General features: G+C 37.0%; 10 protein-coding genes across 17 annotated transcripts; 6 read left to right on the top strand and 4 right to left on the bottom strand.

Moving 5' to 3' along the window:
* Nucleotides 1-2,425: 2,425 nt before the first annotated feature.
* Nucleotides 2,426-28,254, top strand: LOC113501436 (V-type proton ATPase 116 kDa subunit a-like). Of its 4 annotated transcripts, XM_026882567.1 has the most exons (19): nt 2,588-2,704; nt 6,726-6,905; nt 7,148-7,276; nt 9,232-9,320; nt 10,021-10,059; nt 18,486-18,612; nt 19,507-19,683; nt 22,049-22,261; nt 22,630-22,780; nt 23,113-23,252; nt 23,497-23,733; nt 23,947-24,059; nt 24,401-24,549; nt 24,852-24,988; nt 25,603-25,689; nt 25,959-26,084; nt 26,339-26,465; nt 26,659-26,791; nt 27,197-28,254. In XM_026882567.1, the coding sequence occupies exons 1-19, from the start codon at nt 2,588-2,590 to the stop codon at nt 27,294-27,296; spliced, it is 2,571 nt and encodes an 856-aa protein (XP_026738368.1). In that variant the 3' UTR covers nt 27,297-28,254. The 4 variants fall into 4 exon arrangements, with proteins under 4 accessions (XP_026738371.1, XP_026738370.1, XP_026738368.1 ...); XM_026882570.1 differs by lacking the exons at nt 9,232-9,320; nt 10,021-10,059 and adding an exon at nt 8,501-8,547 and having other exon boundaries at nt 2,426-2,704; XM_026882569.1 differs by lacking the exons at nt 9,232-9,320; nt 10,021-10,059 and adding an exon at nt 8,315-8,400 and having other exon boundaries at nt 2,426-2,704; nt 27,197-27,296.
* On the bottom strand, nt 28,148-31,496 carry LOC113501437. Its single transcript, XM_026882571.1, has 5 exons — nt 30,594-31,496; nt 30,320-30,511; nt 29,920-30,228; nt 29,400-29,529; nt 28,148-28,427 (listed from the first exon to the last, which is right to left on the bottom strand). The coding sequence occupies exons 1-5, from the start codon at nt 30,846-30,848 to the stop codon at nt 28,342-28,344; spliced, it is 972 nt and encodes a 323-aa protein (XP_026738372.1). The 5' UTR covers nt 30,849-31,496; the 3' UTR covers nt 28,148-28,341.
* A 390-nt stretch (nt 31,497-31,886) lies between these two features.
* Nucleotides 31,887-33,588, top strand: LOC113501306 (protoporphyrinogen oxidase-like). Its single transcript, XM_026882419.1, has one exon. The coding sequence runs from the start codon at nt 32,021-32,023 to the stop codon at nt 33,458-33,460; it is 1,440 nt and encodes a 479-aa protein (XP_026738220.1). The 5' UTR covers nt 31,887-32,020; the 3' UTR covers nt 33,461-33,588.
* Nucleotides 33,589-34,686: 1,098 nt separating this feature from the next.
* LOC113501285 (dynactin subunit 4) lies at nt 34,687-39,098 on the bottom strand. The gene is made up of 8 exons (XM_026882390.1): nt 38,859-39,098; nt 37,955-38,228; nt 37,639-37,793; nt 37,198-37,360; nt 36,473-36,656; nt 36,094-36,298; nt 35,677-35,819; nt 34,687-35,397 (listed from the first exon to the last, which is right to left on the bottom strand). Exons 1-8 carry the CDS (start codon nt 38,985-38,987, stop codon nt 35,184-35,186), a joined length of 1,467 nt encoding a protein of 488 aa, XP_026738191.1. The 5' UTR covers nt 38,988-39,098; the 3' UTR covers nt 34,687-35,183.
* A 7,652-nt stretch (nt 39,099-46,750) lies between these two features.
* LOC113501326 (phospholipase B1, membrane-associated-like) lies at nt 46,751-66,540 on the top strand. Its single transcript, XM_026882447.1, has 7 exons — nt 46,751-46,904; nt 61,256-61,511; nt 61,968-62,137; nt 63,507-63,723; nt 64,025-64,173; nt 64,522-64,690; nt 65,079-66,540. The coding sequence occupies exons 1-7, from the start codon at nt 46,818-46,820 to the stop codon at nt 65,267-65,269; spliced, it is 1,239 nt and encodes a 412-aa protein (XP_026738248.1). The 5' UTR covers nt 46,751-46,817; the 3' UTR covers nt 65,270-66,540.
* A 7,641-nt stretch (nt 66,541-74,181) lies between these two features.
* On the top strand, nt 74,182-92,913 carry LOC113501305 (tubulin alpha-1A chain). The gene is made up of 10 exons (XM_026882417.1): nt 74,182-74,441; nt 88,016-88,238; nt 90,041-90,213; nt 90,519-90,647; nt 90,857-91,027; nt 91,256-91,459; nt 91,578-91,633; nt 91,749-91,845; nt 91,958-92,070; nt 92,145-92,913. The coding sequence occupies exons 1-10, from the start codon at nt 74,439-74,441 to the stop codon at nt 92,326-92,328; spliced, it is 1,353 nt and encodes a 450-aa protein (XP_026738218.1). The 5' UTR covers nt 74,182-74,438; the 3' UTR covers nt 92,329-92,913.
* Nucleotides 92,914-93,012: 99 nt separating this feature from the next.
* Nucleotides 93,013-99,135, bottom strand: LOC113501304 (palmitoyltransferase ZDHHC6-like). 2 transcript variants are annotated; one of them, XM_026882415.1, is made up of 9 exons: nt 98,883-99,135; nt 98,262-98,443; nt 97,868-97,952; nt 97,336-97,463; nt 96,818-96,988; nt 96,429-96,635; nt 96,117-96,208; nt 95,336-95,979; nt 94,908-95,031 (listed from the first exon to the last, which is right to left on the bottom strand). In XM_026882415.1, the coding sequence occupies exons 1-9, from the start codon at nt 98,935-98,937 to the stop codon at nt 95,003-95,005; spliced, it is 1,593 nt and encodes a 530-aa protein (XP_026738216.1). In that variant the 5' UTR covers nt 98,938-99,135; the 3' UTR covers nt 94,908-95,002. The 2 variants fall into 2 exon arrangements, with proteins under 2 accessions (XP_026738217.1, XP_026738216.1); XM_026882416.1 differs by lacking the exon at nt 95,336-95,979 and having other exon boundaries at nt 93,013-95,031; nt 96,021-96,208; nt 98,883-99,131.
* A 645-nt stretch (nt 99,136-99,780) lies between these two features.
* LOC113501302 (moesin/ezrin/radixin homolog 1) lies at nt 99,781-133,601 on the top strand. 3 transcript variants are annotated; one of them, XM_026882412.1, is made up of 12 exons: nt 99,781-99,890; nt 100,221-100,254; nt 101,512-101,565; nt 114,553-114,732; nt 128,424-128,546; nt 129,504-129,674; nt 129,920-130,131; nt 130,237-130,497; nt 130,687-130,927; nt 131,106-131,252; nt 131,665-131,883; nt 131,951-133,601. In XM_026882412.1, exons 2-12 carry the CDS (start codon nt 100,243-100,245, stop codon nt 132,113-132,115), a joined length of 1,785 nt encoding a protein of 594 aa, XP_026738213.1. In that variant the 5' UTR covers nt 99,781-99,890; nt 100,221-100,242; the 3' UTR covers nt 132,116-133,601. The 3 variants fall into 3 exon arrangements, with proteins under 3 accessions (XP_026738213.1, XP_026738215.1, XP_026738214.1); XM_026882414.1 differs by lacking the exon at nt 101,512-101,565; XM_026882413.1 differs by lacking the exons at nt 99,781-99,890; nt 100,221-100,254; nt 101,512-101,565 and adding an exon at nt 105,771-105,908.
* Nucleotides 133,602-133,915: 314 nt separating this feature from the next.
* Nucleotides 133,916-139,900, bottom strand: LOC113501301 (zinc finger protein 75A-like). Of its 2 annotated transcripts, XM_026882411.1 has the most exons (9): nt 139,739-139,900; nt 139,324-139,514; nt 138,365-138,649; nt 137,554-137,634; nt 136,926-137,153; nt 136,336-136,493; nt 135,782-135,942; nt 135,207-135,359; nt 133,916-134,814 (listed from the first exon to the last, which is right to left on the bottom strand). In XM_026882411.1, exons 2-9 carry the CDS (start codon nt 139,492-139,494, stop codon nt 134,678-134,680), a joined length of 1,374 nt encoding a protein of 457 aa, XP_026738212.1. In that variant the 5' UTR covers nt 139,495-139,514; nt 139,739-139,900; the 3' UTR covers nt 133,916-134,677. The 2 variants fall into 2 exon arrangements, with proteins under 2 accessions (XP_026738212.1, XP_026738211.1); XM_026882410.1 differs by having other exon boundaries at nt 139,324-139,900.
* Nucleotides 139,901-141,431: 1,531 nt separating this feature from the next.
* On the top strand, nt 141,432-143,429 carry LOC113501426. Its single transcript, XM_026882555.1, has 7 exons — nt 141,432-141,921; nt 142,007-142,307; nt 142,380-142,480; nt 142,532-142,659; nt 142,769-142,876; nt 143,108-143,167; nt 143,237-143,429. Exons 1-7 carry the CDS (start codon nt 141,432-141,434, stop codon nt 143,276-143,278), a joined length of 1,230 nt encoding a protein of 409 aa, XP_026738356.1. The 3' UTR covers nt 143,279-143,429.
* The last annotated feature ends 750 nt before the right edge of the window (nt 143,430-144,179 follow it).

Here is a 144,179-nt window from a genome sequence, read left to right as displayed (position 1 = left end):
AAACCCGCGTGCCTACACAGGTACAACGGATTTTTCATTTCTGGTACCAAAACCAGAATAATTATGTAAGGTGGGCAAATGCCTTCTCGGACACGTACAGGTTGGAGTGCGGGGTGAGACAAGGTGGTTTGAGTTCTCCTAGGCTCTTCAACTTGTACGTGAATGAGCTTATAGTTGGGCTCAGCAGCACACGAGTGGGATGCTGGATTGACAACATTTGTATGAACAACTTTAGTTACGCAGACGACATGGTGCTGCTGACCCCAACTGTAAGTGCAATGAGGCAGTTGCTTGCAATATGTGAAACATATAGCATTCAGCATGGATTGATGTACAATGCTAAGAAGAGCGAGTACATGGTTTTCAAGGCCCCGGTAAATGTACATTGAATGTGCCCGCAATAAAGCTAAATGGCATTGAACTAAAGCGGGTAGAAAAGTTTAAATATCTTGGACATTACGTTACAGAGGACCTTGAGGACCAGGTTGACATAGAACGGGAACGTAGGGCATTTGGCGGTTAGAAGTAATATGCTGGCCCGCAGGTTTGTGCGTTGTAGTAAACAAGTTAAAGTCACTCTATTTAAAGCCTACTGTCAGACTTTCTACACGTGCAGCCTGTGGTTCAGATATACGCAGAGGACGCTCAATGCCTTACGTGTCCAATATAACAACGGGTTTAGGATGTTGTTGGGGGTTGCCCCGTTTTTGCAGTGCCTCCGGTATGTTTGCGGAAGCCAGGGTAGACGGCTTCCACGCGGTAATACGCAAGCGGCTCGTATCACTACTGAGCAGGGTCAGGAGCAGCACCAACAGCATCCTGCAGGTTATTGCGGAAAAGCAGGACTCAGACATCCTGAAAGCATTTATACGCGCACAAATTTTACTATAAATCTTATTATTTTGTAATTATGTATGGACATTGTTCTGAAATAAAGATTATTATTATTATTATTATTAGGAAGTTGGGTTTAGTTCGCTGTCAAGAAGCATACCTTCACATTTAGCCACAATTAAACTAGGGTGCGTTTAACAATTGTAATGGTCATTAAAATATTCAACGGCTAACCAATAATTGATGAATGAAAATTAAATGCGTGGAAGTTTTTAACTATCAAAGAAAAAAATACAAATATTTTAAGTTTCAAAATGAAAAAAAATAGTATATGGATATGATACAAAACATTCTTCACGAATGAACCTTATCTAATCAATTGTGTGAGAGAGATGACAGCCAGACTAAAACGAGAGAGAGATAAATAGTATTGCCCAAGCCAGAAAATTACCTTTGAAAAGGCAAATTTGTTGAAGAATTGAAAATACCAATGTAAACAATCGGCTTTTTTAACATTGGTCGTGCCGTTTGAACAAAAAGAGAGCCTCTACCTGAACATACTGGCTCACTTAAGCCTTTATAAGATTTGCATATGTGTTAAAAAATAAAAAAAAAGTGACAGCAGTGCGAGGATTCTGCTGCTGCAGCCAGCTGCACTATGTCACAATTAATAATTCTTTTTTTTTTATTGATAGGGAATAGATATTGTAGAATATATTCAATATAAAGCCATTATTTTCAATTCACTAGCATAATATAAAACACTTAGACAAACAATAATTCAACATATACATTTTTAAATAAATTAAACTAAACTAATATTTACGTTTTTAAAACTATATCAATATAAAAGAAAAATATACATTATTTACAAAGCGTCAAAAAAGACATCCTCATCCCTGCCAAAGTCGAGAAACGTGCCCAGAAGGCTGGCTGCATTGCCACGTTGTATCGCAATGCTAATTCTTTGGGCAAAATATAGACCAGAATTCTGATCAAGTGTAGAGTCGACCAAACGCTTTGCGAGTTTTTTATAAAGAACTCGTGCACCTGGTCCTTATGTCCCGAACGTTTCGACCCCAAACGGCTCAAAGATATAATATGTAACTAGTTTTAGGGCTTCCGCGGCTCCAGCAGCAGCGCCCGGCGAGACCGCTGAACTTAGAACATGGGATGGCGCAAGGGTGTCGACGCATGTCGCGTCCCACACCAAAGGCCGACCCAATTTCCAAGGAAGCAATGACATTCCGTCAGGTCTCTTACCATTGCGATCGTTGCGTACCAAACCCATAGAGTATAGTAAGTATATATAGACCAAACCATTGGGTTCTAAAACGGCAGGTACACCAGCAGTGACAAGAGCACGACGAATGATGTCATTAATATTTGCATGACGCGGTATACGCCCCGCGCTCCTGCCGCATTAATAATTCTTAAAATCCGCATGCATGTAATCTTATCTTAAAATACACATGCATGTAAGTAAAATAGCAAAAAATTGTTTTCGCTTATATATATCCGCTGCGCGTGGGTAAAATAATTTGTAGCACGGTAACCCTGACAGAAGTCCGCGTTGCGCCACTGGCGATGACTAATTCGCAACTTCGCTTGAAAGTTATTCATATCGATTGATTTGTCGTCACTAGTAATTCGGTTTCGTCGCTGCCAAAGTCTGCTCGCAGACTGCGACGGAGCCTTTTTCTTTAGAAAATAATTATTTTTATTTAGTGGTGTGTTGTACAAACCGTGAAAGATGGGGTCGTTGTTTAGGAGTGAAGAAATGACATTATGTCAACTTTTCCTACAGAGCGAAGCCGCGTATGCATGCGTGTCTGAACTCGGGGAGTTGGGACTTGTACAGTTCCGTGATGTGAGTAATACAGCCATGTGGATCATGTTAAACGCCCCTTCATTATCTAAGTGTCATGGACCTAGTGTATCTCCTACCAGACCATACCTAGGGTTCCTATTATTATATTAGAAAATCTGTGACCTCGTTTCGTTTATGATTTGCTTTCATGCCCTGATTACATGATATACAAAGGCCTAGACGATTTACGATGTCAGTTATATTATACTTGTTATGAGTAATATTAATTTATGAAGTCTAATCTAAGAATTAGATGAGTATTTGAAGGTATAGAGTATGTCTATTTGTATAACATACCTAAACAAAGCTTCTAGGTACCTACATGTTCCATTGGAATATTTTATTCAGATAATGTTTTATCAAAACAATACAACATGTCAATTCTGTGTAAAATGATGTGTTCTTTTTGCTGTTCATTCAATGCTCTTCTTGTAATGGTTTACAATAGATTTGTTAAAAATAATGGATTTTGAAATGAAACTACTTTTACGGATTTTATCGCGGTTTAATGTTAGATTTTGTTCAATTAGCTTATTATATAACCCAATGAATCCCATTTGATTAATATTGATGGCTGTTGGTTGAAAAACCCAAGTTAAATTGTTAATTAATACAGTACCATCTATACCATTCTTAACATTTATGTTTTTGTGAGACGGCAATCATTTTCTCATTAGATCTTTTTTTTTCTTTGTGAGATTCAAGATATTCAATCTACAACATAGTTATGGTCTTCAATCAGTTGGATTGAAAATTCCATTTATATTATTATTTTTGGTGACTTCATTCTGAAGCTCCTTTTATCAGTTGGATCTGTGATTTAAGAAAAAATCAGTCGAACAAATAGCAGACCAAAATAGCTTGGGCAGGGTAGACCCAAAATCGATATTTGTTCATAAACTAACCATAGACATTTATTTGTCTATAGTGGGCACCAAATCATGTGATTGATTAAAAAAGTGTGATTGGTATTAGGTACTCTGATGGATGATGTTAATTACTTTACAATCTCTGATAATGTATTTTATTGACTGTGATAAAGGCATGATGTAGTATCAAAATGTACTAAACCTACCTTATCATTTATTTTTTAAATTGTAGAATTTTCCTAATTGATAGCATAAAGTATAAAATGGTTAGTTAGATTGAGAGATCAATAAACAAGGCTATTTTAAACAAACCTAAATAAATGACCAAAATAAATGTATACCAAAACTCTAAAAAGGAGTATAATACATCAGTCAAAAACAATCCATTAATTTCATTCATTGACAAACATTCCCTTCATCGTTTTGCTATAGGTTAATCTTTACAGTAATAATGTTCATTAAAAACATTGCTATTTAATAATGTACACTTAAAATGTAAGAAATACAAAACATAGCAGATAAGATCTATATTATTGTACTTAATAAAAAAAGGACTAAATACACTTTTAACAAAACAGTTTATTCATCTAGTTCAATTATTGATGGTTAAAAAATAAAAACTAATGAAATGGTAACCTTGAATCTGTTGCTATGCCCTCAGACTAGAATCAATTACTATTGGTTAATAGATTCATTTATTAAATAGACTTGTTCTATGTTCATGTCCATGCTTGTGCATAAACAATGGTAATGAAAAATAATAATTAAAAAACATTTGTTTATTGATGGTTTTATGTAAAATGGAAACTGACTCATAATACATTTTATTTATTGTAGTAAATTTCCTTCTAACTTGCATTAAAAAAAATAATGATAAGCCAAAATAATTATGGCCACAGAAAAACATGTTTCATGAACAAAAAAAAATTAAGTACACTGCAATCTATGTAATATTATAATATAATTCTGAGAAACTTCTGTACATTGTATTCCAAATATAGAAATCCTAGAGTATCATAAAAGTGAGTTAGTTTACTCACTGATTACTTGATACTATTTTTGCATCTATCTTTCACTTATAAACACAATAGCTTATTATATTGACACAAGAGTCGTGTAATTAGTTGCAGGTTGCCATGTCAATCCCAAAAGTGTAGGCAGATTAACGCGTCTCATTAGTTTTGGAATGAAACTTACAATGTTATTATTGAAATACTTAGTTCAACAATTAAAGGAAAATAATTTTCCTTCTACTGGCACTCATGTATGCAGCAAAGCGTTTGCGCGTGCGTCCTTTCACCGAATCAATATTGTGTTGGCGCATCGCGACTTCGCAAGTAATTGCACCCCCGTCTCGTAGCCTTCGCATTGTCCAGACAACGCGAAAATATTATTACCTAGTACACGAATGCCCCTTAAAACCTCGAAAGAGTCAATTTTACGCTTTGTTAATCTCGTGAGCGTATTGTGCCAACATGTCATTCCACATATGAAAAATTCATCGTCACATACATAGTTGATGTAAAGTATTTCATTTCCCATAAAATAAGTTTCAGTCAGATAGAATTTTATAGTAAAATAAAATATGCTGGCAATCAGTACCGGGTCGAAATTTTAATTAAATTTGTTATTGCCACGGTTGAGTGACTGTAACCGTCAGGTACATCAAACTTATAAATTAAACAATCAATATTATTTTTGTGATGCTCAACCGTCAAATGAAAAATATTTCTATTTTGACTTTTGAGTAACAAGCAAGCATCCTTCACGTGAATGTACATAAATTAAATCAAATTAAACAAAATAGATAAGGAACGTACATTTTCTATTGAACAATTGTTAGTCACATCGCATACCACACATTTACGAACTAATCTGCATCTCACTAAACAACTGTATGTTCAAAATAATATGGTATTGTTTCTCAGTAAGACCGGTTGACCTCCAAACAGGAAGATCGCATACGGCAACAAAAGTACAAAACCATTCATTTGTCTCCTTTGTTCTTCTTGTGTTGTCAGTGAAATGCATTTACAATGAGGATCACCTGACCGCCGTCTAATAACTATTTGATTTGCTCTCGTATCTATGCGACATATTCTATTATTGTACTAAGCGGCAACTAGTGCGGTATTAATTTTCGTGTCAGATCTTTTGAATAATTATAATGTATTCCGTCACCGTCACCTAGTCTGTGACGCCTTCGTATATTGTTTAGAATTGTTATCGTTTATCGTCGTTTAATTACTACCGTCAAATATTGTAACCTAATGACTTTACCTTTCTTGACTTCATTCATCAAATAAAGAGAAAATGTTGATTACTCATACATAATCTTTTAAAGTAATAAGTAAGCTCTCGTTAAGTAGTAGGTATACTGTAACTGAGTACCAACATTGCGAAAAGTTCATTGTAGATATGTAGTTTAAAGTAGTTGAAACCAGAAATAAACATTATTTTTACAACGATAATTTAGACAAGACTATTGACTCTATCAAATCGTCGCTTTAGACTTCGAGCCTCGTGACATTCCTTAGTCGTATAAATAACACTAGAAGCAAAAACGCCACCATATTCTTGAGTATTATAGAGGTTATAGTTACACGTTATCTAATGAAATACAATATTCAATTGATTGTCAATTTGCCCGTATGGAACGATAATAATGCGTTATATTGTGGCCTAGGGAAATAAAATGTACAATTCCAACCGACGTGTCGGGTTCGCTTTCAATTGAAAGAAACTGAATGCTATCGATTGATCTATCTCATGTCATCTATGTTATATTCTCATTCATCCTTCGGGGGGAGACCCGTTCCATCTAAATATATGTTTTCTTGCTATGTTGTTTTGTTGTAGTCCTTTGATAAATATATAATAGACAAACAATTGTTCTGCTCTCGATACCTACTCTTTTGGGGGCATACCCGATGAAACGACATGTTCATAAGCCTAAGTATGACACATTAAAGTTCTCTGCTACGTATGTATCGTAGGCAGATAGAAATATTCAGAGGCTTCCTAACAGCCAAATTATGTGAAATAAATATTCAATGGTATAAAAATAATTCTAAAATATCCTATACGGACCTTATTAAAATATTAATACCAGATATAATCGAACAAAGATTATAAAAAAATTCTTTCCACAGCTTAACCCCGACGTAAATGCCTTCCAACGCAAGTTTGTCAATGAGGTCCGTCGGTGTGACGAGATGGAGCGCAAGCTCCGGTACCTGGAGAAGGAGATCCGTCGCGACGGGATCCCCATGCTGGAGATCCCCGGCGAGTGCCCCGAGGCCCCACAGCCTAGGGAGATGATCGATCTCGAGGTGAGACAACTTCAGCCACTACTTTTTATACAAGGAAGTAATATTAAAGACTCCTTTAACTCCAATGGAATTTTGCCGTTGTGAAAGCCAAAGACCGTTATGATGTCGTTCTTGTTTTCGCAATGCCAACACGACTTGTCCCCCTTCGAAGTATGATTGATATTACAAGTATCCTTCATGTAATACTAAGCTAGATCTATTTTATCTTGTATTATTTACGAGTTCTGATTGTATTGTCGTAGGCTACCTTCGAGAAGCTGGAGAACGAACTCCGCGAAGTGAACCAGAACGCCGAAGCCTTGAAGAGGAACTACCTCGAGCTCACAGAACTCAAACATATCCTAAGGAAAACACAAGTTTTCTTCGACGAGGTAAGTTCGAACCTATATCGTCATTAGAGCTCACGAGCTTCACCGACCAATATTTATTTCTGCCTTCATATGAAGTCACAAAACTACTAATCTGTTTACGAAGCAATTTAATTAGTAGTTGCCACGTCAAATATGCATATTAGAACTATCCAACGATAAGATAGCTTGCTGCAAAATGTCCTCGTGATATATTACGTCAAATTTGTAATGGTAACTAATCATAATTATCAGCGTAATTATATTACTGCTTGTTTAGTTACGTCATACTGTATAACACTTATCCCATGCAGTACCATGTGGGTAGTAATGTGGAAGGTGCTGTATACTTGCAGTAACTACTGCATGTACACGAAGGTTGTCATCTAATGATGTACGTCATAATCGATCAGATTTCAGCTTGATAAAACAATAGCAAAGGTAAAGTCAACACTATGCTGTTGTAGAAAAAAACTAGCTCCGCAATTAATATTTTTCAATCGTCTTCATTTGTTTATTTTTTCCGAATTTTCCCTTATGTTGGATCAGTGTCTCATTCGATTATTATTTTATTTTATTGCAATAACTTTAAGCACAATAACAACAGACTGAAATACTAATTTATGTTCAACACTTTCAATTCTTCAAACAATAATAACATTTCCTTAAACGAAGGTCGTGGGTCTTAAGTTATTTATTTTTGTTAAATTACTTTATATGTATCCGACAAAGTGGGCTTCAAAAACTACGAATTTAAACGCTTAGATTCAGTTATTATACTGTTTTAAATAATGGCGTCGTGCTGTCAATGTCACATTTTTGTTCGTCTGTCGTCGTCAGCTGATTGATCGCACGCATACATTACTGTCTGCTATGATTGTTCTCCTGGTGGAACACTTGACTGATTTCTAATTTCACAAAATCCAAGTTATGCGTGGCACTATCACAGAGATGATTTCATGGACACAAATCAAATCCTTCACGCCCGTAAGTCGTACAAATGTGACATTGACATAGACGCGTGTCTGACCTTGACGCCATGTTGGCGTGTGTGTGCACAAGATGGCGGACCCGTCGCGCGAGGAGGAACAAGTGACCCTACTTGGGGAGGAGGGGCTCATGGCGGGCGGGCAAGCTCTCAAGCTGGGGTATGCTCAGATTGATTACGACGCGCTCGTTGGACCGTTTTGATTTCCATTTCGATCAATGGAAATCAAAGCACACACATGAGCGTTATTATTTTTACAGCGCTTGTACTGTGACGCTGATTCTGGAGTCTACCGATCACCACTCAGGCAAGCATTGGAGTCGGCCGGTTTATAGTATATCATCAACATAACACCTCTCTTTGACTTCTTTGTGTGATGGAATGATAGCTTAGTTGTAGCACTGCAACCAGCCCGGTCCAGACCGTGTCAGTCTAATGTCCTGAGTCCCTTACCGAGCGTGCTAACCAATTGCTGCCTGAGTGAGATTTTAATTTTGAACTAACAGTGTTTCCGACATGATTTATTTTTGAAGTCCATCTGCGAACTTTTCAGCCACTGGAGTCGAAAAGGTTTATATACAATAAATTATTTCTGTTATCATGAAGTCATCCACGCTTTCTGTACTTGTCATTTTTATGCATGCCATTATGATTTTATATGTCCATTTCATATGTAGATCACGACAAGACAGACTTATAGAGTATATATTTTTAGTTTATTATAAACGACACTGTAATTTGTACACAATACGAAGTAGCCACAAACTAACAATGCATATGAAGCTTTTATATAATTTGTTCGTAGCTAGGTTATTACCAGCACACCACCGCGTAGTATGAGGTGTTTGCAGTGACTCGATGGCGCTACTTTTTTACTACAACAGGCAAGGGTTCAGTGTGCGTCGTGTGGTGTAACTGTCGTATCTATCGCGTGCATTGTGACGTCTATAGGCAATGTTTGTCTACATGTTTATGTTTGTCCTCCGTGTAGCACGAGGGTGGTGCCAATACCACTGAGTCGATGACGCGCGCCCTCATATCCGACGACCCGAACCGACATATCGGCCACGTCCAACTAGGGTATGTATGCGTGTGTACATACGCACTGGAGTGACACTGACCACCACTCGGACTCGCGGCAGCTGGGCTGTTGTCTGCTAACAGTGCAGCTGCCTCTGTACTCTCTACTGGTTCTATTGGTTGCTCGTCTTGTGCGTCTATCGTGTCGACAGTCTTATGTCCAGCAATAAATACTATATCGTCACTGAAGCCACAGCCTTCACCTACAACTAACTAAACTGCTTTTCTACACACATGTTAAAACCATCTTTAAAAAATCTACCAACGTAATACACGAAAGACGACGCAATCAATCACATTGTTCACATAAACTTGACACTTTTATTATTTGAGTACGGAATTTTGTAAATATTGACACTGTCAACAAAGTGATTGCGTTTAAGGTTATCATGAGTTTTAATTTTGTGGTTTATGTGAACATTATCAAAGAACTAATCTGTGCACTCGAATTGAACAAAAAATATGTCCCTAAAACTTAAAATCGATATCAAAATCTCCACGAAGCCTAGGAATTTATAAAATTATTACTATTAAAGAATTGCATGAGATATATTCCAAAAGTCCCCCGAAAAAAATATAAAAAACAGTTGACTCAATGACATTAACCGACACTTTGAAGTAATCAATAGATATTATTATATTAACGTGTAGTCCTAACTGTACAGTATGGCTAAACATTTGTGCTTGATTTATTCCCTAGTTTGCGGGATAAACAAGAATCCCTGGAATTCCTGCCTTGGTTAGTAGTGTATATTGTATTTTATATTGTAGATGGGTATAGTGGTAGTTAAGGTTCGGGTGTATGTTATAATTGTATGCTTGCGGACTGAACAGTAATGTTGTGTCACAGACAATATTGAAATCGACTGGGCTTATTTCAACGTTGTCTTCACCAACTGGGTACAAATGAACTCTTAGTTCTATACTAACACCCCTCACTTGCTTCCTAACATTCACGTCAATATCACAGTATTGTTTGTAAAGCGAACGTTAAATTTCATATGCGTTATCAAGGTAACTTGGACTTCAAGAATAGATAATGGAAATAGGTGCGAAAAATGTAAATGCTGAAATTTACACGGCTACTTCGTGATCTGGCTTTTCCTATTTGTTAATGACTTAATTACACGAATTAAAGTTCTCATTGTATTTTACTGGAATAAAGGTCATTGGTATGCTCCCAGAGGGACACTTTTATAGTTATATTAGATTACTTGACAATAGGAAAAGTTATGAAGGCGAAGCTATTTTCAACATAGACAATCTTAACAGCGTCTTGGTACGAGTGTCTTAGATAATAATATTTATGTTTTGTGTAATATTTTAGAATAAACCCGTGTTATTCATATAGAACCGCTTTAGGGCTAGCAAAGGCTTACTGAAGTCCTGTTTTGGACAAAAGCTTAATTAACTTAAAAATTGTGATTAATTTGAACCCTAGATTGGTCAAAAGTATTTCATGAACAGACTAATCAAGAAAAACGGTAGTTGGTGTGCAGCCAACGCTGCTTATCAGGCGCCAAAACTTAATTGAAAAATGTTTTATTCAATCTTACGGTGTATTTGAAGCGACTATAATTTGGTATTAACAAGAACGGTGTTCCCGTATCAACCTTGGATCAATCGAATATAGATGTGATAAATTTGCTTAGCCTTTACCACGTAGATACATTGTGAAACACAATGCTGGCTCTCTTAACACAATATGGGCTTGTTAGGTATCAGTTACGTCATTGAGGTTGTTTCTAATTGACTCTATAGCTACAAAGTGTATCGCGACAGTTTATTAGCAAATATTGAGTGGCGACCTTAGTACGGTTTGAACGTTTTATAACAGAGTAAACCTTGAGTTAACTATTGTGATAAAAGAGTATGAGCTTAGTTTGTATACGAGCTTATCATACAAGTAATGTCGATGGAATCAGTTCATTTTGGTACACCTAAACACAGACTATTGAAACGCATGTTTTGCATCTCAGAATCCTTGTAATATTCAGTACCGTCACATATTTGTATGTTATACGCCGCGACTCAGTTCTCACACTTTGTTTTTGAAACAATGTTCTCGGAGACCAATACGATTGTACACATTCGTGATTTTCTCATTTCCTTCAACATACCGGTGTATAGACATTTGATTGTTGTATACGAGACGTATTGTCAGGTAAATGGTATGTTTTTGTTATTAAATTCTTTAGTTTTCTCAAACAAAAACAATACTTATCGAATGTTATTAAGATGACTGATAAGGTTTTTGTCTGAAGATAGTGTGTCTCAGCAGCCGTAGTCGTGATTCAATCTGGATCGTGGCAAACTACTGTCAGAGATTTGGCATCATTAAATTTCAAGGTTTTGAGTGGCGATCGGCTTAAGATAAAGATAAGGTTGGACAAGATTTAGGTGCTCAAGTAGTCTAGTGCATTCATTCAAGACATGTTCACGGATTTGAAAAATAGAAAGAAACGTATTTGGAAGAGTTGTCAATCTCCAAAATTTTTCCAGCGCTTAGGAGACGTTTTGAAAAATCTAGTATGACATTCTATTTGTAAAGCCATAGATATAGTGGCAAACCATTCTTTCAAGGTTGGTTGTGGGAAAGCAAAGATCGGATGGATACAATACATTAAACTGGTTGAAACTATATATTCGTTTTGTACTTTCATCCAATTATTAGTAAAGGAAAATTTTCAGTTACGAGAAATGTCTGTCGTTATAATTGAATGCAATGCTGCGAATTGATGATGTTTACAAATTGTCATTGTTTGTATCCCCCGAATTAGAGGCGAGCTTTGCTCATTGTTCTAGTTTGTTTATTCCTGTTTATGGGTTTTCCTGTTTATGCTAAAAGTCTAAAGCGCTAGTGAATGTAGAACATGACGGCATTTCAGAATACACGTCGATCTAATCAAAGCAATCAAAGCTATTGATAAAAAGTAATATTTTCAATTAAATAAATAAACATTTTTAAGATTTTGTGTGTCAATTAGTACTATTCTTAATAAGTTTCATAATGTAAGAAGTTAATAATTAATTTCATTGTACTCTGGGCACGAAGAATTAGAATGCTCACTTTGCATACTAATGTTAAAAGAGAGAGTGCGCTTGAACGAAACAATTGGAATAGTCCGCGAATCATTTACTGTTTGTGGGTAAAAACGTCAAGGTAAATGTATTTTAATAAAGACTTTCCTGTCTATACACTTTATAGCCGAATCATGTGATTCGAATAGAGGTAAATTTTTCATCGTCTTCTTAGAACCCAAGAAATTATGGAGTCATATCCATTTCATAAATTTTAATGAATTACACTCTCGTTGATCAACTTTCTGGTGCACGTAAACATATGAATCATAAATATGTTGTTGATGTACCGTTACCCGATCGTCGACCTACAGCGTTCGTGACTGACATATTACCGGTGATGTAAAAAAATATCGCCTCTGTCACATCTGTAGCAAGTTCACGGCGAAGAGTGTCTTGAGGCTGTCTCGCTTAGAAAGCCACCAGACTTGTTTAGATGCCTCGCCCGGTTTGTTGACCTTCAAATGTATTATGTCTTGTTCTAGCAAATGGTAATTCATTTCCGAATCGTTCTCGAATTTTATCTTAAGCATTCTAGTATTCTAATTCGCCAATTCGTTTGGTTACCTGAGTCATTGGTTCGTATATTTCTGCTACATATTCTGATCTTTAGAAATCATGTTTCACTGTTTGGTATTCATTCCTTTAGTCAGATTACCAAATGTTTAAAAAACTCTAGTGTTAGGCTGTGGTGTAATTCAGCCAAACCGGACAGTATATTTTGTCTTCAATCATATTCTTTGATTGCACCGGGCCATAAATATGATGTTTTATACTATATCCCTACAGAACTCTATTCCAATAATTTCGATTTAGCTATTGCCATAACAAGTGTTCCTCAACACATTTGATTGATAGTCTTGGCAAATCATGTACCGATATCTCAATCAACTGTGATAGGTCCATAAACGAATTGAGAAATGAGGAAACCTAGCTCGGATCTGGGTTATCTTGGGAGCTACAAATCAATAGGTGGAACTGGGTCAACATGAAGAACGCAATCTTGATAAGAATAGTGAAATTCCTTCAGAGGTCCGACCACAACCTGTTAAACTACTATAATTGCAATTATGAAAAATATTCGGTGCTCTAAGCCGCGTAGTATGCTTTCAAGCTTCCAGAAGTTCAATAATATCACTTCTAAAATGCCGGTAGATTCGGATTTTGTACAAACTTCCTTTTCATTTTTTATCGTTGTATAAATACTAGTGCGTACCTGATAACCTCGATTCGTTGACAATGTGAACGATTATATAACAATAGCGTTATAAATTGTAGTATAGAAGTTTATACTATACTTATCAAAGAGCAAATATGATTCCGTTATTATGTCGACGTTACGTTTGTCCTTAGCGGCATCCTTTTTCACTTCTATGTAATTAAAATAACTATTATAATAATTACAATGTAGGTATTGGTGTACCAATATAATGTAAAGTTCCAACAGAGAAAGAGATTTATGGGATATTTTGGGTATTTCAACAAGTTCTTTGAATTTTAAGTATACTGGTTCAGAACAGGTAGGGTCGCACTTATAATGAGTTGTGACTAACTGCCACCAATCATTAATTAATAACCAATCACCAAACCGCATGTAACATGATACGATATTTGGTTTTCTAAGAACTGGTCGCACCGTCACACTACTCAAGGGACTATTACCATATTTTTGTCTAAAATTTTATAGCCTAGGGTACTAGGGTATAATCAGCATGTATTAAGTATGCAATAGCGTTCAATAGCTATTTACCTACATACCCACATTGTGTAAGGACGCCCATCGGACTGGTCTATTCATTACGAATCCTTGACTGCCTATTACACACCTGGCTAAGATTGAATACAAAACTCAATTACGGTATAGTGTATGTAAATAACATTAAATCACAATAGTACAGTCGGGTACATGTCTCGTAATAAATTATTCGTTATCAACATATTTTATGGTGGCATTTGAATAACACGGGTTTGTATGTACCCCTATTTCAGTGTCAGTATGGAGACATTGAATTAAGTTTCGCAGCGGATACGATGGATCTTTTGAGATTTTCATGGCGTTAAGAGTATTTTTGATAAAAGATCGCATTTGAAATCGTTCCCCACGTTGAATTTCGGACTAGTGTTATTTTTATATTTAAGTTATTATATATTATCTTATTATACATATACTTGTCACAACTTTTTGTCTTTAAATATAGCTACAGAGTTTTTGTTCACTAAGATTAGATGAATTAATGCAAACAGGTCTTCCTCTTCTATATGATGCTTTACTTGCCAAACGACTATGCCAAGTTGCGTACATACAGTTTTTATTTAGCAAACCCAGACAGAATATTTAAAAAATACTAAAACAGTCTCGACCGTCAATTACACTCCCACTTATTACGTTTCAGACAGACTCCAGAACTATAAATTACATCGTTTACGTGCACAGACAGACAGACCACTTGGTATACAGCCAAAGAGACGGGCGCCACTATCTCTTACATCATCTGTACGTGAAAACATTTGACAATTTAAATTGTACCCTAAATCTTCAACCTTACTATTGACATTTGTAATCACCTTCCTCTTAGCAGCTTTCTTAACGACACAGATCCCCTGAAGTGTCATATGTATGAGTTTAATGATCTTTACCCAAAGCCTTTTTAAAGAAAAATGACTTGAATGTCAATGTGATTAGGACCGTTTTCAGTTATTACGAAATATAAACCGTTCGGATTACGCGATCACAGTTTGCAGACGTTAGTCATTCATTTCACGTGATGGTAAATAATTATGCGAATTATAAACGCAATGAAGATTGTTGGTGATAAACGTTGAACACACTTTCCATTTGAAGAACTCGCATGCTCGAGGAGTTTCCTTGAATTTGTTTATATTTGGGTTGGTTGTAAAATTCCCAGGCTGCAAAAAGTTTGCAAACCGTGACCGCCTAACATTTAAATGGTTTCTATATTTAGCTGGGTTTTTTGTCCATGAGAATGACAAATACTGTGTCTTCATTTGATTACTGTTAGGTCCCCACAAACTATACCCGCATACTATGATTACAGTTAAGGTCAAGGGAACGCAAATGCGTTCATTTACTTACACACAATAAAGCTAGAAGTTAATGCATCATAAAATGTAAAACCGACACTAAAAGTCCGTTTGCTTTGAGGTAAAACAAACAATATTATAAACGATATTGAAACGTTTACTTGTATACAAATATACAATTAGGAAGACAAATAAAAGGTATATTTAGGAATCAGCTCTTTCCATAACAGAGGAGATATGAAGAATAGCAACACGCTTGGTCACTGTTGGTTGTAAATTAGACTTAATTTAAAGTCTAAATAAAAAAAGAGTGCCTTGTCACTCGAGCATACAAAAAAAATTCACGCCCACTATGGGCTACACGCCCGATAATGATTGTGCGAAAAACTTATAATTGACGTATGACAATGGACAATTTAATAAACTCTTCTCTCAGTTAATTACCAGCTAAGATCATTGTAAAGTTTTTGTTGATACGTATCATTGTAAAGGGCTGTAATACTGTTACGTCACAACGCCTAAATAAGGATGATCGCGGTACACATGGTCTATAAGTAACAATTATGTCATGAGTCCTCTGACAACACAATTATGGCCGTAAAACTAAGATTAAGCCAACGTCTAAATTAAAGGTAACATCTTATTTGCCTAAGCTATTAACGAAAGATTATGTACCAATTTAAAAACCTGTCCTTCTTAATCCGAACATAATTACATTGTTGTTAAGCGGTGCTCGTTTTATTTCGAAACAGAAATGCAAATAGCGATTTCTAGTTTCCCTGTAGTTTTCCTCATATTTCATTGTTAAGAAGCAATAAAATTCATACAGTGATGCATGGTTCTCAAGCCAGCCATAACGTTAGGCGGAACGGCTATGCTTCACTCACGAACAATAAATATCATACATATCTTTTTGTACATTAATGCAGTACAGTACGAACAACGAATTTGGTGTTGCCACGTGCAAATATCGAATAATTACTGAAATTAGTAACAATAGACAAAAAAATCCTGTCCAAAAATGTATTAGCTGTAGAAAACTTAACCATAGATAAAGATGAAAAAAATACCGGTGTTTGGTTTATAAGAATAACAAGCATACTTTTATTATATTTATGCGGAAGAAGCTAGATTAGCCAGATAAAAAGGATGAATTATGAAAAGAAAACATCTGCAAACAAGAAGATTAAAGTAGCTGTCATATTTGTTTTATATACCTCACTTTAGATTTGCCTGAATTAGCTGTTGGGAAATCATCCTGAGAAGTAGAGAGAGAGGGTTATGATTAAATAAAGTTTATGACATTTTTCTAAACTACACTAAGTAATATGATGTTGCGACTTTCAATAATGTAATGTAAGGTAGTAAGAATTAATGCGGTCATTTAACTCATTACAATGAATTAAGAAGTGTACGTAGTATGTGAGAAGAAACAAAATCAGGCTAATGTTCTGGCAATTTATTTCATTATGGAACAGAACTAAAAATAGTGATGAAAAATCTACTACCTATATAGGCTGTATACTATCATATCGTAGTTATCAAATCTTTTGTTTGTAGATACAACACCCATTACGAGTATTCTATTATCGCTTATATTAGCAATGGAAAAATGATGACAGTTGAGATTTGAATCTTATCTCGGAATCGCAACCATTAGCATCGCCGGGCTGCATGATCTGTTGTATCTCTGACGTCACGAAACGTCGCTTTGATTCTGGAAATGATAAATGGCGCAAAATTCCATGAATTACATCAAGTATTTAAGATACGTAGAGATTTGAGCGTATCTCGAATGGGTAAATTTACCTTTGTGTATGTATTTTGATTCATAAGAGGTGCTCTTAAACAAATGCAGGAGCATGTCGTAAAAGTTGAGGTCATATGACGCATGTCAATGCGGTACAGGTTTATTGCTTTAATTATTCTCCACCACAAATGTTATTTGGATATCATGGAACAAAAGCATGCCTGCACTAAACTGTCAGTTTATTACATCCCAGTGTTAATAAATTTATAGTTTATACTAAATATTAAAATATCCGCAATACGCGATACGTAGTCGCAATAGCGTTTGTGTTTAAAAATAGGTAGTCTCATCGTAGGCGATCGATTGATAATAATATGATTGTGTACGTAGGTCTCATTATGTAAGACTTTATTGGATACGTAGTCATGTCTTTAAATGTAGGGACTCGTTGACCGACAATAATAATTTCATGCTCAGAGTTTGACAAGACACGTGCGACCGATTTCAATGCATCTCGTGATAATATGTTAAATATAGCGAACATTTTCAAAATGTTTTTAAATTTCAATGTCTCCTGAAATACAAGCAGTTTGTAAATAAATTATGTCACAAAAATATTTTTTCACGATACCCACTCGCCGAACAACTTCACACAGTCGAGTATTTGTAAAGATTTCATATGATTCTGTTTTGACCAACACGGCATATTTAATTAAGATTAAAAATACTTTAGGTGAAGAGTCTGACGAGCGGGTAATTGTGACATGTCAGTTTTGTTTGCAGTTTTAATTCCGAAATTGTCACTAATTTATCAATGTTATTTACAGACTGCGTTTTGTTTATTTTTTCTTAGTCTAGTAGTATAGTATAGACAAAATCCATCAAAATTCCACCACATTGTGGTCTATTGTATATTTGGGCATAATTTTCCTATATTCATTGCCTTTTGAGTCATGGTTGGCTGACAGGAGAACTTCAGATATCTCGCGATCTTTAGATATATCAATGTTTGTATATTTTTTTATCTTATTTTACGTGCGGAAGTTTTGTAAAGATATGCAATGAAGTTCTTTCGTCACCGTTTTGAGATACCCTTTATTTAATCAAAGGCCAATATAGTTGCTTGTGAAATATGGACTGTATATTTTGGACTGAGAGTTCATGATTTCATCCCGCATCCGGTAGTTTTGGCAATGCAGCAGAATTAGTGCTTTCGGTTTTAGAAAAATAACGAGTAAAGCGCTTTTTTCTGCTTTAGCTATGGACTATTGCTAATTCTGATTTTTGTATAGTTTCGTGGCTGGAGTGATTCTCCGTGAGCGTATCCCCGCTTTCGAGCGCATGTTATGGCGCGCCTGCAGGGGAAATGTGTTCCTCCGACAGGCCGAGATTGACACGCCGTTGGAAGATCCCTCTTCTGTAAGTATAATACACTGCTACTTTAAAATAACTGAAATCCATTGTGTAACAACAAAATACTATCACGATTTCTGCTGTTATCTGCGCATCAAAATAAAATTTGGATATTTGTTTATCTTTCCTAGAATAAAACAAAAATAAACTGTCGTATATTTTTTAAGATACCATTGTATAGTCACTTGCAATCTTTTTAGGACAATCGGTGAAACAAATAATAATTTACTCCTAACCTTTAACCTTTTTAATGGATGAATCAAAAGTATAAAAATCTGTTACTACTACAGCAAAGGAGCAAAGGTTTGATAGTTTTCCAGTGTCCTTCCTGTAGCTTATTAATTTGAGTGAATTTCTTGCTCGTGACTGCAGTGTCCTCGAACTTGAGGCATGGCAATAAATTACTGAAATTGATTTACAACGGTACACAGATCTCTTATCGATCGTAAGAGGTTTGTTTCCTCAATTAGCGAAGCACTTAAACAATTTATTTGTCACGGATAAAATGATCAGCTTAATGAGAACCTCGAAGGATAAGCGGTGTCATTGTTTAGATCGACAGTATTTAGATCCTCACTATCGATTATATTAGGGTTTATCATGCTATCGCAATCAAACTTGTGATGGTCTCAATTTTCCTTGAATATGAACTGCCAGGAACAACTTTCCTTTTTGAGCAGTTGAACTTTTTAAATCCGAAAGCAAATCAGTATCTAGAAGAGTATTTACAAGTTTTTTGGATCGATTTTCTCACCTGATACGATTTGTCCTTTTTGTAATCTTTTCGTCCCCATATTGCACCTTGTAATTCCTCCTTAAATTACTTTAATTAAACTATGCTACAAAATATCATCTAGGTTATTGCCCTTTATATCTAACCCCATCAATCCGTTGTTCCAGTCCGACCAGGTGTACAAGTCGGTGTTCATCATCTTCTTCCAAGGAGACCAGCTGAAGACCCGCGTGAAGAAAATCTGCGAGGGTTTCCGCGCGACGCTGTACCCCTGCCCCGAGGCGCCCGCCGACAGGAGGGAGATGGCCATGGGAGTCATGACCAGAATCGAAGATCTTAACACGGTAATTTATATTTTCCTTATATGTTATAGCTCATTTTCGTCTAAATGTATCTAATAGTATATCAGAAGCGGAATATAGACGTAGTTTTTTTCGGATTATAGGCTTTCAAAAGTATATTTACAATACTTTGTTACAAACCAAAAAATTACTAAGGACTATCTTATCCTAGAATCATTCAGTACTCTAAATCCCGTTACGAAACACTCTAATGACGTATCATATTTAACGCACTCATACATACGCTATTCTTAGAAAAGGTCGTCCCGTATATTTCCGTACAATGTTTCCTCGATCTAAGCAGCCGTGGGGTCTTCAGCGCGTGCGCGTTGATGGAGTTATTTATACGGCGGTAATAGGCTCAGGGATTACCGCATAATTGTCGTAATCACCAACAATCTACTTAATGATGATCATGATGATGATTTAGCGAGAGTAATGGTAATTGTCTTATTAAGCTAGTTTTGAATGTCCGTCGTATAGATTGGAGTACTTGCATTGTTTAATTGATGCTGTAGTTATAATGAGGTGGGTATCAGTCCTTACCTTTAAAGGATACTTGTGAAGGAGTATGTAACATTGAAGTCTCGATCCTGAACAGTAAATGCCGTCGACGAAGTATCAAATAAAAAATAAAATGGAATAGTACCTGTAACTTACCACTAAATGCTTTCCATTAAATACAAAAGCATTATAATTTATAAAAACTCTAATCTAAAAACATTAACACAATTTCTTGTACATAATGTCTTGTATTAAAAGACAAATTATCTTTATTAAGAATTAATTCCAATTTATTCTAATATTGTCCCTCAGCAACGCTTTAAGTATCATTTAGCCGAGGCGAGAATATTGCCGAGTTGCGATACATTACCGGCAATTATATTGTCACTTGATACCAAAACTGTTCGACTCCGCAATGTATTGCAACTTGTGGGACACTTCTCGCCTCGTCTAAATTTGCCTTTAGGGTTGACGGTACTAGTTCTGTGATAGCCTTCGCTATTGTTCCGAGACCATTATCGAAACCATTCATGGTTAGTGATATCATCTGTTCCATATAGATAAAGCGTTTGGACAGAGGTGTCATGTTCGATTTTATAATATGAGGAGTATTGTTCACATGGAACATGTATTTGCTTTACATTATTATTTCACACTTATTATTAAATGATGTAACGGTTTACTCACGCGTATTTATCGGGGTAGCCCGACTAGTTTCGGACCCAACCGGAGTCCTTAATCATGAGCAGACGCGGCGGGATCGCGAGTCGAACTGACGTCAGCGGCCGCGCATCTCGCTGCGTAGCGTCGCGCCCGCGCCGTGAGCGGCGGTGGGGCCGGCGACGCCGGTGGCGCGGGTGGGGGGTCTGCTGTCGTCATTGGCATCGTCCGTGCTCCCGTACTGGCTGAGTCAGTGCATACTATGCTGACCGCGTCGCTTTCCTTACTTATTGTTAAAGTAAAGGAATGGCAGATAAATAAGGATTACATCGAAGTTCCAGCATGAATTGATTATCTATTTCAGATAGTTCACGTGTGTCTTTAGTTCTTACGATTTAGAAAACTATTTTTTGTTAAACTTTACTACAACGTTACAATTACCAAAGTAACGTGTAAATAAAATTGATGTCTTCTAGCACTAGCTCGGCAATTTGCTTTCACACTTATTTACAGTGGAACAGCAAATAGGTTAATATAAATAATACAAATCCGAAAAAGCACAATGTTTTTGAAAGTTACGTTTTTGGGTCCCTTACTTAAAGAACTTCCTGTAAAGAAAAACTATTTGGAATAGTTTTTCTTTACAGGAAGGAATATTTGTATTATGTCCCCAAACTCTTCCTATATACATGTAATTTTTTCACTTACACGTGACAAATTACCATTTAACCCTCACGCGGTTACTATTCTTAATATCTGTCATATTACACCTTTTATAACACCTCGTTAGCATTGATCCTCCACTGTAAAGGGATTAGCAATATCCATGAAATTGCTTACACAAAGTATTAACGTTAGATTTCGGCGATTGTTTGTTCCGAGACGTTTTGACGCAGCCACTCTGCGTTTCGGCGGTGCACTAACCTATCCTAACAAATATTTAGATATGTGCTTAGCAAGCTTATTAAACTGCATTACTCTTATCTTAGGAGTTGTAGAGTATTAGTACTTTAAATCTAAAAATATGTTTCATTGAACTCACGTGAAGTAAGTAAGCAATCAGAGTTGTAAAAGCAAAACGCAAACAGAAAATTTTTCAGCCAGTTTTTCCTAGCTTTGAAATCCATACCGCATATGAAGTTAAAAGAGATTATGCTAAGCACTTGTTTCCACAACCACTAAATCTTGACCCCTTCTTCCACAGGTATTGGGTCAGACCCAGGACCACCGTCACCGCGTGTTGGTCGCCGCCGCTAAGAACATCAAGAACTGGTTCGTGAAGGTGCGCAAGATCAAGGCTATCTACCACACGCTGAACCTGTTCAACTTGGATGTCACGCAGAAGTGTCTCATCGCTGAGTGCTGGGTGCCCGCGCTGGACCTGGAGACTATACAGCTGGCTCTGAGGAGGGGAACGGTACGTTAAATGAAACATGTTTTGTTTCACTCGAGCTGTTTCATTTTCGCGCGTAATTTTAGTATGAAAATTTTGTGAAGTCTTTCAGCGCTTGTGTCTTATAGTATGATAGAATTTAAAGGATATCTGACTCCAATGCCCAACTTTTACATTTCATCATGCTCTAATGTTGATTTGTAGACCCTACGCAAGTGATGGGCATGTGTTATCCCCAGAAGCATGGCTGGCAATGTAACTTTGGGTGTGTTCATCATACTATTAATTTTTTTAGTTTTTATTAATGTCTTATCAAATTTACTACTTGTCAGTCCTATTCATAAGAATAAGTTCCCTTAACGATCCTGCAATAATTTATCTTCCACCATCAGGAACGCAGCGGCAGCTCGGTGCCTCCGATCTTGAACCGCATGGAAACGCTCGAGGACCCGCCGACGTACAACCGTAACAACAAGTTCACGTCCGCCTTCCAGAACCTCATCTACGCTTATGGTGTGGCCACATACAGAGAAGTCAACCCTGGTATGTACATCATATATACATCAATCTTCATAGCTTTAGACAGAAAGGGGTGTCTCGTCAACAGTAATTAATGTCTCGGATTAATGGTAAAGAAAAGAACTGATTGTGGGGTTACTTATCAACGTACAGTATAAACAAGCTTAAAATCGTTTCGTCACTGATTTTAAGGGGTTGTATTGTTTATTTCTTGTGTTTAATTTTTTTTTGGCCATTAGTCGTGTTCGTGTCTCAAAAGAGATAAGCGGAAGCTTTTAAGCTGGAGAAAAAAAAGTAATAATTTAGAAGTTTCCTTACCTTATCAACATACTACAACATGTTGGTCTCTCCCACAGCGCCGTACACGATAATAACGTTCCCGTTCCTGTTCGCGGTGATGTTCGGTGACCTCGGCCACGGCGCGCTCATGGCCGCCTTCGGCTTCTGGATGTGCTACAAGGAGAAGCCGCTGCAGGCCAAGAAGATCGACAGCGAGGTCAGTTTGCGTATAATCAACTAAGTTATAAACATATGGTATGGAGTAAAAAAGGCTTTGGACAAAAAAAACAATCATCAATTTTATTCTGGATCTATATTTTTAATTTATTTGCAAGACGTGCTCTTTGTTTCGTTTCTCCAATCTTTTAAATTGGTCTTAATTTTCAGTTGATATTTTTTCTCCTTTAATTATATTTTTTTTTATATTTATTTATGCAGCCAATGTTTATTAATGCCACCAGATCTGGAACATCTTCTTCGGCGGTCGCTACATCATTCTGCTCATGGGTCTGTTCTCAATGTACACGGGCATCATCTACAACGACATCTTCTCGAAGAGTCTGAACATCTTCGGCTCCTCGTGGCGCACCAACTACAACGAGTCCACGCTGCAGTCCAACAAGCTGCTGCAGCTCAACCCTGACTCCGACGACTACCTGCAGACCCCATACCCCTTCGGTATCGATCCTGTTTGGCAGGTCAGTAATGATATGATACCACTTAAATAACAATTTACATTGATTTGTGAAAACATCAGCGCTTAGTCGTAAACTTTCAATTTACCTAAAAACTCTACAAAACGTAGCAAATTCCTGAGGTTGTTTACTTTACCTTAATTCCTTATAAATGGCCATAAACCATTACTTTATGTACCGGTACTGGCGGATACTTATCATATTGTCTTGTTACAGCTGGCTGAAGCAAACAAGATTATCTTCATGAACGCGTACAAGATGAAGATCTCCATCATCATCGGCGTGTTCCACATGTTGTTTGGTGTCTCTCTGTCACTCTGGAACCACATGTGAGTACCAAGTACTTTGCTAATTGATTTCAATTTTTACAAAAATGTTCAATACTTACAGTCTTATCAAAGTACCTCCATAAAACTGGTCGGGGAACACGATAATTGTTTTGTACTCAATACTCAATACTCACTATACTTGTACCTAATAATCATTAGTAAAATTAAAGGATTTCTTCTTACGCCATTATGAATGGTAAAGTAGATGTCGAACAAGTCCTATCGAGTGAGAGATTATATATTTCAACAGCACTCACGAGTCTTGTTCGTTCTCGAATATTCCATAGTCAAAATTTATTTTCCGCCAACTTCCCGTATAAAAAATTGATATTTTTTTTCAGTTACTTCAAGCGTCGCATCAGCATCTACGTGGAGTTCATCCCTCAGATCATGTTCCTGACGCTGCTGTTCTTCTACATGGTGCTGCTCATGTTCATCAAGTGGACCTCGTACGGACCCACGCCCGGCAGCTTCGGTAGCAACGACCCTGGTAAGGACATTGCTACACTATATATGGCCTATACAATACACAGAATTCCATGCCCCAGTATAAAAATGTTGGCTTGTTACCTAAAAATATCAAACATTGCGGGAGATGAAAGGAACTGCGCCTTTTGCCAGTTAAAACAATGAGAATTAAAATGAGTTAATCCACAATATTCGTAAAAGTTTAATATTATTACAGCGAAGATAATACAGATGCAAGACCAAAGCATGCATACACAGAACCAGCCAAGTTACATGTGTTCTCTATATTACCATCAAACTAACACTTGTGTACAACTATGACAGAGATCGTGAAGACGAGTGCGTACTGCGCGCCCTCTATCCTGATCACGTTCATCAACATGATGCTGTTCAAGCACGACGCCAACACGCGCCCCGTTTGTGACGACGTCATGTACGCCGGACAGATGGGTCTGCAGAAGGTAATTATTATTATAATAACGGTTGTTTATACATTTAGTAGAGTAAGTAATATTATGTGTTAAACATTATTAAACAAATCAAATTTATTCGTTGAAGCTCTTCTGGACGTTAAATTTCAATGGTCATCATCGGCCTAGCCTTTTCCCAACTATGTTGGGGTCGGCTACCAGTCTAACCGGTTTCAGCTAAGTACCAGTGTTTTACAAGGACCGACGGCCTATCTGACCTCCTCAACCCAGTTACCTGGGCAATACGATACCCCTTGGTTAGACTGGTTGTCAGACTCTTCAAGCTTCTGACTACCTTGTAACGACTGTCAAAGAAGTAGGAATAACAGCCGGGACCCACAATTTAACGTGCCTTCCGAAACACGGAGGAACTCGTTATGACAAAGATAGTCACCCACCCCGGAACAACCGCGTCAAGCATAGCTTAACCTGTGATCGATTCACTTGTGGTTATAGCTTAGCCACGAGCTCCTCTCCTCACGTTAAATTTCAATGGTAAATAATTGAAATTACATATTATTATGAGTCATAGCAGTTTCTGTTGACAGTAGAATGTAAATGATACTGAGCTTTATTGTAATGATATCTGGGTTTATTTCCTTTAGTTCTTCGTGATCGTGGCTCTGATGTGCGTGCCGGTCATGCTGTTCGGCAAACCCTACTTCATCATGAAGGAGCAGAAGCAGAGGGCTGTAAGTACTATTCATTCGTATACTTGTAATACTTAACAAAAAAAACAGTTAAACCTATTTCGTTTTTTTTTCATAAATCTATCAGGTAATCTGACGGTCTCCTTACGTAATGACAAAAAATGTTTTTGGTAAAGCCTTTTTTATTAACTTGTCCTTCCTATTTTAATGCTCCCACATGGATAGCTGGCGGTAAGCAATTCTTTTAGTCAGTTATTTCTTTTCGTGTAATAACATGTGTTTACACAAGTAACACGTGTGTGGTGTCGCAGCGCCAAGGCCACGTGGCCGTGGAGGGCGCCGCGGAGAACGGGGCCGCGGCCGGGGCCGCCGCCGGGGCCGCCGCGCCCGCCCACGCGCAGCACGACGAGGACATCACCGAGGTCTTCATACACCAGGTATTACACTTATACCTACATCCTAACTGTTTTGTTTTCTAAGGCGACTATATCTTTACTATGAGTTCTTAAGCCTATTAATTGCCATTGTTCAAGCGCCTCTGCGCATCCTAACGTCAATGTAAGGCACAGGTCTTATTATTTTTGTCGAACAATTGTCCTTCCTTCATTATACTACAAAATTATAACTATTATAACAACTGTATCGATACAACTTTACCTTGTACAATGTGTAAGCATCCGGTGTGTCGCAGGGCATCCACACGATCGAGTACGTGTTGGGCAGCGTGTCGCACACGGCGTCGTACCTGCGCCTGTGGGCGCTGTCGCTGGCGCACGCGCAGCTGGCAGAGGTCGCCTGGAACATGCTGCTCAGGAAAGGTAAACACTACGTACGCTGCAACAGCTTACCGGCCATAACCAAAGAAAAGAGATGAATAAAAAAATCGTGATGATCAAGTTAAAAAACAAGTCAAGAAGATTAGTTTTTATTGAAATTTTGTTTATTACTAGTATTTCTTACAAATACGTCTTCAACCTGTATTTTTATTAATCCTGTGTTCCCCGCCGGCAGGTCTGATGTCGACGGACTTCCAGGGCGGCATCTTCCTGTACGTGGTGTTCGCGGGCTGGGCCGCCATCTCCGTGTCCATCCTCGTGCTCATGGAGGGTCTGTCCGCCTTCCTGCACACGCTGCGTCTGCACTGGTGCGTATACCTGCTACTGTATAACGTAACCTAAGCTATAGGAATACTTAAAAAAAAGGAATTTAATCGTTGTGTCGCGGGGGCTTTTACAAACATACAAATAACGTGCACAAAGACACCCAGCCTCAGAACAAGCATTCGTGGATCACACAAATGCTTGTCCGACGCGGGGATCGAACCCGCGACACGTCGCACACAGTGGATTTGGTGTGGTAACCTCAACCACTCTATGGTTAGGTAGGCTATCCGTGCAATCAGTCAAAATATAGCTTGTTTATTTAATACAACAAAAAAATAGTTTTAATAAGATTTAGAAACGAAACACTTGAAGAAATACAGATTATAATCAGGCAGTGGACTGTTTAAATATTGTAACAAAATTTAACACAACTATTTTCCACCCAGGGTTGAGTTCCAGAGCAAGTTCTACGCCGGCGAGGGTTATCTATTCCAACCCTTCTCGTTCGAAGTCATCCTCGACTCGGCAGGCCAGAGCGAAGAATAAACTAATCACAAAAACACTGTATACTGTTTTATCGCTAGAAATAATCAAACAAAATAATAAGAACGAATAACATCGGCAACTGTACTTTTATCTGAAAACATTAATATCATATGCGTAATAAATAGAGCAATTTTCTCACGAAAATAAAACGAATTTAAAATCGATGAAGAATTTCTGTTCGCCTTGTACAAGACCTGAGTATAGCGATGAAACAGTATATTCATAGTGAATTCTTAAGTAATTATGTACCCAAATTAATGTTTGTAGTCGATGTTAATGTCACAATATTATAGTGACTGCAGCTTGAGACCAAATATTTACTGGTCTTTGAATGTGCAATCATTCCATGCTATAAGTAAGAGTTCAATATATACGAGTTTCCTGTAGCGCCCTATGTATCCAATAAATTATATAATTATAAAAAAAGTTAATCCTGAGTAGGTAATTAAAAGTAACGTGAAAGTCAATCAGATTTATTTACTACAACATCAAGGGTACAGATTACAAATAAATCATTTTCCTTTTGTATTTTCATAGTTAATAAAGATTTTTTATTTAATCCCAAGTTTTTGTAAGTTATAAAAGTGTGAACGGCCACTCTTCGTGTTACCCAGTATAAGATCCAATTGTTGTACTTAAAATATTTTATATGTCGAACTTTTTATTCCGAGACTCAATGATACGATTTTAAATGTGATTAATGCAGTATTGCGATTTAAGTTACAATTTTGAGTGAATTACTGATCAATATTTTTTATGTGAACTCCCAAGTAAAGCAATAGATGTAATCTGCAGTTGTAACAATGTAATTGTTATCCGAAACGTATATTGTATGTGTCAGACGCTCTCTGTATTATTACTGATTGTCATTCCAGTCAATGTTTCAAGTTAGAACCTCGCTGAGTGTCACGTAGCATGTAGATTTACGGTGATGATTAAAGGTTTTAGTAGCATTACATATTTTTGTTTCATTTTAAATCTACGGAAAGAGTAATTTGAAAATACTGGTATCGTAACGGTTACAACAGATTCAGTTTCCACATGTTTAGTCGTATTCAGCGCCAATAGTAATGCTGATGTCGCCGGGAAGCACGTTTGTCTTGTGATACCATCTATTCGTGTCCACCACCACTGAAATTGGAAGACAATGGATAAAAATATCAGCTTAATATTTATAGGACTTATAAATATAAAATTTTGGAAGTAACAGATAAAAAATAATGGTTTCTTAGGTTTACGCGAATGTTAGACATTGAAATGAAACTACTTTTACGGATTTTATCGCGGTTTAATTTTTTATTTTAGTTCCCGACGTTTCGAAACCTTTGCAGATGTCATGGTCACGGGCAGACTGAGATGGCGTTCGTCTTGACAGAAGATGTTGCTCGTTCTACCTTCATATTTTAATTAATTATTTGTGGTCCGACCTACGCTAGTATGAGCTCACTGTGTCTTGATGTCTTGCAGCGCTGCTCTTGGGTTTGGTCTTGAGTTTATTTATTATTGGATCCCAAGTAGGTGGTATCTTCCAGCCATCTTCTCTATTGAAATTAGAGTGTTTTTTAATCTCAATAGCCTCGCGAAACATCCTAGGTCGGAATTTGGATTCTTTAGCGAGGATCTGTGGTTGGTCAAATCTAATATAATGGCTGGAACTGGTGTTTGACGTCAGCTATGTGTTCTTTCACGCGGGTCCCTATGCTTCGTTTGGTTTGACCGATGTAAGAGAGGCCGCAGTTACAATCTAGATTGTATACTCCTGCATCTTGTAGAGGTATGTGACACTTGACGGATGTTTAGGACTGGCTAATCTTCTTGGGCGGCTTGAAGTATGTTTTAATTGAAGCTCGCTTCAGGATGTAACCAAACTTGTCAGTGACTCCTCTGATATATGGTAGTACAGCAAGCAAACGATCAGCAGTGGCTGGCTTCACTCGGTTTCTGTGACGGGGCCATGGAACTTGGAGCTTGTTGTCTCGCTGTACTTGCTTGACGTCAAAAATTAACCGCGATAAAATCCGTAAAAGTAGTTTCATTTCAAAAAATAAATTAAATATATATCCCTAATATTAGTCTTAAAATAAAGAACAAAGAACCACTCACAGATTTCGGAGGGCGCTACAGTGAAGGTGATCCACCGACACTGGTAGAGGCACTCGGGCGGCGGCGCCAGCTGCCACTGCTTGTGGCCGCGCACCTGCGCCTGCCACGACATGTGCTTCACTGAGTCCACCTGTAATGGATATCATTCTGTATAATAAGTCAAGTACACAATATAATTACTGCCTAAAGTGTAGAACTTTTTAGTACCTAGTTCTTCGTTAATTGTTAGCGACGGAAAAGTATATTGGTCCTTAAGGTTTGAGAATTTGGTGGCATCACCATTTGACGTGGACTTGAGAGATGTGAGCTTAACGAAACTGCCAGATCAAATGGTTAATTAGCACATACCTTACTATTTTCAAAAAAAGTCTATCGAATTTGTTTCTTACGTACCCCGTAATTTCTAGCTAAAACTCCGACTCGGGCAGCTGAAGAGGTACGGAGTAGTTTTAGTCGGTGAAAGTCGTTAAGAATTCGAGTGATAAGCTTTTCACTCCGAAAAAATATGACATCAACTTACGTGCATATGCGCGCCTTGACCCGGACCTCCCATGAAGATCCAGTCCACCATATCACTCTCAGCCGTCTTTGGCAAAAAGTACGGGCGATTGTAGAAGGTCCGTAGTTTTCTGGTCTCCTCATCGTAGCATGTGCTCCAACCTACGTACCACGGCTTGCCAGACAGGTTGGCCCTCGTTTCATCCATACTGAACACTTCGTTAAGCGAGTTCAGACCTGATTTGTAAGCGAAGTAGAAGCAGTCATTGATTTGCTTTCCCATGCTTTTGCCGTCGCGATAGAAGTCAGCAAAGAACTTGAAATCGAATTCCTATAAAAAAGAAAATGAGGTAAAATATCAGACTTAACTTAAACATGGTGAGGTTCTATTGCTAAATAGAACTTAACACGAAGGTACTTACCTCTAATGCTCTCCATCCGTTTGTGGCATCGGTGACTATAACCGGAGTGGTGCTATACGCGTACTTTTCTTCAAATTCCTCAGCTGTAGTGTTTGCGATCCGCACTACGTCATCAACTCCCGCACACATAGAGCAATCTTCCGGTGGACGGAAAACTGATTTCGAGAATGATGGCAATTCCAAGATGCAGTTCTGTAAAATCAAATAAATATAGATTTGCTTTCCACCTTGCTATTAAACACAAAAGTTCACTCTCTTCTTACTAACTACTTACTCTATTTCCAAGAAGTTCTTTATGAACCCATCGTGCACTGAGTAGCATCACACCAACAAGGACTGCTGCTAGCGATACATAAACCGTTGATTTTCGCCGCAAAACATTACTTTCACTACTTTTGGGGATATCAAGCTGACTTATGTATGAACTACTCAATTTCAAACTATCAATTTTACTGAGGATCTTTAACACTTTCAGCTCAGCAGTTTTATAGGTTTTTGCACAAGATTTTGGACGAACGGACTGACTCATTGTGATCGGTTCCAAAGTTCTAGATCAACTGAAAGGGTTGCGACGCCCTCAAAGGATTTTATAGGGTCGAAATTATTTAGCGCTTGAACAGCAGTGTCCAGAAGTTTACGGAGCTTAAAATACCGCAATATTTATAGAGCTCTTTTTGTATAAATACAAAAAGAGGTCTTGTATAAAGACAAAAAGTGGTCTTGTTTGGATGGAAGTTAATATTTTATGGAAGGTTCTGGTTTTTCTGTCTTTACATTTATTATTGATTTCTGAATAATTACGATTAATTGGACTTCCAAGAAGTTTGATGAGATTCGTAAAATGGTAGGAGACCAGCTTGGTGAAAAGTCGTAATAGAATATTATAATAGTATTTAAACTTTATCGTTTTGTCCACTCTAGAAGTGTCCTATAGTGTGGGATACATAATTCGTTGCGGGTGCAATAGGTATGAAATTGAAATTCATTATCTGTCGCGGCACAGCATCTGTGGCCTCGTTACACGGTTCACGCTTGTGGAGACATGATACAAATCTACCCTGTTTGTGTCCTATAAAGTACATAATGTGCTTAAGAATAATACGAAAAGCAACCCTACTTTATCTTAAGAAAAGTTGTATGCTGTGGGGTGAAAATCATGATGACCGCCAAAAATTTGAAAAAAAAAAAAAATATTAATGGTCGACTTTTTAAAAGATAAATATTTCAATACATCTATAACTTATGAATATGGTACATGATGTAGAAATGTGATAAGTGATGTCACACGGGACATTCACGGAACAGAAAAAAACTGGTTTTCTGTTTCGTGGTAACATTACATATCGGTACACTTTTGACCGACAAGTGAGGGCTAATTTCCATACGTTTTACCAACGTGTTTATCTTTGACTTTTTTATTTTTATAAAAAAATCAATTAAAAAAAAAATACATTTGTAGTGATAAAAAACTTCATTAAAATAAAAACTTAGATTTCTCTGATAGGTATGTAAAATACTATCTGGTAATGGTTGGTAAATAAGTGAAAAAAATCCTGTTCCGTGTTCTCAGCTGTTTTGTTATTGTCATCCAACTTACGTCATGTTTGACATACAAGCAGATGTCAAAACAAACAGTTCAGTTCAGGTCAGTAGGGAGAGGACATTATTAACAGTAAAATAATACGATATTTTCACTGAATCATGACTGCAATACTGGGCGGTGGGCTAGGAGGCCTATCTACGGGTTATTATTTACTCAAAAATAATATTAACAACAACAGCAATCTGAAATTATTCCTGTTAGAAGCGACTAACTACTGCGGCGGCTGGATCAAAACTATCCGAACCAAGGACTATTTGTTCGAGCAAGGTCCAAGAACTATTCGACCTAAAGGAACCACTGGACTGAACACGTTAAATATGATCCAAGATCTCGGTCTCAGTGAGCACATAGCACCCATCAAACCAGACCATCCGGCGGCCAAGAACAGAATGATTTATGTACGAAATAATCTACATATCTTACCTTCGAGTTTAATAAGTGTCTTCCAGAAGAATCAACCGTTCTCTAAACCCCTTATTTATGCTCTGTTCAATGATATTAAGTCACCTTATAAAGAAATGGAGGATGACTCAATTTACAATTTTGTTGAAAGAAGATTTGGTAAAGAAATAGCAGATTATGCTATATCTCCAATGATATGTGGTATTTGTGCTGGAGACGCCAAACAAATATCTGTAAAATTTCTAATGAAAACATTATTTGAATGGGAGCAAAATCATGGAGGAGTTGTGAAAGGATTAATGAAGTCGATGTTTAATTCTAAATCAGCAGGTGATTTAGAATTAAGTGAGTTAGCAAAAAGAGCACAGGAAGAGAAATGGAATGTTTACACTATAAAGGGTGGTTTGGAAACATTTCCTGATACTTTACATAATTATTTAGTTGAAAACAATGTGACTGTCAAACTAAACTCTCAAGTGGAAGAAATTGAGTTTGTTGACTCCAGCTCAGTGGCATTGAAAAACAATAATGGTATAACTCTGACAGCTAACCATGTTTATGCATCAATACCAGCTTATTCTCTTGCAAAGTTAGTTGAAAAACAACATCCAGTATTAGCAGAAAGTTTATATGAAATTCCTTTTGTAACTGTAGCCATAGTTAACTTATACTTTGACACAACGGAAAACCTTATTAAGCCCGCCTTTGGATTTCTAGTGCCCCCAATTGAAAACTGTCCTATTCTTGGAGTTGTCTTTGATTCCTGTTGCATACCTGATCAAAACGGAACTGTTCTAACTGTGATGCTTGGGGGGAAATGGTTTGAAGAGAAGTTTGGTGCCAATCCTCCTGAAAACATGTTGATGGAAATAGCTCTGGCAGAGATACGCAAGATACTGAAGATAAAGGAAAGTCCAACTGCTTCAAATGTTAACATTTTGAAGAAATGTATACCACAGTATGTAATAGGTCATTATGAGAGGGTAGACAGGATCCGTGAGTACATCCAAGTCAATAACTTGCCTATATCTCTGGTTGGCTGCAGTTATGATGGTGTAGGCATAAATGACGTTATTTTTTCTGCCAAAACTCAAGTGGAGGATAGTCCTTGTGTATTTCATGACAAACCAACATGACATTCATGAAGAAATGTTTCTACAACTTTTGGGTCTAATTGCTTGTCTTTTTAGGGGTGTGCATGTTTTTTATTACTGAGCATTTATTTTGTATATTTTTGTTAATAAAGGTTTGGTTTAAAATGCAATTTTCTTCTGAACATAGAGAAGCATCATCATCATGGGCCTAGCCTTTTCCCAACTATGTTAGGGTCGGCTACCAGTCCAACCGGTTTCAGCAGTACAAGGAGCGACTGCCTATCTGACCTCCTCAACCCAGTTACCTGAGCAACACGGCACCCCTTGGTTAGACTGACTGTCAGACTTTTTCAAGCTTCTGACTACCTGTAACGACTGTCAAAGATGTAGGAAAAACAGCCGGGACGCACAATTTAACGTGCCTTCCGAAACACGGAGGAACTCGCTATGAAAAAGATGGTCACCCATCTACGGACCAACCGCGTCCAGCATAGCTTAAACTGTGATCGAATCACTTATGCGGTTATAGCACAGCCACGAGCTCCTCCTGAACATAGAGAAGCAAGAAGAATAAAAATCGGGTCCATGTTTAAAATACTTTATTAAGCTACACATATGCAACCAAGCTCCAATACTGGCAGTTATGTATAAAATGTGCAAAATTAACAAGCTATCGATTATACGCACAATATTTAGTAATGAGAACTTAACCTAAATTATACCTTTATTGTTTAAATAGACTATAAAAATAAATACTTATGTAACTAAAATCTCCCGCGCAAACTGGAATTTAATATAATATCAAGTTAAGTTTAGGCACATAAGTATGATTCTGTTCATTCTTGCTCTTGTACCTAAGGCCGCCTATTCACAAACTACTCCATGGATCAGTTGGACTGCTATAAATAGTCTGTGTATGGTCAGCCTTAATATTAATTTTAGTATTTGATATAAAAACAGTACTAGCTACATCAGTGCTGTTAACAATACTATTAGTAACGACCACTCAATAAGTATTCGAAACAAAACCGTATTTAAATCTGTTGAATTTTAATTTGTTTTGATTGGTAGTCACCTCCAGTTCTCGAGTATCTATGAATCCCTTGGTCCTGCTTGACATATTATAATGCTTTTGTTTACCTGGCCGTAAAAAGACAAACAAACAAATCTTTTTACAGTTTCAATTCAATTTCGAAATAAGTTAAAATAATTCTTTCTTTAGGTAGTTAACTATGTTTTATCATATTTTTAAAATATTTAAGTACCTATTTCATGTTATAAAATTGATAAAACTTATCAACACAACCAACAACAGTAATCTCATTATAACTTCAGTAATTAAGTTAAATTTATTGATTATATTATGCTTCATCACTTACTCATAACACTATGTTTCTTTTTCTTAGACTAGACAAGTGTTGGTATAGAAGGTTACGCAGTTGGCTGATAAGGAAGTCTAGTTTTAACGTCGCGGTATTGTTCTCGTGTATTCAAAAGCAACAACAATATTTGATAACAAAAAGTTTTGTGTTGGTCTTATTTAACTTCATTTACTTTCAGTAATCTCTCGGTTTACCTGTCAGGAAATGAACGTCCTTTATTCATCTGAAATAAAGAATTACACCCCCGGCATATTATTAACAACTGTTTTCCTTATTAATTAGTCAAATGCGAAACTTCAGTAACATTGCATTGATTTGCGTGTGAAATGAGTACATTGATTAATAGGAGTTGATGAGCTAGGCTATAGCACCGTGAGTAGCGACTAGTTGGAGCTGACGGTGCCCAGGTCGAGCAGCAGGGTGGTGTAGAGCGTGTGGTCGCGGCAGGCGGCGGCGCTGGGCGCGGGCGGGACCGTGTTGCGGTACGAGTACTGCAGCGCGACCAGGGCTCTGGCCGGGCTGCCGCCCACGGCCTCCGCGCTCGTGTCCAGCTCCAGCCTCACGCCCAGCTTGTTAGACTTGCGCCATAAGATTATGCTGAAAGAGAGATTATTTAATACTGCGAAGATTCTTAGGCACCACGAAATGGTGATAGAAACTTGTTGATAAGACAAAAAAATTGTCTTAAATTTTGCCATATACTTCTGTCATGAACAGCTTGGATTGAAAATATGTTTTTAATCGAAGACACAAAACGACTGTGCGCTACTGAACGGGTTAAGCAATTCCAATTTAGTTTTGCCAAATAATTTGAAATGAAATAACCTAAAGTTGCAAAAGTATACTGTAAAGTTTGTAAAAAAAATGTATACTTACTCGTTGGTATCATGCTGGGCATCATCATCGTACTCTGCAGCGTCGTCGCGCTGCGCCAGCGTCAGCGTGACGCCGGGTGACGTCACACGACTCGTGGCTGAGATGTTCGGCTGGCGCTCTATCGCCTTAAACGCCGTCGTGTCCTAAAATTAAAGGAATATAATTGATGATCCTATTAGGGAAATGCTTTCACTATTTTTTTTATCAATAGAAAGGCCGAAAAACACATGAGCAGTCTCTTATGTGTCGAGAGCTGCCTGTTACATTAATTTAAACAGTTTAAATATTTATACAGTTTTCACATTGAAAAATTCAATACGCCACCTCCTACAACATTCACATTTATATAGCAACAAAGTAACAGAGATATAGAACATTTGACTTTAAATCTTCTAAGGCTCTAAGATCGATTTTCACCTTTTCCAAGACCAGTGACCTCTCCAGTGACTTGTCGATGCTCTTGGGTTCCTCCTTCTCCTCCGGCGGCGGGATGTCCTCGGGCTGCAGCAGTCGCAGCTGCATCTCGTGTCCCGTCGGGTTCGTCAGCTTCAGGAATAGAGCTGTTTTCTCACCAGGCTTGACCGGCTCGTGGGAGATTATCTTCACTTCGGGTACGTGGTAGCTAAATGATAGAAAACGTATTTTTTAGTATTGATTTTGAAGATTGGGTTTCGTGTTTGTGATTTGCAGTGTCACCCACGAAGTTTAAAGGCATAAAGTTTGTTTTATTTACAAAAAGATGTAATACTCATTAAGTATTCTATTGTTAAGACTAACTAGTCTAAGAAATACTTACTAAGCAAGCAGTTCAATCTTAAACTTGATGGATCCGGGGTTGTACTCGGGCTTGGTGAGGTTGTGGTCGCAGGCGCGGCAGCGCTGACTGCGCTTGACGCTGAGCAGCTTGGCGAGCGGGTGCAGGCGGGACACCGACACCGGCTGCCAGTCGGGGGAGGCCAGCCGCTGCGGCATGCTTGTTACTAACGGGCAGTATTGAAAATACGACTTTATTGCTGGAGTCATAAAGTCCAAGCGGAAATTCAGGGTCTTTAAGCCGGTGATTGGTTAGAAGAGAATAACAAGATATTTTGGTTGCTGAGCACATACAGTAATCAAATGAGTCCAGAAAACTGGTTCCAAATAATCTCTACCTAGAACCCAGTTTTATAAACATCAGCTTCATGCATATTAAATTTATGAATCAATATTGCTTAATTTTTGCATCTTATAAACATGAACATGCTTACGCTATTTAATATAAGAAATAAAGACTGTTTGTTAGTCAGTAAATAATATCTGTATAGATTATTCGGGGTTTTTCTTTTACGAATCCAAGTGACTTTTTAAAGCAGCTAACTAAACCTAAAACTAATAAATACATTTATCATATATATTGACGAAGCACATAATGTTCTTACCGACGCGACACCAAAACAAACAGTATCGCGGCGCAATGACATCTCAACGAGCTAACAAGCATTATTAGCCCTAAAATCTTCTTTCATCAATTTTAATACTAACTCTGATTCAAGTTGACCTCCTTGGTGAATATATCTTCCGGCAGTTCGTCTACCTCGGCGGTCGCCACGCTCGGCACGAAGTTCGCGATGGCGGAGGACGAGCTCTCGCTCGACGGCAGACCCGCGATGTTGCGTGCCATGGCGCCGGTTAGACCAGTCTTATCCTATAACAATATAAAATGTAAAATGCTGCACTATAATAATATAAAATGTTAAGATATATGGCGTAGTTAAGTGTTTATTACTTTTGTTAGTGCATGAAAAATTTAAAATAATTTATTTAAATTAAGTAAGATTTTAGGTATTTTATGTTATGTGACTAAACTGGAATAGTAATGAAGAATGAAAGAAAGTAGTATTAATATGATATTACATCAAATCAGGAATGTAAATGTTTATCAAACATAAACAGAATAATATTTACCTAAGATATGGTACTCACAGTTAGAGTGATGTATTTCCCTCTAATATTGAACTTCTTCCTCTCCCTCTCAATTTTCTCTTGTTTCTCCTGTTGTGCTATTGCTTTGTAGTAGTCTATGAGCTGGTTCACCCGGGCAGCATGGGGGTTGGTCCTTTCTGGCCAACCTCCTGATGCTAATAAACAGAAAGAGATTTTGATTGAAAACTGCAGATGTACCTAGATTCTCTATGACTTATTACAACAAAGAAATAGCATTTGTTTCAGCCAGAGGTGAACAAGAGTGTTAAGACCAAATGATTATTCAACAATCTCAGTACAGTAATTGTGTACTAACCAACAGGCTGATCTGGAATACCAACATCCCTGGAAGTCCATCTACAGTTAAAGCAGGACAAGTAATACATCTTCTTGGGTTGCTTGCTCTCAACCTTGGTGTCCCCACCAGCGGCGGGGTCCTGCAGCACCTGCCGCTGCTGTGTGGTGGCCCTTGTGGACAGAGTGTGGAAGCAGCTGGGGCAATCAAAGCAGCTGCTGCAGCGGTTTTTCTTAAGGCGAGCCTCGGAGGATGGCATGTTCTCCAGACAGTTAGCACAGTAGTGGGAGTCCACCTGGAATATTTAAGAGGGTCATTTTCAATTCTGAAAAATGTGACAGCCTTAAGAACAGCTTTAATATATAAAATATATTAATCAATTTCAATTTCCATAAAAATATGTTTTTATAAAATTGTGGATACATTTAAATTTGGAGGTATAATATCAATGTATACAATTTTGTATGAGTAGTATAATGTATTTTGTCTAGAAAGGTATTTGTTACTCAGTGGCATTGTTCTAAAACATGTGAAAACTGAGTTGTTTATTATGTTAGTAGGTTTACTTCAAAACCCAGAAACATAACAATGACATTGAATCATCTTATGTCCCAAGATCATGTATAAGGCACCAGACTACATTTCATACATGAGAAATAATAAAATAGCAAATATGTCATCACAAGACAAAAGCATAGGTGCAATTCCGTTCTCGCTATACTCATTACAAAATAATACTGCTCTAGAAAAATGAATAGGTGTGTCAAGTTGAATTTACAGAGAAATTTTAATGAGAATTCTCACAGCATAATACTTATGTCATGCTCAGTAACGATAACCCAGATAACTTCAAAAATAATTCAAATTAAAAATTTGCAATTTTATTACGTATTTATACAGTAAAAACTAATAAAAAGTGGGTTACCTCATGACAAATGCAGAAACCGCAACGTATTTTTAAGCAATGTCTGCAAAAATAAAGACTCGTGATAGGTTTCAACTGTCCACAAGAACATATATACTTCACATAATCCGGCTGAGTTAAATAAGCCATGTTTTTTCCTTATTTGATTTCAGAAAACAGAATTCTTCATGCAAATACAAATAAGACTACAGAACAGTGCAATTCAGTGACATTCGCGTTTATTGACAGTTGACAGAGAGGTGACGTCATTTCAACCAGTTCAGAAATCCGATGCCTTGTAGCTAAATGTTAATACAAGTAGAAGAACATAATAAACACGGATATTTATATCTCATTCAAAAAATTGGTGTTTGTTCAATTTATTTAATTAATTTACACTTTTTGAAAAAAGCTAACAAGGATAAAAATGACTTAGGTGTACGATAAATAGAAAATTCAACTACACCTATTAGTGGGACTCATTAGAGGAGAAGAATCCTACTTTGTTTCTTGAAAACAAAACGACTCCCACCCTAAGGAATTTTATCCTTATGTCGCCTCAAAAAACGTTCAAGTCACATTAAAAAAGATACTCAGTCTCAGAGCAAGCCGTGGATCACATAAACGCTTGTCCACGGCGGGGTAAACAGTGGATCTGGCGTGGTGACCTCAACCACTCAGCTTTCTGTGCAGTCCATTTTAATTACCTTAAATCAAGTCTAATTGATGAATGAATATCGTGGGTGCACTCTACCATAGAAGATATATCGTCTTTTTCCGGTTTACGACATACTTACTAATTTAGTGCAAGCATGTATCCTCAATTCCTTCAAAGTGGTATGTATATTCAGGCTGAAATCACAAATCAATAAATCACAGTCCACGTGCAACCTAGATATGTCAAATGATTTCCGAACAAAATGAATGCGTGGATTCTTCACACGCAAGGCCGTGGTGCGAATGTTAACCGACGACACTGGGACGGATTCAGGGCGACAATTAATTAGGCTATAAAATTCCTTAATTATTCTTAAATATTATCTATACTTCTATACTAATATATAAAGCTGAAGAGTTTGTTTGTTTGTTGGAACGCGCTAATCTCAGGAACTACTGGTCCAAATTGAAAAATTCTTCTTTGTGTTGCATAGACCATTCATCGAGGAAGGCTTTAGGCTATAAACCATCACGCTGCGACTAATAGGAGCGAAGATACAATCATGGCAAAAGTGAAAAAAACAGGGCAGGTATAAATCATAACTTATATCTTCTACCCACGGGGACGAAGTCGCGGGCAACAGCTAGTCTTTGCTATTATCGAAGAACCAATGATCCTCATAGGTGGCTGACTCGCTCTGGATGTGGAAGGTAGACTACCGATTGTCGTGGCCCAACTTACACTGGTCTAAGGACTCATCTTCGGATAGCTTGAGTTGAGTTGAGTTTGTTGACGGAGATACAAGGAAAGGTGGTTAAAAATTTAGTTAGTTAACGAAAACTAGTTATGATTGCGTGATTGATTTCCTGATTGTTTAATTGGTTACTTGCTCTTTAGACCGCTCCATCGCTTACGATGATATTAATATCAATTAAGTTGCCAATTTCGAGACTTATAAAATTTTGTAAACTCTTAATCGATGTTCCTCGTTAATTAATTCTAATGTTATTATGTTCTACATATGTTTTAAGTATATTTCTATAATGAGCTTTCTATTATATTGATTAAAGGAATCCCTGCAACACCTTCGTTAAAATTAAATTAAACGTCCCATACTAAAGTAAACATTACGCAGAGTAACTACTAACTATATCCGAGGCGTGTCACGTGTGCGGGCGACTATATTCCTCTGGCAAGCGACCGGGATAAGAAATAAGATCGTTTAGGTGGGTCCTTTCAGAACAGTACCATTCACATGTTCTGTAGCAGGCGTTCTTGGAAATAATAATCCCATGGACCTTGTGAGCAAAGAACGAATGATAAAGTTTATTATTATTAAATTAAGGGCCGATTCGGATCCGTCTCTGTACAAACTGTTTAGGTCTTTTAAGGTATGCCAGTAGGAACCCCGTCCAGCTTCGGACCTGCTTTCTAATGGCGTAATATATTGCGAAACTGATCGATGGAACACTTATGTCATGTATTAATTACTACGAACACCGTTGTTTATGATTAAAGCCCTTTTTCCGATTCAGTTCTAGCCAGACATAATGTTGTAGTTTTTAATCATTTTTTTTAACGTTTATGGTTCTAAGTAATTTTGTTCTTGTATCACGTTGTTCATAAATGATCAAGTCCCAAGTAGGTACCTACAAGAAAACTAGACTCTTGTCCTACGCGGGAACCGAATCTACGACACTTGATTTGGCGTTGGCCTATACTACTCGGATATCCGTGCTGTCACATATTGAATAGATTTACTTACATGATTAAAACCTTATTATAGTTTCCATGATGTCTGCTGTTCTTTCTTTAAAAACCTTCCTCTATCAACGGTCTCGCGGTTGATAACGCATGCCAAGGGCCATCAGTAACTTTTCCCTTCTCCATATTTGTTTTGTGTTACGAACACGCATGACAAGTGACATAACTGCAACGATAAATATAAGCGAGTAAGCGATAATCTGATGGTGGGCTTTGGATAAGAAACCAAAGATCTAACGGTACATGGGTATGGTTCGGTGAAACAGTCTAATTTGGCTCTTAGGATATCTGCAAAATATTGTTAAATTAAAAGGTTTTTAAAGCGTGTGATAACCAAGTTTTATTAAGACAGTATATTGTGGTTTTCTGCCGAACGAATTCCTCTCCCAAATAAGGTCACATCGAACAACCTTTTCAATGTAGTTTCGACAGCAAAACAAGCCTTTTTTTAAGGGAGAATAAGTTAGAAAAATATAGTATTTTTATCGCTTCTTTGAATAACAAATATTTAGTTTTAATTAGATATCTACTATCAACAGCTTTGACAAAGATAAAAGAGTTGTGATATAATATTGGTTTTACATAGATCCGAAAATTGTGTTCGATATGACCCCTGCCTCGTTGGATCCGTTCACTATGCTAATTACGCACGTAAATCAAAAACACAAAATCAATAAAGTAATAAAATATTGCCGTATTACGTGGATATATGAAATATTGAGCTTACCTACAAATGGTATTTATAATGTTTCATAATGCAAACGTTTATTTATAGGCGGGTAAATTGTGAAGACGTCGTGGTATATTATGTTGATTCTATTGAAATAGTTTCTGGGTTTATCCTGGTTATAACGTAAAGACTGATCCTGGGCCTTTCTCAGGTCTTTTCTTTACCTACTTTTTATTTACATCTTACCGTGTATCGGTTCTTTCCATTGACTTGTTATATGTATTGATATCTTATGAGTCTGTGTAGGGACCGTACACTAGGCCTCCGGCTTTGGCTTTTCAGTAGCGGCAGTGTGCCATGATTCTTACAAGAATAAACGTCTCATCCAAAATTTTGATCCGCTAAATGACTAGGTTGTGACCCGGAAAAGATTGCATTGGAAAAATGCAATACCTACATGCCATGACTCCAGCAAGCGTATTGAGTATTGTTCTGCTATAAAAAAATAAAGGAAGTCAATACTTGTATAAAATGTTCCAATGAAGAAATATATCCATTCAACTTTTCCACAACTTTCCGTTGCTTGTTTACACATGTGAGATGACATAATACATCAGCAGTAACAATCCCAGGTCTGAGTTTGCAACACAACACGTGTGATCCTATCTTACGTTAGGCACCTTTACAATCGTACATCTTAAATAAACAAATGTCACTTTACTTTCTCATTAAACGAGTGAATGCGAGTGTTTTATCGAAGTGCGTTAGTTGAGCAACAATCAACAATACTTTATCTAACATGACGGAAATAATTACGATGCGAGTTTGTTTGCTAAAAACCTAAAAACTCGTGATTTCGTCACGATTGTTCTGTCAATAATCCTAGCCGTTAACTGAGAAAAGATAAAGGAAGTTTTAACTTTCTAATTAATGTTGTTTATTTTTCAAAACAAAAATTTACGTTTTGATTGTGATGAAACCAACTGCTAATGAGATGTTTCTTCATTAGCAGTTTTATCGGTAAGAGGTGATAATTAATTATCAGCGTGGGTTATCCGATTGTAACATCAGGAAATTCTAATTAACAAGCTTAGGTTAAATATATGTACAAAAACACCAAAAATTTCGGTTTAAAGATTAACACATCAATAGGTTTAAATCAAAATAGGCATTAACTAAGTATGACATGTCCTATTCGTTGAGCAGTATTTTTGAGTATACAAAATCGGTTCAGGGGTTCCTGAGATCACCGTCTACTAAGCGGCAACGTAACAATGTTAGTACCTATGAAACAAAAATAATAAATTAAACAAATAAAATAAGTATTTTTGTATCGGGTTGAGAAATACATTAAACTAAACTGAAATAATGACAATAAAAAAAAGAAATGTAGAAATTATGTTTTTCGTAAATTGCCTTTCCTTTTGACATCTACCTACTCGTAATTTCTTTATGCGAAATAGGCAAGGCCAAACGCCGAATTATCTACGTGAGCAAAATATATGGTAAGTTACACTAATGTAATAATATATCGCGAAGAAACGCGAGAAAATTATAAATTACTTTTATTAGGTTTCGACATCTCGACAGGTGTTTGTCGTCAGATCCTGCTGTTTATTACCTGGGTAAGACAGGCAGGATTTTCCTGCTTTCCGCAACTTGTAAGGGGAAGCTTATTTAAGCTTTTGATAAATTTCTTAATCGATGACAAAATACGATTTAATACCTACCCACTTATGAATCATGAACATGATACCTATAATGATAAACCAAGTTTAACCAAGATGCTTATTACAACTCAACCTAAGGAATCCTTTGACCTTCACTTCAAATGATTTTGAAACGCTACGCAACTTTTCAACGTGAGTCAATCTTGAAAAAACCCCGCACATTAAAAGAAAGGAATACAAGGTCATAGTCTCAAAGCCTTCTCACCCGACTGCTTCAGAGGAAGGGTAATGTTTCTCGAGCGTTTGTATTATATGTTTAGGACTATGTATGTATGTTCATTTCTGTGGTAAGTCCAACCAGCGGGATCCATTTTGACATACACCTTGTTGTATGCATCTGGGCCCCAATTCTGCTATTTACAACGGCCGTTGAATGAATGAAATTTGGCTTAAAATTATAATTTTTATACACAATAATTGTAAATTCAGTTCGGGACGGTACACTCAAGGTCAATTAACTTCCAATTATTGTATTGGCAAAATGCTTAAGAGAATATTTATAATTTCAAATTTAATCCAATTGCCATTCATTCATCGATCATTGTAAATAGCAGAATTAGGGCCCAGTATTTGGGTAGAGACCAAGGCTACATAATTTCTTAACTTAGTTTAATAATGAAATAACTAATACTGTAAAATACATTAAATAACCACTATTTTTATATTAATGAAGCGTTTTATAAGCTTCATTAGTATAAAAATAGTTCATTAGTGAGGGAATTTTATTGTTTTTAATTTTATAATTTTCATACTTGTTTTCTCTTTTCAGTTCATTAAATTTTGCAGTCGGGTGTTTTGCTGTTATGATAATAATTGTATTAGGTCATATACGTTTCGTTTTGTACTAACGCGTGATTTCAAAACTTGGCACTAAAAGTAGATCTGCAAAGTATTTCACGTCACAAATTAAGGAAAATGCTAGGTACATTATTTAAATACGAATGTTGACGACACACACCTATTGCTAAATTATAAGAATTATACTTGTGGACTTCAAAAAAGGAGAGGGTTTCAATTTGAGTATTATAATCTGGATGAAGTTGATAAAAAAGTTGGCTAATGTGCGTATCGAATAAACGTGGGAGACGTTGCATACCAGTTAGGTAAATTGAGTACGAGAAAAGTCTGAAACTATCCAGTTCCTCTCTCGAGGCAGTTAGTATTGATATTCGCTGTGTGAGCTTTTTTTGTTTGGAAGTCGATCTTTTTTTTTAGTTAAAGTAATTTTGGATCAGCTGTTGTTATTGTCATTTACTAAATAGATGTCAACCTAAGCAAGATCTTCATAAAACTGTTTCTCTTACTGATGTTTATCATGTCGGCAAGAATAAACACTGGTATTATATATCTGCGTAGGTAGTAGAAGCAGTATTATACTGCCTTCTTAGCAATTTACTTCGTCAACACCTTCAGACCATATTTTCCGGTAGTGCTAATCAGAAAGCATAAGCTAAAGTCAGATCTTATGGAATTACAGTTTTTCTTCGGGCTTAGGGCTCGAGTGTAACTACAGTAATCCATGATTAAGTTTGAGTTTTGAACTGGTTTCAGCAGACATCTTGTTTGACTAGTTTACACTTTTGATAATACTAAGTTGGTTCTTGTTCTAGAGTAACAAATCATTTTGTGAAGGCGGCTTTTGTGTTTTTTTTCATAGATATATTTTTCCAAAAAGGAGGTTCGTTGGTTAAAGAAAATCATGGAAACCTGATAAAACTGTACGTCAAGTTATATACAAATTGTAATTAGTATTGCTTAATGAGCCACTCATCACGAAATAGCAAGCTACGTCATACACAATGAACATTAATTAAATAAATTGGCGTAACAATAATATACGATTTTCCTAAACAAAACACAAAAGGAGTTTTTAATTAATTTTAACTTAGTGCACAGTAGAAATTACTTCGGTTAATTATACTATTCATGCGGGTGTTTTACATGTCATAAAATTATGGGCATTCATTGGTGATAAAAAGTAATTAGTATTATTCACATAGTTTTAGTTACATTTGAGTTTCCGCTCTCTTTTCTCACTGGTACTGGCGAATTTAATTGACAGCCATTTTTAATACCGTGTGACCGCCATGCCTATCCGTTGTTATATAATTAATATAACTTATTACTTTGTCAGTTTACTTAGAGTAATAAATTGAAGTAAGCTTAACTAGTTGCGGACACTTTATTTAACATGGCATCAAAATTTGCTCTACAAAAACGATCTCTAACGCGTACGTGAGCTTTGTGAAACCTTAGCAAATAATTTTCCATTTTTATATTTAAAGACAAACCATTTTTGTATTGAGGTGGCAAATCTCTGAAATAGAGATTTCAAAGATTTTGACAAAGTGTGATTACCAAGTTGGTAATCTGATTTCAAAGTAGGTTTATTAGATGACCCCAAAAATAGGTAGGTACATAATGTATCTGGCAATGTTACCTTCCACTTTATACCGCAGGTAAGTTTTTGATTCGTAAAATAAATGGAAACATAATTTAATAAGTCGAAGATTTTTCTGCATTTTTAGGCACAGCTAAATGCTTTTTGTATTTATGCAGCACATTGAAACTAACTTCCAACATTTTAAATCTCCTTGGTTTCATATATAATGCAGTCAGATTTAAAACAAGCGGATGGCTGGATAAAAAAAATAACAGTCTATTTTTTTTATTTATGTGCATATCAATTCGATTGAATTGATATTAACTCAGAAACAGATTTTAAATTTAGTGTAATTATACCTATACATTTAGAATGTACTGGAAGCTTGAACAATAAACAGGTACCTAAGAACACTATGTATGGCCCATGCTGCTCTACATTGGTGAATCCTTGCGATATCCTCCAAAGCCTTGTAGGGGACCAGTCGTAAGGTCGAGTCGCGCGTTAGATCTTGTGCAATATGAGGCGCGCGCTGCGCCGCCGCGCATGTGCCCACATTTTCCCGCCAAACTCCGTACGCGTCCAGACGCGTTCGAAAAACAAAATTATTTGTCAATTGTTTTTTTTTTCATTTTCTTGAATATGGAATTGTAGTTAATATAACTAATAAAGGATTGTTTTTTAAATGGTTTTGTTTTTAAAAAAATAAACATTTTTTTTTTATTATTTCTGTGATTGTGTTGTGTGGTGATAAGTGGTGCGTGATGGTACCACGATGTGGTTGGCGGTGGTTCATCTGTTAGTTGTAACCGAAGCCCTCGCATTGAACATCAGTAACGTTATCTCACCATTCAGCGATGTGGTAAGTTTATACACATTTTCATACCATTAATGACAGAATTTAAGAGTTATTCATGGCGAATAAAAGTAATAATGGACACTACGTCTGTCATTTACGGAGAATAACAAACTATCAAATGTTTCATCTGTACATTTTATTACTACTACATTTAGTTAATTCAAGCAATGTGAGCCAAATGATGTACTTGTATATTTTTGTTGTAATATTTCTGTAGGTAATGTGTGCAACACCTCAATATTCAGAACATTCAAAATAATTTCTGAAATGTCCAGCAAGATCTTATAATAATTTAGCTTACTACAGCTTTACGAAAAACTTCTGTAAACCGATTAAAACTGAATAAGGTAATCTAATATTTGGTGTAGTAACTATATATTTCCTCAAATTTGCTACATATATGAAAAATTGCAAAATTAAAAATATTTATGATGATAATTATTCACACAACAGTTTAATGGTTTGGGCACTAATGCGTGACTGAAATGCAAGCTCTATATTTTCAAAATTGCTTAAACTATGAATGAAGCCTACCTTTGTATTATTAAAAATAGTAATAAACACTTAAATATTAACTAGGTAAGTATATACGTATCACAGTTTATTCTTACTTATTATAAAAAGCACATAACTATCTAATTTATGATATCTCTGCAATTTTGAAGTTATATAAGCCATTATAAAATTGTAGAGATTAGTATTCAAGTCATAGCATTATCCTTGGCATATCAAGTATATGTTACGAGTATATAGTTTGAGATATTAAAGTTTAATAAACTTCATATGTTTAAATAATTATGCCATAACCAAAAGGGTATTAAACCGATTAACCTCAAAGTAAATGTAAAAATAGCAATTCTCAAAAAGAAAGCTCTCAAAAATTTAGGCTTGGATAAAAACATAAAGCAATTTTATTCTGCAATGTTTACAGAAGTTTGTTAGTTATTTACGAGTCCAAGATTAAACACCCACTACAAAAGCCTGCTGCAATGGAAATCTAAAATACGTATCATTCTCAAATGCAGGAGTAAATCTCGTAATGCACAGGTTTTACGTCTATTAAGACGACGATTATCGAGTCGTCAAGACCGTGCCGGGGTTAAATGCCGTCACTACCATCAGTTAAATAAGTTACGTAAGTTATTGTTACGACGCATTGCATCGATAACTAACTGTATCGATTTGATATGATAATTGCAGTGCGTAACTATGCGCAGAATGTCACTGCCTGTGGCAGGAAGTTTCATTTTCGTTTTACTACTTTTAAAGTGACTTGATTTATAGACGCACTTAGATCTTACTTTAAGTGCTCTCTAAAATGTTATACAATTAGGTTTTACCTAAGTATGTATTTGGCCTTTCGTGAAATTGAAGAGTGCCATTGCTACACTATACATCCATCATATCAGCGGTTACTCGGTCAAATAGTTAGAAAAGTACTTGTGAGTGGGTGTAAAAAATGAGTTATAATGGTCGCTTTACCGAACAGTTATTATCAATGTTAGAACATTCACAATTTCAACTTGCATCAAGTATAACCTCGACATTAACAATCCTTTTTTAATTAAACACTTCTTGCTGTCACAATTAGGCGATTTGACTGAAACATTATTAAATTAGAGAGGCCAGAACCGGCTATAAAAACATTAGTATTGCAATCCATACGATAAGTACTATGATCTTAAATTATGTATATTGATCAACTACTAAGTGTATGCCAAGTATGTGGTAACTTAGTAAAAGTGAAGTTTATCAAATAATTATACGGGCGGAGATAATAAATTTAAATTTTATGGTTGCGCCGACAATAGACAACGTAACTTTTACTGTCCTCCGTCTGTGGAGGATCTTACGACACGGTAGACCCTACCATGGGGTTGTCATGAGTCGCTGATTGACTTAAGCCTGTCGAAGTAAGATCACTAAAAGCCAAAAGTGAAATTACCTGCTATCCTTGTATCCTTTATGTTCTTGCCCAAGATTAGAATGTTAGTCAATGTGTGCTGTAAAGCTTTAAAAGTTTCTTACGGCAATTAGACCATCCGTCACGGATTGAATAGTGATACCTCGTCTTAACAAAGAGTGACGCATATGCCACAGGCTAGAGTGCCGACTACATGGTTCTGCTATCACGTCGAGTGCCTATTTAAGTAGTCGCAAACAAGCTGTTTGAGGGAAATGCGTGGATGGATGCCCCTTGGCCACTGCATGTTGCGACATACAAATGTCTATTGTGATGGCTCTTACAGCATCTAAGTTCCACGCCAAGTCTTGCTAAATGGTGACTTAACTTAAGCTAAATCCATGCTTTAAATAGAGTATGTAAAACATAACTTTGTACGTATAATACGTACGTTTTTATTTCTTTTTGCACAAAAGCTCAAAAATACATATTATGTACATGTATTGATAGACTGTGAACAATAATTAAAAAATAAGTCCCTCCAACTAATAGAATTAAGTCATCTGAAAAGGAATTTGTCTACTACGTGATTACCGCAAATTAAACATTAGAGTTACTAGCACTAGCCATTGAGCAAGAGCACTAGGGACAGGTCTATGTGATACAAGCTGTTTGGTAAAGAAAGTAATAGGGCTGTTACAGTTAATGGTTATCGCAACCCAGTAGGTGCCCGAGCCCCAAGTGTTGCGGCGGCTCGGCCGGCCACCGGGCGCGGGCTGCGCTGGCTGCTCAACCTACATTCCCACGTCCGTATTGGATGTTTTATCTAATATAAACTGGTTACTTACGTTACAACTGGATTGTAAGCGTGTTATAGGTCATTCTTTATATCAAGTTAACGCTTAAGCGTTACGGTCGCTCGCAGTATTTGCGTTGGGCTTAAGCTCAATGCTTAGTGCTCGCGTTGTTGCGATATTATTGTTCACGACTTTCAATACGCTTTGGTAATAAGTTTAGTCCCGTATAATAGAAACAGTTAACCGAATGGGCCATTACCCAATTCAAATACTAACGCACTGCAAATATAGATGTTTTATTCATTAGTCAACAGGCTAAAAATATACTATTTGCAATATCAAGAGAGCAAACAACTCTATGCTGCTATGCCTTTATTATGGAAATGTTTATAAGTATTCAATATTTGTTTTTGAATGTAAGCAAACCGCACTAGTGTTGCCTTGCACTTGACTGTTGGAGATGAAGGTAAGCTATGTTGTGGATGCCCAGAGCGAACACCTTTGCAAGGACATTTCTAACCTTAGGGCTATCATTTATATTGAACTAGTTTTTCGCCCGTGGCTTCGCCCGCGTCGATGTCGGTTATATGGCGTTTCCAAGAGAACTCTTCAAAAGTCCGGGATGAAAACTATCCTATGTTGTTTCTCAAGGTCAACTCTATGTCTGTACCAAATTTCATTAAAATCAGTTCATTAGTTTTGACGTGAAAGCGTAACAGACAGACAGACAGAGTTACTTTCGCATTTATAATATTAGTATGGATGGTATGGTATTATAGGGATGGATTTGTGTATCTAAATAATTTGTGAATAAAGTATAGAGTCTTAAAGTGAGGAATTTACGTTTTAACAAATTCGTTTTTGGATTCCACCAGTTTGGAGGAAAACAGCTTACAACTAATTACTATTTCAGATCAACCTTATGAAATATGGTTCATCTTCAATTTGACCAGCCAAAGACCGGTATTACAGGAAGTCTCAAAATAGACATATATAATAGATCAACATTAATAAGAGCAACAAACCTGCTTTTTCGTAATTTTAAGCGCGTATCAATAAAAATGCCGATAGCTTGCGTAAGTACCGTGGTTCATGTTACGGAGAAAGAATGTTAGATGCATGGGGAAATGTCTGTCTATCTTGATGTGTGTCACAGCGACAAAACTCTTCAACAACCCTATACCCTAGCACTGTAACTGTTTGGGGGAACAGTAAAAAGCTGCTACGTTTTGTTTAACTACTAATTTTTGTTAGTTCCAGTCATTGTTTTGTAAAGTTGACTTTAAGATAGAAATTTGCGCAGTTATTACAGTAACTAATATGTGTTTAAAGAACTATAGAGTAAATTTTCAAAATCATAGACAGTTTTTCTAAACCTCTTAATTAGAATAGAACCCCGGGCATAATGCCTGTATGAACGTTACCAAGCACATACTCTTCTGAAGTATAGTTAGCAACACCTGAAGAGTATTCTAATACATTTCCTATTGACACAACACTAGTGCAGATAAAAGCTCGCCTGCGTCTCAGAGATATGTACTTATCTCTCAGATGTATACGACACACTATTTATTACTACACTAACAAAGCAATAATCCATTAAAAAGTACTATTTTCAGACATTTCATTGTACAATATGAAATAATTAAGATAAGTTTATAGTCACATTCAGCAATGATTAAAACTCTTAAAAACAGTGGGCAGATCCGCGGCGCACAGTAACCTAGTGCCGCTTATCTTAACTCGTATCTTATGTTAATCCGGTCCGCGTCGAAACCATCTGTTGTATCATAAAACATCTTATTCTCACGATTAATGATGCTTCTTACTATCTATTGCCCTTTACAAACGCGAAAACAGAGATTGACTTCTTTGACATTTGAGTTGTAATTTGTATTAAGTAGGAACAAACAAATAAGTGTCAATGGTTGAATCATTCGAGAGCCCGCTGATGGTTGCCGTGGCTGTTACATAAGTACGGAGTCCGAATAGTCCGATACATTAGCTTGTCAATGGACAGGTGTATCCTATTTGTTAAGATTGTGCCTGTCTCATGGAAATACCATGTAGTCTGGTGGTAACTTATCATTCGGCTTACAGGTATTAATTGATTTAGAATGTAACTTTTTTATTATTCTTTAAGTATATATTATGCGTGCCAGTAAATTACCTATGTTAAAAGATTTATAGGTATGTGTTGCTTTCGGCTTACGTTTGCAAACAATCATAGAACCATCACATTATGTTGATTTGCATAATACCTTTATTCGTTAGTGTTTCCTGACTCTATAATTAAGTCTTAAGTATTTAAAACTTTATTATTATGATTTCGTGAACATAAATGATTTATCCTTGGATGTCTTGTAAAAGTAACTTTCTCTATCAGTCGACGAACTTAATAAAAAAAGTATTTAGTAATAGTTGATGCGTTGCAAGAGCTTTGATAAAATAAGCTCTAGTTTACCACAGAGGACTCAATAAAACCGTTGCGCCACGGACCAAACAAAAACTAGATGCAAAGATTTTATTACTTGGACTATTTACAGCGAAGGATTGGATTTATTTAATGTTTTACCTCATAGAAGAAACGTGTTTCTTAGCGTAAACCAACCTGTTTTTGCATTAGCAATACACGAAGGCATGTTTTGATTAAATCGTTAAATAACGCTGCGTTTCTTACTATCCAAGTGTCCAGTCGTCCTCTTGCAGCGCTTGTCAAAGAAATATTACGAATTTGACCAAAACGTCCTTAAATTTTTGATCATAGTTCAACAAAATCAAAGTTTTATTTTTTTAGACATTGCTATATGAACTTATCTCTGAAAAAACCACGTCCATGTCAGAAGAAATCTTATACTATTCGGATACCGCCTTAAAAGAACGGAACTCGAAAACGGCCAAAACGTGGAAAGTTGGGATGATTGGAGAACCCCTAAGTGACCTCTATCACTGGGCCAACGTTCGTCACTACTTCTCCGGACCCCCTGCGGAGACAATAGTTTCATAAGGTACTAAAATATTAAATTATTCATGTTATAACAATTTCCTAATTCAAGTAAAATCCAATCACATGGCAAATACCCAAATTGCCCAACTGAAACTCTCCTGACTTGGGAATTTACCCATTCAGCCACTTAGTCAAGTGTTGTGCAAGTAAACTGTTTCCAATATTTCGCATGTTTCCATGGGAATTATTAGAGACACTATTAAAAATTGATTGAGGTTTTTATTGCACTTTGCGATTAGCAAAATGCTTTTAACCTCGAGAATAATGTTACTACAATGCATTCAGGCTCTAGAGTAAAAAACAAACATTAGGAAAGAGTTCCCAGCCAACCTTTCCCTGCCTATCACATGCCAAGGTTATTTTGACTGTCGTAATCATATCATCACTTCTTCATTTACATGTCATATGAGTTTGTATCCGAGTGGCGACTGCGTGTCTAGCCCATACGCGTCACTGACCATCCACTAATTAGGGGCAATTATAAAATATTTAAGATTTTTTTATTAATAAATTATCTAGGTTATTTAATTATAATGGTTAAATATTTAATTCTTGAGTAATGTTGCTTCATTCAGGATACCAAAGAAAAGATTGTGTGCAGTTATTTATGGGTCAATAAATCAGTTGGAATAGATGTGAATTAATTAAATGCTGCCCATGATTAAATTGAAAACAAAACTATTCTTCATATTCTTATTTATTTCAAGAAAACAAATTAGATGCATAAATTTTGCATTAATATTGAAATAAAGTGGTATATGGTCAAAGCAAAATCTGTGTCAGTTAATTCTTGTCTGGTAACAGATGAGCAACATTTATCATAATTTAGAAATAGTAGATTTAGTTTTAAAATTTCGTAATTAATTAATCTTACTTCTGTCTTCAATATTTATATTTCTTGAATGTTTTTCAAGAAATATAAATATTCTCGGTAACCTCAAATAATTGAAAATAATAAAATCTGACTGTGTACGCTAAATAATAAAAAAAACTTTATATTCTCCAGGAAAACATTTGTCTTTGACAATTAATTATTGTAAACCCATGCAATTCGTTAGACTAATTTATATTTGTGAATTTGTGATATAATGATTTCATAGCGGGCAAGCCGCTTGCTCTACATTATTACGAATATCAAACAGATTAGTATGTTAATTGGTATCTGATTGAATTTATTAGTTTCTTGTTACACGTGAGCAAATCAGCGCCGAACTCACGTGTGTCCCACGGCTCAGTTGAACCAACCATAGTACTCAACTTCCGCATTTTACCTAACATTATTAATTATGTGCACTTTTTCATTTCTCTACCTGTTGCCAAAGTTTTGTGCGGTTTATAGGATGTAGCCTAACATTTATAGAACAACACTCACCGTGTCCTAGTTCTGAGATTACGTTTTTGACAATAAACCTATGAAAACACGTCTTTGTTTGTTACGGAACCTTACGTGACTCTGACGGACAATTACTCACTCAACTAGCGACTAGTTTATTCCGCAGTCATTTTGATTCGTTTCTAAATATTTTGGGCAATCTGTTTATACGTGAGCTCTGATAAAGTCTAGAACTTCCTTGGTTCTTTGAAAAACGATATATAAGATATTGAGGGTTATAATAACCGCGGAAATAATTGTAATTAGACGGGGTCACACGGTCAACCGACGCTTAGATTTTATATCTATTTATAATCATACTCGATGCCAACTTCTTTAGGAATTATAAGTTTAGTATTCTGGCTTAACATATGATAGCCATCCTTGGATTGCAGCAGAGGCGGTTAGCCTATAGCTAAGCTAATCACCGCAACCTCATGGCCTTACTTCACGCGAGGGACGTATTACCTAACACCTTTATGTCATACACGACACCTTTGTTCCATCGTTAGTGAGACTTATAATTAGCAATACTTTTATATTATCAGTTAGTTATTGGTTGAGGCTAAAGTGGTTTAGTTAAATGCAGTTACAAGTGAAATTATTTAATTTGAATAAGTCTGCGTAAAGCTTCAATCGTCAAAGTAGATTGAATCTTCAAGGAGTTCGTGCCATTTCGTTTTTGATAATCAATCTGTATATGAAAACATGCAAGACATGAAAAGTACAGTCGAAATATTCTGACATTATATAAATGACCAAGAATAAGAAGCACACATAATAACTAATTACTCAATGCCGAAACCAACCGATTACCAGTCATATCGTAGACCTTGTTAAAATACATTTCTTTACATAATTTGCACTTCAAATATTTCAAATCAATCAACTTAATCTAATGAGTTACACACCACTTACATGTGTAGCGGTCATTGACACAGATATTTCGTTCTGACGTTTGTGCAAATATTTGTCTTACCTAACAATTTGCCAATATTTAATACCAATGTTTCCGCTTTTGTTTCGTTGTTACTATAATGATCGGTTCGAATCCCACGGGGACAGTGACCTACAAATAAGAGGTTGTGAAAAAGTTTAGGTGGCTGCTTCTAGTAGTTTAAGAAATTTGTATGTTCGGCAGGTTACGTTCGTAAAGAAGGCCGAGAATAAGGAGGATGATTGCCAATAAACTTAGTTAATTAATTGTGCAAAAGAAAAAGTCGTTCTAAATCTGCAATTGATTTTGACGTGATGGTTAACATTGGCAAAAGCTTTTGCACATTCGATGTTGGAAAAAGTATTTACCGGTATAGCGAACATATTATTGTTAAACCTAGGAATAACTTGTTCCTGAAGAATACAGTGGTCATGTAACATTTATTTGTGGAATTGTTTTGAACCGTAAAATATGAGAACCGGAAGAGTAATGCGTATGTCATACAGGTCTTTATGCAACACATATGGACGGTACACAAAAGGCAGTGACTGTCCAACACGGTGACACCTGTTAGACTGCCTTAGCGGAGGACCAGCGACTAACCTGGTACAGTTAATAATATAACACAATGAAATAGAGTATTATCAAGTGACCAAGAAAGTATTAGAACTTGTAACTCTACTTGCACACACGGCACTGATAGTTCTTTTCGTAATCTAAGAACTTCTATGAATTAGGTAAATGTTATCATTGCCAAGTAAGCTATCATGAGCATTATTCCGTTGTTTTAATTTCTACTGCTCGTTCGATGTTAACGACACGATTTAATGATGCCCAATTTATAATCAGTTTTACTGTTGGTGCCAAAAACTTAAATAAATATTTTACTTAATAAGAGGTGTGCAGTGATACTAGTGTAAGTACTTTATGATCGAGACATGATTCTCCTCGGTCGTGACGCGTGACTTACGAATGTGTTAAGATAAGATTGATAGTTAAACCTTTCCGCTAACGAAATACTATTCAATTAAGTGTATGTACCATAAAATGCTGCAATCTAACGTGAAATTAATAAATGTTATACGATTTTCTCAATTATTTCTCACGGATCATATTGGGTATCAATTGAGTTGCGATCGTGTGAAAAATAGATTATTAGTAAGTGACAAGTATTGTTTCAAATTACTGTTTTATACTTGCGATCACGTGAGATATTCTAGACATTCTAGTGGGAATATATATTGTTTCTAATATCAACCAATTTAATGTTTCTACTTAATCTGTTAATGTGACCTACTTAGCTGACTGATAGACACTTGCAGGTTGAATCAATGTTAAGTGTCTTTTAGTTATTACATTTGTACAAATGCCTGTGATCGATCGCATATGATTCACTCCATTCATTACTCATGTCTAGACATTGATTGAAGGTTATAACAATGTTACTGTAGTTAGTAGAGATTATAAAAACGTGCTTTATTTGATGACAAAATCATGAGCTGTGTATTTAACAATAGTAACTGTATTTGTATTGAATTCTTCATTTCATTGGCCTAGCCTTTTCCCAACTATGTTGGGGTCGGCTACCAACTTAACTATGTTAAATTGAAAAGTTAATTCAAATGATTGTAAATAACAAAAAATGTAGCTCCTTAACAATCTAAGGAATAAACCTTATAACTTCGCGATACCGGGAACCAGTTTTTCTTTTGTCTTATCTTTGTTTATATTTGGTTCCATGACGGTTCCGGTATCATCAAAATATGAACACTATCCATTCTCTTTCGTCTAGACAGCCTGTCTCCACGGCACCAGCTTGTGTGAAACTCGTCGACAACAAGAGTTACTCGGATGTTACATGTGCTAGCCCGAATACAGGTGTAACCAGTTTGCCTAGGCGAGACAGTTGTGCCCAAACTTAAATGATTGTTGGAACGTAGGTTAGTCGTAAGTGGAACTGATTGCCTCTACGCATGTGCTGAGTAGTTATATCTAACGTTTGCCCCACATCCGTTAGGACGAGTTTTTTAAGGTAGTATTTTTGTTGCATATTCAGAAAAGATAGTAAGTTTCCCTTAAATACCATTGTTTATTAAGGAGATAAATTCATCCCAGTTCATTTCTACAATCGTCTTTCAGTCAGACAACATATGACCTTACCTTGTTGTTGTGAGTAAGCCAGCAAAAGTACAAAATCCTTTTCTTATATTTGTAAGGATTAAATTTGCAACACAAGTTACTTGAAAACTATCGGTAGCTTCCTAAAATTTTAGTCCACAAACCCCACGGTGGTCGCCATTAACAAAAAATAATTATTTGATTGAAAATACCGGACGGTCTGAATTAAAGAGTGTCCTGCTCAAGATCAGCTTAATCCGTAGTCACCTCGTAATCAGTAATACTTTGCGGAAGAAAGATTTCTAATCAGCTGTCAAGATTACCTACTATTCCGACATTCAATTAAATATAAATCCTGATTAATATTGGAATAAATGTTAAATAATTAATTATAGCTGCTTCATAACTAATTAGTTAAGAATACACACGCAACGAGAGTGCGTAAATTCTAAAAGATTGTGGCCGAAACGGTAACATCTTACATAAATGAAATAATTCTGTTACGCACGTTACCATAACTGAAGGTTACATTTAAATAAACGAATGGGATGTATAGTATCCGGATAGATGTATACACTGCTGGTAATACTAGGTAGTAACTAGACTACAACGGACATTGAAGAATTGGGCTAAAAGAATATAAATATTCATATTTTAATTTGTTAAGTACTTACATGCAATTTTTTTGTAATCTTATAGAATGTTTCGGTATCTCTTGGCTTACAACGACATTACCTAACATTCGATTTTATTAATTTTTTTTCAAAGGAAATACATCGTATCACATGCTCCCCATTTTTCCGCTCCACAATTTTTCCCACAGTTACGCGATCATCTTATCAATATCCTCTACACCATACGTAAGTAGGCTCTCAAACTAGTCGGCAACAAGAAGGTCAATAGTACATCAAAGCATTTCTTTGTAGTAGTCGCTTGCGTAACGATTATACGTAATTGAAATATTATCGATGCAGGTACTATAAGCTTAATAAATGTAATCGGTGACTTTTTCCAGGGTTATCGACGGTAAAAATAATGGCGCTACGGTTTTATTTAAATTGGAGATTATTTATATTTGGATTGCTGTGTAATTAATGTGAGGAAAAAAGTAGACTTGTGTTACGAGTATAAAAACATTTTCTTTTCAACAGAAAGCTACAGCATCCTGTCATTATACTGTACATTTCGAAGAGTTCGTAATTAACTCTGTAACTACTATCATCAGGATTTATGAGCTTTTTTTCGTATTAGCTTTATTATTCATGTAAATATTAGGTATCAACCCTATTACTGAACTACCTCTGTCTACCAAGCGATTCACCCACATATCAGGTCAATTGACCCACAAAATTTGACCAATACATAATTACAGACGGGCGTTCCAAACGCAGCGTTTTGTTTAGAAGCTGCTGTAATCACGGGATGCTTCTTAGATATTTGTGTGTGATTATGATTGATGTTGCATCGTAGAGAGATCAAATAACCGTGATATAAAACATACAGTAATGTGATTTGTTAAGCTTGGCTAATAATAGTTATTGCTTCGAAGTGAGATGCGCAGTTAGAATAGACGGATGATAGGGGTCAGCAGGGATCACTAAGATTAAGATAAAGATTATAAAGATTCGATTAGGCCGAGAAATAACTTTTGACATTACGTAACATACGTATACTCGTACCTACGAATGTTACAAAGAATCTTCTCGTCCGATATCAACCAAATAGATGTCTGCGATTGCCTCTCCTTTTTTAACCAATTATATCATTACAATATATTTTACAACCATTTATTTACATATCATTTCTTTATAACGTGTGGTAGGAAAATAACTACCGATTACCGATGTCTAATTAAGCGCTAGTTCGCTCGTCTCCGTATGTTTACGTAACCAAAACAAATAATGAACAGTAAAAGACGGTCAACAGGACGATCAGTAGGACAGGTGACCCGACCTTACTGTCGCTACGAGGGACGAAACCCGGATGTACACTCATACAAACTAGGATGTTATATACATTCCAAGTTTATATAACACTGTGTTGATTTGATAGGAATTGTTGAGCAGTATGTAAAAAATAACTATTTTCTGTGTGCCTCAATACAATATGTATATTTAAACAGTTACACGGAAAACTTATATCGCTTCCTGTATCTTTGTCAAGTATTTGTTTACCGTACTGATGTCTTGCTACAGCTGTGTAGTAGTACTTCGTAGTCTAATTTGCGGTTTGCGGCAACGCACGACCTGCCGCCATCCATTATTTAAAACATGAACCAAAAGTTACATAATTATAATTTATTGTTAACGCATGTAATTAAAACACAATACTCCATAGCAACATTTGCACAGCGAGATTGTCGGTCTGCTCGCGTCCGTGCGTTGCGTGCGCGCATCTAAAAGCGTCACTTGATAGGCGCACGCTTTCTCATTACGCGCCAAATGAATCTCAATCAGTTTGCCCACGCGTTTCAACATACCAACCGGTAAGTGACAATTAACTGAATGCTATGCGGTGAATTAGATTACACCGAAAAAGGCGAGTAATCGGTCATTCAATGGAATTTAGTTTAAATTCGAGTCAGATAAAGTATCGAGTAGTAAAGTAAAGCATCTAGATAATGTTGTGGTGAATGAAACGTAACGCAGGTGTTTCTTTACGGCGCCTCCGTTTGACCTGATTGATCTCAATTGATAAGCTTCATAAATGTATCATGCAAAAATTGCAACTAAGATACTTAAGGTTACTCTATGCATAAATACGTCTACAAAAGTGTCAGCATCGCATAAATGGCGTGATATAAAAGATGTTCCATTCAAACTAGGGATTTCACTTTTGTTCCATGATATGTTATAAATTGGCCTAAATCTAGTATTATAAATAGTCCAGGTTTTGCAATATAACTGAAAACTAAGCACGTTACAAAGTAAACAAACAGTTGACAATAGGTATCATTCGTTCAATATGTAGCACATTTCCTTATAGCGTAATAAACAATTGGCAAATAGTTAGAGCGCATCAGGCGCGGGTCGCCTAATGTAAAAAGCTCAGCGGCATGTAAACACGCGAGCAACACAGTTGGGTTACATCTCACGTAGCGAACTACTCTGTGCCACTTATTATTCGCATACATTCGATGAACAGCAAGAAGAAGTATTCGTTATTGTAAAATACAATGTACAAGTGTTCTGAATTAGCCAAAGCATATTAGATACAGCAAGACTAGGCTTTTGGGATCTACATATTTACCTGACAGACTTTTTTTCCAGCAGCAAAGCCAAGAAATAAGCTTACCACATATTTTTTAAATAGTCATTGTTAGGTAAGTATTTATATAAAATGCTTGAATTAAGTATATTCTAGATTTGCAAATATTACGCAATGCGGGTTTGTGAGAGATCATTGTTAGCGATATGACCACTTATTGCACATTTCCTCTTTTTGTAACGACGAACAAAGCAAAATAAAAAGTTTATAACTGGACTTACCACAGCTAACGAATTATGAAAAAAAGAATATAAGATTTTTACATGTGTGCGTGACACAATGTAGAATACGGATTAAATTCAGAAACCATACTATGAACGTGGACTGAATACATACATTCAAGTAAGCCTTTTAGCCTTAATCAGTGTTTAAAACCTCAACATGAAAATCTCAAAGAATTTTAAATTGCGCTCGGTGACACAATACCACTTTAAATTCAAGATGTGCGTTGAATGTGCGCATGAGTGTGCAACGCAATGCTGTTACCGTAACTTTACACTTGAGGCCGGGAAAACTGCGCGCTTTGAGGACGCGGCAATGAAATGACCGACCTTGTGCCTTGCTCGCCACTGTAATATAAATAGCTGTTAATGAAGTACCGTTTTAGTCTATTTGTCAAGTGTGTAAAATGATATTATTAGGTCCATTAACCTGGTGCGTTACCTAATATGGCCAGTTTGTGATTTGTTGTTAGTAAGTAGAGCGCGCGTTGAGTTATTCAGCAAACACATTAAGTAGAGCCGAAGGAATATTGCTCTGTGAGTTGGTTTGTCTTATGTATATTTACTTACGCATGACGATCTGTCAATAGTTTGACGTAGTCTATTATGTAAGGTAGAGGAACTCGGCAAAGGGCAAACTTTATGCACTCGGGTTAAGTGTATTGAGGTATTAGCATGGTTAACGCAAACCTTTACCAACTATAGTCATGAAGTAACAATCCCTGTTTCCAGTTGCAAGTCCGCTACCCGTCTCGCAAGTCGCACGTGCGGCGTCAGCGCGCCATCCCGGCGTCGGTGCCGTTCCCGTGCGCGGACGCGGTGTCGTGGGGCCGCAGCCCCGAGCGACCCACCTCCGTGCACAGGCTGAGGCCGGGTGACATCGACGTGGTGGCCGCCATCGGGGACTCCTTGGTGGCCGGCAGTGGCGCGCTGGAGGAGTTCGCTCTCGGAGCCTTCGTCGAGTATAGAGGAGTGTCCTGGTGCGCTGGTGAGTCTCTAACATGGTAACTTGAATTGGTAAAGGTTTATGAAAGGATAACTGTACTTAATCGTATAGCAAAATGGTTTCTTTCTCCAAACTATATAGTAGTTTCATCTGAGAATGCGGCAAAGCATTTGCAAAAAGCTGATTTATGAAGGAGATCAAATAGATTTTATACCAAATACCTATTTCTGATCTATCGATATCAAAAGTCAGTGAACACGTAACATAAATCGATGGTCCACCATAATATTCTATCAGTTACCGCCTGTGGTTAGCTTTACTTAAACCGCGGTTTCCTGACTGCTATCATCCATATAAACCACTAATAGTTTCATAAACGTAACCGATCTATTTATCTACAGGGTGAACGTTCATCAATCGAGTCGTTAGTATATTTCAGATCTATGTAATAAATCTTGTATTTAATTAAAAACTGAAACAAAGAACATTTCCTTTAAGGCGGCGATGCATCATGGCGGGAGTACCTCACGTTGCCCAACATCCTGAAGGAGTTCAACCCGAACCTGCGCGGCTACTCGACCGGCACCGGCGAGTGGCTCACCAGGAACGCGCAGTTCAACGTCGCCTTCCCCGTCGCCTCCGACGAAGATGCTCTTAAACAAGCTAGGGTGAGTACTGAAGTACCGAAGATGCTCTTAAACAAGCTAGGCTTTCCTTTCCTAAAACTGCCTTAAAATTTTTCGCACGAAGACAAAGCGAACAAAACTTAATGCAATTCCGTTCAAACTTTACAGAATTCCAATAGCCTTCTGTCTACGAGTATATCATTACACCAGCTAAACAGTATTGATTGCTAAATTACAAGGAGAATATTAACGGACTTCTTTACATTGTTGTGCGTTTCTTTGACCGCAGTCACGGGTATTGAGTACGATCCAGTTTGAGACTTGGCCCATCACACCAGTGCGATAATGCTACTACATGTGCTGAATTGAATTGAAAATTCAATAAAGAAGACCAAATAAGATTACCTAATATAAATTAATATCATGTAACTTGAGTAAACAGCACTTACTTAAGTATGTTACACGTATATTATTATTGTATCTAAGTACACATCGATGTGTGCAGTTATTTGGCAATTCGTACGATTGCAAATGTGTGGAAGCAATGTTTTTTGTTCAGCTTATGGAGCGTGACCCAAACATCACCATTTCTACACGTTTGTATGCTTGCTAATCGATTATTTGCGTTATTTAGGCAGGTTTAATTAGACAACTGACCCAGTCAAAGTAGTCAATGCCGTATCTAGGTGTACACGTAATTAACCAATGCTGTGTTAATGTCAAGTCTTTAAGCATCATTTTGTTGCGATCTCCTGTATTTCTCCACTGAGGTTTTGGTTAAACTTTTTTTATTAATCCAGAGAGTTTAATAAAGGCTGAAGGCCAAGCTAAATGCTTCATTATATAGATGTTCTTAATTCCACTTGTATGAAAAAACTTCAGTGCTTTCGATGGTTTGTCCCAAAATCTTTACAATTATTTTATAGAACCTTTACCCCATCATATTAAATTAACAAAAGACTGTAACCGTTGACCCGGAAGAGACAAGCTCTGCGGTCGCGTCACGTGAGGTCGCAACAACCTTTGCAGTGTTTGTTATGTCATTAGAATTAACAAATAAGTGACAATGGTAAACAAGCCGTTCTAAGCAATTATCGTACTTGAGAGAATCAATAGTCAATATTTGTACATTTATCAATAAGCTTGACTAAACTTTACCTTTCTATCTTGAACTGTATGTACAAATAAGTACTGTAACTATTTGTGTCGCCCATTATATTAAGGTGGCTCATTTTTTCGTGAACTAAAAGTTCAACACAATTACTAATTTTCGATTTTTTATTTCTAACAGTATTTATTAAATTTCTTAGAAATATTTTTTTTTATAGTCATACATAGGATTGAAACATATGTGCAGTAGGTGCAAATAACTGCTCTACAAAACTCTAGAGACACATATACCATGTTCCAGATCGTAGTAGCCCGTATGCGGTCGTCCCCGGATATCGACATGGAGCGCGACTGGAAGATGATCACAGTGTTCATCGGCGCCAACGACCTGTGCTCGGCGTCCTGCCTCAACCCCATCTCGTGGTCTCCCGCCGCGCACGCCAAGAAACTCGCCAAAGCGTTGGACTACCTCCACAAGCACCTACCCAGGACTATTGTTAATTTGGTACCAGTATTAGGTATGATTGTACTCAAAAAACTCATCCCATTTCATTTTCTTTTATTTTTATTGCTGCTACAGCTCATTCACAAGATAGCATTTGTGCGAGAATGACACTTAGGTAAGTGTCGTTCTAAAATTACTATCTGTTTCACATTCAAATAAATCGTAACGAGGACATCATGACACCTCGACGCGATATTTCGCCGTGTATACTACATTCGCTGTGCGTGATTTTGTCCACATCTGCTATTTATCCACTTTACAGCAAGATATGAAACAGTTTTATTTTCCAACCGATGTTCTTCACTTGTCACCAGACGTGTCGGTATCAATCCGCGTGCTGCGGCCCATGATGTGCCGGCTGATGCACTCGCTGTTCTGCACCTGCTTCCACCACCAGGGAGGGAACGAGCTCTACGACCTCGTGCGGATGGCCAGGCTCTACCAGAAGGCTGAGGTGGCGCTGGTGAGATACTTATTATCCTAAATTCTTCTTCCATAGAACTCAAATCATTTTCATACTGATCGGGGATTTTCTACTGTGACAGGTTATAAGAAATGTTACTTTTCAAAGACAATAAAATATCCACTTAAGCCATGTACATATACACTAGGAAACAAATGCAACGTTTTAGGAATTCCGAACTGACTTTTACAAGTAAAGCAATAAGCAACATTTGGCGCTACATCAGCCCACCCAATGTTGCCTAGAAGATACAAAGATGCACCCTGTCGATCCATGGTCCCAAAGTGACGTAGTGTTATATTATTGTGGTTTCCGTCACTTATTCTAATCCGGACGAGCTCGCACCAGGTGGAGAGCGGTCGCTACGACACCCGCCCAGACTTCACAGTACTAGTGCAGCCCTTCATGCGTCTGTTCAACGCGCCGCTGCCGCCGACGCGGCCGCTGCCGCTCGTCATCCACCAATCCTACATCACGCACGACTGCTTCCACTTCTCCCAGAAAGGACATGCTTTAGGTAAGGAGATCTATTGAAATAGTACATCTTTGGATTATCTGGATATTTTCTCTAGCATATTGAACTTTCCAACGTATTTTCTTTAGAAGGTTCTGGATTTTTTACTCTTCGGGGTAATAGGGAAATTCATCTTAAACATTTTGGTGACTTCAAAATCTATGTTTTGGGTTTAAGAATTTTAATTTTCCACCACCGACTGCAAGACAAAAAGTCTGTACTTTAAAAGAGACCGCGACCCCCTGAGTTTGTTTCGATATTGCTTCTCAGGGTAGTAGTTATCAAATGTTTTTTGTACGAGACAAAACTGGTAATGTTATCTGTGAAGAACTAGAGTTAGTCCGACTAGTTAATATGGGTATTCTTATGATACGTGTTGGTCTGCCGGCAGCGGCCAACCTCCTGTGGAACAACCTGCTGGAGCCGGTGGGCAACAAGTCCGACGACGTGCCGCCGGTGCTGCTGCGCTCGTTCCGCTGCCCCTCGCGCCGCGCGCCCTTCCTCTTCACCGCGCAGAACTCGCGCCAGTTCCTGCGCAGCGGCAAGCAGGACGGGGCCGACGACATCTTCCTAGAGAAGTAACAGCTGGCTATGAGGAAAGATGCTATGTAACCTAAATAGGTCAGGGGCCTATCAATACCTCTTAAAGTAATGTTTGTTTTTATAAATTTTGTCTGAACTATTATGTGGAGCGACATCTCTTTTATATGACTATACTTAAATGATAGAACGGTTTATAATATGCGTATCGTTTGAGGCAGTAGCATCAATTTGGGACCCAATTTAGTCGGGAGTTTAAAGATAAATATTAACGTGTGAGTGAGCCGTTGTATCATTTAAGTTTTGTCGTATTTGGAAACGAGATGCTCTACATCTCGTATGAACTATGTGCTATCGTAATGTGCTTGTGTAAATTAATACGGTTGTATGAGGTGCAATCATGGAAACTGATGGAGCTTTCTTGAGAGGCTCTTCTGTGTGAAATTGATACCTAAAGGTTGTAATATAATGATTGTGACTATGCGATAAGAAGTTAAATACGAAGCGTAAGTTAGTAAAATGCACACTGACTGGAAAAAAATTGCTCAATAATTCAGGATCAATGCCAAAGTGAGAAAATGCGACAGTTTGAATTTTTGTTACAGATCTAAATGCAAAAAAAAAGTTATTCTATTGCTATTACCGTATCTTTGAGTATATTGTAGTTCATTACTAAATTGTTTAGTAGTGATTTATGTGTACATTGTTAAAAATAACGTAAGTAAGGACAAAACATGACAAATATATCGAAAACCATTGACAAGATTTCTAATAGGGATGACGACTGGGTTTCAAAAGTAGAAGTCCATTTAGCAAGTCAGAAAGCAAAGCAAAGCAGTTAAATATATTACACTCGTATGTTGACCTTTGCTGGAATTAAAAAAAGTTTAAAATTGCTTATGACTGCCGAACGGATATAGGATACGAAAAATATTCGTTATTCCTATTTTTATTATTTAAACAGTTAAAGAACAACTGTTTCATCATGCAATTTATAAGGTAGAAGGCTTGTCGATGTCCCTTATTTATATAAAGTGCCTGTTCAGTGACAAGGATGAACTAGGGAACTATAGCAGTAAGTACTTCGAACAAAAACTTGTCAAATATTTATACAATAGATGTAGATTATGTATGTTTGTGTACATAAATAAATGTTAACTTTGGTCATATTTTAATGGCTTGTAAGGTAATTTAGTTTAGGTACTGGTAGTAAAAACCTCATAGACGCTTAAGAAGTAATTTCATTTTATAATTTTATATTTGAAGTTCAAGTTTGAATATGAACTGAAATATTTACACACTTTGTAATAAAATACCAGTAATAAAACATCTTACTTTGTAAATATTTCATACCTGTCTAAACAGACCCTAATTACAGATTTCAATCTTAAATAGTTTAAAAGAAATCTGAATATAATTTATTTAGACCTAATCAGTATCTCAATACGTCTAGCTTTGTAAAATAATTTCGATTTTTTTAAACTAGATATTACTTGACAATAGCTCAATGTTGTGATTTAGTTACTTATAAGTAGAATCAAGTATTGCCAGTTAGAAAAAGATAATACATTTAGGGGATTTCAATTTAAAATCTGAATAAAAGATTTCGTCTGTTTTCTTTACAATCAACCTATTTAGAAAGGTCTAATAGTTCTTGCTGAATGTATTCACTTTTCCCTACTGTTTAAGTGTTAGCATAGTGTGTAACATAAATATCACTTGTGTAGTGCCATTGACGTTACGTTTTGTACCAAATGTTGTTGTAAGAGAAAGTTACCTAATATGATATGTTCGTGAGATGGCGCTAGTAGTAGCTTTTAGAAATTAATAATAAATGCTATTTTTTTTATTTTCTTGTTTCATTTATTTGGTTTCATTAATTGGTCTTGCCACTTTACAATGAGTCCACACAACCACTTGCTAAAAGTACCTTTGATTCAGGCTATCAAAACACAGCTAAGCTCTCAAGCAGAGCATCAAAAATTACAGCAACTATCAATCCGAACTCCTTAACGACCTCAAACCTCACAGGAGAACCAGGTGCCTCAATATAAAAGCGCCTGCTACTTTTCCTACACTTATTCCATGCACTAGATATTGCAGTTTACTTTCTTAAAGGCGTGTGCTCTACGTTCATTCTATTCGAGAAGGAAAATCGAAAGGAATGTTTCATATGCATTTTAATGTTAATGATAATTTATACAAACATGTAAACCATCAAATTCATGCATCTCAGTATTCAGAGACTTCACTACCAGTTACCAAGCTCACTCCTTGCCATACATCAGGCGCGTTCTTGAACTTCTTGACCACCTCGCACAAAACTATCAGATTATTGTTTCCCGCCCAGAAGGGCTTGTCACCGTTTACCTACTTACCAGTGACAAATAAATAAAGCTTGTAATGAAACAGCTAATAGAAAACTTGCTCATAACAATTCTGAAAGGAGACCAAGTACCTAAGTATGGTCTATTCACCTTAAAATATATTGTTAACGAAACCTCCTTTTCAAAGTGAAACCTCCTTCAAGATCCTTAGTGAAACCTCTTTCGAACCTGGGATTTGACAAGCAGTCCGCTATAAAAGACGGAGCGCTCTTAGCAACGCTCTCTCTCCGGTGTCAGCTGGCTTCGCTGGAACATCTCCGTGACCTTCGTTGTATTTATTCAGCATAGCAGCCATATTGTTATTTCGATAATTGCCATTCATACCTATTCCTTTGCAGTAATTAGAGTTTGATGTATTAACTTTAAGTTATCTTTGTAATGATTGGGTTTAATTGTTTGTGACGTAACCGTGCTTGCTTTTTAAAAACCTGTCCTCACTTCTGGTTTCTAAGATCAGAAGTGGGATAGACCACGTGCTTTGTGCTGTTTGTGCCATCTGTTTTAAGTTAAAGTAAAGGATTTGTTTGAATTTCATCTAATTACTGCAAATTTTATTTTTTGACTGTGCCACGAGTATCGGTGAGCTTTTTATTTTTATTCTGTTTTTTCCTGAGACATGCCTGAAGTTCGAAAAAGTGTTAAAAACCAAAACGATTCGCGTAGATCGTGTCGTAATTGTTCTCGCATGTTGAGAAGTAGATCGCTTTATCATCGCATAAACACCGTGAGTTCCGTAGTTCATGAAGTGGTCATAGACGTTGTGATAACTCATATAGCTGCCGTGATTCCACGCGTGATCGGGCCTTAGGTTGAATATAAGCTCGTTGAGGTTATGTGTAACATTTAAAGAAGTTCATGACATATGCCGAAAGTGTCTTTTGCGTTTTAATACCGAAAAGGTTTGTCTGACGATCTGAAAGTTGCAATAATAGTCACGAGGTATTACTGATACTCAAATAAGGGCTTCTGCGACGAATGCGAAACTTAAAATAACGATTTTAGTTGAATTTTTGTTACTATACCCATGTCAAATTGAATTGCTAAAGGACTTTATTTGTTGTGTCAAGTTTTGAGTACTGTCACGAATGCTGGTTTTTCTTTGGTTAATTTAAAAATATTTCTTTCGTAGATACTGAAATACATTACTTTGGACGTTTTGTTGATAATGGTCAGGAGCGGCCGAGCTCAAGAAAAATTGAGTGGCTGGTAGGCTTCTACACAAGTATCATGCTCTATAGTGTGACCTAACACTTGACAACCGTAACCCTAATCGAGAAGCATTTATGTCTCCAGGAGACAGCGTGCTTTAGAATTGTTTACAGACAATCAGCGGCGTTAATACGACTACACCAACCAGAACAACCACGAGCGTACGCTGCTGGCGACTCTGTAGAAGGCTTCGTGGAGCGCAGTAAAGCTGTACTCTGGCATGCGGGAGCCCTGTAAGTTCCTACGTGTACAGCTACATCACCGCTGCGAGCTGGAACTGCTGGCTGGTTCGGCTACGGCTGCCGGGCGTATGGTGCTCTGGTGTGGCGAGTCATGCTGGACGCATGCTGTGCTGTCTTCGAGAATGCGGAGCAACAGGAAGATTTCTGTTTGGCCTGGACCTCTGGTTCACAGCTTCTGTTTGGTCTGAGCCTTTGGCTTATGGCTTCTGTTTGGCCTGAGCCTCTGGTTCATGGCTTCTGTTTGGCCTGAGCCTCTGGTTCATGGCTTCTGTTTGGCCTGAGCCTCTGGTTCATGGCTTCTGTTTGGCCTGAGCTTCTGGTTCATGGCTTCTGTTTGGTCTGAGCATCTGGCTTATGGCTTCTGTTTGGCCTGGACCTTATGGTTCATGGCTTCTGTTTGGTCTGAACCTCTGGCTTATGGCTTCTGTTTGGCCTGGACCTTATGGTTCATGGCTTCTGTTTGGTCTGAACCTCTGGCTTATGGCTTCTGTTTGGCCTGGACCTACAGTTCATGGCTTCCGATCTGGTTAAGTATATCAACTTCAATACCATCTGTTCATCTTGGCTAGCATTCTACACAATGGAAGTTGGGAATTACATTGCTTGGAATGTTACTAAGTTTCATTTACATTTTAATTTTAAGAATCACTGATTTTGCTGTGCAATATTTTTAAGTCTTAGCTTTTAAGTTTACTATTTCAACAACGTTCCTGAAATCTTTCTGTTCGCTTGTTGGGTACTTGATGGTGGGAGTGCACGCTCACTATCGCGTACTTTACAAAATCACTTCAAATGCTTTCTGTTTTCCAGCTTCGACACAAGTGTCGCAAGAAAACAAATGTTTAGTATGTGTTGTTGTCATTTTGCAGATGATTATTTCTAGTCTGAGAGCGACAGCAGTCTGGTGATGCTTGAGATAGTGAAGACTCCAAGCAAGATGCGGTCGAGGACGCCTCGCTGTCAGGAACGGCCGTGTTAACGAAACCTCCTTTTCAAAGTGAAACCTCCTTCAAGATCCTTAGTGAAACCTCTTTCGAACCTGGGATTTGACAAGCAGTCCGCTATAAAAGACGGAGCGCTCTTAGCAACGCTCTCTCTCCGGTGTCAGCTGGCTTCGCTGGAACATCTCCGTGACCTTCGTTGTATTTATTCAGCATAGCAGCCATATTGTTATTTCGATAATTGCCATTCATACCTATTCCTTTGCAGTAATTAGAGTTTGATGTATTAACTTTAAGTTATCTTTGTAATGATTGGGTTTAATTGTTTGTGACGTAACCATGCTTGCTTTTTAAAAACCTGTCCTCACTTCTGGTTTCTAAGAATATTTATTTAAAAGTGTTTATAGTCTTTAGTGTTCTAATAATGTTAGCTGTACCTCATAACATACTAAACTTAAGCTACGTAATAAAATACATTAGACTTGCTACCCCTGAAAAAAAAAACTCTGAAAACAGTTTATATGCACGGCATTCCGATACAGCTAGTTACAATTTACAGCTTTGTGCATCCATAATACACGAAGGTTTGTTTTCAGTCGATGTACAATTGTAAAACGTTTCCCTTTCATCGAACTATGATGTACTCATAGTTACTGTTTCACAATGTTACCGACTTACTTTATAGTAACGAGCCTGTATATACTGTAGAAGACTTATAGAGCACAACTGATGTCATATTTTTATACAGTACGTAGTTAGTACTTCTGGTTATAAATATTCTGATTTATTTTTGTAGGGGTAAACAGAGCATTAATCTATTTATTATTATAGATTACGATGGCGGGATTGTTTTTTAAGTAGAGATTCATTTATTTCATTAAGTACTAAAAATTATACCAACAAATTTCATTTTAATCAATGATTCTAAACGTTAAGTATCTACTTATAAAAAACAAAGCTGCTTAAAATTGATGATTTTAATTTAATTTATTGAGTCTTATTTATTGATTACAAACTAAATATTCAAATTTGTCTTTAATTGAAGGATTTTACGAGTATTTGAAAGAATAAACGATTACATGGATTTTGTCTTAATTTCTTGACATCAGTAAAGTAGTTAATAAAAACAGCACAATATTTAATATCAGTTGGCTATTACATATTTTGTCCTTCTGTCAAATAATTCAATACACAAACACCTTACTATTTTTAGATACAACTTGGAACGAGAGCTCTTAATTAATAAGCCCAAATAAGGTAGAAATGTAGAACTTGAAATGAGCACAATACGTAACAGTAGGCGTACAATTAGTGCCCACTCCAACAGACAAAGTTTTGGATGATACAATGAAATTGGTCGTACAACTGAATTATTAACAAAAACTACTTCAAGTTTCAGGTGGAAGCGATTTTAATTTCAATAGTTTACGATTTATGCCTTCTACGCATGCTATCCATCGTCTCGGTATGATCCTCAGACCCCTTTTTCCAGTCTTATTTTGAGGATCGTTAAAGTTTTTAGAAAACGAATGTATGGAGTTTCGGATCTAACCTAAATCAGGAAGCTAGTCGTGCAATCCCGATAAAAACGCATGAGTTAACCGGAGCATCATTTAATAATACATCATCCTGACGAAAGTAACTGTAACATTATTCCTTACAATTTTTATTCTGTTTATTCCATATAATTGAGAATTTCCTATTGATGCTGAAGACTATAGGAATTTCATTGGTTAAAAGGCCAAGCAACATTAATATAGCTCTACCACAAACCGATTTGTGTATCCAGGAGTAGTAATAGCCAGTTTTACTACATATATAGAAAAAACTTATTCAAAATAATTAACAAGGTATTTAATAGGTACATATTATCCTCGTTATCACTGCAGCATATTTTATTTCACCAATATTTTGACCGCTCTCTTCTTTTAGCTTCTACTATATTATTTAATCGAACTCAATCGATCCTTGGGTCACCATCTGACTTCCAACAGTTAATACTGCTCTTTATTGCCAGTCTGTTGGAAATCGACGGTAATGAGCACATGGAAACATACATGAACTACTATGATAGCGATAGACAACTTGTATCATTAGCGAGAGCTAAAATAAAGCTTCAAAATATTTAGTAAATTCGAAGTCATCATTTATGACAATGTGGAAAAAATTACATTAGCAAGAGCTAAAGGAAAATAACATTAACTTTAATATAGATCTTGAAAATCAACCAGCTAGCTAAACTACTATCCCTTCAGTTGCCTACTTACCTATCTATAGATCAACATCACAAGTTGCAAAACTACAATTCTCACGTGACACGATACACGTAGGTAGTTCAATAATATAACATTACGTATTCATTCAGGAAAAATATACCTAGAGATAACTGTTATAACTATCGGGGCATAAAATACCGTTGATATTAGTTTGCCTACAAACATTGCGTGGCTTCAGGGATATGAAAACATATTTATTGCCGACTCCCCTTCATTTGAAACGTGGCGTGACATGTCTATGGATCTGAAAATATGTTTAAAAAATGTATCTGTTAGGCCTTCTAGTAGTATTAAAGCGAATTAATTGTGTTTTTGTTGTATGGTTTGGGGACAAATTATGTTTTTGTAAAGATTCGAAATTTTTGAAGATTTCTTAGGTTTTTCATCCTACTACAAGTATTATAATTGCAATATTTTGTATGTATGGATGTTTGTCCCTCTTCCACGCAAGCACCACTGAACGGATTTAGACGAAACTTGGTAACAGATAGTTTATAACTCTTAGGGTAGTTTTTATCCCGATTTTTGTTCCCCTATTGTTATTTTCGATTTGTAGCAGGCGGGTTTATCTAAATTATAGTGTTATGTAGGGTCACAATATAGAGCCAAGTTCGTAACTACATGGTAACTTAGCATTATGTTTTAAAATTTGCTGAATTGCGAACAAAGCCCCTCGGGTTTTCTCAATAAAGTTTCGGCCGAGTTTGGCTTCCTATTCAATTATGAACGCTACCTTAAATTGTTACCTAGCAGAGCAATAGTTTGAGGCCTTACGGTAGGCATACCTGGTATAGACCTATGAAGTATTAGTACTCTATATTATATTTCGATATTACGAGGTGGTTTTCGAAATAAAAGTCCTTTTACATCAGGATCAGTGATATTTCTTTTAATTTGATTTTGATTACAATATATTGTAACTGAAAAACCTCATATCTTTTTCCAACATTTTACGATTAGGACCACATCACAACAGCTTTGATGTTTAAATAAAGGCAGGGTTTTTTTTGCGTCAAAAAATGGTTTCAAGGTCAATAATGCGCTGTTTGTGTTCCCTAATCTGTGAGGGTCAAGTTTCCCCTGCATCTGCATCCTCACCCCTTTGATTTCATCCCTTTGAGTAGGATGTCCAACATCCCTTGTTTGCTATAAACTTGATATTTTTTAATTATACACACAATATAAATTGGAAGGGTTTGGTTTGTAAAAACAATTTTGTTCTTATTACTTTAGAATTAAAACCATTGGTAGTGAAAATGTTTTTGTTGTAAAATTTGTCATTCCGAGTCACAGCACACTGGTTTGATAACGGCTGTCTACGTAAAGAAAAGCATTCTAATATTTTCTTATTTGGTTTACATTGATTAGTATTCTTGTTTGTTGTTTCTTTGTTCAATCCGACTTAATGGTACCTTGTCGAAAATATTCCAATCAGTAGTTGGCATTCAAATCTTATATTTGTATAAGTCATTAGTCACGGAGCTTTACTCATTGGCTGTGTCTGAGACTGAAAAATTGGTCAGCCGTCTGGTCACCCTACTGTCTCTATATGAATCAGCGGCTTATTCTGGACAAAATTGTCAGATGTAAAATGTTAGGCAATAAAACTTAAGTATTTGGCGAAAATCTTCAAAATGTGGAGCTGAGAGTTAAATGTTTTTGATCGAAATTTAAAAATAAACTTTCCATATATGATTTGATCTAATCAATCTACTTGACTTCATAGAAACTGGAAACGTCTCAAGCAAAGTAAGATTTTTATATATTAGAATGTTTGCAATTAACAAATCATAATGACATTAAATTTACTTGATCACTTCGAAGTTACTACGTAAGAAAAACTGGTCACTGATTTCCATCCCCTAAAGCGTTTTTATATCGATCCTATATTTAGCTTAGCCTAACTTACCTACAAAAGAAGACCATCCTAGACCAATCTATGATGTCAATACACAAAAATGTATCCCAAGGAGTGTCCCAAGACCGTTCCATAGGATAGTTTAATGGTGCATCCAGAATAGGTGCGCGCGTGCCGCCGGTATATAAGACCAGGCTCGGCGGTTGTCGGCACAGTCCGGCTCGGTGCGTTGCCTCACGAACCCGCCTGCCAAACAATCGTTTTTCACGTCTTTTTCTAACTTACTTCAACTACAACAATGGTAAGTTTTCTGATATTTTCATTTATTTTGTAGGAAAGAATCGGGGTTGATAGAAAATAGATCGTTGACATATTGAGTGCTACGATCGGAAAAGTAGGGGTTGTTAAATTCTAAAAAAAGTTTTCGTTTTCAGAAGTTGTAAATTTGAAATATTTTTTATTATTTAAAATGTTTTTTTATTCAAGTTACCTAATCAATCGGTGCTGAAAGTAATCGTACAATATTTTTTACATACATAAACAATTGAAGCGACTTAACGCCTAAAATGTTTTTATGCTTCGTCCTTTTTTGGTTTCGTTGCCGAACATTACAATTTAATAAGGTAATAAAGTTATGTACGACCAGGAAAAAATTATAAAATTATTATGTTTTATTTCTGGATAGACGTTTTTATAATATCAACATTAATTCTGCTTTAATTTCGATAGAGGTGTACCAAAAACAACCTTTTTCATGCTTCACAAACACGTCACTTTATAAACTGACTTTCTGAAAAACTTCTTTTAGTCACGTAGAGCGTGTATAATTCTTGAATGAATAAATAAGTTTCTAATGTTTTCAATAAAATACAGAAAATTTCACCGCTAAAACCACTTCATGTTATCTAGTTTAAAAACATAAAACGGAAAAATAAAAGTTTTAAGTAGGGACTGAATTTTGAATAGTTTTATTTCCATGATATTTTCCTATATATAACTTTTTAGTTTACTGTATAAGTAAATAAGTAGTTGTTGTTTTAAATAGTCTACGGAAGTTGAACCCTGAATTACTGCATTAAATTTTCATTGGCCTCACTAACTGATATGACACAATACAAGCTTTTATATTATTTCACTTTTGATGAATTTTTTAATCAGTCTTAGAAAAAAATGTAGTGCGGTTTCAAGTTAGCTGTAATCCAAACATTATCATTACAAAAACAGTTCCAGGAAAATTTCATTTATAAAGACTCTGAGGCTTCTGTAGTAGGTATATAATATAATTATATTTAGATTGTGTTTACTTAAAGAAAATGTAATATAGTAGCAGCCTTTAATGTCCCACTGTTGGGAACAGACTTTTATAAAGTACACTTAAAGATAAACTTTGCAATCGAACAATAAACAAAATTTTGTTTCATACACGCAATATTTAAAGCCAATTTAACAAAAAAAAAAAATAATCAGATCCATCATCAGTCCCACCTGTCTACGGATTCCGTCGGTATTTCTATCTTCCTACCAAACCACTATCAGTGAACCGTGATCAAGATGATCTCTCACTCTCAAGAGTTATAAGTTTCTTGTTAAGTTCAATTTTCTAGTAACATTAATCGGAGCCGATCGGTCACGGCTGACCGGCTGACCGCAAACTCTGCGATCCGCGACTATTGCCTGACACGCTTATGATCTTCAAGTATTTTATATATATCGATACTATACACCTCTATAATAAAAGAAAAATCGAACTCAGTCAAGATCACAAAGTATTATATCAATATCATTAATGACTCTACTTTTAAGGTTTCATAGGCAAAGCTTTGTATTATGTTCAAACCGGGACTCTTGTAAGATACATCATTATTCACACCAGTATATAGGATGATTAAAAAATCATTAACATATGTAATTAAAAACATTTTACACTTTTTATCATAGCACTATCTTTTCAGATTAAGAGGGAAAGGAAATCCAACTCGAAGCAAATATTTCTTTTTCTTTTTATCTTACTGTTATGGACATTAAAAGAATAGTACAATTAAACTTATAAAATATTTATCTGAAAAAATAGAGTTCATTTAACAACAGACTGAAATTCCGTATACATAAGTGCTTATTTACAATGAACAAGTCCATAGAGTCATGTGAACATGCAAACGCGAATAGTTATCGCATGAGAAAGCTTCGATCTTATTAATTATTTATAGAGAATATAGTTTTACGATTGTCACGTATTGATTAATTCAGGAGTGTCGTGGCCAGCCGCGGATGGTACATTAAGCTCTCCCACGACGCTAATCAGAGGTATGAACGATGAATGCTAATGTCATCCTCTACCTGCTAATAGCTATTTGAATATCAATTATACATATTATTGTGAATTAGTTATCGGCTTAGAGTCACTCGCATTACAGTAAGTCTCTCATATGTTGTATTTATGCAGCACTAGATAAGACTCCAAAATTTTCTTGGTTTGAGTGAAAAGCAGCTTGTGATGTTGAATAACAAAATGATCAAACTTTGTAAAGTGTTCGCAAGTATTCACATTATCATCGAATTGGTCAGAATGAGTCTAAATTACAAAGACTTTTCATATCAAATATATAAATCAATCATTGATGATTGAGAGCAATAAAATAAAAGTTCATCTACGATTATTGTGCATGTATGCAGACGCTGCTCTGTATGCTCGGTATGCTCTGTTTATTGATTGAAACTCGCGAATCAATAATAATTGTGAAGCCAACCGACAATTGTATAGGTGAAGGCTTTTGTTTGATACAAGTACCACTTATTGCGCTGGTAGGTGCCTATTCTCGTATTAAACCTATACAAAGTGACGATAATTTATATCCAAATTGTAGAGTCATTCAACCCGTGGCTAAAGAATTCATTTATCATTTTCGATTTATATTTCATGAAGATTTGATTTTGAATGGTCTATTCAAATATTTCATGTAGCAGTTTCAGAGCTATGTATTAACGTTCTTAAACATAGTAGGAATCATGATACTTGTAAGCAACAAAGTTATACAAAATTCAGAATCGATCAACTCAATATTATACAAATTTAACACACACATCTCAAAACGGCACAAAATTATGCGTTTTAACGCTATGTAGAGCTTTATCAACTACGGTATTCTACCTAACTATTATGTAAATATTTGTTACATAGTATTTATCGTTATTAATAACGCTGAAACTAATTATGGCTGAATCTGAAGCACCCTCTATGTTTATCTACATGTCATACTGTGACACCGGTCAGAAAGTGACGTGCCGTGGAAATCACTTTGTTATCACTATTATCGAGTTTGTTTTGTTTTTATAACAGTGCTATGTTGTTATTATAAAACTAGGATAGATACAAGGGTTAGATAACACTTTCCCTTGTAAACATAAGGTGCATATTACATAAGGTAGATATTAATCATATTATTAGTTAGAAAAAGTATATTTGCCTCAAGCAGAGGGAAGTTTTAAATGAAGAGTCGTTGAACTGAATTATTGAATTCGGTTAGGTAGTCGGATAGATAGTCGAGCCTATTTAGAATGACCTAAGTATATTCATAGTAGATTTCTATTTAATACATTAACAGTCGCTAATGAATCAATTGGTGAAATTATTTATTTTACTTACTTTTAAGGTCAAATTAGAGCATGAAATTAAACAAAATAAGAATCGCTCTTATTATAATAACAAAATGTTGATTACTTATTTATTGAACTGATCCGTCAAATTTAACTGTTAATATTTACCTCTGGACTTTTGTTTTGTTAACCAAGATGGATGGGGCGTAACTCGGTGGTTTTAGATATAACGGGAATGTAATTGTGGGCAATTTAAACCTCGGTAGCTGTAGAAAGTATGAACGGAAGTTATACCCGAGGTAATTACTAATTATTATCGAAAACAAGAAGGCTTTGCTGTTTTAGAAATGCATTTAGATTTTGCTGTTTATTTATAAGTAATCAGATTTTAATGTTAACACAAGAAGATTTTTGATGTTAGGCGAGACTTGGATACAGCACTGCCATATAACTCAATTTATAATTTAAAAAAAAACTAGTTTGAAGATTCTCGTTATTGTCTGTAACTTAGGAAAAAAACTTTCAAAATATATTTACAATTATCTACAAGACATTATTTAGTGCCTAAATCCTTAATTTCTCATCGTTTTAAAATAATAAAATTTACGCTTGACGTGGCATCGCGAATGAACCAATTAGTTTTGGCATTTTGAGAGAAAACAAGAATTTTAGCGCTTAACAAATAACACTTAGAAACAACCTAACATTTTAATTGCTAAACCGTCTATTTAAAAAAAAACTATAGGTATGAATAATGGCCAGTAAGCTAAGCAAGATGCCAAGTTTCTATATTAACTTAATATGGAACATAGGTAATCTAAAAAAATACTTTTTTCCTTAACAACAGTTTAAAGAAACCTTTAAATGAAAATTCATTTAAAGCGAGCATTATGTTAATTAGAAGGTAGAGTTCAACACAATGGGGATATAATAGGCAATCAAGAGAATAACATTAGCTGGTAACAATCGATGCGTAGGCGACGGACGGCCAGACAGACATTATCCAATTACGTGATTCACGTTATTCTTTGAGGACATATTATTAGTTTTATTTTGAATTATTTCTAACTTTGTTTCTATACTAAGTATTGTATTTAAGCTATACGCTGTGTTTTATAGGTAATTTACCGAATGTTTTACATATTAGTGAGCACGTTTCCTCACTGTGGTGTTTTAATTCATATAAAATCAATCGGATATAATGTGTTTTAGGAATCTGTGCATTTTTAGTGAAATAAAATCTAAACAAACTTTTTTTAGTAACTGAAAGATAAGGCGAAAATCATATTTTTGTAACAAACAACAAAACCATCAGCCGACTCCAATAAAAAATACAGAGCCAAACACGATGAAATTCTTAAGGTACCAAGTGACAACTATTTCGCGTTAAATAGAAAAAGAATCACGACATAGGTTCGTCCAGTCCGAGGTTCTGAGGTAGCAAATTTTAAATGAAAAAAACCATGCCAACGAATTGAGAACTACATCTTTTTGAAGTTGGTTGAAAAGAGGTGACACGAGATTTGACAAACATATGATAAAGTTAACGTTAAGGTTCTCTTTATGAAACTTTCAGGACTTTATGAAAACGAGTCTACTTTAGTCAGAGGCTCAATTGATCATCAACAATGCTTTGAATTCTATTTTTCAATAGATAATAAACCGAAAGTCAATATACTAAAATTATTGTATCATCTCCGTTATTAACTGACTGAGATGGTTCGATCTAAATGTAACTTCGTTCAACTCGTAAAATACAAGCCTTCCTTGTTCAGCCACTAATTATTGTCCAGTTAATGGAACTGGTTTTGAAGATGAGCTAACATTACTTTTTTGCGAATCAAATGTTGAAATTATATCCCCATTATGTATCTTCCGCGATTATTTTAGCATCGTTTTTTGTAGTCGACTTTATCTAGACTTAGTTTTTTTTTTATTCGATATGTGTCTATCAAAAAACAGTAGTTATTGTGCCTTCGTTTCAAATTATTCGTGCAATTATCAGAGGTTATAACCATGTTCTAATAAATTATCTGTAATTTCTAATGGTCCATTAGAAAATTCAAAACACTTCCTTGGATAATAATTTCGTTAAACAACTAATAATTTTAATCGAGGGTAATGTACGGCGCGCCTAATGCGTGACCGCCCTTGTGGCAAACCAAAACTGTGTATAACATGTACATAGGTAATTCGAAGGTGTTTGAACCATATGGGTGGGTCGTCTACACGCGACCACGATAATTAGCTTTGGCAATTAAATTAAACACATCATATTGCAGGGAAACAAACATAAGTAATTGTATTGTCTCCAATGACATTGAATATTGAAAATACCTGCTGTACCTTTCGCGTGACGTTATTTGATTTTACTGTTGGTAAAACATGCTTTCTATGACTGGAAAATTTTGTTGGAAATGGGCCAATTCGTGATAGCATCACAAAGGAAATATGGCTATTTGTTAAGACTCTTTTAGTAGACAGCGATTGCAGTTTGTTACAAACAAAAGAAAACTTTCATCGTGAAATTTTCATTTGGGTCGTGGGATAGTTTTGAAGTGCTAAAGCACCAAATTAGGAGTATTTAACCCGTTAGACTTCTTTGTAATCAATATGGATACACAACTACAATTGGAAATGGAAAATCTATGCAGTTCTTCTTATCAATTTCACAAGTTAAAGTTTGTAAAACCATCTTAAAGTTGAACAAATATGTTTTAAAGAACTCGTATTCCACGAACTGTCCCTACTTATTTGAATTTTGAATCATCAAAACCCTGACATTTGTAGTGGACGATATTTTATTCAGCACAGCTGTTCCGTTTCTTGTAAAAGTGAATCATAACGCAAAAAGTAATTGTCAGACAGTAATTTTCTAAACAGATGGGAGTTTTGTTACAGTGGTTTGTCTTTAGCCACAAATTACTGACAATCTGTTGTTTTATACGCATATCTTAGAAGTATACCACCTTCGCCTTAAAAAAGGTTTTACGATACGATACGATTCTCATTTCCGAATCATAACTGTGAAATAATTAAATAATTGTATTTAAAAATTATTCGAGCAATTAACATATGTTTCGGGTACAAAAAATAATAAGAATTTTATCTACATGCTTATATTATCATACTTACTGGAAGATATGTATATTGCTATAAGACAAAGTATATCGTATATTGTTTAATGAACCGAACAGTATATAAATACATGACACAATTTTAAGCTGTTGCTTATATCTAGATGCAGTGAAGAAACAAACCAACATTACACACTGTACATTATTTAGCTCTAAAAACCCAGAAAGAACGACCATTTACTGTGGCGTCAAATATTTTCTCCACGTTTTCTTCTGTCACGGATAAGAGGTCCTTTTCTTGACAAAACCGTTGGTGAAACAAGATGTTAGCAACAGTATAGTGCTCTAAAGTGTAACACTACACTCAAGTGGCGGAGCTTTTAGCTGATGAGTCAGAGGGCGCGTGTCGGTGACGTCAGCAGACGCTCCCTGCTAACACCAGGGATGTAACACGAAACTTATTGCGTCAATACCGGGAGTTGACAACTGTAACTGGAACTAAAAAAAATAAACTACATAATATAATTTGGAACAGTTGGTCACCTAATTACCTTACTTAGGGGAAAAATGGTAATACACAATTATGTGTTACTTGGCAATAGGGCCGCGGTTTGATTGTATGTCGATTTCGTTGACAAAAATTTAATATAAAAGAAGTTCCCTTAATACTCAGATACTTTAAATAGTAGGACTTTAGTGCCTAAAATCGATAGAGGTTATTTTCTTTCATTAGGGTCTAAATTACGATTTGGCTGAGGAATTTTACAAAAAGTATTCTTAATCTAAATTTTGTTCCTTTTTTAAGTTCTTTCGTGCCAGTACAGCTACAATTACAGGCTTATAATGTTACTTTGAAACAGTAAAGAAGTTTGATAAAACTTTTTTGGCTTTATAAAAAAGCAACAGTAGCCAGGTGAGTCAGAGGTGCGCAATTCGTCAGTTCACAGCACGCTTGGCCGTGACTTAGACAGAGCTGGCTGTATGCTCAATGTCTTGGCTTTTTTACTTTTTTGAGGGGTCTAGAGATCCGTAGCAGTCCATTTAATACCCTGTCTAACAGAATTTTAAAGCTGTGCCCCTTTAATGATTTTCATAAGCTATGCCTATTTTTCAGACGTAGACGACCACTTGATCATTGCTTCCACCCAATATTAATACACCCTCCATATTTCCTTTATTTTTAAGCAGATTTTGACTGCTGTCTTGAACCGTCTTAGGCAAATAGTAAACCATCAATTAAATTTCCTCAATTCAAATTAGAAAAAGTAATCAATGAACAAAATCCACTCGTACTGAACCACACAACGTATATTTTAATAGTTTTTTTTGTGTATACAATAAAAATGGAGGAAATTAGTGTTGGGTCGTTGCCCCGGCTAGCGTGCCTGCAATGTTCGTAAATAGCTAATACTGATACCGTCAGATAATGCCTTGTATTTGTGGAGGTGTGATTTGAAATGCAGTGTATATGGTGATGGGTACTTGTGTGCAGGTGTCGGTAGCAATCGGATTGTTATCGATATTATTACGTTTCATACTTTGTAGACGAGGCTTTTCTAGTGTCTATTGGTTACAAATAGGAGAGTTTCTAGCATAGTTGGAAACTAAATTGTAACCTGATCGTAATTTCAGATCGTTTTTCAAGTTCCATCTGGATGATGTTTTGTTATTCGCATTTTAATCAGTAACACAAAACAAATGTTTCAATTTTGAACGTTAGCCTATATGGTATATTTAATAATAATAAACACTACTATTTTTCAATTCCCTTTCTATTCAGGTATCAATTGCCAGGTTTTGCAACCCTACATAATTCTAGGGGATTTTTTCACTAGTGTCCCAACCCTTATAATAACAATGACAGTAGGTAAGCTAATAACAGGTCTAAGGACTAAAGCACTACTGTACACTGTAGGGTTAGTTTCCGCAGAGACCTTAAAAGCTCGCTTCCGTGGGGGGCGCCAATATCCGCTAATGCGGGGCTGCCTGTTACCTCTTAGTCACGTAATGTTATGATGGAACACTCGAGGGTCAGTGTGGGGTATCGCGAATTAGAAAACTATGTACTTCATACAGCAGTCGTAACATGAGTAATCGAAGCCTTGTTACTAAGAGGACAGGGAGAATACAGATTTTTATTCCCATGGACGCTCTTAAGTCATCGCCATTCTTTAGAGTAATTCAGGATATTTTTGAACTCTTGACGGTTACCCAAGCCCATATTTGTCTACGATTTTGTAGAGCATTTCCTAACAGTAGCAAACTTTGAACATACTTTTAAGCTTCCTTATAAGTAAAATGTTAACTTTAAAACTTGTTTGTAATAACTTAACTCTAGTTACTTATCACACCAGAATGTTAGCTATAAATTAAGTTACTGGCGTAGGTAAGCTATCAATGTCTAGATTATAAAACATGAAATGAATTTAGAACGCGACACTTGTGCTGATTCCGAGGATATCCGTGCAGTGGTTTAGGTCTGCGAATATCTATTAACTAGCTGTTGCCCACGACTTCGTCCGTGTGGTTAGAAGATATAAGTTATGATTTATACCTGCCCTGTTTTTTCCACATTTTCCATTATATCTTCGCTTCTATTAGTCGCAGCGGGATGGTATACAACCTTAAACCTTTCTCGATGAATGGTCTATTCAACACAAAAATATTTTTTCAATTTGAACCAGTAGTTCCTGAGATTAGCGCGTTTAAACAAACAAACTTTTCAGCTTTATATATTAGTATAGATATAGATTACTTTTCTAGAATAGGTGGGTCGCCAGACGGTATTGCTTAGATAAAAGGAAACTGAGTTCTGTATATTCTAAACATTTTTAACTTTAGTAAGAATGTAAATATAAGTTTTTTACTTTATTACACATTCCATGTTTATAAAATATAGAATGGAAGTAAAATATCATGTCGGTATCTCAAAACTTTTGTGTTGATGAACAAATACAACTGTAATAAAAAATCACGATACCGACTTTCAAAGCTTTTTTGTCCATTGGAATTCGATTCACTCGATCGAACTGCAGATGATCATCCATTGTAAATATACAATTTTAATATTTAACGGATTTATTTTTTTACTAGCTGTTGCCCGCGACTTCGTCAACGCGGTTAGAATTTTCCTTGTTTTTTCCACATTTTCCATTGTATCTTCTTCGCTCCTATTAGTCGCAGCGTGATGTTATATAGCCTATAGCCTTCCTTGATAAATGGTCTATTCAACACAAAAAGAATTTTTCAAATTGAACCAGGAGTTCCTGAGATTAGCGCGTTCAAACAAACAAACAAACAATCTTCAGCTTTATATATTAGTATAGATACGAAGACTTTTCTTTCCACACAAAATATTGGTTACTTAATCTAAATGAAGAGTTAATTAAAGGGAAGCCCTGTCCTCCCACATAAGCGATAATTTTGCAAATTTGTTCAGTCCCTTTGGCAACATAACTAGTTAGAGGAACGCAAAGTCACTTCCGAGATAATCATTTAGGCTTGCACACAGTTTGATACAGAAAAAAGTGTTACTTTGACAACACCTACAAACTTCTCATTTACTAGTTGCCTAGAAAACAGAAATTAAAGTTACTTAATCAATAGCTTCAAATACGACGTAAATTATTTTCCGAGGCCTATTCCTTCAAAAGATTTTCAAGGCCTTCAATGTGTTTATCTTTACGGAAGGGCGTGCTAACTACATTGTCTAAGACACACAACAAGACCTCATAAAGTATACATTCAGACGTATAAGACGCTTCATCGCCTGTCAAGGATCTATGGTTCATTTATACTATTGTTTATGGTGACCGGAGCGTGACCCCTGATTTGTCGACTTCTAACTGAGTTTAACGACACTTATGATCGAGACCAAGCTAACTGATACAGTTTGATAATATCTTTATAGTTTTGTATGTCAAAGTTAGCTTAGGCTGTCTAGATTTTCACAATAATAATTAAAGAAGCAAATGCAGCAATAATCAAAGAAGCATTTGTAGAAAATGGAGAGTTCAGGGTTCATGAAACCCAATATTCTGCTCAATATTCAATACTATATTGGTCACACACCTTCATTGAGAATTCAACATAAGTAGTAATATCAATTCACTTTGCTTGCAGTAGATTCAAAAGGCTTAGATCCTAAAATCTGTTCTTGCCTCGTGTAAAAGCTAAATGTAGTGCATAAAAAACAATTGCTCCGTAAAACGATTTCCAAAATTAAAGCAGTTTACCAATTCTGGTAAACGATTGAAACTACCGAATTGAATGTAGGTGTCATAAATATTGTCTAGTTTGTACCACCGTGGGTGTCTTATTTGGCTCTATAATTAACCGCCTACAAATGTCTCGCCTTTTACGTACATTTATTGAACCAATTCGATTCCAATAATTCGTTCTCATTTAACAAACTAAATTGAATTAAAATGTAATTGAATAAACCATTGTATAATTGAACTATCCGTGGGAGGAACGGCCTGGGATGTAATACTTGATCACCACTTATTAACAACCACAATAAATTCGAGGTTAGTTTCTGGTCAAGTTTATTCTAGAGATTATTAAATCACCAAATAAGGATTCAATTTAATTACTTTTTATTTAAAATCCAAGACTAAATATGGTTCGTTCAAATTAACTTTTAATATGACTGTTTTTGTATTCAGGATCTGGCCAAACCAAAAATATTTTAAAGCACACTGGATACTAAGTTATCGTAAATAACGTTATAGTGAGTAGAATTTCCCACTTACACCATTATGTGGAGTTCCCAAAATTCCGCCAAAGTAAGAGCTTGCCATAACGCTAAAGCTGTTCTATTAGCGCAACCACTCGCATACCTTTTCCATGAATTTCGATAACCAAATGCCCATAACGTAGAATTCATGTCGGGGCGCCATCGCGAGCAGTTCGAAAGTCAGTGTCACGTAGACAGCGGAACAACGATACTCTGATTATAGAGGTTCGACAGCGCGTGGTGTGACTGCTTCAGCTTTTTAGTTAAAATTCTAGAGCTCATTCAAATTTCTATTTTGATTTGTTTATTTAGGATTGGTGCTAAGAATACAATAGAATTGGTTTCTCAATATGTTTTCTGGTCTTTTCGCTGTCATGTCAAATAACTTATAAGTAGAGTCAATAGTCACATCTATGGAGGTATTGGGACTAAAGACCGTTTAGTAATAATCGGAACTGGGAAGGCGTGCCTACTGCCTACCTACAGCGTAACATATCATAATCTAGCCTACAGTTACGAGCTACCCTTCCACATGAGGTGTACCATGTGTACCAGGACACATATCGATACGATGCTCATTAACGGAGGTTGTATACCAGTCGATGCCAGCCCTGTGATTGATGAACCATTATAAGCTGTAGCCCGTACCATACCGCGAGCTCTCTTTTTGAGCCACACGAACATTCAGCCTAGAACTTTGTAATTTGATTTAAAATTGAAATTTCATAGACTGCATTGTGAAACTTTCTCTTTGTGATTTTGATTTATATTAGACGTAACTGGGTTGCCGATCAATTGGAAATGATTTAATATTGTTAGTATGGATAGAATTATTTTATACCGTAGTGTATTAAGGCTAAAACGGTTATGGAATTGTAAAAAAAAACGACGGTTATATTCCCTGAAGTATCATACATACCTATAGCGGTCTTATAGCATCGTATGTTTATTATACAAAAAAGTTCTCAGACAGGATAATCCCTGTATTAATATCCAACGAGGGAGCAGTCTGGATGGATGATGCCATGCCAGGCTTGAACGTGTGTTAAATTTTAATAGTGGCGCTCTTTGAATAATGGGACTGAAACTAATACATAATTAAGATGGCTTAACTAGCAAATGAGGTTCCATTCCAGAGCTTTCAGCCATATAATTATGCTAACGCTGAACTGATACAACCATTTAAATTATCATAAATTTTTCTATTCCCAAAATATAATGATAACTTTGAAAGAGAAAAGTCAATGATCCTTAAAAAAATAATGACTGAGCAATCATCTGTTCCTCTTAAACTAGGGTAACAAAAAAAATGTGTTGCATTAAATACAAATTGAATTAGGAACTCATACACATTAGTGTAAGTCAGCGTGACGTTCGGATACAAGCGAGGCGTTATAAAACACAAATAGGGCGCCGGTGATGACGGCGGGCGCGTGCTCGGGGCTCGTGCGTGACTAACGGATGGACATTCATCATTCCAAGCGAGTTTGAGATGAGAAGCTGCTTGAAGCGTACCTACTGATTACATAAAGCTTCCGGTAATTATGATGAGAGATAGGTGAAAAGGTGACAGAAATCTATAGCTAACTTAATTGACGTATATTATCATAAGATTTAAAAATTTACGTTCTTGTGATGTAGTCATACATACATAGTCTAGTATATCAAACTTTTTTTAAAGCTAGCGTACAAAGCTTCATGGATTTTCAACTTTGTATTCCAGAAACGTTATTGTTTTAATTTATTCTAATTGTTTCTCGGTAAAATTCTAAACTGCTATCATTGTTCCAATCGACACACAATACAAAATCGATATCAAAACGATTAAGTATGTGAGTACTGTTATTTGTACGTTAATTGTTATTAAAACGATCTATCATTAACTTTCAGTTTGAAAAACGTTTAAATGTGGTTTAAATAAGCTCAAAAGTTCCCGAGTTTTTTCACCTCTTTCTATAGAATATTACATATTTTCTATTGAAATTTTTCCATCAATTTTCGATAGGAATGTGATCATTAAGCTGTGGACTCAATGTTCGTGTGACCAATAGCAGTGAGTTTTACAGCCTTGGGGAATAATACCCCGCTAATGTAACGCGGGTGAAAGCCCTCTTCATGATCTGATGGGACTACAACGCGCTCTCGTGCCCTCGATTCAAATAAAGTTTGGTAAAGTCACGCATATTCATGCTATGGTATTTCAATTAAACTTATAGAACTAGTCTACAAAGACAAGTTTGTTTTTTTTTCTTTGTAGACACTTTAGGTATCGGTATTTAGAGCGACGCACCGATACTAGCCTCTTTCTTTTTTCATTATCTTTATCGATTATGAAGAATGGAGATAACTAATGAAACGCCTATACGAGTTATAGGAATAAGCAATAAATTCTTTAAAAAACACTTTAATGATCGCAAAATATTTATATTTAGGCAGATATTTAATAACTTTACCTGTCTTCGCCAGAGGGAATGCATCTCCGTCCACATCGGCCAGGCCGGCGTGCAGATCGGCAACGCTTGCTGGGAGCTGTACTGCCTGGAGCACGGCATCCAGCCTGATGGCCAGATGCCCTCGGACAAGACTCTCGGAGGAGGAGACGACTCCTTCAACACCTTCTTCAGCGAGACCGGCGCCGGGAAGCATGTGCCACGAGCTGTGTTTGTGGACCTGGAGCCTACTGTTGTTGGTAAGTTCTGAAGAAACCACTTCCATTGATTCTTTCGACTGGCAAAACCATCATCATCGGTAATGTATAGGTATTCTTATGTTATTCTTTATGAATTGCATATGATAAATCTAGGCGTAGTCCAGATGGAATCGAGTTATTCAATCGAGGTGGCACCCTGAGTCTTGACACTATCGCTAACTTGTGCAGTACCCCGATTTGGAACAACAGTCGATATCACTGGGTTGATAGTACGATTCAGAATCGAATGAAAAATCACCCATCCTTAATCCCTAAATTATATATTACAGTCCATTACAAATCTTATTAAAGTTCAATTTATAAGTAGTCAAAACCGTTGACGTCAACCGTGGTATTATAAACTAGTACGTGAGAATAATACATGGTATTAAGTATTATTAAGTGGGGCATCGACCTGTTCTAGACAGGCTTAGGAAAATATACGCTTAGTGACCTAGGACGTTGGCTTATGACTAGATTAATACTAATAGTTTTAAACCTACGTACTTTACTGGAAATGCACGCTGATATTTAACGCCAGTATAAGGTGCCATATTCTCTCCCTTTACACTAAAGAATAGTTTGTCTTGTTATATTATTTATATTTTTTCAATTTCATTTAATTCCACTTTTCAGATGGCCCATTTGCCCATAATTTTCTGGAAGCCTGAATTATATCCCACAAACCATATATGAGTATCATTATAGTATAGACTTAACATTTTTGTCTCATGGCCCACGACTCTTCTCGAGTTGAAAGTTCGAATTACAGTTTTGGCATTCGGCATATTATTATTCAGCTGTTGATAACTTGTCCTGGGCTACAAATGTTGATGACAGAGAAACCTCAGTGTTCACGGTCGGTCTCACGCCACTGGCGCCGCAGACCGCGCTCCTCCGACTGGTCACACCTGACCGTCGCCATTCAAATCACTTCACACCTTGTTTCACCTTTTTTTGTAGTAGGAACACACATACCAACGTCGCATAACTTAATTGCTGGTGTTTCTCTTTATTCTGGATGACTAGGCTGCATGAATATGGATTGTACTTATTAAGTGATCACACCTTGGCGTTCCTATAGGCTGTGATCTTTTATTACTGTAGTATGCGCTATGCGTGTAGGTTTTCTATGTACCCTAAAATAAACAATTGAAGTCTCTTTAGGTAATTTCAGCCCTCACGTAAGTCTAGAAATTCTAAATAAATCTGTTTTAAGTTAGTACCTAAGCCAAGTTAATGCGTAGTTTTGAAGTCCCTTCAGAAGCTCTTTGCATCGATATCTTTACGACGGGGCGGCGGCCGATACTTCGCGGATGAAAGCAATTAGCTCTCAAGTGGCACCGCATTCGTCTCAATTAACTTCGTTGAGAGCTGCACTCGTACTCAGCTTTACTTTATTTGTTTCTGAAGAGAATTGAGTCAATGTCTGTTCTTAGAAATACTCATTTAAATTTGTCGGCTTTCTTGTGTAGCCAATTTCAAGACTGGATGTTAATTACTTTTTTGTGATTTCCGTAGCCTGATTTTATATATGTACTCACTGATTGACTATTATTGTTATTTATTTTTTTTGTGTTTTATTAGCTTGGTAGGTGTCATACAAAATAGTAGATTAAGGTAACTACATCTTCTACATGTATGTATGCATATACACTAATTAGGTGATTAACCTAATTAAAGCAGGATTGAAGAAAACCAAGCTAATCGATCAAAATACCAGAAGAGACCCGGCAAACAGTGGAGGCAGCTAAATAAGCCTTTGATGATAAACACTTGATTGTAACCTCTATTGTCTGCAGACGAGGTCCGCACCGGCACGTACCGCCAGCTCTTTCATCCGGAACAGCTTATCACTGGCAAGGAGGACGCCGCCAACAACTACGCCCGCGGACACTACACCATCGGCAAGGAGATCGTCGATGTCGTCCTCGACAGGATCAGGAAACTCGCTGACCAGTGCACTGGTCTCCAGGTGAGGACTTGACTTAAGGATTGACGAATAATAAAATTTAAAAACTTTGCGGATCCTTACTTATGTAATCTCTAGCCGATTTTAGACACGGTTACGGTAAATCTATTGATCTACTTATAGTAGGTACGGTTTTTTCAGAATAGTTTAATAAAATTGGGATTGATTATTTTGTCTTCAATACAAAACAGAAGACACAAGAGTGTGGTTATGCAAATGGACGGCTTAAATATGACCACGCACATATTGTTCCAAATCCAGCATCTTTAATCATCACGATCTAGAAATTTGTATGTTGTTGTCTCCAGGGATTCCTGGTGTTCCACTCGTTCGGAGGCGGAACCGGCTCCGGCTTCACGTCGCTGCTGATGGAACGCCTCTCCGTCGACTATGGCAAGAAGTCTAAGCTCGAGTTCTCCATTTACCCCGCACCTCAGGTACCTAAGATTCCACGTTCTTGATATTTCTTGTTTATAATGCAAGCTACTGGAGTATATGTTACAAAAATGACACAAGCTTCAATACAAAAACCTGCTACCGATTTCTATTGAGATGGATAGACTTTTTTATTTACGATTTCCTTAAAAATAATATTGTCCTTAAAAATTAGGTTTTCGAGGGCGTTATACAATTTCGTGTGTCCTAGGTGTCGACCGCCGTCGTGGAACCCTACAACTCCATCCTGACGACCCACACCACACTGGAGCACTCGGACTGCGCCTTCATGGTAGACAACGAGGCCATCTACGACATCTGCAGGAGGAACCTCGACATCGAGAGGCCGACATACACCAACCTCAATAGGCTGATTGGACAGGTATGGAAAGTTTATATATACTGTAGTAAATAGGTAATCACTTAGAAACCTATCTGGTGAAAATTTAAGGGGTTGGAAACCGACCTCATGTTTAGCTATTTTTTTAGATATAAAATTATTTTATTTGTTTTCAAAATGATGGCTTTTGGTAGGAACACATTATTATCTCCAAGGAACATTTAGATTTGATGAAGATATCGATACACTTACACTTTTGTCACTTACCAGATCGTGTCATCGATCACCGCGTCGCTCCGTTTCGACGGTGCCCTGAACGTGGACCTGACGGAGTTCCAGACCAACCTGGTGCCCTACCCCCGCATCCACTTCCCGCTCGCCACGTACGCGCCCGTCATCTCCGCCGAGAAGGCCTACCACGAACAACTCACCGTCGCTGAGATCACCAACGCTTGCTTCGAGCCAGCCAACCAGGTGCAAACTAATCAATATTACATTGGACAAGAATATGTAGCTATTGCACCAAATTATATAAGCTGATTCTTATTTTCGTTGTTAAAATGGGCTTAATGACATAACCGTATATTTACAGATGGTGAAATGCGATCCTCGTCACGGCAAATACATGGCCTGTTGTATGTTGTACAGGTAAAGATAAATCTTAAATCTAATCGACAGCAAAGACTTACTTAAAGACAAATTGTCTGATAATTGAATTATATTATTGTGACTCATACTCAACCGTTATCATTCATACTCTCAGGGGTGACGTCGTTCCTAAGGACGTAAACGCTGCCATTGCTACTATTAAGACCAAGAGGACGATTCAGTTCGTAGACTGGTGTCCAACAGGTTTCAAGGTAATTTTTACTTCAATGGAAATGTATAACAAACTTAACTCTTTATTCTTATATTTTGTCCAAGACCAGCGTTAAAGAAATCACCAAATAATATGTCTCGTTATGTTGCTAGGTGGGCATCAACTACCAGCCCCCCACCGTGGTGCCGGGCGGTGACCTGGCCAAGGTGCAACGCGCTGTGTGCATGTTGTCCAACACCACTGCCATCGCTGAGGCTTGGGCCAGGTAATAGCTAACCAAACTGCTGTAAACTGACAGAGAGATAACTGATTCTAAATCAAAAAATGTTTGTATTACAGGCTTGACCACAAGTTCGACTTGATGTACGCAAAGCGCGCGTTTGTCCACTGGTACGTAGGTGAGGGTATGGAGGAGGGAGAGTTTTCCGAGGCTCGCGAGGACTTGGCAGCATTGGAGAAGGATTACGAAGAAGTAGGAGTCGACTCCACGGAGGGAGAACTCGACGAGGAGAACGAATACTAGAGGAGAGACGTGAACGATTGACTACAAACCTTCATAGAAGAGAGAATACTTGACTTGTCTTTTTAGTCGATTATGTACTTAATCGAGCTTTGTGATATCTCGTGACTGGCAATACTTTTGTATCGATAAAATTGGAATGCACACACAAATAGACAAGCACTAAGGTCGAGTCGACTAACAATAAAACTATTAGTCGATAACAGTTTGTACTCAACCGTTCTTGACATGGAGTTTTATAATCATAATTATTTTGAACTAATGCCGTCAGTAAAATGAAAATTCTACAATAATATTAGTATAAGGGATGCTGAATTTTATGAATGCGTTAACAGTACAAACTTTGAGAAAATAAACTTCCAAAAAATGGAACGTTAAGTTTGGACGTCTGTGAATGGGTAAAATATATTTGCATTTATTAATTTTAAAACAAATTCGTGATAATCTAACATTCTTGGAGTTAGATGTAGTTTATATAATTAATGTAGGCTAACTTATTGAGATCTAATTTTATGCATCAGAGAAGTGACTTGTGTGTTTGAGAATCGTTTATTTTTAATGCACAATAAAGATTTTTACACATAAAAATATCTTGTAGTTTCTTTCCCTTTCTTCGTGTTTAAAATCTTTTCATATAACAGAAAAGACCATGTTTGTTGGTGAAGAAGAGTAAATAAAATACACAAATATATAATACAATAATTTATATTTATACAAAACAGTTTATCCTTACGATCACAACTATTAAGTCACAAATATTTCTATAAAATTGCTCAAAATAACAAACAACCGTATAAATTTCCTAACAGTAAGTATTAGTCGACTTTAACAATTACTTGGTCTAATCTGACTGCCGTAAATTCATATAAAACGATAGCTATCTATCATATTTAAATGCCATTAAAATTCATTAATATATGGGTAACGGTACAATAATTTTGAGGTCAAAGAAGTGTAAAAAAAGCGCAGGAAAGAATGATCTCTGTATGGAACACATAAAGTTAATAATTCATTGAATAGATAAATTTGAAATACTGTTGAGACAATTGCAATAGCCTATGCAGAGTAATCACTTCAAATCTATATGCAAAGCTTAACACAGTTCAATCACCAGCGCCGGTAATGCCATCTACAAGGAGTTTTATCAACTACACTTGCCGAATTTTAATTCAATCGTGAATATGGCATTTCTCAACATTAAATTGTACAGATAAAATGCATTGTCTTTCTATAAACTCTTGCGAATACGTGCCATAGTAAAATGTTGTTCTGCAACAACGCTTAACATCATTCATACATTCAGAAAAGCTTATGGCATGAAACAGTAAATTTCCCCTCATTTGGAAGTAACAGGCATTACAACATTAAAATATTTTTTTTTTACTTTGAACATAGCATATACATATCTTTTAATTGAGTACCACATTATTACGTACTGTAGCAAAAACTTCTTACATGTAGTAAAATTAATAAATTCATCTTGAGATCAAGAACAATTGCAAATAAAATAGTATAACAAAATAGTAGAGGAACATTTAACACTAATTATAAATAAAAAACTAACGGAAATCTGAGTCTTAAGTGCAAAGCCATAGAGTTATTTCTTTACTTGACATTTTATTGTAAGAAAATTTTAAATTTCAATATAGCAGGAATGTACTAGCGAAAGCAACAACTGTGAAGAATTTGTTAATAAATGCCTCGAGGGGTGAAATTTGCTAAGCAGTAAGGCACAAAACAAGCAAAGCAGAGGGTCTACCACAACGTCTCGAAGTAATATAATTACTGTTGTGTAAGAGTGACAGAGTGACAGCACTATATACGGCGTGGAGCGGCATCCCTCTTCCACACCCGCATATGTCTTACTTTAAGATGTGACGGTAGGCCCCCAGGACATTTTTAGCAACAAAAACTTAAACAATCTGATTATAACTGCGTACTGTTAAATTTGTTATAAACTACCTACATACAAATATTTAAAACATTCCCATTTAAATAACATGTTTTAACAGCAACATGATCATCGCCCAATTATAGTTTGGCTAAAATATTTTATAATCATTAAATGATAGTTATTTTATTCTGATAAATAATAAAAATTATTTACATATTTAATACTTCTAGACTGGCTAACCTACTTTGAGAACTAAATAAACAACCATTCAATAAAATATCTTTATAGTAATCGCCAGATAATTTGCTAACGTATAAAATAGCGAACCTCTCTGATTTAACAATTACTTAAACCTATACATGTATAACATGATTCATATATACAAACATACACTCATCCACAGAGTATTAAGACAATGGAGTACACAGCCGTTTCTGTCGGCAGGCTCGAATAAATGCGTTTTCAGTAGTGCTTGATTTTGATACGCTTCATTAAAATGTGCTAGCTAAACTTGCCCAGTATTGGACTTGTACCTTTGTACAATAAATACATACCCAAATTACAATTATCAAACACTATTTATCAATAACCTACCTTTACCAGTCCATTAAAGTGATCACTCCATTGGCTCATTAATAGGTGGCACATTCGCTCATCATACCAGTCTGTGATGAGTGTCGACCAGCCACAGCTAGTCGGGCTTCGGCTTCGGGACGTAGTCGGTGAACGCCACGCTGTCCCGCGGGAACCAGCCGCGCGGGCCGCGGGTACCCTCGCCCTCGCCTAATATCTTCTCACCGAACAACCAGTGCCTGGAGAATGAAGTATATATTTTAGTTGTTTATTAATCAATTATTTATTTATTATTTATTTTTTAGGTTATTACTAGATTGAATCCTAAACCTCCTGTGGGCGGGGTTGTGGCGCGGGGCCGCGACCACAGCGGCAGCACGCGCCCGCTGTACATAGTGTAACTGACCTCCTGTGCCTGGTGGCCCGCACGAGGTCCCCGGGCCGCAGCGGCAGGCGCGGCTCGTCGCTGCAGGGCGCGGCCAGCGCGGCGCGGGGCCGCGACCACAGCGGCAGCACGCGCCCGCTGTACATAGTGTAACTGACCTCCTGTGCCTGGTGGCCCGCACGAGGTCCCCGGGCCGCAGCGGCAGGCGCGGCTCGTCGCTGCAGGGCGCGGCCAGCGCGGCGCGGGGCCGCGACCACAGCGGCAGCACGCGCCCGCTGTACATAGTGTAACTGACCTCCTGTGCCTGGTGGCCCGCACGAGGTCCCCGGGCCGCAGCGGCAGGCGCGGCTCGTCGCTGCAGGGCGCGGCCAGCGCGGCGCGGGGCCGCGACCACAGCGGCAGCACGCGCCCGCTGTACATAGTGTAACTGACCTCCTGTGCCTGGTGGCCCGCACGAGGTCCCCGGGCCGCAGCGGCAGGCGCGGCTCGTCGCTGCAGGGCGCGGCCAGCGCGGCGCGGGGCCGCGACCACAGCGGCAGCACGCGCCCGCTGTACATAGTGTAACTGACCTCCTGTGCCTGGTGGCCCGCACGAGGTCCCCGGGCCGCAGCGGCAGGCGCGGCTCGTCGCTGCAGGGCGCGGCCAGCGCGGCGCGGGGCCGCGACCACAGCGGCAGCACGCGCCCGCTGTACATAGTGTAACTGACCTCCTGTGCCTGGTGGCCCGCACGAGGTCCCCGGGCCGCAGCGGCAGGCGCGGCTCGTCGCTGCAGGGCGCGGCCAGCGCGGCGCGGGGCCGCGACCACAGCGGCAGCACGCGCCCGCTGTACATAGTGTAACTGACCTCCTGTGCCTGGTGGCCCGCACGAGGTCCCCGGGCCGCAGCGGCAGGCGCGGCTCGTCGCTGCAGGGCGCGGCCAGCGCGGCGCGGGGCCGCGACCACAGCGGCAGCACGCGCCCGCTGTACTCGCGCACGCACACCAGCACTCGCGACCGCACGAGCTTGTCTAACTTCTGCGCCTGCTGCTCGCGCTACGCAACCACGCAAAGAACAAAAAAAATGCTCTATAACAATGCTGGACGGTAATAATAATTAAAAACGAATTTGTGATTAGCAACTGAAGGCCTGCAACCACCTCTCAAAATAATTGTAGTATGCTGTCACGGAGTATTATTACTTTTCTAACTTTAGTGGACATAAAGGTCATATTATCTACGACAAAACTGTGCCATAATGCAACTTCACACTTACAGTCAAGTCATACTCCCCGCATCCCTCCTTCAGAGGCCACTTGATGCCGTCGTACCGCGAACCGTACAGCACCATCTTAAGGTTGTTCTTCCATCCTAGGTTGTAGGGGTACACAAATGGCGGCAAGTTCAGTTCCTCACGACGACCCGCCGCCTTCTCTACTATCCAGTCTTCTATGGTGGTCCGGTTACGGAGGATGCCTTTCATCTAAAAAAATGAAAAAATTGAGCTGTATTGAGTGTAATTATAATGAACAACCTCGTCAAGTATTCATGGATTATAATCCTGCTCATCACACAAACATTTGTCCTGGGTGGGGATCGACCTGCGGTATGGTCAGAGCCACTAACCACTAGTCCAACAGACCAGTCATTTTATTCACCTCCTACCTGTAAATAGAATAGCGCTCCCACAGCGAGCACGACACCCACAGCCATGCCGATGGCGAGCAGCGTCAGCAGCAGCGTGGTCAGCGTGAGGTAGATCATGGGCTCGCGACCCGTCCCGTGGTGAACGTACCACACACGGTTGATGGCGTGGTACATGCAGATTATTAGCACCTACGAGGATAAACCAATGCATTATGTAATGGAATGATAGCGTGCTCTTAGTAAATGCGCCGCTGTTTCGACTGCAGCAAGATGTGAAGAGGGGGCGAATCTGGGTACTGTTTTAAATTAAGTTGTTGTATTTTAACCTTAATGAGTGCTAATTATTCGTAAAAAAAATAATTTATGGAGAAAATTCTATTATGTTAAATGAGGCGATATCTTTTTTAAATGTGTTTTTTGTGGTTTTGAAAATAGGATATAAGCTATGTTTGTACTCCTTGATACATTAGATGGCCGTCCCTGGAAATGATAACTAAGACAAGTAGTTTAATTATATTCAAAAAGGAATTACTTACGACAGAAGCATGAAAGCATCCCAATACAGCAGACATAAGGAACATGTTGAAGTATCCGTGGTTGTTGTGGCCCACACAGCAGTTGATCCAGGGACAGTGATGGTCCATCTTCTTCACACAGTAACCACCTGCATATGACAGTACACTGTTGTTTTTAGAGACAGTTATCATGAAAAAACTTTCATTGCAAGAAATGTACTATACAAAGTATTTCAAAATAAATGACTTCATATTTTGATCTAGAGACAGTTTGTAATCATTAAATTCATCATTTGAACAAATATCATGAGATTTTCAGTTACAATTTAGAAAAGAATATTACAAAAATATTAAAATACTAAATTATCATGTTGTTAAGAACAACAATTTCAATTCCCTTTTCATCCATAACATCAAGTTACCTTCTGGGTATGGTACTTTTTGAGGCACATCTCATCATCAGAATTCCTAGATCACACAAAAATAGCTTTAAATAGCTTGCCACTACAGAGGGTATTCATGTTGACCAGTGAGAATGACATCTTTAACTTACATTTTCTACAGTGATGTGATCTCGGTGCTTTGTACCCATTACACACCGAACAGAACTGTAAGTACTGTTTGTCTTCTTCATACTCCTGCAACAATACAATACAATATCAATAAGACTGATGTTGCACTTTTTTAATTATGTTTCTCAGTAGATTATTTTAAGGGGTATAAACAGTCAAGTTCTTAGATACAGTTTTATAATTAGTGTAATTTTAAGTGTTGAAAATCTAATATTTACATTTGATTCATTTATTTAATATATCAAGATACCGACACTCTCCCTTTTCACTCCTTAAAATCATGACCACTTTGTATGTATGTAACAATATTAAAGATAAAGTCCTTCCAAGTAGATCAAAATCTTTTTATTTGCAATGATATGATGAAATACTCACAGGCTTCCACCCGAGAGGTACAAAACCAGGTCCTTCAAGTAATGATTGTAGGAAGTAGTACAGTGTAGAGCCAGCAAGAGTGAGGAACAGTCCGGCATGAAGAGCCCCCGCCAGGGACCCGTGTGGGGGCCACCACATTCCCAGCAAGTGGACCATAGCCCATGTTATTAGCTTTATAATTCCTAAAAAAATATCAAAGTTTTATCAAAGGCAGAATCCTACCTATAACTGCATCAATTAAATGCAAGAGACACTGGGTTGTATAAGGCAGCAAGTTCGAATCTTAAGTCAGGCCACTTAATTCTGGTAAGATGGAAACAACTTCCTTGTTAGCACATTCCTTGTTGTTATCATATTAAAAAATACACAAATTCATTACATTTCAGTATTGCTCATACAATGATTGTCTTAAGTAATTAAGTAATAGGTTGAATATGATACAGATAACCAAAATATTTGATTAGAGATATACCCAACAAATTTACAGTCGCCGTTCCCGGCAAACTCGAGTTTAAGATATTTTGGAATAATATTAAGAATTCATTTAAAATTGAGCAGTACTTAGATTCTTGGATTGACAAATTCAAGTATAAAATTCATGCTTTAGTAGCAGATACTCACCTAAAACACATATTGGACCCCAATGGCACAGTCTGCGAAAGGGCGTCGAAGTCATTATGTTGAGGTTACCGACAACTTATATCTATGTGGAGTATAAAATTGAAAGACTGACATCGAATTAACTCTAGGCACACTTCAACAAGACGTGATTACTACAAACATCATTGTTTTCGTTAATTATTTACTATTTCTAATACAACAAGTTTAGGTTTGCTTTGTTAACGTTTTTTGACATTAGGTACCAACTTTATTGACATTTATCTTGACTTTTCCAATTTCGTTGCAGAATTTTACTTCATTTGTCCCAATTTGCGAAAAAAACGAAAATTAATAAATATGAGTCATGAGTTAAATACAGAAAAGTATATAAAAGTTAAATAAGACTAATGTTTTTAAAATACAGCTTGCATTCTAAAATAAAATATTGTTTATCCATCCAAGTTATACTTTTGATTCCCGGACGATTTATTTGCGTTACGTTTTCCGATAAGAAAAGTGTGAGATTCTGGCTTAAAAATTTGTTAAATAAACATGGTTCACACTCAAAAAGTTTTATTTTACTGCAGTTTAAGCGTACAAACTTAAAATTAAAACCATATCTAATTTATGATAAACGCATGTTAAGAAAAACAGAATCTTCAAACCATGTGCGTAAAACGGATTTCAAGTTTTGTTGCCATATGCAAGGAAAAATAATTGTAAGTAGATTTCTGATCTACAGTTCGTGAAAACAAATTTGAAACTAAAATAGCGCCGTTTCACAAGGCCTCCTTAACAATCAATTTTATTGCTAAAACTTGTTTTTGTAGTACAATTACTTAAAAAGCTACATATTTTTTTTCATGTTATCATGGGAGAAAAGCATAATTTTGGGATAACAACATCTGCTACCACGTCACGCAGGCAGTTGTCACATCGCGATATTTTTGTGACTCAGGGGTGTGTGCATTCTTTATGTGTGTTGTTCTACTTATGTGGATTATTAGGTGATATTCTTGTTTTTACCGGGTAAGTTTCAGTCTAAACCTTTTTTTCACACCCACCTTAAACATAACTTTCATATTCTCCCATAACATTCAGAATTTTTATCTAACGAATTTCTGTGTTCAGCCGACTGTCCGGTGACTACAATTTTATTGTCATCGTTCGAATATGATTGTTTTGTGTGAAAATGTATAGAATGATACAGAATAGAGCTTCTAATTAACGTTATGTGTGTATTTGAGCAAGCGTTAAGTTACAATTTCATGTGTAGTGTCACGCGGCAGAGGACCCGTCAGCCGCGGTGGAAATTTACGCTAACAAAATTGTCGTTACATGTATTCTGTCTCGTTGCAGATTGTGATCCTAAACCGCCACCATGCCGAAATCGGTGAGTACCCATGTTTACATCCAATGTTTATAATAAACTTAATTTACTGGTTACCAGACTTAGGCACTCGTAATTCTGTCGTGGATAAGTGATTTTACTGATTTCACCATCGCAATGTGATCAGACGACACATGTATGACGCTGTGTAAGCTAGGAGGAGACATTTTACATACGAAATTGGCTTTCTATATTGATAAGTAATGTAAAAATGATGGACAAAATTCACTGAAAGTGGTGTTTCATTAATCAAGTGTAGTTAGAGTGTACAATTGTGTTTTATTTGATTATATAGAAGTGCCAGTATTAATGTTTATGACACAACTTATTTGGAAAGTAAAAGTAGGTGCCTGTCTAGTGCTAATGATAAGAGTATTTTGTAATATGTAGGTGTAATATATTAGGTTATCTTCTTTTAAAGTGTGATAAGAACAAGTACATATTTGGAGTCTTGAGTGTTGTTGAAAAGTAAATTCTGTATAAAATGTTTACAGTTCTGACATGTATAACAAGATATTGACATCATTCAAGTTGGAGTTAGATTGGAATCTACAATAATCACTAATGTAAACCTGTTATTCAATTATTGTATAATCATGTCTTTGATTATGAAATGTAGAGACAATATCTATAATTTTGGCTTTATTTTTGGATGAAAAACTTTTTATACAAAATTAAAATGTTAGTCACTTTAGGATTGCAAGACAGATGATATCTTAATGACCTTGAACAAGGGAATTAATGCTCACAGATAATAAAAGAAAGTGTGTCAATTTGTACCTGTTCTTTGGTCAGTTAGATGTCTAAACAAATTGTCATTGAAGCTTAACAGGTATGAACCACTAATATCCCATTAAGGGCAAACAAGTTCTCAATGAGTCAAGTATATGAGGCATATAAGCTAAGTGCCTGAGCTGTTGTGAAATAAACTTGCCTAAAACTAATGATGATAATAATTAAATTGATGCTCATAGTGGAAAGTCGTGGTGCCTTGATACACTTTGTGACACAAATTATTCAGAGACAACATTATATGGTTCAGATAGATATGACTCAGCCAGACTGTTAAATAACAATTTTATATGTACTACTCCATTATTTATTTTTGACATATCCTGGAAGTTTAAACAATAATTATCCTCTTGAAACTTGTATTCTTAATTAAATGTTATAAATATAAACAAAGATTTGTATGTTTGGTACAAGTCTCAATTAACTTGTTATTTATTAATCCAGTTTTTTATATATTTATTTTTGCAGATATTGAGCTATTTTAGCAATGCCCTTGATTTAGGCGGGAACGATTCCACTTTGGTTAGTCCGAATGTTTGTTTGGTTTTTCTCAGTTTTTTATTAACCCTATAGTTTAGTTTTTTGTTTAAATGCTAGCGACGATTGTTTTGTTTAGTTTTTTTTTTATTTGTGAGGCAGTGGTTCAATAAATTAGGGTTTTTAGTACCTAGTTGTATTTGAAGTAGTACCCATTTATCTCACATAAAATGTATGGTTTACTGTAATATTTATAAATTGTTTACACTATGTTGTCCAATTGGAGATATGTTATAAAAAAAAATCCAATTAATTATTCAAATGCATGTGAAGTGGGTTGCGAGTTTACTAAATCTTAACTATACAAACTTATACATTTGAGGTAGTCAACTATCTAGTAACAAGCCAGTATTATGCATAGTTATGAGGTACATGAAGTAAATTCCATTAGCATGATTGTATTTAATAGTTCACTCTCCTTAGTTTTTGTGGTATGTGAAATTTGCTCAATCCCTTGTGAGAATAGAATCTGTATTTGCAGATGGATATGCAGAAACTGTTAAAAATAAATGACTGCAATGATTTTCGTGGTCCGATTTTCCCTCGAAGGTTTTTTTTCGATGTGTTGTTTGTGCATGTGGGATGAAAGTAGGTATTATAAAAATTTAATAACGTGCGACTTTTACTTAAAAGAAAATGGATGACGATATATGTGTGATGTCAGTGAGACATCTTTGTAATTGCAGACATGAACTAATTAATTAATCATGCATATATGCGTGTGACGTAGCTATTACTAAATGTGTCTCTTGGAGTGCTAGTGTGTGATGTCCATGTTAATTGTGTAGTTATATATAGTTTATCAGTATGATACGTTTTATGGTGGCAAGTTTTCGAAACAGTGTTTTGTTAACAGGCAATTTAACTTATCAAACTTTCATATTATGTACTAATAATCAATTGTTCCAAAAAACCTAAACATCGATTATACTCTGTTGATTCATACATCAACTTAAACCTCGACAACAAAATCATGACTCAAACAATTACAGACCCAAAATTCTTATAGAATGACAGCTGCGTACATAATCCACCCTCTCTAACAGCTGTGCCTAATTTCTCATCCAAAACATAAGGCGATAAACCTTTGACACGATTGACAAGCTGCACTTGTAGTGACGGTTCATGCTAAAAGAATAACGTAAGCAGAACGATAGATATTTCGCGTTATCAGATTACTGGCAAAAATGCACTGAAAAATTTTACGTGTTATGGACGAACAGTATCTCCCATATCTCAAATTATTTACGATCGAAACGTTGTGCTTAAAAAATATCTCCAATTGAATCATCTTCATATATCGGTCACCTATATTTTTCGTTAAAATATTTTTGCTTTGAATTTAGTCTGTGCATGTAATCTGCGTTAAGTTAACAGCGTGCACTAGTTGCAGTAAATCTAATAACAAATGTTGTGAAGTTGCGGAGAAGCCTGCGGGCTCAAGTGTGTCATAGGAAGGAAGCGGGAAAGTGGGGCGCGCGTTATCTGGTTAGCGGACGAGGTGTGCACCCGCGAGCCGCGGCTGTCACATGCGCCCGAGGTACATGCACCTCGCATGCCGCTAATAAGCTATTCACTACGATGCCTACGATACACCTCACTAATAGGCACAGTGGATACTAGTAGCTTTAAACGCAACACGGATTATGTAAATACTTTAGTGTACCCATTTTGAAGAACTTCCAAATTATATTTAGTCCAAAATGACCGCTTTTTATGTAAGAACTTTGTTTCTCGGAAATGATTCAGAAGAATAATAACTATTTACATTTTAACTTATACGTTGTAATTCAATGTAAATAGGAATGAAATCCACGCTAAAAATGTTTATTTTTCGCGAACACCTACGTACTTAATGACTCAATACTTGCTATTGCTAATAGCGTTATTAACTTAGTTTCCTGTGTTGTGCTATCTTTCAGGAAACGAACATAGCTAATTAATTAAAAATTTCATATCGCCACATACTTAATTAATTATTTTAAAAACAGTTTAGAGTAAAATGACGATAATTAAACAAGTACCTACTTATTAGCCGAATATGTTGTTAAACATGTATAGGTGATTGTTATTTTGTATTTTTTACCTTTTTCATGTAAAGAATTTCAGTTTTAAGCAGGGTCCTATATTATTAACTTAATTCCGTTAATTAACATATTTCCGACTTAAGTAAACACTTTTTTGGAAAGATAAACATTATGTGGTGTACTTATGTAGGTAGAGACTACTTCCGATTTCTACAGCTTACATAATAACGTAACCTGTACGTAGTTATTAGGGAATTCGCACCAGAAATCATATTTCACTCACACCTTGTAATGCAGAAAACCCATCCCTACAGTTCGTATGATATTCAGTACAGCCATAGTATTTGACTTGGTTTCCACTTATGTACTTTGGACTTGTCGTCCGGTATCAAGCCTATACTACGATAGATTGTGTCGTTACAAGCGTATTGTTAGCTGTTACCTACGTCACGCCAAGGCCGGTAAGGCTGTAGGCAAAGGACGAGCGAAAACCATATACACATTTTATAGTCACTGGAAAACTCATGAATAATGCGGAGGTTTCCAAAACTGACAACACTTGGACATTTCAGATGAATAGAACAGAACAGAATGATCTCCCTAAAGTTTCCAAGCATAAGTTCTAGCCACATATATAACGATAGGAAATTGATAATGCCAAAATAAATGTCCTAAAGGAGAGCATCTCTCTAATCTCTCACGATTACGATATCTTTGATGCACAGAAATCACAAAAATCCCTTTTAAATAATTTATCAAAATGGTACAATTACCCTAATTTAAGAGAGTAAGCATTATCGTACGAATTTAATTCATGTGTCGTCGACTTACAATATCCCGCAGTATTTACGGCGCCTTACTATCAAGTATCAATATAATACGTCATTACAGATTGTAAATAGCCATTAATTAAAAAAAATACGAGCGAATAGAGAATAAGACTCGGTCTACCCATCGATTTGACATCCATATTAATTATACCAACTGGAGATTAAAAATAAACTTCCATAAATCACAAAAAAAAATGTTATTCACTTAATAGCATAGAGTCACGGAGAGCGGTTATTTATGGTAATAGCATATTTCTTTGCGTTTACTTAATGACAGTCTATTTGAAGGGTATTCAGAGAAACTTCAAATTACAATATTCCAAGGTATATCTATTTCAGAGGTATGGTGTTTCACTGTCAAAAATACTTCCTACATTTTGATTCGTATCGCAAAATGGATTAAGCTGTAAAACGCCTAATAATTAGCTTCGAACCAAATAATTGACTTTTATCAGTTTATCTGATAATGATTATAGAAAATGATATATTTTTTTGCTGGTAATTGCAGCTGAGGCTGAAATAATTATTATTATCTGTAATTATTTTTCCCTCAATAAATTGTATAAAAAAAACTATGTAAAGTACAGAAACAATATATTTAAATGAAGGTATACATATCTTACACAAAAATGCAAAGATCATGTACACCTAGTACATTAAAAAGTAAACTATAATCAATTAGGGAATCAATATTGTATAATAAATAATTTTATTTTAATAAAAACTTTTGCATGCCTGTGATAGAGACAGAAAACATGAATAATCGTGTATTAAAATGATATCAACGATAATAACACTATCTGTTTCTCACATATTATACCCAAACCTAAATAATACTCAATAAAATATTGAAAAGTACAAAAGTTTATAATAGCCGGAAAACTTTCTCGTCCTGAATAATGTTATGTAAGTGAATAGGTACCAATGGCGGTCATGGTCAATGAAGAGCCTCCGCAAACTGAAAAAGTTATCACTTACATAACAAAACAGTTTTTCCAAAAAGCAACTATTTCTACAAAGTCCAAGATCAAAACAATTAAAACTATTCTTATGAAAGTCACTCAGCAAATGATTATTTAAATAACCACTTTACAACTTAAACATAACTTAGTTTATGTGAACACATATCATAAGCACGGTTTACACTGAAACACGTAATGTCGTATTGTAGACTCATCGATTGGATCACTATTCAATTTAGATGCTTAAAGGAAAAAAGTAGGTATGGTGTAGGCGGTGCTTGCGCGGTGTGCGAGGTGAGCGCGCGCCGGCCTTGAGCTCGGGGCGCGCGCGCATCCCCGCGGCGACCGCGACTCGCGACCGTTCAGTTCAAACTCGACCGCCGCGTCCGGCAGACGCGGCTTTCGTGCCTCATCCACAGGATCTTATAAACAACCTTGTGTTTGTGCCTGTGACATTAACCAGTGCAAGTGCCCTAAAAATTGCCACCATGGTTGCCGGGGGTAAACAGGTCAGTTCACAACGCAACTCTTCTAACAAATTTGTATCCTTCTATGATAACGTAACAAAATTTTGCATTTACGAGTAGATAAAAACGTCTTAGTTCAAAAACACATTTTTTCCAGTTTGACTTCTCCAAAGTATAATTTCCATATTTTGCGAAAAAAAAGTACTACGGAGACCGCAAGTCACGATTGCAAAAAAAAAATGTTAGCATAGCAACAAGTACCAAAGTTGCCGCCTTGAACAGGCGCTTCGACAAACGAATAAATTACATTAGTGTACAGATCGGCGAGAATAATGTTGACTGAAATCATAAGTTACGGTGATGTCATCGCAACGTAAAGCAGCTAACTCCAAGATGGAGTCGGTCATGGCTATATTATTTCTTTTGCATCATGCAAACGGTCGTAACCGTCTTTTTGTTCCCTATCCCTGTCTACCCTGCGAGGCAGAGCGAGACGGAATCACTTTCCTGTTCCGCCAAGGGTCTGATGCTCTCGCTTTCGTTCAAAACTTTTGCCATAAAGCTACCTCGAAGTCCGCAATAAAAAACTGAACATTGTGTTGAATCTTATCGATGTTACTCTTTATTGAATAGGTGAATTTTCTAAGAATTTCAGCATGTTTATCACCGACACAAATGTACTACAATATAAACGTGTGAATTTCATGATTACTTTTATCAAAAAATACAATGAATATAGTAATGTATTATATCTTATCGCCTGAAATGATGTACATTGGAATGATGATCGGTTTCATACTTAGTAGATTATTACAAATATTGAATCTTATCAGGCCCTCTGTATATGTAAAACTCAAATTTTTCACGACCACATTCTTGAAACTCAAAAACATAGTATCTTAAAGAGTTCCATCCGAATGATCTTGATATGTTACCTTTACCGGTCAAAGAATGAGTGGAAAGTAGAATAATACACCATTCACAAACAAAAATGTGTATATTATGCTACAAAAGCCCAAGTAAATATGACTCTAGGCTATCTCGTCACGCGATGTTGTTGCTGACTTATCATTAAAATGGCTCATTATAGCATTGGACGCATTGTAACACTAGTTGTTAATAAACTTGCTCCATCAGCGTCATTTCAAACACGTACTACTGATGTACGGAGATGCTCAAGGTTTTCCTCATCTGTCACATTATTAGGAATGAGAAAAAAACTTAACACTACCACTTGTTTTACAATTTTCGACTTATTAAAATAGTTTTTGTTAGCTCTGTTCAGGTTGGAATTAAATAAATTGCTCAGTTTTATCTAATTACTAAGCGTTGAAACTCGTTTCTTGTGACTGATGTTGATTTTTTCTCAGTATTTATCACTACATTTATTTTACCACAAGACGAGGCTCCATTTTAAGATCTGCAGAGCCTCAGAGATGTAAGTTCCCGTTCTGAAACTCGCTGAGACTTCGTCACGTTTTCTCATAAAAACAAGTTGGATTTATCAAAATCTTTGAAAGACCTTTAATAAAATTGAGTATAAATCATATCCTGGTTAACACGGAGATGATTAATGTTAACGTAACTTCTTTGAATATAATTAATTAAAACATCGGGTTCAAATTAATTAAAAAGAATCCATAATCATCATTAGCGACAAGGATCAACAAACGAGAACAATAAAATGTTTAGCAGGGAGGTCAGCAGCTGATGTTTTTCTTAATGAGCATACAATAGGAGAGGACTATACTTGCCTGCAAAGACATGCAACGTAAACTGACAACTAATACTGTTGCAACATCGTGTTATTACAACAACTGCACGTGACGGATCCACGTCACTCATTCAGCTGAGCTTACTGTTTACTAAACGGAAGCAATTAATTTATTGTAATTCAATACTCTTGAACCATCTTTCGTTGATTCGTTTAATGTTGTCTTTATGGCACCTTTAATTTCCTTTCAGTAAAATGTTAAAACGTTTTTTGCTCACCTTTATCCACCAGTGATAATTGGTTCCATTTCTTCGGCATCGATCTGATTGCCATTTGACTATATGCTCGTCATTCATTAAGGCCTGTACTTGAATTTAATTTGACGGTCGATATGCTCCGTGGTCATGTAGTGCCGTTTCACTCCGTTTCACCAGCTCACACACTATTGCGATTTCTAAAGCACAGTGGAATTTCTTTTTCTATCACCTTGAATTTTCGAGGCTCACTCTCGACGAAGCTGAGGCCTGTAAAAGTGTATAATTTTAATTGGACATCGCTCTCGTCGTTTGCTGTGTCTAAGTTAAAGCCTGTACGTGTTTAACTAGCATATAGACATTACCCAGTCGCGAATCTTATCCTGCCAAATCGCTGTTTGGTTTACTTAAAACAAACTGTTCAATTGACGTCACACTAAGAGCTTAGCAAAATCCAAGCTGTGCTGGCGTAAATTATTCCAAATCCTAAAAACAAAAATGTATTCAGTTCTCTGCAAGCTGGCGCAGTTGGCTTAAATTATATAGCCACGTGTGCGATGCATCTGTCTGTGCACCTGTTCCGCCACCCTCCATCCCATCCGTTCACCACCTTCCTGTTAAACACTGAGGGTAGTTTTTTTGCACCTGAAGCTACATCCTATTTAGTTCTTATCGTCATCAAATTAAAGTTCATAATCAATTAACGGTAATTATCTTAATAGTCTATGTGTTATATCATATGTATGATCATCGACGTGGATTGGAGCCGCACTTTTTTGTCAACGTCTGAACGATTTGGATTTGAATATAACCTTTTTCGTGTTAGCTTGACAAGACTTTGAATCTCTGTTTTAATATTTTTCTTTTTTATTTGTACTGGTTCCTAGGAATGTCGCTTCAATATTAAAGCTTTGGTATAAAAATAAATCAGTGGTAACTCCTGTTTATATGTAATATTATGGTTAACTTGTCGAAGGTCTCGTAATTAATATTCATATATTCTCATTTATAACCAGTCACAAAATACCAGTTAGTATAAGTTTTTTACCTGCTTACGTCGACCTCCCGACCCGCAGTTCAAAGTTAATAATTATGTCGTCAAATGTACTAACAACAAGTATATTTAATGTATCTACGTAATTATCATTAGTTCACCTTGGTCACCTTACTTTACTTCCTACTTATCTTAGATAAAACAAGGACATTGCTGTATTTTTGATTCTTGAATATTCTTCGTGAAACAATACAATGGGCTTTTGTAAAAATCTTCATTGTTATATTATTACCATGTTTAGCAATTGTATAAATATCATTTCAATGTAAATTGTCATGGTAGTAACGAGATGGAGACTGAATATGATTAGGCCGGCGACGTAAACGTTGTTGATGCCAAAGCAATGTTGTGATGGAAACAGATGGTGTTCAACAAGCATCTATAAATAATGTCTAGGATAAGTAAGTATCTATGCGGGTGGGTAGTCCTTTTCTGAAGATAAAACAAACAACTTTATAAAGCATAACAAAATTTAGCACAGCAGTCCATATTATAGCAATATTCTATCAGGCTTATTGTAGCATCCATCTTGGTTTTAATAATAGGCTAGCCATTATACAATCCTTCGAAGGGTTCCATAAATAGTATCCGCGGCGCATACGGTTGCCATACGCGATTCAGATATTATCACTCCACTATCTTTGTTGTATTACTTGTAAACTGACGATGATGTCATGTCTCCCCGGGGTACTGAGCTGCGGAAAACGCCTTAAACGAATAAAAAGGTGGCAGTTATTTATGATAGCGGCTCTTATGGTCAAGGGAAATATATTGCAGAGTATTAATACTCAGCCGTATCCGTAGAAGATACTTGGCCAGTGACGCTAAATATTCCTTGGTAATCCTTGCGATGATGGTTTTTGTCTTTCGTAGAAAAAGATCAACACGAAGGGTTTATAACAATACGATACAAAAATACTTCGGTAAATATTTTCTGCTTTTCTTTGGATAGCTTTTGCTTGAATCGAAATGTTCCATTGTTCAGTCAGTGTAAAATCAATAGTCAGACCACAATTCAAGGAATTCCCTTCGCATGGCCGGATTAAAACTTAATACATGATTACAGCTCACGACCTTAAAACTATCGATTCGCGTATTAGTGTCACGAAAGGAAAATGAAAACGTGCGGCTTACTGTTCGAGTTACTGGCATTACTCTGATATAGAAGTGTAATCGTATGTAGTTACATATGGCTTTTTGTTTCTTTAAGGACGTCTGTCATAATAATACATCTGCCAGCTTTAGACTCGCATGTTTCTGATAAATCGTGACTCATATTCCTAAATTAAACAATACACATGAGCAATATGGATATAAATCCACGTGTCCTTATATTATTTCAAGTAATTGGTGTCTGTCGATGGTTTCTCGGTAACTATAACCGTCGTTTTCCTGTCGCTAGCCGCAAGACACGTGCAGTTTCTATGTGGTCATATTAACACTGTATCGATATGTGTCTTTCGTACGGATCAACGGTTCTCGATTTTCTAATCAAGTAATAGTTGTACATCAAGCAAACTAATGGCGCATCTATAGCGGTTATAGCTTCACTGCGCCATTACCGTGAACCAACACGCGAGTTCGAGACAAGTTTTCAAACGAAGACTTTCAATTTATTTGTTGACGAAAAGTATTTATTTTTAATTACTTCATCAATGTATAATTACTTTCTTATGAAAGATAAAATTTGACACGCCCACGTTTTCGCGCACCTGTTTTCTCCGTCCTAATAGTTCTGAGAAATTACCTGCTCACTTACATGAAGGCAAGTTTTGCGTGCATGGCAAGGCGAGCAATTGGTCGTAGCTTATACAAACATCCGTCGTTTACTCGGCGATAACGCACCAGCCGCACCAGCGCGCTCTTATCTCGCATTAGTTTCTCAATCTCGCTGCGATGACTCAGCCCTAATATTAGCCACTTGATTATCACATCGTCCTTGAGCTTGGAATGCCCGCTTCATTTTTATACCTGCGGAAGGTTTATGTTCCAACTTTTAGAAAGTGTTTCTTCTAAATGATTGTATGCTTCAAACGTGGAACATCTTGAATGGACAGTTCATAAATCTTTAACGGCAATCGGAAGTAATTAGATTTGTCTGGCGTTAGTGGTCTCGGCTATTTCCGCCGCTTTTCGGCTTTTGGTGAAGGTGCCAACCTTCACCAAAAGCCGAAAATTTATTAAGTCTTTAAAATAATTTATTCCGTCAACCGCACTGTGCTCGTCCAAGTACAAAGTTATGTTATTCTCGTGTATTGACGGAGCACATTGGTTATTTACAGGTTTAATAACGTAGAATTATGTAGAGGAAATTATTTCTGACAGATGACCTTCTGACATAATGTTCACTTACGTAGCAGACCTTTAGTTTCATCATAATTTCAAAGTTAAAACAGTTTATCAGCCGCTTTTGCTTTCATATTTCCGGGGTACTAGCGGTCAAATAAATTGTGTATGTTTAGGATTTGGCCCTCAACAAATGTAGTGAATAAGTTATGAACAAACAAAGCATTAAGAAAAAAGGAGTGTTGACAGAAAAATAACAATTAGTAATCCGTTAGAAATCCTCTCATGCGTGTAAAATATACAGTCACTTATCGCTAAGTAAAGTAGTTATGACTAAACTGTATCTAACATAGGTACACCTTAACAATAGCAACTAGTTCATGCTAAATTATTCACATTGAAACTCCGAATATTCTAGTTATTGTAATGTACTCTATCATCGTCCTTTCCTTAACCTTATTAAAGGAGGTTAACGTCGGTTTTTATATAATTAATAGCTGTTAACTATGCGGGCTAGATAAGCCATGAATTATAGGGGAAGACGGAATAGAGGACACGAATAGGCGACAACATGTCAATGGAATAACATTTTAAAAGTAGGACCATGAAAAGTATCGATGATATCACTAACTTTATTTAACAGCAAAAATACGACGTTATAAAGTGAAGTGTTATTTTATGTTATTATAAAATTCTGCTGAAGAACACATTAAATGTGCTGGTTGCTTTGCTTTTATTTAGTGCTTACGAACTGTTTTGGCAGGATTCCAGACTGCGCTTCTCTCATTAAATCCGGTATATGTTATTATGTTTGACCTTAACAATAAATGCATATTTATTTATAAATCTGTTACGCGTCTCTTATCTTGTAATATTTGTACAAATATTGTAATGAAAAACATCAGTTGATAATAACGCCAATAACTAAAAAAACTCTAAACACTTAAATATTTGTTTTAAAACCCATTGCCTACACAACTAACAGTACCTAAAATCGTTGTTATCTGTTAGCATCCGCAATATTAATCGATAATAATAATAAATAATCCAATAAATATATAAAACATAATTATCGATATCATTAAAATCCCTCCTGTTACTATCATACTTAGAAATACATGAATGAACGTTGTGTACAGCCATTGTTACGGCTTTGCAGATAATATCTCCGTCCGCAACTGGCATTGTTAGTGTTATCATGTTTTCATTACTAGGATCCGACGGAGAATCATCGACCACGAATACCGGACCAATGTTATTCTCAACTATTTTTGTATCAACATTAAATGTAGCTCAGACTTAACTTAATCTATGATTTACAGTTGAATTTAATTAACTATTTTTGGGCTAACTAGAGAGAGATTATAGACAGGACCTCAGGACAGGATCTGAATGATAAGAATTTCCTTCAATTAAGCAAAGTAGGGATAGCATCAAATGATTTTTTTTAATGTCGAGTGCAACATATCAAATGTTACAATAGAGTTTTAGCTTGCAATTTCTTATACCAAGTTTTTGCTCTTCCAATACGAATACGCTGACATATTAGGTACTTATGTTTAGTTGGTCAATGAAAAAGTCTATGGATGTCTCTTCCGCATCGCAGCGACCTTCGCACTACGTGTGCCATAGTTACAAATCATGTAATCAACACTTAAGTGCATTGATAATTACGTGCGCTTCCTATTTAATTATTCATAGAACCAAAGCAGATAACTCAGTTGAAAATTATAAAGAGCCTGTTTTTTAGGATTCTGTACCCAAAGGGTAGAAACAGAACCCTGCCCTGAGGTACCGCTGTCTGTTTGTCTGTCTGTCCTTCTGCAGCCAGGTTGCATCCTTTGAACCGAGATAGGTAGAGAATTGAAGTTCATGAATTCATTTCAAAAATGATGTGTTTCTGGTGCTGTTATAAAAGCAAATTCTAATAATAAAATGTTATTGCAACGTTGTTACGGTCATATATTTGTTAGACCAAAGATAATATTGTGAGTACCCCTTTAAGTTATGTATCACCCAACGTTATTGTATGACTCTAGCCTCTAGACTCATACTTGACCGCTTTTTATTCCATCTTCGAGGCAGTTGTCCGGTTGTTATCGTATATGGCCACGTTTCGCCCTTACTGAATGTATATCCGAAGTGTCCGAGGCCGGAGCTTCGGACGGACACTAACTATGACATAATCGGCCCGGAAGATCGCATCCGCTTGGCATACAACCAACTACTGTATTTATAGATACCATCGTTTACTATATGTTTCTATTTTTGTTGTTTATTTCGATTTCCCTGAATGAAAAATAATGAAGATTTTATGTTGTTTCATATTCATCTGTTCAATTTCTTTTCTGCTCATGTTTGTATTCTCTTGAAATACACTTGTTATTACCGAGTTTATATTGGCTAGCGCTAGTTTGTTTATATGAATAGACTTCACGATGTTTTCTAGGCTATTGCATTTGTCTTAGCTGACATAATATCTTTATTTTTAGAACATACTTTGCTGTTTTGGTGTTCTAAAAATATAGCTCTATCATCACACTTCATTAAAATTTAAGATGTTTATTATCTCAGATGCAATAATATGTGAAATTACCCAAAAATATTCATGGAGTGAAAATTTGGATGGATAATTGCTGAACAATTTCAAATACATTTTTATGAATATAGTTATTATGTTTAAAGTGTATTAAACCATTTATGTACAATATTTACTGCGTATAATAGAGCCAGTTGGCACACATCTGGGGTACACAATGCTGTTTGCGTCCTTTATGTTGTTTTCTTTGCCATATTCGATCCGACATATAAGGTCGTTCACGTTGGCGCAAGGGCGCACGTTATACATTATATGATCGTAATTTAACTAATATAGTTCACAATACTCAATAGAAATCAACAAAGCAACTGCTCATTGTTAAGATTTAATAGAAATCTATCATTATATCGAGATTTCTCCGAAGCTCGGATTACTCGCGCAAATCTTGCAAAAATATGCCGAACATGTGTGATTCACGTGTAAATTAATATTGATGCACATTGCAGCAAGTCATTACTAAATGTAAATCACTCAAGTTCTTCTCATTACAAGTCGCGCGTCAGCGTCTGACTTAAATCACTTCATCAATCAAACACTTCGAGGAATGATACCATGGTAAACGTTTATTGGTAACTGGTAGCATCGTTATTGTAATGTTGCCTGTTAGATATTTAAAGTATTTTTGTATTATCATCAGAACTTGTTTATTCGTTGAGTAAAAACTTATCCAAGCTAGATTCTGTACCTATACCTGCCAATTACTATTAAAACCCTCATTTCAACTTATTTAGAAACTTCAATTTGAATGTGCAGTATGTTAATATTGTCTGTATTTCCAGATGAACGTCCGTGTGACGACGATGGACGCGGAGCTGGAGTTCGCGATCCAGCAGACGACGACCGGCAAACAGCTGTTCGACCAGGTCGTCAAGACCATCGGCCTGCGGGAGGTGTGGTTCTTCGGCCTACAGTACACCGACTCCAAAGGCGACCTCACCTGGATCAAACTCTACAAAAAGGTTAGTTATACATTCAGACATATGTGTGTAGTTTTCAGATTGAATGGAGAATGAAGTGATTTAAATTGATCCAAGATTGTATAGATATAGCCTATTTGGTTAGATAAAAAATATAGTTTTATAGACTAGCGTTAGGTGCAACAGAAATTATATACCTAGTCATTCTAGAAAAGTAATTTGTCAATTTAATAGATCTAGCGCAATATTTTTATATTAATAATTAATATTTAACGGTAACAGCGATAGTACGGTATCATAAAGAAAATAGAATGGCCATAAATCTAGATTTGCAAATATCAATAACGCGGTGAAAGAAATCTAGCATCGATCGTTTGTATGTATCGCCCGCTCCGTTTACATACATTACATATGCATCAGCGTCTGTTTGCGGTGCAAAAGCATCGCTAACGTTACTGGATACTGCATTAGCGTATAAATCGAGTGTGTTTACTGCAAGTCGTGAGGGGGCGGCTATTGCCCGCTCGAACCAAATGCTACGTAACGATTATTTTTAGAACAACCAGTGCTCCTAACAAGTTCAAGTTTGTTTTGTTTTGACTCCGCGAAAGCTTCGTGAACTGTGATGCACTATCGGCTTGATAAATTGCGGATGCCGCCATCATTCCAATCACATTCAGTTTCAAATGGTGTTCTTTAAATAGCTGGGTGCACGACTGTTAAACGCCAATTTCCTTGCGCCTACTGCGTCGGCGGCGTTCAATTCCCATTCATTCGAGTCACGTTTCCGTCATGTCTGCTGGGCCACAAACAAACAATTCTGTGAAATTGTTTTCCTTTGCTTTTATCCTCAGCGTGACACTGACCCCGTATTGCAATGTCAACTTGTGGACAACACTGCCGAATATGATTACACTAGATTCGACTTATTTTGCCATTGAAGCCAGCTGGTTATTTCAGTGATAACAACTTGCTGCCATGAGCATTTAGAAGGTTAAACCAATGTCTTTCCCTCTGAATGTCACTAGTATTTTTTTTATATTCAGCAGGTAAATCGTTAAAGATGAATTCATAACTCTTCGATTCAGCTTCGAACAAAGAGCGTCTGTTTTTGCTGATGATTAGTTACTGTAAAAAGTGCAATCTATAATAGTTCTTACTTTACTGAATTATTTGTCCTCATTTTCGTGTTTCGTCACTATTCGGGCCTGTCGTTCTACCACGTGTAAAAGATTTGTTTGTATTTGACTCCAAATTAGGTGTTTTATCGCTGAACTATGAAACATATACAACATACATGTTGTCAGATAAGATTACGTGAACAACAGTTAGCAAACTGTCCAGACTTCAAATTATTGTTCAAAGTAATGCCATATAAATCGTTTCGCGTAAATAAGTTCTAAAATAAACAATTTCTTAAAATAAAGGCTAATTGTGATACGGCCTATCAGCCTTTATCAAATACTTTACATACCGGGATACTGAATTTGTCGTTGATAAAATTAATAATCAATGGGCTAACTACTTACGTAAAGTCAAGGTACATTTTTCTGATAAAAAACTAATGCCATGATAATGTCTGGTTTTACTTAATAGTTAATGGTGTATACGAAGTAGCTGGAAAAAAGTGCAAATTTGCGTCACTAAAGATTGTAGATTAAAATTATCCTAATTAAATTCAGGCATTTTCGTTTCAATAGTTCTACGTAATACTTATGTTCTGTACGTAAGCATTTGATGTTTTTGTGGTGATAAAACTGCAATCTCTTTGCGTCCTGTCGCTGACTCTCGGGCGGCCCACGTGCCTGTATGTAAACAAGCTCATTGAGCCACAATGTTTGATAAACCCGGCCGCCGAGCCGCCGAGCCGCCACCCACTTGGCGTGTTTGATAAATAACGAGTAAGCCACGCCGCACACTGCCACGTATCCCGACACCAGCTGCGAAGGTCAGAGGTCACTTGCCCTATTGAACTTTGATAGAATGCCAGCAAGTCGCATTATTTCCTTTGTAATTGAATCATTGCGAAACTTGCTTCGACCTTACTAATTACCGAACCATCTGGTCTGGTACATTAGGTACTCTTGGAACATCTATTATGTCTCTACTGACAAAGAAAAAACTCCTGAAAGACATATTATAATTTTTTAGTCAAGGTTATAGTTATATTAAGCACTACTTCGATTAGTAGACAGTACTCTCAACTTCAATAAGTAATTTATGTTTCATTACATGCGCCCTTCATGACAAGGGCGGCCTAAAATTTGCATAGCCATTCGCATTGTTTGAACGTGCCGTAGCTCCGTAAAAGCTTGGCATTGTAAACTTTGGCACTCACTGTATTTTATAACAACTGTATGGATAGGAAATATAGGAATATATTTCGTTGTCGTATGTCGTTCATTCCGTATCAGTATCAGTAGTAAGATTGAGTCATTCGTTATTAAGTTGTCAGCTCTCGTTCAACTGAAGTGATGTTGACGATACGTTTCAATGGACAGCCGGCCTTACTCACCTCACTCACATTTACAAACCTTTCGCTTGAACGGCTGCGTGTCGCTAATTTCTCCTGTGCACACGGTCAGTGTAAACAGATCTATGTATCTCCATCTCCCTCTGACATACGGTCAAGATAACATGTGTGAAGCAGACGGGGAACAGTCGTTTAGCTAAACATTAGCTGGTAAGCTGGTTTCACTGTTGGGAGAAAGAAAACCTGACTAAAACTATGTAATTGCAGTCAATGCTATGGCAATAGAAATCTTGAACAATAAAGCAATTTCAAGATGTTGCTTATTATTCGAAAGTGTGCTAGAATACTGTTTACGAAACATTTCCTTTTTTCTTTCAAAACGACTATTTTTGTCTTAGTCGCGACGCAAGGATTTAATCCTTTAGAATTTGAAACTAGAGCCGCGAGGGGTTTTACAACCATAATTCGATGAAAATATTATATAACGGCTGTAAGCGTTTACTAAAAAATATTATTTTTGCAATCACTCTTGATTGCATGTATCACACAATATGACAGAGATAACCAAATCTAATCGTGATAGTGTTGGATATTTTTCATAACGCCTACCATGCATTCGACATATTTCCTGGTTTTTCCATACAATTTAGACGGGAACTCTTCATGAAAATTGATTTTGTGGCGAACTTTTTTCTTATCAAATACACGGTTCTGAGTATTTTCCAAATCATGTCCCGTCGCTACTTTCGTATTTTTTTAACCCTGAACCTACCATGATAGCCTACCGAATCAATGCATATTTTAAGGCCACAAATTGGCTTTATTGCTTGTTCCGTTTTTTTTCCACCCACGTATATATTGCCGATGGATTCGTGAGTCAGACTGAGCGGGCTTTCCGAGCCAGTAAACAGGTATCATATAAGATTCTCAGGTGAGGAACAGGATTATTTGGTCACTTGAGGAAATTGTATTGCCATAAATCTCTTAAACTGGTTGATTGTGAATGACCCAAGAATCAATTAATTTATGCAGCAACTATTGTATCAATAGTCCAATCACATCCTATAAATACCATTTTAATAAAACTCTAGAGAAGGCTTGAGATTTTGATTTTGACCAAATGATCATAATCGATTCTACGACTAATACTCACGTCAAAATTAACCATGTGACAAACCAGTCCAAATCCCCTGGACTGACTGTCCTGTGACTGTTTGGTCTAAATCACTAAAAGCCGTTAACATCCAGTTAGTACCGTCGTAAAGTATGATGTAACTAAGCATTGTCGATCAAAACGGTTGGATGTTCCCACAAGGACTTGCTATGTATAGCGCGCCGTGACTCACTCTCGGAAACCCGCAATCGCGCGGTTATCGAATCCCGCTCATAATTGATATTGCCATGTGGTAGCCAACTGTTAGACCATTTTTTTTTCATTCTAAATGTCAATCAAACAAACTATGAAGATGAATCACGGATAAATATTGGTTACTTAAATATGCACAAAATTTTATCTCATGAATTCATTTCAATCTAAAATACTTCTAATTGTTTTGTAATTTTTGCGACATTAAAAATGTCGATTGTTGCTAAAGTATAACTTTTCAACTCGTTTTGGCTCTCCATTGGAAAGAGTCAAGTATTTATCAACTCATTAATTCTGTAACACTGTTTAGCATACCACATTTCTAATATAACCTTGTAACGATTATGTTATGCTTATGAGATTGAAACAGTTTTCTGTTAAAACTGGCTTTTGAATTCATTAGCATTTCTCCATCTTGAGCTCAATTCAAACTCTACAGTGTGTTCTAGTTTTATACAAATCAAAACTCTTTGGTTGATAGGTTATGTCTAATAGGTTACTGATGAAAACAAACCGATATTTCTATGTCTTGTATCAAATATTCTCGTATATTTTGAATTCCCTTCTAATTATATCGGGCCATGGAAACAGCCTTGGCCGATGCTTGTTTAATTAATGAAGTTTTTTATTGCTGCGCAAGAAAGTAATGTTAAATGTATGCTTAGATATTTGTGGATAATGTATGCTAAAACCTTAAACAGGTTATCCACTTGGCCATCATAATAATAATTAAAATCTTTATTTCTAGTTATCAAACCCATACATTAAGAATAGTTGGTCTAAGTCGCTTCTTCGGTTTATAAGAATTAACATTATTATTTAAGTTGGTATTGTTTCCAAACCACACTCACAGCAATGTGCTAGTTTTGAAGACTGCAATAATGGACAAGAAGTGACAACTTAATATCACTTGCGCATGCTCTATAATCCAATTCTTTTCTATGCGCGGGAAAGGAGCTTTTTCTCTCTATCCCCAATCATCTTGTAACAAGGCTGCATGGTAGCAATAAACCCAGATGCAGATTATGTCGTGTATAGCCTTTCTATCGAACGTTTCTTTGTAAATGTTAATAGTTTCAATACATGCACACTTTTGGAAACTGCTTACATCACCGACAATTAGTAAGAGTTTCATTTTGGCCTACTATGTTTCCTAAATGATTTACAACAACTAGATATTCGCAAATCGGAAATATCTGTGTGGTTTGGTTTCATTCAGAATAAAATATTTGTATGATTCATTAGATTTTGCTTCTTGAGGAACATAGTTCGATTGCAACCAAAATTTGGTTGTGTAGCAAGTTATCATTCCTTATTTTGATTTAGTAGAAGTTCTAGCCTAGTTTGTTGATTAGATGTGCCGCTGTTTAAGGGTTTCCGCTGTTACGCAGCGGGCTTACATACTATATTATAAATACATGTCGTGTATCGCACTTACGTAACCGGTACCTGCGGCCTCGCGCGACATGTGATAATCATTGTGTGGCAACCGCTTTTCTACTCGACATATTTATGCCCCCACCCTATAGTTTTCCTTTTATGTGGGCGGTGAACTTAATGCTTCGAATCGTTTTCGTTTATATCGCTATGCTTTCTCAGTCTCGATTCTCGTCGTAAATATCGACGTAATAACTTTGCTTCTAGTCTGCGTGCGCTACTCGCATTACTTTTAACAATTTATATAATGTGATGCGTTATCTCGCTGCTAGTCTTATTAATTTCCAACTACACATAAGCTTACCACAGCTCAATAAATGACTCAAGTTGTTTATGATGATGACAGTCGGTGTGATGTCACCCTCAATGTTGCATGTGTTAACTGCGTTAAAATTTAAGTTTCAAGCAAATATTTCCTGTAAGCAGTGATGCATTGGTGTGCTTAACTTTCATAGAACGTTATTTTGTTCATATACCGTCAACTGAAAACCTGACTTTAGAAACAGATTTTCTCAATGTAAAAAATCTGTACTCTTTTTGGTTTACTTAACACTTCTGATTGTGAGTCTAAATATTCAAGTATACTATTTTATAGAGCCATTACGACATTATTTCAGCGTATTTGTAGAGTCGTGTTGATTCATTCTGGTGCTTGATAACTTTAATACCAAGAAGCGTATTAATTAAACGAATTCCTAATTTATTACTCATGTAACTTCTTGAGTACCTGTAACGAATTCCATAAGTCTCTATTGATAGCGTCGCTCGTATCGATAAAATTTGTAGAACGGCGCGGTACTTCCAGCTATTTGCAGTCATAATTATTTTCAGTATTACAATATTAGAAGCAGTCGATCATGAGGCGTGCCTAATGCTGAATTTTTAAGTTAATTAATTTTGTAACTTTCTACTTTTGATCGCACTAGACATTTACAGAATATTTTTTATGTCTAAAGATTATTTTTAATAATTTAAAACGTTAAATCGTAGTTAATCGGATCTTTATCTAACATCGGTTAGACTTCTAGTGGTTCTCACACAATATAGATACGATCGATAGCATCATAGTATCTGTTTACAATTATGTGTGTTGTAACCACACAGATTTATTGCCACCTGCTGATAATGTATTATGTAACACATTATCTGAGTTTCTCACTTGAAGAGTGACTGAAATCTCTTTTACTTATTAAAGTTGTATTTTGTTATAATCGCATTCGTCTGTACATTTTGAGGTTTATATTTTAAACACATAGTGCACAAGATTATACAGGACGCCTTCAAGTCAAGTCAGTTTAGTCATCGGTATCTTCACGTTATATCACCAATCTGTCTTGTGTTTGCAATAGTCATTCATGTGTCAGATTCCGGTTCTCATAGGTAAAATGCCACGGTCGAACGCCTGCCTTCCACATACTTAGTATTGTGCATTTATACTATACTATGGTTTTATCGACGCGTTGTGCTCAGTCCCTTTAAAGCTATAGAAATGTTAAGAACGGGTTTGAGAATTTTGCAAGGTTGTGTGGGCATGACAAGTCCTTGAGCGGTATTCAGCAACTTAGAATTATGTGCAGTATTGAAAACGAGACGCATGTGTTGCTGCCGAGTCATTGTTATACACTCAAACAATATGTGTAATATACCTACTTATACTCAGTATCGTTTATGACTACGGGCTTTATCGCATCCCTCGTTATCGTAACGTACTGTTACACTCAAATGTTTTCTAGTTACTTTTTTATTATTTATATGAATAATAATATTTTCGCTTTGTTTAATCCAAATTACTTCACGCTGTGAGCCACACACTGAATCATTCTATCGCGGCCTTTTTTACAAAGCCATCGTTATTTGTTTGCTCAATTCGATATCTAGTCTAGCCCACATGGAAGTGAGATCATTCTTACAAAAAACGGGTCTGCATACATACTTATTGTTACAAAGTCTATATGTATGCAAATAAGTTTCATCTTCGCTATAAACTTCAAATTCATTAAATACATAGGTATAAAGTTGGGTATTCGCAATTCGCTTTCTAAGAGCAATAAAAATCTCTAAATTATCATAATTAAAGCCTCGTTCTGATATGATTTCGTCATGAAACAGTCGCTGTGGGACCAAACGAGGCTTGTGAAGAGGCACTGAAGTGTGTTGTCGGTCGGATACACGATTACGCGTCATTAAAATAAATTGTTCATTGTTAGTTTTTACAATTATCTTAGGTGTGTCACGTAGTAACACAGATTTAAAAATAAATATTACCTATTTATACAGACGCACATGACAAACCACTTCTCGTTTTAAATATTGTAGTTATTTATGGAGTTCTCACATTTTTTTTGTATGTTTCCATCGATACCTGTGCGAGTGATTAAAATATGAGTGTATAGTAAAGACTTTATCTTGAGCAGTAGCATGACTTACCTCGTCCATGGCACGCGATCTCGTTCTCGACGAGTGAGGAATGCTGGTTTTTGTCGCACCCGATCATTATGATTATCGTCGCGTATGAGATATGGCCCCGATATCTATAGGGCTGTCTGGACGGAAAGAGACAGAGTTCCGACTATTCGACTACGGTGATATTTCACTGTTGGGGTAAATCATGTTATGTGAGAGTTCTAACTGACTCTATTTTCTTTATTACTTTGATATTATGTTGTATAATTAGCAACACAATTAAAAGATAAAAAGAGAGAGAAGCAAACCTCAATGCAGGTGTCACCCCTGCGGTAGTGCGGTGACGACGACGTTGCGTCACGACGCCGAGCGTCGCCGGAATGTTATCATAGATATAGTTGAGTGCCTAGAATTTACGATTACTTAATCATTTGCCTTCCTATCAAGCTGACCTTGAAGCATTTGGTTGCGAATTCACAAGATGGCCGTGTCATGTCAGTTGTTGTTTCCATAGCTTTGAAGTGGAATGTAACACACATGTACCATACGTCTGTACTGCTCTTGAGTTCGTGTCACATTAAATTTAAATGCATTTTAAGTGTACTGTCATAGAATTACAGTTGTTGTTTTTCCTTAACTTAAACTTAATGCCTATATCACCGGTTTTTACCGCTTATTCTTATCACACACAAATGCTGACACGTTGCTAGGTCAGCCGGCGGCGCACTCGCGAAGTTCCGTTCCGTTTCGACAGTACGGTGAAACCGACGACATTTCTTATAACTTTCTTTGCACTTGTCCGCGGTATTCCGATTGATGTGAGTACTCGGTGTGGCGGTTGGCACTTGACAGTGTTTTGTTTGCTGTCGTCTCGGACAGGTTCAAACGTACATGAAGCGCGGTCAGCGATGCGCGACAACGCGCCCGCGTGACCTCGTTCCCACGCCAAATGCCATCACCACCAGGTGCGATCATCACGACCTGAACACCATACAATACCATGACCTTGACTACTTTGAACAGGTGCTTATAATACAAAAACAATTCAACTACTCTGGGATGAAATTATGATGTCGTTACGGATGGACCGTCGCTTTTAATAAACAATAGCCCTTATCTAATGCAAGTTGCATTACAATACGGGTATATATTTTTTTAACTGTAACGACTTTATTTACTATGATAACAAGGTTCCGTACAATCACAGGTACTGTAGACAGGTGAAAGTGCCATGACGGCATCTGCAGACGACCTTGCTTGTCTTCTTACTGCGTAACAAAACGGATCCGGTGTCTTACGCGACGTATTAGGAACACGATTCGCTGTCTATGTGCATTAATTTCCATGGGTGTAAGCGGTAAATTCCGTGTAATTACTGGGCGTCGATAAAGAGTTAGGTTAACTTAAAGTCGTTAATTCAAACTGACGGCACTGAGCTAACTTACATCAAATAATTTTCCTCTTAATGAACGCAATTGTGCCAATGCAACACTTGAGAGAAGGGTCGAGCAAGGTGGCGGGCCATGGCGTCGTCCGCGAACTAGGTTGTGATAGACAGAGACAACTGTATGTTCATCTTTGTCCACACCACGCCTATTGGACGACTGAGATGCGTGTGCGAGTGCATTCATGACAAACCTCGTTGGCCAAACCCGACATTTAACAATGATTTTTTTCGACTTTTCCTTCCACTGTGACCGCATTATTATCCTCTACAATCACAACTTATCGTGGCCAATGTGCTGTTCCTATTATCACCTGATACATTTACTGACGTCCATTGATTTCGTCATTATTGACGCTAGTTATTTTCATATTTTTTCTTATCTATTTAGCAACTTGATACCTACAGAATCACTAATAAAAAAGACAGCTTGGTATGTATTTAAAATTCTTAATGATCGCTGCTTTCATTACAAACTATGCTTGATATTAGGCATCCCGAGAAAGTAGAGTTAAAGGTAGATATTGGCATCTTGTTTTATTAAAATTTGTACAGTTTTCATACATTCTTCGTTTTGGTTTATTGGTACAAGTACGACTACAATTTATTAATCTGAAAATGCATATACAAAATTACGAAAATCTCGAGCATTCCATTAGAATTGATTGACACAAATGCAATCTTTATCATCGGTATTCGCGCACAAGAACAGCTGATTGTGCGCCGATCATTGACGGGGTCGACGACCGTACTTTCGCCGCTCCCACGACGCTCGTTGCTCAACGTACGAGAGTCTAAGGCGACGCTGAATCGCAAATCTCACAACATATTCATACGGACGTCCATTTTAGCGGCTCGACACCGATTAGTCAACATAAATGTCGAGGCTGATTTTAAAGCATCTTCTTAAAGTGATGAACGCTTTAGCAACCAACAGTTTTGCTTTGTCACGCCTCCAAATGGCAACTTAGAACTTAGCAATTTAAAACTTAAATTATTGTATATGGATGACAAGCTGCTGAAAATCAAACAAACCCGTTTAAAGATAAAAGTATAAACAGCTTGCAATTTATGTGGTTACAAGCCTGAGTCGATTGTGGAGAAAACGTCCAAAGTTCTGACGACCGCCGTCAAGAAACTGATGACCCCAGAGGAGGAAGACGAGGAAGCTGCTTATGACAGAGCAGAGGACCTGGTAAGGCCAGCTGTGGTCTTATAGCTAGTACCCTACCTGCCTAACGTAAGCTAGATCGTTTCAACGATTACTATACAATTAAGCTATCGGAACAGATGGCTATATCTTCGTATCGAATGCGTACAACTTGAGTTATCGCGTCTGTGACGTCCAGCGACACGTCAATATTTCAGCCAATTTATCTTTTGATTGACTTTTTCCTGTAGATTTTCAAGTAAAATGTCTTTATATTGTTGCTAGCTGTTGTTGTTCATGATCAGAGGATCTTCACAATGTTTTGTTATATTATATTGCTCTGTATATGTATCTAGCGGCTATTCTATTCCACAACACAGTGTATTCAATTACTTGTAATGTAATAAGTATCATTCACTTGATAATAATTCAATAGTACCAATTCATAGTAGAGTCAATTCGTTACGTTTAGTTAAGCGATTCCGTGCGGTCAATCGGCGAATCGATGGTTTGCGATTAGAGACGGATAATTTGGCTAATAACATTTAGGGCTTGATAAAGATGTTTTGTATCCAATCTTATCTCATTCATTTTGCAAATTATTCGAAGTTTATAATCAGTGTCATTCCAAAGTGCAATGTCCATTACTACGACAAGTCATGTAATAACATCCTATTCGTTACTTGTGTCAGTCTCACTTGTCGATAAATGTGTAAAAATAATTAACTTAACACTTCTATAACTAGTATTTTTGGTTGTCATGCCAACATCACTGGCTGCTAAGCTACTATGAAGGTTAAGTATCAACACAAAGAATGTTATTGTCGTAGACGAGAGTACTTATCACCGGTAGGTATAACCATGTTTGACGTAAACGTTTAGGTTTTTCGAACATGTTTAGAAAATGTAACAGGTATTTATGCTACGAACTCAATGTTGTTTCACAGATCACGTCTCTTAAGACAATAATACTTGTTCGTAATCTTCTGTAACGTGTAGAAAAATTACAGTCCCGTAACAACAGGGCAATTAAAGACTGTTTCTAATAATACTCAGTAATTGCTCCGTTTAGTATTGACACCTTAGTTGCAGTATCGTTTCAGTTAATTACTTTGTTAACCTACTTACACACCTTATCACCTTAATCTTTGGGGCTATGTAAAACGGTTCTAAACATAACAGAAAAATTGAAATAATATCGCTCAAGCAAATTATTAACACCCCATTAAGCTAGCATATCTTGCCGCGGTATCTTATCGGCTGATCTCAGTTTCATACCACGGAAATCTATTACGTGTGTAATACTATTTTCATGAGCTAGTATTAAGTTGAATGTTTTACCGTAATTTATGATAGTTTTTCCATGCAAGATAAGGAAAATAATTTGAAAACTACGTTTACACGTGTAAGAAGTGCTTACATCAGATCTGTAATTGATGTAGTTGAAGTATCGGAGAACAATACGTACCTTCCTCAGTTTTAACTATTATGTTATCATTGTAGACTGTCCATCAATCGTAACTATACTTATTAAATTAAACCTTAGTGCTCTAAGGTGCTACTCAGATCACAGCCAATGGTTTATGCATGCAAGACAATATAAATATAATCTTAGTTTATAAAAGAGGAAGACATGAAACCCGCCTGCATTTGCGTAATTATAAGGTCTGACTGATAGGCTTCTTAATCTTTAAATAGATAATAAATTTTCGCGCAATGTAATGCTGACAATTATTAACAATGGATGTTTAATACTTTTATTATATTGAGATATTAGGTTTCAAATATTTAGATCATCACGCCTAGGACCGAGGTCTTTATCTCGATAAAGCATAGCGCGGAATCATCGTTACGCAACAAAATAATTATCTAGATTGCCGAACTACTTATCTGTAATTAAGTTTATTAACACCCGAGTTCAGAAATGAACTCTACTATAAAAACTTCAGGGTAACGGTCGACGATCTCCTATCAACAAGAAGTGATGGAACTCTTAACCTAGATAAATGTACCTTCAAATGATTGTACAGTCATCGCCGGGTGTAAAATGAGCCCCATTTACAAATTGTACATTGTTTAAATGGTTTAGAAGCAATTATACTACTTGTACAGATGGCCGTTTTAATAGGATGTGTCACGATTGGAGTTAACCCTTTTGGGCCGCAGTGATAACAAATGGCGGCCTATGACCCTTTACTTGTGTTAATTTCTCTATAGTCGCATATGTTGGCAAAGTTTATTTTTACAAAACTGGAACAGTAGTGTTTTTGCCACTCATAGATGAATAAGTTGAAAAGGTTGATTAACTCTAAAAAATTGCGCTTTATATATTGAGTATCATTGCTTCTTACAAAGTGGACGGTAAAGATGTATCGTTCCTCGAACATAGATACAGGTCGTATATATATAGACGCTAATAACCATCTTTCGAATAATCAGTTAAAATTCTATGACCGCTACTTGAGTTGTATACATTTTCCAGTCATTCGTAGATTAAACTAAATGGTTTTTGGCTAAATATCTAATTAGAATGCTACGCTGTAGAACTGTAGTAAGGTAGAGTGTCTACCTGTATGTTTGTGATAAAAGCTAGCCAGAAAATGGCGATGAATTGTAATTAACTGTTGCCTTTTTAACGCTACCCCTGGATTACGTGGCACACAACGAAGTCAGGGTCGCTACCGTTCTCGAGATGGGTAAGACACCATAACATACATAATATGGTATTTTTATGTATTTAGCGTGTTTGTGTGTGTCTGTGTGTGTGTAATTGTAAAGTATTGTGAACTTGCTGTTTGATATTTCTAAAATACCTGTTTTTGTAGCCTAGTCTTTGTTTTTTTTATAATGCTGGAACGGAAATTATACCCCAACTAAAGCGTGTTTATTGCGTTACCATAGAAACGCAAAAGTATCGAACTCCTTTTTGAATATATCGTTAATAAAATTTAAGTGCGCGTATTTTTAAGGCGACGGTTATTTTATTACAAGAAACTACTTAAACCTTGTGATGAAAGTGCTGAAACAATATTAAGATTCCATTACCCGTGCCTTGTTATTATCCGGTGTGTTGAGTATATAGAATAAGTTAAGGCGATGTTTGCTTGCTTACTTTGTAATTAGAAAACTTGAGCCACCCAACTGAATACCTACTAAATTTTAATGACCGAATTTTTCGTTAATTTCTAAATTACTTTGATGTTTTATAGAAATCTAGCAATACTACTATGCACTATAATAATAAGTTTTAGATTTCCTTTTAAGTTAAATAGTTTCGATCATTATGTTTACACTGCTCGAATAAAACCGTAATTGAATTTGTTGTATTGTGATGTTAATGTATAAAGACATTACTCCCTATTGTGAAATAATTATCCTGCTAATGATATTATAATCTCGTTCAAGGTTCGTCTCAAATGATCCGGTTATCTTATCTCTTAACGTGGTGTGTACGTTACAGGTGATGCAACAAGACGTAAAGAAAGAAAACCCGCTTCAGTTCAAGTTCCGCGCCAAATTCTACCCGGAGGACGTCGCCGACGAACTCATCCAGGAGATCACACTCAAACTGTTCTACCTTCAGGTAAGACTGATTATAAAATACATCTAAGTATTACCTCTCCTTAAACTTTTAGATAGCTTCCTAAAAAATGTCTCGGAATTTCCTATCTTAGACGTTTTATTTAATAACCTTGCATCGGTAGCTGGAGCTTGCCTCTTGATATGGAATGGATGGGCCATCCACCTCATGGATATTATTTGTACTATGTCCTGTCAGTTAAGTCCTTAAATATAAAAAACGGTTTTACTTCAACGAATGTTGTAGAATTTGAAAACAGTAAAGCATCATAGCACCAGATATCTAGGACTCGTGATTTAGCTGTAGACAGAGAAGATAAGAAAATAGATAAAATGATTATTAAAAATAGTTTACTAAGTAGTCAACCTTATTATTTGTCTTTATCTTTGAGCCGGCAATTACCTGGAAAAGTAACTACACTGAGCTATGTAAGACAGCTTGCTGGTTTACGAATGTAGAGACCTGATGCCGCATATAATATTGTTGTTTTATATCGTCTAAGAAAGTAGGATATAAGAGACCCATTGATTTTGTAATACACTACATAAAATACTTGGCAACAGCGTTAAATAAAATGAAGCGTAACAAAATTACCTGTGCCTACAACAAATTACCGTTATTATAGCCTGAAGGGTCAGGGCTTGTAACCCTCTATTACAGCAATTGTTTAGTCCGCACTGTCCCATTGTCGAACAAAGGTCTCCTAAGTGCTTCACTATTTACCATAATTGATCACTTGTACATGTGCTCACTCAGGTATGGGACTGTTTGAATTGACCAAGGCAACACAACTACCGCAGGCAAGGTTCTTTACAATGGTCGTGAACAATGACATGACATCTTTGAACACCTAAGACTTTAAATTAACGTATTCTATTAAAAACATTTAAATTAGGCTGGACAGTCTGAGGTATATTCTAATCAATTTAGAATTAACAAATTTCTATTACATTGATTTAGGTGAAGAATGCAATACTATCCGACGAGATATACTGCCCGCCGGAGACGTCGGTGTTGCTGGCGTCGTACGCGGTGCAGGCGCGGCATGGCGACCACAACCCCGCCGTGCACGGACAGACCTTCCTCGCCAACGACCGTCTGCTGCCGCAGCGAGTTACTGACCAGCATAAGGTGACGTATTAACGACCTATCTAGTAGTTGGACACATGTCTTTTTTAAGTAAAAAAGGTACAGGTTTTTGCTGTTTGAAAAATACTCTCACGGAAATCGTGCTATCGCAAGTTACATTGCAAAGAGATAAATCTGTTTGCAATTTGATAGCCTTCAACGTTTTGTTTCATTATAACAATGAATCATAAATTATTTTGTTGCCGAGTTTCTAGCATCACATTAACATATGATTCCGTGTGGCGCAGATGTCTCGTGAGGAGTGGGAGCAGAGCATCACGAACTGGTGGCAGGAGCACCGCGGGATGCTGCGCGAGGACGCCATGATGGAGTACCTGAAGATCGCGCAGGACCTCGAGATGTACGGCGTCAACTACTTCGAGATCCGCAACAAGAAAAACACGGAACTGTGGCTCGGCGTTGACGCGCTCGGACTCAACATATACGAGAAGGACGATAAGTAAGTTATCATCAAATAATCTGTTTTCTCTCTGAATATACAAGTTTTTAATTCATCATATCAGTTGAAATATTTTATATACTAATGTTAAACTGCTCCTTCCAGGCTGACTCCAAAAATCGGTTTCCCATGGTCAGAAATCCGCAACATATCGTTCAACGACCGCAAATTCATAATCAAACCGATCGACAAGAAGGCCCCGGACTTCGTGTTCTTCGCGCCGCGCGTGCGCGTGAACAAGCGCATCCTGGCGCTGTGCATGGGCAACCACGAGCTGTACATGCGCCGCCGCAAGCCCGACACCATCGACGTGCAGCAGATGAAGGCGCAGGCGCGCGAGGAGAAGCTGGCCAAGCAGGCGCAGAGGTACGCACACTCCAGTGTATGCTGTGATGGTTTAGGCAATGCAATACATACGTGTTTATTTCGGTTTCGTTATTGTTTACGGTGCTACAGCGATACAAATTCATATTCTCCTATTCCTACTTTTATATTCTTATTTTTTACCATAGTTGATTAAGTCTTCGAGATTATAGAATCTCTATATCCTTGCAGGGAGAAACTGCAACTGGAGATCGCGGCTCGTGAACGCGCAGAAAAGAAACAGCAAGAATACGAGGACCGACTGAGACAGATGCAGGAGGAGATGGAGCGCTCGCAAGCGAACCTGCTGGAGGCGCAGGACATGATCCGCCGCCTGGAGGAGCAGCTGCGGCAGCTGCAGGCCGCCAAGGAGGAGCTGGAGCAGCGCCAGAACGAGCTGCAGGCCATGATGCAGCGTCTCGAGGAGACCAAGGTACACTTACACCTTATTACAAGGTTCCACACAGCCTAAAACGGAAAAATGTCTCCAAAAGTAAAAAAAACTTCAGGTTTCGTAGGTAACGAAGCCTAAAGTGGAACACAAACAGTCGACAGTGAAAATAATGTATTTTCATTGTATTGCATAAAATATTATGATTGTTGTAAAACAGAACATGGAAGCGGCCGAGCGCCAGAAGCTGGAAGACGAGATCCGCATGAAGCAGGAGGAGGTGTCGCGCATCCAGCAGGAGGTCGAGATCAAGGACACCGAGACCCGGCGCCTGCAGGAGGAGGTCGAGGAGGCCCGCCGCAAGCAGGTGCGCATGCATGGACTTTCATTCAATTTGTTAAAAACGAAACCTTTATTACATTGATTAGTTTTTTTGTGGTTTGTGTGGTTAAAAATAAAAACACGGTTAACAGTTTTCTATAGTTAAATTTGAATGGTCCAATTTTTGCACCTTGGACAACTTTCGTGGGTTTTATTTTCTTTCTTGTGTTATGGTCTAGTACTAGTAAAGTTTAATTATTTTTCTCATTTTAATTATTGATGTAATTTAGTTATTTGTATGTTTGTCTTTGTGGGTATTTATAAAAAAAAACGTTCACGTTATGCTTTACACGATCAAACGCTTTGCTACTTTGTGTTTTCTGTGAGATACGGTATTTAAATTTCCCGATGATGCAATACGAGCGACAGACTAGTAACGGTGTCGGTGTGGCCCCCAGGACGAGGCGGCGGCGGCGCTGGCGGCGGCCACCACGCCGCAGCACCACCACGTGATGGAGCGCGCCGCGGACGTGGGCGGCGACGCCGACGCCGCGTCCGACGCGGGCAGCGACGCGGGCGGCGGCGACCTCGCCAAGGCGCCCGACGACCTCGTGGACCCCGTGGCCGAGCGCCGCACGCTGGCCGAGCGCAACGAGCGGCTGCACAACCAGCTCAAGGTGAGTGCCACGGGCCCGGCCCGCCCCGCCAGCCGCCGCCACACACTCACTCCCGCGTTGTCCGCAGGCGCTGAAGCAGGACCTGGCGCAGTCCCGCGACGAGACCAAGGAGACGGCGATGGACAAGATCCACCGCGAGAACGTGCGCCAGGGCCGCGACAAATACAAGACGCTGCGCGAGATCCGCAAGGGCAACACCAAGCGGCGCGTGGACCAGTTCGAGAACATGTAGGCGCCCCGCCCCGCCGCCCTCGCTGCCCCGATGTCTCGCGTGTTGTCTTCCGGTCCGAGCACTTGTACCATATCGTCTCCTCCATCGTTCCCCGCGGTCGCGCGTAAGCGAATCAGTCTAGCAATTGTAGTCTTTACTCCCATCGCGTAAAGTTTATAATTGAGCCGCGCTCTGCACGCGGACCGACCGGTTCAAGTAAGTGCCAAAAATGTATATTGAAACATTCCGTTTTATTTGCGATATTCTAATTGCTCATTGTATAAAATCGAGATTAATTTGTAACAGACGACAGCGCGTCGGGCCGCGTGCGAGCGGCGGTAGTGATAGAATGTTGATGATCGAACGATATTTTTATATAATTTTATACACCGTCCAGGCAAATATGTACCTTTTGCCGTCGTCAAGAGATTGTCAACTTATAAAGGGGTCAAGTTATTTAGCGGTGCTTACATAATGTGTGTTTACGAACACTCGCACTTGTCGGGCGTCGTAGTCGAAACTAACTGTAAATATTGATTATTATTACTTATTAGTAATTTTATTTTAGACCGTTGTGCTATAACCTTATGTGAACATTCAAGGAATCACTTGCTACAGCGTGTGTTTTACAATAGCCAGATAAATCATAAAATCAAGCACACTGAATTGTTTATTAATAATAATCATTTTTAAAATACTTTGGATATAATTCATCAAAATGTATATGTGTTGCGGCGCACTGCCAGCCTGCAGCGGCAGTGGGCCGCGCGGACCTTGCTGTGGCTGGACGTATATTATATTGTGGTAGTTGATTCGGTTATTATAATTTGTCTGTTGATTATTTTAGTGTTTGGCGGATGTGTGTGTGAAGGTGTGGACAGACGGGAGCCTGGCCGCTCACACTCGGGCCGCGCCGCAGACCGGCGCTATGCTAGCCATGCTGCGTCATGCTAGCCACGCCATGCCATGCCATGCCGGGCCATGCCGCAGCATGCGGGCCTAGTGCCGGTCTGCGCCGCGCTAAACACCTGTTACGTTGTTCATACGTGAACGTCACGAGTTTTGCTCAAAACCATAACAATGTCCGAAGTGTCTTGTCCGATCGAGTAGCGGTGAAAGGGAGGGGGCGACGCCCCTTATTTATTTTTATAATCATTTATAATCTAGATGTAGGAGTTAGAGCTGCAAGTGTAATTATTATTTTCAGTTCAGTTTCAACGGTTATTACGTCGGTCTGTTATACTGATATTATGTTTATGTACGAGACCAATATGTATGTTATATTATAGTCGGCGACGTGTGTCGCCAGCGGCGCATGTAGAGACACGCAAATGTATCGGCCTACGAAACTGTTCCCACTTGTTTCTTGAACAAAATTTGAAATAGATACTAAAATGTATGCTTGTAGGGAGTATATAATTTTTAAGTAAATAGAAGGCATTCCATAAGTTACAATGCGGTGGCGTCGACTTGGTTTTTATGAAAATTAAAATGTTATGAAAATATACTTGTTCGTGTTTTGTTTAATATAAGTGCCATTTGTCGCCGCGCCCACAGCGGCCGAGCGTCGCCGCGCCCACCACCAGTATTCCGATGATTTCTTGTCATTATTTTCTTAAAATTTTACAATACCACGTTGCCTTGGATTTAATATAAATTTTTTTCCAATAAAATATTTAAGTAAATAAATTATAGTTTTATTTCACAACATGTCTGACGAATATTTAATCATTATTATACAGTGTCATCTCAAATATATTTTATTAATCTTATGAAACATTATTAAAGGAACATAATTAAGAATATAGGTTTTTTTTACATTTGTCAATTCATTGCTCTAATTATAACTATAAATCACATGTTTTTTTTTTCTTATAAAATCATTAAAAAAACTTCAGTCAACACTGACAATGTCACGTGTCTGTGAATTCTTCATTATTGCGAAGCTTCTTGCCATTACAAATATGAAAGCGTCTGACCTCCACATAAGTATAAAGAAGATTTCACTTGTATGACGAGGCACAAAAAGACACGTATAGTCTCTAAATCTAAACAAGTAACTACCATTACAAAAATAAAGGTAATCTCTTGAAAACTACAACATTTCCTTAAACTCGGCCGAAACTGCCCACACAACCTACATCATTCTTTAAATTCATATTTCATCCCAAAGTTGGCTGCTATGAGCATGGCCAGTACATTCAAATAGTTACAATTTGATACAAATTATAATCAGTTAAGTACGTAACTTGAACGATAATAGAGCTACTATACATGCTTATTCAAGTTTGAGCGATGGTCGTCGTGAATCATGACGCATCGATGCATTTCTCACTATAGGAGCAATATAGCTCGGCGCAGGAGGCGCAACAAAGCATACAGTAAACAAACTGCCATAGTACACAATCTCGCACCGAATTATTTAAATGTAACAATTGGGTATTCACTATTCTATTCGCGAACGTATCACTTGGTGGTTGTTTACTGTGTGTGCTAGTGCTGCACTCTGGTGGCTCATGATTGCAGTACCATCCTCTATCAAGTGTGTAGTGGGTACCTGACCACGCGGGTGCGTGTCGCGGGTCAGGCGGCGCTGTCCGCGGCCGCGTGGTTGGCGTTCTTCAGATGTCGCAGCAGCGAGCTCTTGTCCTTGAACTGTCGCTCGCACGCGCCGCACATGAACACACGACCGTTGTGCATCATTATGTGCCTACTCAAACCTGAATTTGGAAATTAATGGTTTTGCTCAAAGGGTAAATAGAACATTGGTTTAGACGGAACATCTTGAAAAATTAAAAGTTCGCGGCTTTGCTTTGTAACTACAAAATGTTATCCTCCTTAAAGCATATGTGTTATTCCGAGGTGTCAGGTACCTCCATACCAAACTTTATCCAAATCGGTTTAGCGGTTTGAGCGTGAAAAGGTAACAAACAGATACATACATAGGTAAAACAAAGGGTTTCATTAGTGCTGTTTGTTTGAAATTAAAAAAAAATGACTTTCTGTACCCATATCTTTGATCAGGCCACAGGTGCATCTATTCCTATTCTATAGACAGTTGCCATTGACTTCTGACAGTCGTCAGCAAGTCCGTCAGTGAGTACTAGCTTACCGGAGGCATGCAGGAACACCTTGGGGCAGCGGTCGCAGCGGTGCAGCGCGAGCGCGCGCGCGTCCGGCGGCGCGTGGCGGCGCACGTGCAGCGCCAGCGACGCGCGCTGCGTGAAGGACTTGCTGCACTGCGGGCAGGCGTGAGGCCGCCGGGCTGCGCGGGGGGACACTGGCTTTACAACTCGAACGAGCATTGTGCTGCTTTGCTAACCTCATCAATGTGATACTTCAATAGGAGACTGACTGACAGACTGACACTAGATTTTAATTTTGTTTGAACTTCTGAAGTGCCATATACTGGTCTAATTGAAATAAAAAAAAATGACTTTATTCATTCAATAATTCAATAATCAAAAATTTCAAAAAATACCCAAAAATATATGCCAAAATGTAAAAAGGTAAATACACCGACTGTTTGCATATTAGGTCACTATCCCACTGACGTTTGACGAGCATTGACGCCATAAGGCCGCTGAACGCGACGTCAACGTCGTGTAGACGGTAGCCATAGACTACAATGTCTCGTTACTCGTAAAACGCCAGGGGGATAGCGACCTTAGTGTAAGTTGTACTGACCGTCGTGCACGAGCGCGTGTCGCAGCATGATCTCCCGCTGCGAGAAGCGGCGCGCGCAGTGCGGGCAGGCGAAGGGCCGCTCCCCCGAGTGCACGCGCGAGTGCCGCGCCAGCGCGCTGCGGGACGCGTAGCGCTTGCCGCACTCCACGCACCACATGCCGCTGTCGCAACACACACACATCACTACCACTCACTAACGCCTTACAGTTCTTACCCAAAAGGTAAAAACGGAACTGCATTACTATTCTCGCCTATTTGTATGGAACCTTCAGCGCAGTGTCGCGAATTCGACTCGCACTTGAGCAGTATGTCAAACTAAACTGTTCATAGTAGTTCATACATTCTAATAATTATGTTGATTAGACTTTATTTTATAGAGCTTTTTTTTCTATGTAGACAATTAGTTCACCTTTAGATAGTTAAAATATAAAGAGGACTGTGACTGTACTGTATGAACATCATGGCCATAGTCGCAGTTTACATGAATACCTTGTTGACTGGACAAGTAAAAAACCAGGACATAATAAGATACCGTACTTGAATTCAAACCATACCATTTACTCTCTGAGCTGAACTTGGTGGCGATGCGTGAGCTGGACTCCACATACTTGATGAGGATCTCTTGGTCGGGCGCCGGGTCGCCCTCCTCCGGCGGCGGCGACACTTCAGCGGGCTGAACTTCCTCAATGGTCTCCGTCACTTGCCCTACTTCCTGGAAATAAACTTCACAAAATTATTTAAAACTTTCCAAATTATATCAATAAAACTAGTTGAATTGAAAAAGTAAAAAAATGTATATAAAAATCCTAGAAAAAGAAATGTTCTGGCCATTCAATTCATCAAATCAACTTAAGCTTACAAAAACATTTTCTCTTTTTGGCCTCTGACAAATATATTTTCATTACAGTGCCACCTCGAACTTGTTGATGTACACAAAAATTTTTACCGAACGAATTATTATTATTTGCCTGGGATGTCCGACTGCTCGGCAAAGGCCTCCCCACTCTTCCACTTGTCTTTCTCATGAGCCGCGAGTGACCAGTTCGGTAAGAACGAATCTAAGTCATCTCGCCGGTATTCTTACTAAACGAAAGTTGCCACTAAATTTTCTAAAATTGTTTTAATCTTGTTACTTATTCCTCACCTGCGTCTCTTCATTTCCTTCTTGTTTGGTTGGGAGAGGAATCTCAGAGTTGTCCTCCATGATCTCCAACGTGAGCTGACTCCCATCCCCCGTCTCCAGCTCCAGAGTGCTGATGTTATGGTTAGCGTAGAGCAGGCCGTGCTCGTTCTGTGTGAGGATACCAAGCTCCACCAGCATCGATGATAGAAACGTTGTTATGTCTAGATCGGGGTCTACTTCTACTGATTCCTGGCGATGAGAAAATAAATCCAATTAAATGGTCTTCTTTTTTCTAATCATATGGTATATGAACAGTCTTGTGTCTTCGAAAATTTATTGGGTGTACTGAATTCCTTACGATTTTCTCGTTCTTTATTTAGCAAGTGATAATTACTTTATAATCCGCACAAGAATTCGAAGACATTGTTACATGCCGGCATTGAAACCTACGATGTGAGCCTTAATACCATTAATACATACCACTAGTCGATCACTGCTTGTAAAATAGTAAAACCTTATAAAGTAAAGTCTTATCCAGTATCTCAGCCAATTTTTCATCATACTATGTTACTTCACTATGGCACTTGGCTACAATAGTGCCTTAAATATAGATTAATCGGAACTGAAGGACATGAATGTATAAACTTACTTGTTGGCCTTGTACTAGCGTATTATCTTCTGGTATTCTTATTTCTACACTGTCTTCTATAGTCATGTTAAGAGGTAGTTTCTGCAAATAAAACAAAACTCTTCAATATGATGATATAATACATACATTTATGAGCAAATAATTAGGAAGTTCCAGATTTCCTTCTATGTCATATCTCTCAATCACTCTAAGGTTTGCTGTAAGAGAACATAACTTAGTACATGAATTTTCCAAGAACATAACATTGTCCAAGGGTGTATTTATGTGTAATAAAGTATAAATAAACATAATAAATAAGAATAACATTCTCTGGTTAACTACATCATAAATAAATAAACCACTTGAAAAAGACTTTATAAAACACTAGCTGTTGCCAGCGAAGCATGTTAGAAGATATAAGTTATGATTTATATCTCCCCTGCTTTTTTCCACATTTTTCATTGTATCTTCGCTCCTATTAGTCGAAGCGTGATGGTTTATAGCCTAAAACCTTCCTCAATGAATGATCTATTTGAAAACAAAAAGATTTTTTCAATTTGAACTAGTAGTTCCGGAGATCAGAGCGTTCAAACAAACAAACTCTTTTAAACAAAGCTGTATATATTAGTATAGATTAGCTGTCCCAGCAAATGTGGTTTGCCATACAAATGAGTTAAAGAGTGAAAAAAATATGTTGGTAGGTAAATAAATGTTGTCCAATTCCTACCCAATATGTAAACAAAATTTAATGAGAATTGGTGGAGTTCAATTGCGTATTTTATATAATAGTGATTAAGAAAATAATTCTATGCCCAGTGTATAGTATACTTACTTCTGCAAAGTTATTAGCTTGGGCGACACCATTAAGGTTCAGGGCATTGACCTCTGAAAACTGATCACCATCAAAAGTGACCACAAACTTCTCCAGGTCCGACACCGGCTTCACTGCAGCCTCCTTTTCCATCCTCTCTTTAGCCTGTTTCTCTTTCACTGCCTGTGCATGGGACTTGAGCTTTTGATATGTCGCTTCACATTTCTTTCTAAATGCATAGTATTTGTCTAACTCCTTATAACATTCTGTACATATTATATTTGGTAAACATTCTTCCCTTGTCACCTGTAATTTGAAGATACCTATTGTTCATAAGTTCTGTTTAAGCTGTTTAAAGGCACAAAAATTACTTACACTATTAATTATCAATTTAAATTTTGCACTATGATTGGACAAGCATATAAAGAAAATAATGTATCTATTGTAAAAAAGGCTTTACACTTCAGATTACTTTTACTAAACAGATACTTTTTTACAATTATTTTCATACAACACCACCTAGCCCCGAAGTAAACAAAGCTTTTACTAAGAGTAAAAAACAAATATAATTAAGATAAATTCCACCCAAACTTCATTCTAAGTATTCTCTACCCATTAGAATATATTTAGGTTTTTGGCAGTTTTGGTGCAATAAAGAAACCACAATACATACATAAAACATAATGCTGGAAACATTACACTCAATCTGTACTCGATTCCACTAACTTTTCAATGTTATTATCCAATAGAATACTTAATATCAGAATTGAAAAGGATTCAGCTTATATTTTATTCTTTTTAGGGCTGCAATTGAAGCGCTATTTGCAATATATTAATTTCCTATTTTAGTTCTATGACTATAAAATATTTGCACACAAGAAAAAGTAGAATATTATGGCTCTTCTGTTAAGTATCACCCATTGTAACAATATTCCTCCCAACAAATAAATGTTCAAAACATTCTTAATAACCTCTCTTACCTCAAGTCCCACACAGATCATGATTCTCAATGCAAGGGTCGCACAGATGTCGTCTGAGCCTTCAGTGAATATCTGCATCCACTCCGCCGGCTTATTGAGGCATAGCCTGCACAACTCCTGCACATTCTCTATTAGCAGGTTATTGGGACGCTTGCGGCTATAGTTTCTCATGTTTTCATTGAAGAGTAAATCTAACCAATTAAGAGTACGTTGGATTTATTTTTATTTATTCATTATATCGATACTAAACATTATAAATAAAGGTCATTCAATTCTTTTAAGACTATTCATACTTTATACTATTCATACTTTGTGCCTGTTCTTTGCTTATTTTAGCTATTTATCTTTTTGTTATTTATCCTTTACGTTTTAGTATTATTATGCGTAAAGTAAATAAAGTGTTTAATAATATAACCTCAAAATTTTTATCTCTATAATTACGACAACTTTGTGATAAGGTTTTCAATGAAGTCACAAACACTTGTTATACACTCTAATTCAAGCATTTATTTTATTTATATTGTAACGAAGGAGATTTTTTTGAGTAAGAAAGATTAACAAAAACTGACAGCTATCATCTGAGTTTTAGACATTGACAATTTGTCAAACGTTTTTTTTTCATATCGTGTCGATTGGAGAAATGATGTATTTCATTTCCTTTTTTATTAAGTGCAAAATATTTGCTTATTTTGATCCACTCAAATATGAAAATCATCGGTTAAGTGGTTAGGGTGGATAGAAAGAATAAAAAATACTACTACGGAACGCTTCTTTAATCTCCTTGGTACTTGGTTGTGGGCTCTTTTTGAGGAGATTGCTCCATTGGCACCTTCTAAACCTTTAAAAACTAAAGAAATAGATTGGCAGGAAATAAAACCAATGCTTTTCGTTTTAAACCACAAAAAATCATTATATTCCATAGAAACGGCCCACTGTTAAGTTCCTGTAACGAGTTACCACTCGATATGTACAACAAATTAATTGAAACACCTGCATTTTACTACATTGTAGCACAAACTTTGTTTCCGTCCATTAATCAACAAAATCAAAGCTAACTATCAATTATAGTAATTCGTAAGTAGGTAAGTATGGCAGAAATGGCATGTTAATACAATCTATATTTTTATAAGGGATGGTTCTATTTTATGGATACTAAGGTACATTACTTACAAAGATTTATAGGGATAGAAGACAAAGGAATGGACACTACTGCCTAAGTTTATTTCGATACCTCTGTTTAAAAACGATAACGAAGTTCGATAAGACTAAACAGTATGGTATTGACATAAGCCGCGTTAAGTCACGTGGGCAATCGTCATCGTTATCGTAAGTTGGTAGACAATGTTATAATTTATAACGAAACCAGAACGTCTTTTTTAGTATTCTCGATATACTTGTTTACATTGAATCCATTGATACCTACTCGTATGCTGTAGATACATAAGCGAAACCTGTCTTGTAAAACTGCATATCACAATGTTGTAGAGAAAGCCCTTGAAGCTTTGGAAACGGCTTTGGTTCAACTGCACGGATAGCAGAGTGGTTAAGGTGACCACGCCAAAACCACTGTACGCGTCGTATCGCGGGTGCGATCCCCGCGTAGGACAAGTATTTGTTTGATCCACAAATGCTTGTTCTGAGTCTGGGTGTCATTGTGCATGTGATTTGTATGTTTGTAAAACCCCCCGCGATACAAGGATTAAATTTCTTAGAGCGGGAGTCGTTTAAAAAAAAAAGAAAAAAACACATATTGTTGCTACACCCTGTGATTTCCTTTTCTACCCATAATAAGGGCTCTCACCCATTGAGCTACTTTTTGTAGCAGTACTGTCGTGCGTTAGCACCGATTTATTGTTGTCGAAATGTGGTCGTTAGCTATATGCCTAATTCTATCCCGATTTAAAATAGCACCTCGACTACAGATATTCTGTTCTCCACTCATACGATGCTCTGTTCTTCTCTCATTGTCACCAGAAAGTGTAGCGACACTACAAAAAGTCGCCCTGGACGAAGCCTTAGCGATGAATAATTTAAGAAGCTTATTTGCAATAAATATATAAAAGCCGTGTATTGTTGATACAAAGACACTGATTTTTTTAACTGCAGCTATGGAGGCTAAGCGCTTTAAGTCCAACGAGACCACTAAACTGTTTGGTTCATTAGGCGTATTCTTTTATATATGCTGGTTACCACTTTTCTGGGAAGATAACATTTCGCTAACAAAAAAATTCAGAAAGTATTATGATAAAGTCAGATATGTGGTCGTAGTGATTTTCTTCTTGTTCACGTTTTCATCGGTTGGCTCTTTATTCACCCAAAATAATTTAACTGCGAGACAGTCATATGATCGATCATATCTTGCGACTGTTACGCCATTTGTTAAACTGTTTTATGCAACTTTGTCATACAACAAAAAGAAGATAGGAAATATCTTTTACTACCTTTCAGTGGTACTGAGAGAGCTCTACAATGACTTAGAGCTCGAGAAACAGATGACGAGGAAGGTAAAAATGACTGCAGTGATATTTTTTATTGGTACCATGCTAGGAGTAGCGGGAACCAACGGATTGGTTGCTGTTTTGAATGTGGTTGCGGCAGGTAAATTAGATAGACATACATTTTTTGGAAGTTGTCTACTAGCTAGCATATTTATTTTCTGTTTCGGGCGTATTTTGAATTGTAGGCGAAATGTTCTGCCCTGTGATACCGGTGTGGCCAGACGTCGCTGATACCTCTGCGATAGCAGTTTGGACAAGAGCAATACACTACATTGTCTGGTGGATGTATGACACATGGGTCATGGGCATACTCATACTATTGGTAACAATGTTCATGGTTATTTTCTACCAGTTCAAGAATGTACAGAGCTATTTCTATGGCCTTGAGGAAATATTTCATGATGAGAGTCTGACTCATCAGGAAAAGGAAAAGAAATATGAGGAAGCATTCAAACTTGGAATACATATTCATGCAGTAACTCTTTGGTAAGCCAACATTTTAACTCGTGTTATAGATACGTTTTACTCCTGGAATACCAAATGATATTGCTTAACCAGGTGTAGGAAACAGCACTATGAGGTCTGCAAAATTATATTTGGGGCCGAGATCACGCTGACCCTTATAGTGCTGGTGTCAAATCTCACGAGATTAATGGTGAGTTATTAGAAGTTATCTGAATATTCAGCGCAAATAACCGACCTAGGTACATAAACCATGTGTTTTTTTCAGAGCGGCGAACATGATCTTTCTACTTTGACGAGTTTGCTTCCACTTATGATCATCGTTTTGGTTAATCTTGCGCTGTTCATGTTGTACGGAGGAGACATTACTGTGGAGGTATATACATATTCGAAATTTAAGTCAAAATTATTTATTACGTCGATTGCGAGGGTTACCTAAGCAGGAAAACAATGTATTATTATTATAGCCTTTTTTAAATATCCAGGCGTTAAAGGTATCGGATGCCATGTACTTCTCCGGCTGGGAGAACTGCTCCGGGCAGTCGTCAGCGCGCGTCAGGAAACTGGTCGCGTGCGCCATCAGACAGGCTCAGGTGACTATTACTAATTTATGAGTTTATATTGTTTATAAGAGACTGGGCCCCCTTGAGTTTGTTTCGACATTTCTTCTCAGGGTAGTCAGATAGGAAATGTCGACTCAAGAATTCTCAAAAAAATAAGAAGACATGTAAAAGTGATGATATATCCTACTTACAGAATAAATGATTTCATTTCATTTCATTGTATTTTAAAAAGGCGCTAATGGTTTGATCAAACCGTTTTAGGCTCCGGTGGTGTACACGACCCTCGGTGTTTTAGATTTCTCCCACGAATCATATGTTCAAGTAAGTTTTATAATGTTATATGATGCCAATAGGTACTTATATTACTTACCTATTGTATTTTTTTTTCAGGTAATCAAATTGCCGTACACTGTAGTGTCAATGTTTTATTGAATATCAGATGTCAGAGAATTAAGATCCAATGCAGTCTTGACATGGTCGCTGTCGAGAAATTATTCGACTTTCAACACTTTATTTTTACAGAGACCTGCTTAAACCAATTGCTAACTATTCACACTACTTAATAAACAAATTATATCATGAACGGCACGTACAACATTTTTGTTTATATTTTTCACAAGAACTTAAAAGTTCTGAATAAAATAATATGATTAGTGAAAAACATTTTTTTCAATAATAAATGCAATACATTTTAATTTGGAAGATCATTTATTAAAAACCCAGGACATACATACACGTGTAAGTAAACATGTGATTACAGTAACTTCAAAGATGTAGACATAACAACATATCTACTTATTACTTTAAAGGGGTGTTTTTCTTTATACATTTAAAACATCGATGTGCAACTCAATGTTATCAAGAAACAGTACAATTATATAGCTAAAATAGTCCTAGGTCCACTTCAAATACATAAAAGTACAGCGATTAACACAGCTTACATCATAGTTTAAGAATTTATTTTTCATAAAAAGAGCAATTACGTATGAGAAAAATTGATGTGCTAACTGCTAATACTAGTTACAAATTTGAGCTTGAAAGTACATGCACCCCATTCATAAAATAAATCATGATTTATAATTACATTAGAAAAATACATGTTTCATATTTGGTACCTACTTACTATGTCAGAGTAAAAATAGAGTAAATCAGGAAGACCATTTGTAAATGTCGCGTTTCAGCCTTCTGCCTTCTTAAAAAACTTTTATTATTGGGTGAACCATTTTAAAGTAGCGAAATCTCTTCTTATGTAGGTACAGTATATAAATATAATGTTTCAATATTTTTGTTAGGTACATCACTAGATTGTTCTTTTAGTCACTTGGTGTTATTG

Source organism: Trichoplusia ni, chromosome 15, assembly GCF_003590095.1.
Source record: "Trichoplusia ni isolate ovarian cell line Hi5 chromosome 15, tn1, whole genome shotgun sequence".
Classification (NCBI taxonomy): Eukaryota; Metazoa; Arthropoda; class Insecta; order Lepidoptera; family Noctuidae; genus Trichoplusia; species Trichoplusia ni.
The sequence above is the reverse complement of the archived record's forward strand: the minus strand, read 5'-3'. Positions and strand labels throughout refer to the sequence as shown.

Excerpts from the sequence above, each read along its gene's own strand:
- LOC113501302 (XM_026882412.1), top strand. Across the intron at positions 101,566-114,552 it reads GCGGGAACGATTCCACTTTG|ATGAACGTCCGTGTGACGAC; the intron begins GTTAGTCCGAAT and ends CTGTATTTCCAG. Across the intron at positions 130,498-130,686 it reads CTGGCCAAGCAGGCGCAGAG|GGAGAAACTGCAACTGGAGA; the intron begins GTACGCACACTC and ends ATATCCTTGCAG.
- LOC113501301 (XM_026882410.1), bottom strand. The coding sequence starts at position 139,494 with ATGAGAAACTATAGCCGCAAGCGTCCCAATAACCTGCTAATAGAGAAT. Across the intron at positions 138,650-139,323 it reads TGATCTGTGTGGGACTTGAG|GTGACAAGGGAAGAATGTTT; the intron begins GTAAGAGAGGTT and ends TTCAAATTACAG. Across the intron at positions 137,635-138,364 it reads AAGCTAATAACTTTGCAGAA|AAACTACCTCTTAACATGAC; the intron begins GTAAGTATACTA and ends TTTTATTTGCAG.
- LOC113501306 (XM_026882419.1), top strand. The coding sequence starts at position 32,021 with ATGACTGCAATACTGGGCGGTGGGCTAGGAGGCCTATCTACGGGTTAT.
- LOC113501426 (XM_026882555.1), top strand. The coding sequence starts at position 141,432 with ATGGAGGCTAAGCGCTTTAAGTCCAACGAGACCACTAAACTGTTTGGT. Across the intron at positions 141,922-142,006 it reads TTTGAATGTGGTTGCGGCAG|GCGAAATGTTCTGCCCTGTG; the intron begins GTAAATTAGATA and ends TTTGAATTGTAG. Across the intron at positions 143,168-143,236 it reads CCCACGAATCATATGTTCAA|GTAATCAAATTGCCGTACAC; the intron begins GTAAGTTTTATA and ends TTTTTTTTTCAG.
- LOC113501437 (XM_026882571.1), bottom strand. The coding sequence starts at position 30,848 with ATGAGTCAGTCCGTTCGTCCAAAATCTTGTGCAAAAACCTATAAAACT. Across the intron at positions 30,512-30,593 it reads AAGAACTTCTTGGAAATAGA|AACTGCATCTTGGAATTGCC; the intron begins GTAAGTAGTTAG and ends TTGATTTTACAG. Across the intron at positions 30,229-30,319 it reads ACGGATGGAGAGCATTAGAG|GAATTCGATTTCAAGTTCTT; the intron begins GTAAGTACCTTC and ends TCTTTTTTATAG.
- LOC113501285 (XM_026882390.1), bottom strand. The coding sequence starts at position 38,987 with ATGGCTTATTTAACTCAGCCGGATTATGTGAAGTATATATGTTCTTGT. Across the intron at positions 38,229-38,858 it reads GTTTCTGCATTTGTCATGAG|GTGGACTCCCACTACTGTGC; the intron begins GTAACCCACTTT and ends TAAATATTCCAG. Across the intron at positions 35,398-35,676 it reads GCCCAGCATGATACCAACGA|CATAATCTTATGGCGCAAGT; the intron begins GTAAGTATACAT and ends TCTCTCTTTCAG.
- LOC113501304 (XM_026882415.1), bottom strand. The coding sequence starts at position 98,937 with ATGACTTCGACGCCCTTTCGCAGACTGTGCCATTGGGGTCCAATATGT. Across the intron at positions 97,953-98,261 it reads TACCTCTCGGGTGGAAGCCT|GAGTATGAAGAAGACAAACA; the intron begins GTGAGTATTTCA and ends GTATTGTTGCAG. Across the intron at positions 97,464-97,867 it reads ATCACATCACTGTAGAAAAT|GTGGTTACTGTGTGAAGAAG; the intron begins GTAAGTTAAAGA and ends TGTCATATGCAG.
- LOC113501436 (XM_026882567.1), top strand. The coding sequence starts at position 2,588 with ATGGGGTCGTTGTTTAGGAGTGAAGAAATGACATTATGTCAACTTTTC. Across the intron at positions 23,253-23,496 it reads CCAAGAAGATCGACAGCGAG|ATCTGGAACATCTTCTTCGG; the intron begins GTCAGTTTGCGT and ends TAATGCCACCAG. Across the intron at positions 24,989-25,602 it reads GACAGATGGGTCTGCAGAAG|TTCTTCGTGATCGTGGCTCT; the intron begins GTAATTATTATT and ends TATTTCCTTTAG.
- LOC113501305 (XM_026882417.1), top strand. Across the intron at positions 90,214-90,518 it reads ACCAGTGCACTGGTCTCCAG|GGATTCCTGGTGTTCCACTC; the intron begins GTGAGGACTTGA and ends TGTTGTCTCCAG. Across the intron at positions 91,460-91,577 it reads GCTTCGAGCCAGCCAACCAG|ATGGTGAAATGCGATCCTCG; the intron begins GTGCAAACTAAT and ends GTATATTTACAG.
- LOC113501326 (XM_026882447.1), top strand. The coding sequence starts at position 46,818 with ATGTGGTTGGCGGTGGTTCATCTGTTAGTTGTAACCGAAGCCCTCGCA. Across the intron at positions 63,724-64,024 it reads TAATTTGGTACCAGTATTAG|ACGTGTCGGTATCAATCCGC; the intron begins GTATGATTGTAC and ends ACTTGTCACCAG. Across the intron at positions 64,691-65,078 it reads CCAGAAAGGACATGCTTTAG|CGGCCAACCTCCTGTGGAAC; the intron begins GTAAGGAGATCT and ends GTCTGCCGGCAG.